This window comes from Peromyscus maniculatus, chromosome X (genome assembly GCF_049852395.1).
Source record: "Peromyscus maniculatus bairdii isolate BWxNUB_F1_BW_parent chromosome X, HU_Pman_BW_mat_3.1, whole genome shotgun sequence".
Classification (NCBI taxonomy): domain Eukaryota; kingdom Metazoa; phylum Chordata; class Mammalia; order Rodentia; family Cricetidae; genus Peromyscus; species Peromyscus maniculatus.
Genome location: NC_134875.1, coordinates 77,099,742 through 77,243,920, shown reverse-complemented (window position 1 = coordinate 77,243,920; position 144,179 = coordinate 77,099,742). Strand labels below are relative to the sequence as shown.

Sequence of the window (144,179 nt, the reverse complement as noted above, 5' to 3'; positions counted from 1 at the left end):
CAAGTTTTCCTACTCTTTGGATCTTGTCAGTTTGGTTTACTGATGTGTCTACAATATTGTCTGACAAATAACAGGTGTTTCATTGAAAATTTTATTGAAATACTAAAATCAAGACAGTTACTGTTTGGGAGACAGCCTGATGTAGTTGCAAGGGCATTGGATTTTGATTCATCCTTTATCAGACATTGAACATCAATGATTTCAGTGTGGACCATATTATTTTTTAAAATCTCTGTTTTTCTCCCCCTTAGGCTGATTCCATTTATGTTCATGCCTCAATTACCATATATAAGGTGATGAATCTGATTCTCTATTCTCTCTATTTCTGACTCCAGTTCCATATATTCACAATTACCTACTTGACATCTCTACTTGAATGAGTCACAGACATCTCAATCTCATCGTATTCAAAATTGAACTCATTATATTTCCCCCATATAAGCCATTGAAATGAGCTGAATAAACCCTGCTGTGGTGTGTATAGCATTGATTATGGATAATTTTTGCCTTTTAAAGTACTAGAGTATTATTCCAGCTGCAGACTGATAATAGATCCTTAACAAAATTCTCATTGTCTTATATACACCAGCTCACCAAAAGTTCTGAAGACATACAAACAATTCTCAATCTCCATTTCTTCTTCTCCAGTATCATTTAATAAAATTCAAAATTTAAGATCTCTAAACCTTTTTTATTTTGAATTTGAGGTCTGTCCTATTTTTTTCTGTTGCTGTTAATAAACAACACTACCAAAAGCAGCTTGTGGAGAAATTGGTACCAGAGAGTAGGTGATGGTGTGATGGACCTCACCGTGTGGCTTTTATGCCTCGGGATGTTTTGGGGGAGGAAGGTGAAGGATTTTGGAGCTTTATGCTGGAATTGTCATTGAGTGCTCAGAGCTTAATGTGCTGTTGTGGGAACTTGGAAAACAATACTAAGCAAGCCTGGGAGAACAAGTCAGTGTGAAGTATTCCTCTTGCCGCCAGGTTCCTGCCTTGAGTTCCTTTCCTTGGCTTCCTTCAACTACGGAATATGACTTGTAAGGTAAGTAAAACCTTCTGTCTTCAAGATTTTTTTGTTCAATACTTTATCTGAGTAACAAGAAGCAAACTAGAACAAGTCCTTTCCAAACTCTACAATGTAGAATGTGAGATTGAGAAGGATGATCAGAATGAAGGTTATGGAAAGTCTCTATTTATAAGTAGATAGATATATTAAAGGATTAACTTACTATATGTTTTGGTGACTTAGTGTAAAATGTAAAGATCAGATGACAAACATTACTAGAAAATTTCAATATCAGCAGCATTTAGATTTGGGACTAAATAATTCTGTGTGTGTAGGCAGAGGAGGTAGGGACTGCCCTTATATAGTATAATGTTTAACAAGACCCTGGGACTCTAGCCAATAGATGTTAATAGCCACAGCATCCTAGTTGTAACAAACGACAGTGTCTACAAATACTGTTGGAAGCCACTTGAATGTCAAAATTGCCCTCAGTTTATACCAACTGATTTGAGAGGATTGCTTTATTAGAGATCAAGGATTTGAAAAATCATACTAAAGAAAAATGGGCCAATGAGATCATTGCCTATTTTTCTTTGTTCATATTCTTCATCTACTGTGAGAATAAGAAAAGATCCTCAAGAAATTATGAATAAGTATGGATGTTACTATCAACAGATGGAATATGAATGGAATGCCTTACCAAAAAACCAATAATCATTGTATTTATTAGTTATGTGTCTCTAAATTGCATTAACTAAAGAAGATAACAATTTACTTTTATTAGTTTAAAAGGACACTTCATAGAAAAAACACATTTTTGCTTTTCCAAAATATCTAATGAAAAGGCAATAGGTTACATAACTGCATTAAATAGATCAGTAGTGCTAAATAAAAGCATTACTTTTACCAGAGCACTAGAAAAATAAGGATTCTGGCTAACTTGTAGCCAATTTAAAAGAGCTATAGAAAAGTACTAATTCTGGATCTGAGGTGTGTATCTCAGTCAACAGAGTGCTTGCCTGCAATGTAAGAGGCCCTATGTTCTTTCTCCAGTACTGCATAAAACAAGGCCCGGAGTAAAACCTTGTAAGTACCTATAATCCCAGCACTTGGGAGATCAAGGCAGGGGAATCAGGAGTTCAAGGTCAATCTCAACTACATAACAAATGTGAGGCCAGCTTTTGTTGGATATGTAAGACCTTGTCTAAAATAAAAACAAAAAACACAACAAAACAAAACAAAAAACCTCACCCCCACACAAAAGAAAGATAGTAGTTTCATGGCATGCTCTTCGAGAAGGACTCATTCAAGAAGCCTCAGAGAAGTCCAAGCCCCAGCCAGCCCAAATACATGACCATCAAGATCCCAAATAACCATGGTAGTTACCATTGGCAGCACAACTCCTTGGTCACCATGTCCTGACATGGTCTTCACTGTCTCTCACTTCTTGCTTGTCTTAGAGTAGAAACTGAATGCTACTTTTCGAATTACAGCTCGCTGGGTATAAGCAGGTAGAGATGATCCTGACTGTATTTAATAGGCTTAAATCCATATCACATTGCTAAAAGTGGTAGCAAAGATGTATATATGCATATCTGTCATCTCAGGTCCTCAACAAACAGGAAAAAGAAACTATCTCCATGAAAGACACTATCTTATTTTAGTTCATTTTATAAAAACACCATCTGTGGCCCTCTAAGATATCTTCATAGTTTATAATGTATAGTTCAAAATAATGTCCTCCCAGTGTGATTAAGATTTTAGTTAAGGTAGGTAGTATCTGGGAGGAGTTATGGCGGGGGAAACTGTCATCAGAATATATCATATGAAAAATTTTCAATAAGGGTTAAAAAAATTTAGTGAAAGAATGATGTAATTTAAAAGTATTGTTATTAAAAGTCCTGTATTGTGTCAAGATTTTCACCGGCCTGCACAAAGACACTAGAAAATCTGATATTTTTACACATTTGATTTTTCAGAGAATGTCAGCTTGTGAGTGCCAAACAGTGGTTGTATTTTAAAAGAGGAAATACCTTAGAACTAATTTTCTTTTGTTTTGTTTGCCAAGGATGATTGAGGTCATTAAATCTGCTGTAAAACTTCTGCATGTTGCAAAGGACCTCCAAATTCAGCAGTCTATCTAAAAACAATTTGTAATACCAAGCACACAGAGTTAATGAACAAATACATCATGTTTCAAAAACCAGATAACAGATTTGTGGGAAGAACCTACAAGTAAGTGATTATCTCACCTACCATGCTCAAAGTGAAAGGCTCATCTTCCCCATTGCCTAGGTTTTTTTGTTTGTTTGTTTGGTTGGTTGGTTTTGATTTTTCAAGACAGAATTTCTTTGTGTAGTTTTGGTGTCTGTCCTGGATCTCACTCTGTAGACCAGGCTGGCCTCGAACTCACAAAGATCCACCTGGCTCTGCCTCCCAAGTGCTGGGATTAAAGGTGTGCACCATCACCGTCCGGCCATTGCCTAGATTTTTAGGAAGAACTATATTTTTTTATATCCAGTTAAGTGTTTAAACGAAGTGTTCTAGTTAACCTCTAGACTGTATAAACACACAAATTCAAAACTAGACTATCATGATTCTAAGAATTTTCAAATCACAAAAGATTTGATTGGACATTGATGGTATACAGGTAGTGGGACATTGAGCAAAAATGTTGAGGGAGACAAGATATGGCTAACCTTTTTAAATTCTTCATTCTTTAGTATTTGTCTAGAGGCTTTGATATCTATATATCTTAAATCTGGGCTGTGTTAAGAATAGAGATTCAATAAGCTTGACCTAGCATGTAATTTTATGAAATGAGAAACTGTAGGAAACTCCCAGATGAAATACCATTTCAGTACACAAGTACAATTCCAGGAATTTCAAGATGGTTGATGAGTACTCTTCCAGACTTTAGGCCTCCTGGTCTTGTAGAAAAGAAACGACAGGTGCATTTTTATATCCAATTTAATATGGCAATAATTTAAAGCTATCATCTATACTTAAAGACTTGACAGAGATGAAGTATATCTTGTACAATGACTTTATTTCTAAGAGTTTATAAATATACTGACACCTATAAAAGCATGGATAAAATAATTTTATTATTTCTGAGGCCAATTCTTTGGAACTGGGCCTTTTCCTTCCTTATGAAAAGCCTTGTACTGTCTGCATCTTTATTTTTGAATACACCCTTATAAACATGAAGAAAGAGCAATTCCTTATCAGGCCACTGTAAGATTGATTTATTAATGAACCAAAGTGTTTAAACATGTGGCTCCTTTAAAATCATTGGGAAGTGCTCGAAAAATCAAAGGACCCAGAGCTTCTGTTTCTCTCTAGATAGGAGTAGGAACTGAAGGAAGAATTCTTGACTTGCAAAAAAATGCTAATACTTAGCAGAGGTTTATTCACAGTCTGGACATTGTGCCAGAGCAGGATGTCACAAAATCAAGGACTATTTGGCATGTGAAACTGTGAAGTGCTCATTTTCCCATTCTTACAAAAATTGATTGCTTAGTGAGGGTATGGATATTCTGAATGTAGCATGAACATAAAGATGTTTTACAAGAAAGAGAAAATTGGCAGTGGGTGCAGGGTGTCTCCATATGCTCTCAAGTTCTACTCCATTTGAGTTGTCAACATCTGTGAACACACTAGAAGGATTGTTGGGTAAGTATACCAGGAGCCTAACTACTCAAGGAGCCAAATAACCTCCTGGAAATGAAATCTTAGGGAAGCAAATGATGCAGAATTCAGGATGTGTTCATAGATAAATAGGTCAGTTCCATTAAAAAGATGAACCCAATTGCAGCATAGATGTACATTAGCCAGTCAGTGACTCAGCTATTTCATAGTTACTTGTATTTTAGTACTAAAGGGATACCAGGAAAGAAAAAAAATTAAAATGAAGCAAATGTGATGAGCTGTCTCATATATATTTTCATGATATAGTGTTTAAGCCTGAAACTGACATGTCAGGAACATTAATATCAGAAATCCCGGATGTGAAATGTCACCTTCAGTCCATATAACCCTCTCAGATAAGGACATCAGCAATTGCCATCTAAAAATGTCCAAGAGTACCTATAACAGAAAGAGCCATCAATAGTCATTAGTAACAAGTGGTGCCTTAAGAGGCAGTGGATTCCATAGCTTATTTTGACAGAGAAGGCAATATTACAGCAAGAAGAGGAAGAAAATTGGAGACATTATGTTGAATCCAAGAGAACTGGTTCATATGGTATCTGAAAAATGTCCCTTCAGCTCTTAAGCCTATTTCTGATGCACTGGGTTCATGAGTGTTGTGAAATAGAATAGGCACTCATTTTTTAGAGTAAATATACCCAGAGTAATACAAATAGATAATTGTTAGCATAATTGTAGTTCATATTCAAGATTATGTAGCTTGGAAGAGGAAAATCACTTAAGGTTATCTTTTTTCTTTAGTTAAAATTCAGTATGTAAATATGTGAATCTATTAACACAAAGTAAAATTAGACATACTTTAATAATGTGAACTGTTTGACATAATGTTAATCCATTAAAAGTATAAAGAATAAAACCAATGACCTTTCAAAAACTGTCAATTAGAGATTTTCAACGTGACACATCATTGATGAAGTTATCAGCTACTACTAAGAATTATCAACTAGTACTTCACTGAAAAATGCATATATATCTCAAACTACTCAAATTTCCACATTGTTTAGTACCACAATAAAATGCTGTAATTACATTGAGCGTGTGTTTTATATATGCTGTCTCGCTCAACCCACAACTCTTCACTATGGATCTCACTCTTTTCAGTTTGTAGATGAAAGATACTGAGGTCAAGAAAGCCTGCAGCTCTGAAGTATACTAAAAAGCTACACTAGAACTGAGTAATTTTATTCTGATTGATTTCAGTCCTGATATTACAATATGCTTCTTTCTAAGAAGGACTTTTTTTTAAAAAAAGGAAAGTTTACTTGTTTGTGCTTATGTGTGTGTGTGTGTGTGTGTGTGTGTGTGTGTGTGTGTGTGTGTATAGGCCAAATTTATGGCACATATGTGGAGGATAAAAACAACTTGAAATAATCAGGTCTTAATGAACACATGTCTTTGGGCTTGGTGACAAGCACTTTTAACCACAAGGAAAATTTTAAGAGGGAGAAATGCATAAGGAAAATGGATGCAACATTGACAGTCCCAACACACTCTTGTTATTGCAACTCAGGTGGATGGACTGTAATTATCTAAGTCACTTTTGCTAATATTTTAAATTTCACTTGGTAGATGGTAAGTTATTGATAAAAAATATATCTTGTAGATTTGTATGAGTGGGACTTGATAAATGCACCAACCACTGCTGGTGAAATTTTAGTTTTCATTTTATCACAGAAAACACGTCTTAGGTAACCAAGAAGTAAAATGAATGGCACCGAGTTACATCTAAAGATATAATGAATCATTGAATTTTCTTTTTCCACAAATACAACGTACTTTCTTTCAAATAGAAAAATTTAAATTCTTGAAAGTTATATTAGTAGATACATTTTAATTCATGTAACTTTGTCTCACATAAACATGAATGAGAGCCAAACATCTTACATTTCCTTGTATGTTTTTATGTTGGCTAGTTAATCACACATACAATATTCAGAAGGGTCCTGAGTTGAAGGAATACAACTGTAATTTAAAAGTTTCATTGATGTCCTGTGTTCTGAGTAGAAAATTCCAAAACTTGAACTGCCCAGAAAGTCCTGCTTGTTTTACAATCTGCTTTTCTTTTAGCATTTCATCTGAAATCCCTCCAAACCTTGACCACCACACTCCAAGCGCATCAGCTCAAGGTCATTGTACTGTTCCATATCATAGTCCATCCCCCAGATGAGTTCATCCTCCAGTTAGGAAGCATTTCAAATGGAACAATGTGTATAAATTGAGAACTGATAAGTATGTTCACAAAGAACTATTTGAAGAATCCTAGATTAGTGCTATAACGTTCAGATTTAGGAAAAACAAAGTATTGCTAGGAATCACATGTTTGATGTTCTGAACAAAGCTAAATGCTGGTTGTTTAACTCTTGTTTTTCCTTTGAATTTTAGAATGCTCTAAATCCAGTTTCAAAGACTGACACTGGCCCTTTCTTAGTCCCCTCTCTCTGTCACCAAGAGCACAAATATAACAGGAGGGAAGACGGCAGATGTAAAAGTAAACAATAAAATAAGCATAACAAGGAACCAAATGAGATGATGAAAAGAAATTTGTAAAGAAAAAACCCTTTTACATAATTAGGAAACTTAAACATAGTATTGACATTAGGCAGATTATGGAATTGTCTGTTTTTGTTAGTGTCATAACGACATGGTGGTTATGTGGAAAAATAAATTCTTTTAGTTAGATACACTGAAGTACTGACATGATACCTGGAATTTTACTTAAATATTATAAAAAAAATCAAAGGATGGAATAGATTGTAAGGAGATTGTCACAAGGTATGTTGAACACCCATAATGAATTCTTAATTTTATATAGAAACCTATAAAAGGACAAAGAGAAAATATCAGTAAATTTCTTTGATAGATGGCTAGGAAAGACTTTTTAACCATAGTTTAAAATGCATATAAAAGGAAAACCAAAAATCTTAATTTTGTTTGTTTATTTATTTGGGTTTTGTTTGTTTTTATATCCCAATCAAAGTTTTCTCTCCCTCCTCTCTTCACAGTTCCCTTCCCCCATCACCCCACTTCTGCCCCATCCACTCCTACTCCACTGTTTCTCTACAGATACAAGCAGGCCTCCCATGGATATCAACCAGCCACGGTATTTCAAGTTGCAATAAGACTATGCACCTCTTCCTCTTCTATTAAGGCTGGACAAGCCCATCCAGTAGGAGGAAAGGGTCTCAAAAACCAGCAAAAGAGTCAGCGACAGCTCTTGCTCCCACTATTAGGAGCCCCACAAGAAGACCTAGCTACACAACTGTAACATATATCCAGAGGACCTAGGTCAGTCCCATGCAGGCTCCCTGGTTGTTGGTTCAGACTCTGTGAGCTCCTATGAGCCCAGGTTAGTTGGTTCTGTGGGTTTTCTTGTGGAATCCTTGACCCCTCTGGCTCCAACAATCCTTCCCCCACCACTTCCACTGGATTCCCCAGATCCTTTTTTAAATGGCAACTGAAAAACTATAGAAAGTATTTAGAACTGATATATATGTAGAATTAATATTCACAATTTATAAAGAAATATCAACCACACTCTAAGGCAAGCTTCATGCTCAGAAGTAGTTGGCCAACACAAAATGGACTGCACTTTTTTATGTGTGCTTTCGTTGTTTGTTCATTTCATTTTGGTAACTTTTGTCCTTTTGCTTTATTTCTTTGGATTTTTCCAGACAGGGAGGGAGGGAGGGAGGGAGAGAGAGAGAGAGAGAGAGAGAGAGAGAGAGAGAGAGAGAGAGAGAGAGAGAACATAAACATGGATGTATTGACAGGTAAATATGATTTGGGAGTTGCTTCTCAAATAACTGACTTGGAGACTTAATATAAATTATAAATGCTAGGCCAATAGCTCAGGCTTTTTATTAACCAGCTCTTACAACTTAACCCATTTCTATCAATCTATCTGCTGCTTTTACCTCTATTCCATAATGTGTGTCTGACTTGTTCTTTGTCTGGCTGGTAGCTCCCTTAACTCCGCCCTTCCTCATCCCATCATTCTCAGTTTGACTTTGCTACCTAACTTTATCATGTTCAGCTATTTTCCTACCTAACTTTATCATGTTCAGCTATTGGACAGTCAGCTTGTTTATTAAACGAATCATAGCGACATATATTCACACAGTGTACAGAAGGATTATTCCACAGCAAAAAATGTTTAATTTCAGTTGTAATGAAATACACACTAGACCACAATGAGAGAATTTTTGCCAGTCACCTTCAGAAAACAAGCACTCATATATTTTGGTGGGTGCAATCTTTATGGAAAGTAATTTGGCAGTATTTTTAAAAAATACAAATTATTTTTTCCTTTGATTAAATAACTGTACTGAAAATTTATGTTTACAGGTATACCTATATATAAATACAAACCTATTTGTGATTGTACTGTTTGAAGTAGAAAGACATTGGAAATAATTGGTTCTTTCAATAGAGAACTGGTTAAATTGTGGCTTATCCTTCCAACAAAGTATGAATCTGTATCATAAAGAATGAGGACCTCTGTCTCTCTATATAAATGACATAGGAAGAGCTCACACTATAAAGCTGGATGGGGGAAAAAAGCAAGGAAAGGAAGAGTATGTATGTCATACCCCTTTGTATAAAGGAAGGAGGTAAATAATAATGACACATGCCTTTGTTTTCTTGAAAATATGTAAAGAAATATTCTTAGTATTCACTAATTCAGAGCAGTCAATGGAGGACATAAAGACAGAATTTTTCTCTTTTTTTCTTTGCTAAACCTTGTTATGCCAATTTGATTACCTTTTTAAAAATAAAACCAGGGAGCTGGAGAGATGGTTCAACTGTTAAGAGCACTGACTACTCTTTCAGAGGACTCAAGTTCAAATCCCAATACCTACATGGCAGCTCACAATTGTCTATAACTCCAGGATCGAACACCCTCACACAGGCTTACATGCAGGCAAAACACCAGTGCACATAAAATAAGAATAAATAAATAAAAACCATATAAATAACATTTTAAATGGATAAAGTACTCCATTTCCCTCAAGATTTAAACTCTTCCTTTATTGTACTATCATACTCTTTTAGGTAGTCTGTTTTATATACATTATTTTCCAACACTCCCCAAGTCCACTGTTTTCATTTCTCATTACTTACTCCCACAAAGCTCTGATCATCTTAGTTGTGGAAATCCCGTGTTAATACATCTGCACTGGTCTCATGAGCAGCACGGTGCCTGCCATGTGGCAGATGTACACTAACTTCTGTTTTGAATAAATGAGCTTTCTCAGAGGCTCCTTGTCTTAATGAGTGCCCACCCACAGCATTTGCTCGATTCTATTTTGTTGGGTTTTTGTTCTCACTTAGTACAATTTTGTACTTAGCATTTTCTTTTTGTCTTAGAGGCTGTAAATCCCTGGAGATATAGTAGGTGTTCAATTAAGATGGTGAATTGAGAGACCTTGAAAAACAAGAAATAATTTTCCGTAGTTATTCATCAGGAAATGGTGCCAGTACTGTCATATCTAAGATAATTTTCTAATAGAACGAGAAACTCTCATTGGAGGAAAATTTTTTCTTTGTTCATTACATATCTTTCAGTTGTTTATTCAAGGACATGTAGAAATCTGCTGGGCTATTTTTTTTTAAAAAAAAGCTCCTTTTGTTTACTTTCCAGAGTTTCAAGGATTAATTTTGAAAGACATTAGTGTTATTTATACAGACTTCCATAAACCGTCAAGGGTAGAATGGCAGTAATAAATACAAATCAAGTTCCAAGACTGATATGATACTTTCTTATAGCACATAAACGCTTGGAAGGCATGTAAGTCATTTAACTCAGCTGAAATGTGTCTATTTATACAAGCATTCATTCAGCAAATAATCGCATTTATTTGTTTGTTTTGTGGGGGTGGTGGGGGTGGGGGTGGTGCACATGCACAGTGAGAGTGTGAAAATTGGAAGACAACTCTCTGAAGTTGCTTCTTCCACCATATGGCTTCTGGGAACTGAACTCAGGTCATCCAGCTTTGAAGCAAAGATCTTTACCTTCTGACCATCTAGCTCACTGACCCACATTTAGAAAATACCTTTTGAGCAGCTGCTCTTCTGGGTATGTTGAGATATTAAGACAAAAAATAAGTGGGCTAGAGTGGTGGTTCAGTGGCAAAGAGCCCTGGCTGCTCTCACAGAGGACCAGGGTTCGATCCTCAGCACCCACACGGCAGCTCACAACCATCTGTAACTCCAGTCTCAGGAGATCCAACTCCGTTTTCTGGCTTCCAAGGACAGTGCACACAGGCGGTGCATAGACGTATAGGCAGGCAAAACACCCACGCATACTAAACAAAGTTAAAGGGAAACATGAGAGAACAAAAGAAATAAAATATGGAGCTAGAGAGAGAGAGCTCAGTAGTTAGGAGCACTCGCTGCCATGATTAAAGACCTGGATTTGATTTTGAGCGTTCTCGTGGCAGCTCACAACTGTCTGTCCCTCTAGTTTCAGGGATTCTGGCCTGTTCTGGCCTCCACAGGCACCAAGCACACATGTGGTGTACAGACATACATTTAGGAACACACACACACATAAAACAAAGATAAATAAATCTAGGCAAACAATATGATCTTCATCTTTAGGGAAGCAGTATACTACCATAGTTAAGATATAACATTAAATGAATGAGGCGTTTTTGAGCGTGCTTCTCTCCTGACTATTTACATAACCTCGAGTGAGTTATTCCCAAAGTGGCTTCAGTTTTAGCCTTTGACAACTCTGCCAGTTATAACCGCTTCATAGGTGGTCATGAAGAGCTAAATGAAATAATGAATGCACATACAAAGTGCTACGCATTGCCCGGAAAATCATAAACATTGTGAAAATTGTCTATTTTCAGTCTCATACTACAGAAATTAGAAGTTTATTTTCTATAAAGTACCTTTTCATAATAATATCTTTTATCTTCATAGGATGTGTGCCACATGATCCCATTCCATATGGATGTAGGCAGCCTTAGCATAGACTTAACATCAACCATTTTTTCATTATAAAATGTCTTTTAGCCTGACATGTCTGTACATGTCCATAATTCTAGCACTTGGGAGATGGAAGCAGGGAATCAGGAGATTAAGGCCAGCCTTAGCTATATAGTGAGTTTTGGCCAGCCTGAACTCTATGACATACTGTCTCAAGAAGATGTTTTCTTAGATAATTTCATCGTCATCTGTCTATCTATCTATCTATCTATCTATCTATCTATCTATCTATCTATCTATCTATCTATCTATCTATCTATCTATCTATCTTCGTGTATTGTGATTATGTGTACCAGGAATTACTCTATCTCCCTACTTTACCCCCTGAGCCCCAAATTTCTCCTCTCTCTCTCTCTCTCTCTCTCTCTAACTTTTATTGATTCTTTGTGGATTTCACATCGTGCGTTTTAATCCCACTTACCTCCGGTCTCCTTGCATTTGCCCTCTGCCCTTGTAACGTACCCCCCCAAAACAAAACCAAATTTAAAAGAAAAGCTAAAACCTACCCCCCCCAAAAAAAAAAAGAAGAAGAAGAATCTTGCATTGAAGCTGTAGTTAGTGTGGGCTGTGAGTCACACACTTTACCCTTTAGTCCATTTGTCTTTACTTGCAAATGTTCATTGCCTGGAGTCATTGCTCTGGCTCAAGGCCTCTGGTTAAGCACCTATAATGGGCTCTCACTGGGGCTCCTGTCTGTTGGATATCCTGTTGTCCTTTGTCACAGAGATCTGCTGTTTGACTCTGTAGTTCGTTTCCTTCACATGCTCCAACAGTTCATAGATGCCGTGGATATTGAGGTAGACCAACTCCTAGCCCTGATTCTAGGCCTAGGTGGTAGCTGGGTTGGTCAGCTTGCTGGCTTTCCCTCTTTGTCAGTACCCCTGTGAGTTCTCCAACACTGCCTTGCCTATCTCAGCCAATGCTGCCTACAGCAAGGAGCAGGGCCGTTCTCCTGCTCTCTGGCCCTCAGATTCTGGTCCCCCTCACTCACATTACTAGGGTCAGCTCTACTGTTTTGCCCAAGCAAGGTTCAGGGCCCCCTTTCCTGATTGCTTTAGGGGTTATACGGAGGGGGGCAGTGGGGGTGGGGTCGGCTCTCCTGCTCCCACGCCCTCAGGGCTGGCTCACCTGCGCACCCCCCTCCCACAACAGGGTCAGCTCTAGTGTGCTGCCCAGGCTGGGGTGTAGGACCCCCTCTCCTGTGGGCTGCAGCTGTTGTCCCTCTCATTCTCATTGGTGACCCTGGGACCAGCTCTCTCCCCTGCCACAGGTAGCAAGGGGCGGAGGTGGGAGGTCCACCACATGGCAGATGGGGGGTGAATTCCATTTCCTAGTCTCTCCTACTTTGGTGTCTCCTTTTGCTATTTTTGACTCAGTGAGTTTAATTAGAGTTGGATTAATTGCTTGAATTATTTTTACCAAATTGGCCCCACGAGTGCACAGAAATATTATTAGATATGTGCTACTGTGTTGTTTACCTTAACACACATGACAAATTATCTGAGACAACCAATTTCTAAAGAACAGCAGTTTGTTCTACATCACAGTTTGGCAGGTTTCAGTCCATTACTGTTTGCCTTTGGTACTGTGGTGAGATAGTATAATATGGCGTGACATGGGGGACAGAGCAGTTGCTCATCTCATGGCAGTCAGCAACTAAAGAACAAGAGAAGGAGGACTAGGGTTTCAATGGCTCTTTCAGATATATTCTTCTAATATCCCATCTCCCTTTCCCTTGGCCTTGCTTAGACTCAGTCCTTAACACCAAGTCCTCCGAGGCTGGTTTCTTTCATGCAATGGGATATATTGAAGTTTCTCCATGTATTTTCATGTCTTGTTAGCTCATTTATTTTTGGTATTGAATAATGTTCCATTTTTCAGATGAACCATAATTAATCCATTAGCCTATTGAAGGACATCTTAGTTGTTTTCTCGTGCTAGAAATTATGTACAAAACTGCTATAAACATTCATGGGCAGGTCTTGATGGACACATGTCAGTAAATACCAAGGAACACAGTTGCTGGATCATATGATATAAGTATGTTTAGTTATCTAAGAAACAAATCATCTTAAGTGCCTGTGCTGTATTCTTCCAATGAATGACGGTCTTTTTCTCTTTTTTTTTTCTGTTTTGTTTTGTGAAACAGGGTTTCTCTGTGTAACAGCTCTGGCTGTCCTGGAAGCCCAGGCTGTAACCCAGGCTGGCCTCAAACTCACAGAGATCCACCTGCCTCTGCCTCCCAAGTGCTGGGATTAAAGACGTGTGCCACCACCACACGGTCTTTAAGCTGGCATGAATGACAGCCTTTATTTGCCTTTGTCACTGTTGTGGATTTTGGTCATTGTAATTGGTGTTTAATTTTGTCTGATGACATATTTTTCACACACTTAGTTGATATCTGTGTGCCTTCTTTCATAAAGTATCTGGTAGAGTCTTTCGCTTATCTTTAAATCGGATTGCTGTACTTCACTGCTCACTTTTGAGTGCTTTTTCATATATCTCCAGTTAAAGTCTTTTAACAAGTGCATCCTTTGTAAATATTTTTTCCTGGTCCATGGATTCTTTTTATCTCTTGACAGGATCTTTTAAAATGATACTCAGCTCATCAATTCTTTTGCGGATTCTTCCTTCAGTCTCATTTCTACAAAGTCGTCACCAAAACCTAGAGGGGGTCTTCTAGCACTTTTCCATTTCTCTGTTTATCTACCGATCAGGTAATTGATTAGTTGGATCTTGTTTTGTTTTTTAACAGCCACTTCACAGCCCAAGTAGGCTTATTTTTTATTTTATTTCTGTGCATGTTTTGTCTGCATGGATGTCAGTGCACGTGTGTATGCCTAGTGCTTATGGAGGCAGAAGGGGGTGTCAGATCCCCTGGAATTGGAGTGACAGAGGGTTTTGAGCCTCCACATGGGTGCTGAGAATTGAACCCAGGACCTCTGAAAGAGCAGCAAGTCCTCCTAAGTGCTGAGCCATCTGTTCAGCTCCAACCCAGCTTGGTTTTGAACTTAAAGTAGTCCTTAAACATCTGCTTCCTGGAAGTGCTCAGATTACAGATGTGAGCTACCATGCCGAGCCTTAGTTTTCCATTTACATTTAAGTTTGCAGCGTATTTTGAGAAACTTTTTGGTAAGTGTATGTGTTCTGTGTATAGATTCTTTGTTTGTTTGTATGGAGATGCGCAGATGCTCCAGCAGTTGTTGAAATGTTGTGTTGCTTTCGCTCATGTTGTTCATCTGACAATATCTATTTTTAAGCTCCCTATTTGGTTCCATTGATCTGTTTGTCTATTTTTTTTCGGTAATACAGTTGCCTCAATTATTGTAGTTTTCCAGTAAGTCTTGGAATAGGATAGTGTCAGTCTTCCAATTTAGCTTATCTCCAAAAATAGTTTTTACATTATTTTAAATGGCATGCATGTCTTCAACTTCTTGAATTGGTTGCAAATATATCAGAATGGCCGTCTAGTTTGATGTTGATTCTTTAATCAGCTGTCTTCCTACCTTACCATTTAAAGACAGGTTAGGGGGTGGGGATGGAACTCAGGTGACAGAATGCTTGTCCAGCATGGACACAGTTCTTTGTCTTGCTCACCTGTAATCCTAGCATTTAGGAGGTAGAGGCAGGTGGATACCAAATTCAAGGTCATCCTTAGCTACATAGGGAGGTCAGCCTAGAAACAAGAGACCCTGTCTCAATAAACAAACAAGCAAGCAAGTAAGCAAGCAAGCAAACAAACAAACAAATAAATAATAAGTGGGAGAGCCTGATGGCCCAACGGTAAAAGTGCCACATAAATCTGACAAACTGAGTGTCATCCTCGGATTGTATCAACTGCTGAGGGTTGGCTTCTGACCACTACAGTCATGCCATGGCATGCACACGTGCGCGCGCACCACCACCACCATCACCAATAATAATGATGATAATGATAATATGCTTTTTAAAGTATAGTTTGAATTTTTATACTTCATGTACATGAATATTATTTACAATTAATGAAATTATATTTACATCCTTTAAGTCATAATGCCTTTCTTCTTGTAATCTTATCTAAAATATTTAGCACAATGTTGGATAGGAAGGTAATAGTAAGTATTCTAGTTCTTTTCAATTACTGTCAGGAGAAAACTTTAATATGGTATTTGGTTTAGGTTTTTTGTTCACATCTTTGAATAGATTAAAGAAGCTCTCTTTTATTTAGAGTTTGCCATTTGTTTCTAACCATGAAGGATTGTTGAATTTACTAAATTGCTTACTGTGAGGCAAAATGTTCACATGGACAGTGTCGGGCTTATTACCTTGTGTGGGAATGTATTTCCCTGTTCCATACGCAACGAGTGTTCTTTTGTTCTGATAAGTACATGTATCAGTGGTCCTTAGGCATGCCCTCTGCTTTGGGATTTCAAATGGGAGTGAGGGGCAGAGCCCTGCACTGAGGTACAAAATAGATGTGATTAGTTCAGTTGCCGTGTGTTGACTGGAGAAGATGTAGTAGCTGCAGCTGCAGATGTGTGTGTGTGTGTGTGTGTGTGTGTGTGTGTGTGTGTGTATGCCTGTGGACATGTGCTCCCATACACTCAAGCAGACACATACCATTAAAGCAGATTATCCTCTTTTTTGTGTGTAAATAAAATGTTGTCCTATTCCTTACTTGATTTCAATGCCCAGATGCAATGGGCAAAAGTGATCACAGTCCTCTCTTGGATCAGTCATTGGTGTGCAGTTGTCTGTTTATGAGTTAGAATCACCACTTGCCCATAAAAATTGCTACTGTGGTGCTAGAGATGAAATTCAGTTGCTAGAGTGCTTGCTGAGCCTGCGTGAAACCTTGGGTCAAGCTCCCGAACCTCTCAAACCTGGCCTGCTAACACTTGGCTGTTCTCCCTGCACTCAGTATGTGAGTCAGGAGAATCAGGAAGTTCAAGGCCTCCCTGAGCTACACAGTTGGAGGCCAGCCTGAACTAGTAAGACCCTGTTGCTCTCACTACAAAAGCCCAAGAAAACAAACAAAAAGTACTATTTTGTGTAGTAACTTGCTTCCGTTTTAATTTAAAATTCTTTTATTTTATATATACTTAAAGTAATTTATATTTTAGCTTTATTTTATCTGTATTGGTGTGAAGGTATCAGATCCCCGGGACTGGAGTTACAGACAGTGGTGAGCTGCCATGTGTGTGGGTGCTGGGAACCAAACCTGGGTCCTCTGGAAAAACAGCCAGTGCTCTTAACTGTGGATCTGTCTCTTTAGCCTCCAACATGCTTCTGTTTTTTAAGAGTATTATTCCTTTTTGTAACATACCTATTAGGGTTTGGAATGAGTATACAACTCATTTTGAAACAATTGAAAAATACCTTTTCCTTTATGATCTTAAGAATATGGATAAATTGTTATTATTTCTTACATATTTTGTAGTAATTTCCAATGAAATAATCTAGGTCTGTAGTTTACTTTATGTAAAGGTTTTTGAAAATTACATATATAATTTCAAAATATAATTAATTTGTTTTAGGTGCATGGGTTTTTTGTTTTGTTTTGTTTTGTTCTTTTTCAAGACAGGGTTTCTCTGTGTTACAGCACTGGCTGTCCTAGGACTCACTTTGTAGACCAGGCTGGCCTCCAACTCACAGAGATCTGCCTGTCTCTTCATCCTGAGTGCTGGAATTAAAGGATTCCACCACCACGGCCAGGCTGTGCATGGGTGTTTTGCCTGTGTGTATATTAGTGTATCACATATGTGCCTGGTGCTAGCAGAGGCCAAAAGAAGGCATCAGATCCCACCTAATTGGAGTTAGTTACAGACAGTTGAGAGTCAACATGTACCTGCTGGGAACCAAACCCACGTCCACTGGAAGAACAGCAAGCGCTCTTAACTGCCGAGCCATTCTTCCAGCCCTGCATATATAATTTTTAAATTTTTTGATATTTTATTTTAGGTCTCTATACATTTTAAATCCATAAGACATCATTATATTGGCATTGTAGTCATCGAGTCATTTCAGATTTACTCAGATATTTACTATTTGTATGCTCTCTCCTCCCTATTCAATTTTTCATCTTCTGTCTAGAATCATGTACCTTTAGAGTACATTCCAGTCTTCTTTTTCTTGTTTCTGGAGTACAGCTCTTTGAAGAACTGATACTATATAAGTCTTGAGGTGAGGTCATGAAGACTGACATGGTCTGCGTCTTGTTTGCAGTACTAAGAATCCAAGTCCAAGGGGCTCAACACTCTGAAGCTTCCGTGTCACTAGAAAGCTGAAGTCCTATACTGAAGACACATGTATGCTCCACAGTTGCATTTACAACTGAACTTACTCTTTGAAATATTATAAGACCAGGATCAGGCACCTGAATAAAGGAGCCTTCAGGAGGTTCCAACTTCCAAGCACTAAGTGACTCCCAGTTTCAAGGCTTTCTAGCTGAGGCCCCAGTTACATTGGTACCTATGTCCCCTGGCTGAATTCCTGCCCCACAAAGTATGAAAGTAAAATTGTTATTTCACGTTACTAAATTTTGAAGTTATTTGATACACAATGACGAGAGGAAGAATGAGGTGTCACTGTAGCAGGGAAATGAAAACAAATAAAAGGACTAATATTAGAAATAAAAACTAGAAATGTAATTTTTCATGAAAAACATGACTATATAAATAAAAATATATTTGATAAATGATTAGTATAACTTTAAAAAAGTGTTAAAAACTCAGCATGCAAAAGTCAATTGTATGTTTTTTTGTTTTTTTGGTTTTTCAAGACAGGGTTTTACTGTGTAGCTTTGGAGCTTGTCCTGGAACTTGCTCTGTCTCTGTAGACCAGGTTGGCCTTGAACTCACAGAAATCTGCCTGCCTCTGTCTCCTGAGTGCTGGAATTAAAGGCGCATGCCATCACTGCCCAGCCATCAATTATATTTTTATATTGCAGTTTTACATTCTAATTTTGTAAAAGGAAATACAAAGATATAAGACATTTGAAGAGAGATTGAAGTAGGAGAACTTGCCATATCAGATGTCAAGATATGTAAATTTATAGTATTTAAGATGACATGGTGTGGCACAAGGGCAGGAAGACAAACAGAATGGAACACAGAGGCCTGAAACAGACCTATACATGTATAATCACTTGCTTTCTAAATAAAGCTATTGCAAAAGCAAGGGGGGAATTTGTGTGTGTGTGTGAGAGAGAGAGGGGGGGGGGAGGAGGGAGGGAGGGAGAGAGAGAGGAGGGGGGAGGAAGGGAGGGAAGGAGAGGGGGGAGAGAGAGAGAGAGAACAAGCTTAAAATTAAGGACAATACTTCATAAACAATGAAACTGTTTTCGAAGTACAAAGCGCCTCGGGCCCCTTTTACAAAGCAGCTGAGCATTCTCAGTCCTCTTTTCTCTGCTTCACGATCCATCCCAATGTCAGGAATCAAAGCACTATGCATCCTGTACCATGACCAGAGTCGTTCCTGCTACAAACCTGTCAATTCAGCCAAGTTATTTTACCATAGCAACGAGAAAAGTACCTAATACAGGTAGTTAGAGATGAAGAAAACATTGGTGTTCGGGGATATGTGGACATAGACATAGTGAAAGCTTCTAAACCAATATTTCCTTGTTCATGCATTCATGTGTTTTTGACACAACTATCATTTATGTGGCCCAGGCTGGCCTTGAACTTGCTATGTTGGTCTTGAACTCATGCTCTTCCTGTCTCAGCCTTCCATACACAGGAATTACAGGTATGTCGCCACCGTGCCTGGCTCCTAAACAAAAGAAAGTATCAGACTGGCAATGGATACATGAAAAAATATGTGGTGCTTACAATGACAACTTGAAATGTTTTCTTTATATTCTTTAGAGGGGATCATACTTTTTAGCTGTTTTTCTTGTTTGTAATTCTATGAAGTGTTAGCTGTTAAGTCAGTGATAACCAAGCTCCAATCATAGAACAATAGAGGTTAGGTACAGAGTAAAGGACTAGGAGGGACAGATAGATCTCCCTAGGAGAGGGAAATAGACTAGATAGTCATGGATGGTTGGGGAGTGTGTGGGGAACAGGAGGACCAAGTGGGGAGGTGGGGAAGGAGGATGAGGAGGAAATACTGGGCGAGACAGCTAAAATTAAGGGACATTTGAGAGATAGTATGGAAACAATACAGTAGAAGTTCCCTAAAATATATGCATATATGAAGATGATCTAAACGAAATTGTCAAATAATGGGGGAGACAGAGCCCCAGCTGGCCATCTCTTGTCACCAAGTGAAGCTTCAAGTCCAGGTATTGGGTTACATCTAATTGAGTTGGCCAAAGGGGTCCCATGGGAATCTCCAGACTACCCAGGCTGTTGCCAAGGCTATAGGTAGCTCACCACAAACTGAGAGCAAGGCCCATTGCTGAAGATAACACCTACACAATTCATTGAACTTGGAGTAGTCCAGCTGGTGTCTACATAGAGTCCTCACCTCTACGTTCTAACATCTCTGGTACAAGAAGGTACTCTGCATGCTACCAAAATAGGAACATAAACACCAACCTAGCCACAAATGCTTTGATCTACAGTGGTGTCCTGCCTGCAGGATATGCTAGGGCAATGGTGGGACAAAGCATGTGGGAGTAACCAAACAATATCTCGGGAAACACTAAACATGACTTAAGGTTCCCGTACACCACACTGCTTGGGTGACCCAGAGCCAGAGATTAAACAGCCCAAGGACCAAGGGTAAAATTAAAACCAAATACCACTGCTCTAAACAATGCAATCAATGATTCCTAATGACGTTCTGCTCTGCTGAGATCAGTGAGCGCCTTTCTCAGCCATCATCAGAGAAGCTTCCTCAAGCAGCAGCTGGGAAAAAAAGTACAGAAACCCACAGCCAGACACCAAGCGGAGAGTGAAAGACCTTGGAACACTCAGCCTTAAACAGGATGTCTCTATCAAATTCCTCCCCTCAGGACTCACGGAACCCTAGGGAAGAGGAAGCAGAAAGAGTGTAAGAGCCCGAGGGGATGGAGGCCATTAGGAGTAAAAGGTCTTCTAAATCAACTAGATCAAAGTTCATTTGAACTCACAGAGACTGAGGCAGAGTGCACAGGGCCCTCCTCCTCCATAGGTCTGCACCAGGTCCATATATAGTATAGTTTAGTGCTTTCGTAAGATTCTTGGGTGTGAGAAGAAGTGCGGCTTTGGTTCTTGTGCCTTCTTTTGGATGCTTTGCCTTCTGTTTAGTTGTTTTGTCCAATTGTGATGTGTTGTTTTTTTTCTATTTTATTTTCTTATTATTCACTAGAAGCTTCTTTTGTCCTGCAGTTGGGAGGGACTGGGAAGAGTAGATGGAGGGGAAACTACAGTCAGAATATACTACGTGAGAAAAATCTATTTTTAATAAAAGGGAAAAAAGCAAATCGGTTTTAAAAACCTCAGATCCTCACGCTACTGTGCATTATCTAAAAGATCTTGGGAAAAGAACTCAACATTGAAAGTCTGTTTCCTGAACCCAAACGATATGGGTATTTACAGTGTCTACCTCATTTAACTGTGGCAATTTATAAGTAAATGTTTACAAAAGATTTGCTGTTATGAAAATAATTGTCATATGTCTACTCTGTCCTAAAATATAATGAGTACTATATGTTCAGCGGGAACCTCCAGCTCACTCCTGCTTGCTCCAGAAAGTTCCATTCCTCTCTCTCCAGCTTGATCCAGAAAGCCCCTCTCTCCAAGCCCCACCCTCTCAGAGAATCTCCAACAAAGAAAAGGCACCAAAAATCCAGTTCTGCATTTTTGGCTGCTACAGCAGCTCCTCTCCTGGTAGCCCAAGGCCCTGCCTAAAGGGCTCAGCTTTTTTTTTTCTTTTCTTTTTTTTTTTTTTTTTTTTTAAGACAGGGTTTCTTTGTATAACAGTTCTCCCTGTACTGGAACTCGATTTGTAGACCACGCTGGCCTTGAACTCACTGAGATCCGCCTGCCTCTGACTCCCAAGTGCTGGGATTAAAGTATATCACCACCGCCCAACCCAAGTGCTCAGCTTTTGACCATACTTGGGCACAAACGCAGCTTGAGGTAGATACGTCATCACCCCTTGCCTGCAGGTATACAAGCTCCCTGCTCTAGTTCTGCTTTAGTTCAGACTTCTTTGGCTCCAAACTCCGGGGTTAGAGGGCTCACCTGACACTGGCTTTGCTCAAATAAACCTGTTCTTTTACTTTTTCAGTTTGACTTGATCTGGCTTACTGTGTCAATGTAGAAACCTCTTATTGTGTTACAGAAAACCTATTACTAAAACATATTACAAATACACTCAAATGATTGCACACATTGGCTTATGTGTTTTTCTTAGTAAATTTTATTGTATCTTTCATTTTGGCCACAAAGTTTATTGCTGAACAGATGATAGAAAATCACATTTAGCATTATAAACAGCTTTTATTTAATGCGATCATATCAATAAGTAATCATGTTACTTACAGAATCATTAAAATCATTACTGCCTGTGCTAAAGGTGTTACATACATGACCTTATGTCCTTATTATTTTAGGACGTGGATAATATTACTATGACTGTTCTTCACAAAACGAAGCTGAACTTCAGGATAATTAAACTAGCTCAAGGTCATAAGGCAATTGCAAAATCTAGGATTCAGAACCTGATCTCTACAGTTTATAAACTTGGATCATTACACTAAAAATCTGTAAAACTGGGATGTGGCTGTTTGGGGGAGTTTTGGAAAAAACTAAACATGAATTATTCTATTTAGAAAATAGAATTTCCCCCCCCAAGGTATCAAAAACCAAGGCATCTAACATCAAGACTCTTAACTAATATTCCTAGTAGAAGAAATCAGGAAAATATAAAAAACAATTATAACTGAAAATTTACCAACTCACTTCACCATAAGCCAAAATATACTGTTTTGTTTTTGGAAAAGCATAAAATTTTGTAGTAGTACCTTGTGCTGGCTAGTGTTATGTCAACTTGACACAAGCAAGATTTACCTGGAAGGAGGGAACCTCAATTGAGAAAATGCTTCTATAAGATCCAGCTGTAAGGCATTTTCTCAATTAGTGATCAAAGTGGGAGGGCCCAGCCCATGGTGGGTGGTGCCAACCCTGGGCTGGTGGTTCTGGATTTTATGAGAAAGCAGGCTGAGCAAGCCATGGGAAGCAAGCTAGCAAGAAGCTCCCTTCCATGGCCTTTGTATCAGCTCCTGCCTCTAGGTTCCTGCCCTGCTTGAGTTCCTGTCCTGATTTCCTTCAATGATGAGCAGTGATGTGGAAGTGTAAGCTGAATAAACCCTTTCCTCCCCAACTTGCCTTTTGGTTATGGTGTTTTGCCGCAGCAATAGAAACCCTAAACTAAGTTATAACCAAATAAAATAAATTAAAAAGCCAAAAAGATTCTATGAAATGTGTGGGATGAGGGCGAGGGGGAGGAGTTGAGCTCAAACCGGACTCTTTGGAAGAAATAAAACCTAAGAAATCAGTCTCCAGCATAGTGTTAGTGAATTTGTTCTTATGATGACTGAATTGACCTTTTCCTTTTGTGGAATCATTGGAATTTGATGAAAGAGGATTGGACCAAGTATCAGAATGTTTTGAAAACTGTTGTTGATTTTGCCTGGAATCTTGTTGTTTCCTGAGACCCTTCATTGTAACTACTCTGGGACAATGAATGAAACAACATTCTGTCCTTCCGTTGAAATGCTGTGCAGAGCTGGTAAAAATTCTCGAAAAGTCTCTGCTTTTCTAAGTGGCAGACATTTCTCTTCCATAGGCCAGTGGTGCCCTCTAGTGATCGTACCGATGTACCGCAATTTGTATGTGGTCAGAACCCTGAACCCAACACTTTTCTGCAAGTGCCCTAAAGCTACCTCATCCCAGCTGGGAAATAAAAGCTAAGAATTACTAAGCCAAACATTTTATGTTAATTCACCTGAGCTCCACTGCCGATATTCTCGTTATTGACATTGGCAAGAACACGAGGAAGTCCATCAAAACGTAGTGTGTGGGGGGGGTGTGTGGAGGTGGGAGTGTGAATGTGTGTGTGGGGGAGCATGATTTAAATATTCACATGTTGATGTCTGTGTGTCATATTTCTTTCCCTCCATCTTTCAGGGAAGGCAAGAAGATGGACATCAGTTGTTATGAATGACATTGCTCATGATACATGCAATAATCAAGGATTTTTAAAGGCCACTAAGATTATTTTTATTTTGAAACAACCCATGTACCATGCATTGAATACATAAAATGTAAGTGTATACACAATTCTAGTTAAATACACACCTGAAATATGTGTTATTTCTAGTTGTTCATCGGGTGATGAACGGGTATTGAAAATATGGTATCTATCTACACTGAAACTTTATTCAGCTACAAAGAAAAATAAAGTTTTCAGGTAAATGAATGTTACTAGAAACAATCATTTTGAGTGAGGTAAGATCCCCAGAAAACTTTCCATATTTCCTTTCAGATGTGGATTTTAGCACCCAATCGTAGATTTGTGTTCAATTTGGCATAACTGTAGAGTCCATGAAGCTCGGAAGAGACCATTGGTGTGGGGAAGGGGAAGAAAGGTCTTTCAGTAGGGTAGAAGAATGTAGGTGAGATGAAGAGGAAAGGGGGATAATGGAGGGTGATTACTAACTGTTTTTAAAACTTGACACAAGCCAGGGTCATCTGGGAAGAAGAAACCTCAATAGAGAAAGTACATCCTATTAGATTGGCCTGTAGGCAAGTTTGTGGGGATTTTCTTAATTAATGATGGATTCGGGAGGGTCCAGCCTGCTGTGAGTAATGCCACCCCTTGGCAGGTAGTATCTCATTGCATAAGAAAGCAAACTGAGAAAGCCATAGGGAGCAAACCAGTAAGCAGTGTTCCTCCATGGTCTCTGCTGTGGTCCCTTGGCTTCTCTCAGTGATGGACGGATGGGTTCCTCCTCATGTTGCTTTTGATCATGGTGGTTTGTCCTAGCAATAGAAAGCAAGCTAAGATAAATGGGGACAGGGATTTCAGTTGGGAGGAGGGATGTGACAGGGTGAAGGAGGGGGAGTGGGAGGAGGGATAACAAACACTAAGGATTTTTTGAAGTCATTTAGAAATCTACTGTTATATGTAGAGCTTGATTGGAGTTGCCCTACAGAAGGGATATATGCTCCCAGAAGCCATGTGTTGCTAAATAAAAAGTCTACTACCAGGTTTGAGATAACTCACCTGGAATTTTTGGTTAAGGGGTGTCCCAGAGGCCTCCCAAAGAGCACAACACAGTGCCCTTGCTCCTGGTTGCCCACCAGAACCTGATGGTAAGTGAGCCCCTTTTGCTGAAGACACCACACACTTTGGTCACAGGACATGCACCATTCAAGCTGGCATGGACCTGGAAGATTCCTCCTTGGTGGATGATAGCAATCATCCTACCAGAAGGTGCTAGGTAGGCCACTGGGTAGAAGATGTCATCAGCAGTCTCATCCAGCTGTGAACCCTGTAGACTGTAGTGATGACCAGCATGACAAGGTATGTCCATGTGTACAGTAAAGGTATGAATGTTATGGTGGTAATGAACCACTTTCTGACTAGATTTAGGTTCAACTTGACAGGAAGAAACTCACATCTTTTTTTTTTTTGGTTTTTCGAGACAGGGTTTCTCTGAAGTTTTGGTGCCTGTCCTGGATCTCGCTCTGTAGCCCAGGCTGGCCTCGAACTCACAAAGATCCGCCTGGCTCTGCCTCCCGAGTGCTGGGATTAAAGGCGTGCGCCACCACTGCCTGGCGAAACTCACATCTTGTACTGTAAATCTGAGTAAGAATTCATGGTTGGGAGACTCATAGACCCCAGGGGTGAACCTACCACTGCTAATTTGCGGAATGGGGATAGTATCAAACTTTCTTCTAAATCCATGTCTCTACACCCGTAGATCAGTGCATGTCAGTCATCATCCAAGAAGTTTCTTTGTGTGCACACGTTGGTGGCTGACACACACTCACCAGTGGTGAAGATGCAGAGAATAAGTATCTGTGCAATGTTTAACCTTAAATGGGACGTCTATACTACACCCTCTCTTTCTGTGGTGGTCTAAATGATGAATGTCCCCCATCTCCTCAGTCATTGGGACATGTGGTTCCTAGTTGTTGGTGACATTTGGGGAGCTTTCCTGTGCTGGCGGGAGTACAGCACTGGAGGCTGGGCTTCAGTACTAGCCCCCGAAGCTGGCGGCAGCAGTGGAAGCCACCGTGTCCAGCCCTTTGAGTCAGTCCACCCCAACATCTACTCCACCTATGAGCTGCCAGAACATGTGAAGGAGCTGGTCCTGCCCAACAAGAGCTGCAATATCACCATGACTCTGGCAACAGCAGGATATCCAAGACCAGCGAGTCTCGGCAACGGTCCGGTGTTTATGGTGCTTCAGGGACCAGAAACCTTGAACCAGACCAACGACTCATTGGAAGAAATGTTTGCATGCAAGACTGCCTGGGATGAACACACACACACACACACACACACACACACACACACACACACACACACACACACACACACACACACACTGTAGTTTCCAATGCCACTAGGACAAATAATATTCAATGGAAAGGTGGAAAAGAGGGTGGAACCCAGCGGCGACTGAGTGGTGGAGAGAGGTGGAAATAGAGACGTGATGGCGGTAATAGGTGTTAAGAGAAGCTGTGGTGGATAGGGGATGATACCTTGCCCAGTAGGGCCAACAGGGCAGTGTGAAGCAGCCTGGAGCCTGCACTCGACTCAGCCCCCTAACACACTGCCCAGACAGCTGCATGGTCGCCCTGGTTCTGAGCAAAGACAGGATGTCCAAGATGACAAATGGTTCATTGTCTAGATTGGACCTCCTCAAGGAACCTCTGTGGTCTTTGCGCCCTGGATCCAAGAGGCTTTGGGTAGGCACTGTGGCTGTAGCCATAGCTGGTGCAACTCCGTTCACCACACTTGGCTGCTGGGGAGGCCCTGGTTGGGCAAATGGGCTCCACCTCTAACATAAACTTGTGCTGGAGGAAAGTACACCCTGCTTAGTCTCGGGGGCTAATTACCCACCCTGGGACAGCTTGTCTTTACCTGCATTGTTTTATCATGGATGCCTTGTGTAAACTGCTTCTTGTGCTTGAAAGCCTTCCAGAAGCTCCTTAGCACACAATTAGGCTTTCTGCCAATAGTCTTTCCTTAGGAACTCTGGCTTGATGAAAATCTTGCCACATTTGACTTTGAGTAACCCAGACAAATCTCTTCCTTAGCTTTGCCTTTTTCTTATCCTTTCTAGTCTTCTCTCTCACTTTTGGACATTCTTTAGAGGATGTTCTTTAGACCCACCAAAGCCTTTCCTCCTTTGTAAAGAGCTCTCGCCTCCAAAGGGCTCAGCACAGTCACTGAAGCTCCCTATCAGTCTCCAGGTCCTTGTTCTCCACCAAGGCTAAGGCAAGCACTATCCTAACCGGCCCAGTGAATGGGGCATCATATATGGCTTTCCTTTTGCCTAGTTCTCTCTGTAGCTCATCTCCTACTCTGTGTTTCTCCAGCTCCTGATTTTCATAGGGACTTCAGATGAGATAACCAAGTGTTATTGACAGCTCTGATTAAGCCAGTCCATGAAGGACTGATCTCCCTCACATAGCCTCAGGGTATGCAGTCTTTGGCTTAAGGAATAGTGCTCAGTTTTTTTTTCTGCCTCCACAACAGTTAGATGGATTCTATCTGCTCCCATATTCCACAGCCTCACCAGGCGGGCTGCAATAGGCTCTTTCATTCTTATCCTTGGGGCTGGAGACATGGCTTAGAAGTTAAGAGAGATGGCTGTTCTTCCAGAGGACCTAGGCTGGAGTCCCAGAACCCACATGGCAGCTCACAACTATCTGTAACACCGGTTCCAGGGAACCTGACACCCTCCTCTGGCTGCTGTGGGCACTGCACACACGTGGTGCACAGACATACATGCAGGCAAAACATCCATACACATAAAAGAAAGAATAAATAAAGCTCTTCCCCAATTCCATCAGTTAAAGGGCTGTCCCCGCTTGGGTGTTGAGTGTTATGAAATAGGCATTTCCTGGGGAGAGGCAGCACACACTTGTCTACTTACCCCAGAAAGGGAGCCTGCAACTGGCCCAAATAATGACTGCACAAAGGCCCACTTTGTTGAACTAATGAAGTGTGTTTTTTTTTTTTTGAGTTACTAACAAGAGTAGGGGTGAAGGGTTACTTATTAGGGGCAGGAATCATTCAAAAGCAGCTGCCTGAGCAGAAAACCACCTCAACAAGGATGGTAACTCCCTAAGCTGCAACCCTGGAGCTCTCTGCAGAGCTTGTGGGCAGCTCCACGTCCAACACCTTTCTTCCTTTCTGCAGTTTGGTTGCTCCGAGTCTCCCTGCTTCCTCCACTGCCAGCAATTGCTTTTCTTCTTATTTACTACTGGTTAGGAGCCCTCAAGAACACTCCAAGTACCTGTGTTCCATCCCTCACAGGACGGACATAGGACCCTTTGTTTAGCTCCTGTTTGCCTCCTGAGACTACCGAGCTGCCCCTTTCTTCCTTGAGCAAATGTCTCAATTGGGATAGAATGTCCCAATTAGGAGGGCATGCATAGAACAACAGGACAGCTCACAGCAGCTGGGATTACCTGCACAAGACCTGCACAGAATCAAGCTAGTCAATATCCTAACAAGAATGGGAGAAGAGCTCAGGAACCTTCACTTCTGAGGGGCTATTGACAAGTTGATGGCTTCCATGGGAAGGACAGTATTTTTAGGGGTGTGGTCGCTGGTAGTTGAATCATATTTCACTACACAGTCCCGTGCTTAGGAGTATATATGTTGATCATAAATTGTACTCAGTAGGTTACTTTGTAAAAGGATGAGGTCATGAAGTGAGTGGGAGAATGGATAGGAGGTGAATATGATCAAGTATATTGTACGGAATTTTCAAGAAGCAATAAAACATTCCATTTAATAAAGAACAACATGTATGTTCTTAAGAATTGTGTAACTTTAGTAGGCTACTGAACTATAATTACTGCATCTCATGAAAGCATTCCTAAGAATAAAGTGCTAAAACTGTCTTGGGTAAACTGGTCTCTGGTCACTTAGACAAGCCATAAATTCCTAGAGTAAACTGGTCTCTGGACCAGCCATAAATTCCTATACCATGTGTCCCTGACCTAAAGGTTATGAGAACTGCCTGACCACTGAACTGTTCTCTCTCCACTTCTGTAAACAGTGCTTGCTGCAGATGTCCAGAGCTGCCTTTCTGTATGTGCCACCATTATAGTTTTTGCCTTTAAAAACAAGAACAAACTGGAGGTTGTGGTGATCTATTGTGTACCCTAATAAAATTGGTCTGAAGATCAGAGGACAGAACAAGCCACTAGATTAAACATAGAGGCCAGGCAGTGGTGGCACACACCTTTAATCCCAGCACTCAGGAGACAGAGATCCTTCTGGATCTCTGTGAGTTCAAAGCCACCCTGGACTACAGAGAAACAGCCAGGCAGTGGTGACATACACCTTTAATGCCAGTATTTGGGAAGCACACATGCCTTTAATCCCAGCACTAGGAAGGAAGTAATATGGCTGGACAGAGAAAGATATATAAGGTGTGAGGAGATAGGAACTGAAGACCTTTTTGGCTGGACCCCTTTCTGCTGAGGTCTCAGAAGGCTTTCAAACAGAAGATTCGTGGAGGTGGTGAGGTGAGAAGTGGCAGTGGCTTGTTCCTTTGCCTCTCTGATCTTTCAGCATTTACCCCAATATCTGGCTCCAGGTTTCTTATTAAAAGACCTTTTAAAATTGGTACTACAGGAGGTCGAGGCTGTTTCAAACTATTTTGACTGGGACAGCTCAGCCTGTGGTAAATAAAGACTCAATATGATTTATTCAGATGTCTTGGGACTTTTTCTCCCCAGGTCCCCCATAACATAACATTGTTTTTAGATTGAAAAATTTGGGTGTGTGTGGAGAGATTACTCAGTGGGTAAGAGAACTTGCTGTGTTAACATGGGGACCTGAATTCTGATCCAAGTACCTATGCTTAAAAAAAAAAAAAAAAAAAAAACCTGCAGGGGCTGCAAATCCTCTGTAGCCTCAGTGCTGTGGGAGATGAGACTGGAGGATTTCAAGAGCTTGCTAGCTTAACATCTAGCTTCAGGATTTGCAAGGGACTGTGCCTCAAAGGAATAAGGCAGGGCGTGATAGGTTAGGGCACCCAACATCTTCCCCTGGCCTCTTGAATGCATGGGCGCATGCAAACCCCCATTGTGTATACACCACACACACGTACACTGCACTCACACACATAGTATCCTCTCTCTCTCTCTCTCTCTCACACACACACACACGCACGCACGCACGCACGCACGCACGCACGCACGCACACACACACGCACTAAAAGTATCTATCCAAAAAGAATTTGTTAAATTATGCTTGGTTGATTTGTGTGTAGTCATTATATATATTTAGTAAAACTTGGTAGTATTTGTGGAAATTCAATACATTAGACATAACTTTATTGTAATGTTATTGTATTTCTATTTTTTAAAAAAAATTTAAACAGAAAAATTCTGCTTCTAGAAATAGTGTGCTAGTTCACCTGGAAGGACATTTTTAATAGCATGTTTTTATTAATTCTTTGAGAATTTCATACATGCGTATAATATACTTTGTTCATATTCCACTCCCACTCCTCCCCGAATGTCTCCCACATCCTCCCCCTCCTCATCCGTCCACCGCTTCCCAACTTCATGTCCTCGTTTTTGAATAACTCACCGAGTCTAATTTGTGCTGCTCAGGTGTATGGTCATCAACTGGAGCACAGTCGGCCTATTAGGGACCCCACTGGTAAAGCTCCCCCTCCTGGCACCCACTAATTGCCAATGGCTTCTTATCTAAGCATGGATACTGGTGAGCCACATCCCTCTATGCTGGAAGGTTGACTGGCTTGATCTTTTGAAGCTCTTGCAAAGGTAACTACAACTGTTGTGAGTTTCTGAATGCAATGAACATGTCATATTCACAAGACACTCATTTCCTACAGTCTTCTGACCTCTGGTCTCATAATCTCTCTACCCCCTCTTCCAGGATGGTCCTTGAGCCTTGGGAGGAGGCTGTGATAGATGTCCTATTTAGGGTTGAATATTCCTCAGATACTTATTCTCTGCCGTTTGACAGATTTGGAATTTTTATATTAACTGCTTACTGTCTACTGCAAAAGGAAGCTTATCTGATGAGGACCGAGAGCTGCACTTATCTATGGGAACAGAGACATGGGTTTAGAAAGGAGTTCTATACTGTTTTCCTTTAGCAAAATAACACTAGTAGGTTCACCCCTGGGGTCTATGAGCCTCTCAACCATGAATTCTTGCTCAGATTTACAGTACAAGATGTGAGTTTCTTCCTGTCAAGTTGGGCCTAAATCCAGTCAGAAAGTGGTTCATTACCACCATAACATTCATACCTTTACTGTGCACATGGACATACCTTGTCATGCTGGTCATCACTACAGTCTACAGGGTTCACAGCTGGATGAGACTGCTGATGACATCTTCTACCCAGTGGCCTACCTAGCGCCTTCTGGTAGGATGATTGCTATCATCCACCAAGGAGGAATCTTCCAGGTCCATGCCAGCTTGAATGGTGCATGTCCTGTGACCAAAGTGTGTGGTGTCTTCAGCAAAAAGGCCTTACTTACCATCAGGTTCTGGTGGGCAACCAGGAGCAAGGGCACTGTGTTGTGCTCTTTGGGAGGCCTCTGGGACACCCCTTAACCAAAAATTGCAGGGGAGTTATCTCAAACCTGGTAGTAGACTTTTTATTTAGCAACATATGGCTTCTGGGAGCATACATGTAGTATTTCCCATAAACTCGTGTGTGTGTGTGTGTGTGTGTGTGTGTGTGTGTGTGTGTGTGTGTATTAACATATATATGCAAGTATCCAAATAGACTTTTCAAATGTCCTTAATGTTAGTTATTTCTTCCCCACTCCAGCATCTGCTCTACCCTTCCATCCACCTCCACACTTTCTTAAACCTCCGTCCCCAATATTCCCCTTTCTCCTTCATTCTACCTGTATTGTATGTCACCCATGTGTTAAGATTCTCACACCCCACTGGCTTCTTTCTAATTCCATGGCTTCTACGTGTTGAAACAACACTTGCTAAAGGCAATTTCAAATATTAAAGGATGTTTTAAACAATCTTTAAAATATCAAACATGGCCAGGCAGTGGCGCACGCCTTTAATCCCAGCACATGGGAGGCAGAGACAGGCAGTTCTCTGTGAGTTCGAGGCCAGCCTGGTCTACAGAGTGAGTTCCAGGAGAGCAAAGGCTACACAGAGAAACCCTGTCTTGAAAAATTTTAAAAAATGAAAGATGAAGTGGGTGTGATGGTGCACACCTTCAGTTTTAGCATGTTGGAAGAAGAAGTAAGCAAACTTCAGTGAGTTTGATAACAACTCACAATGTCTTCCACACAGTCTATTCCAGGCCATCTAGACCTGCACATTGAGACCCTTTGTCAAAGCAAACACACAAAAATATCAAAGCCCGGTGGCTGGTGAAATGGCTCAGCAGGGAAAGGCACACCTGCCACCAAGCCTGATGACCCGAGTTCCATCCCCAGACCCCACGTGTAGAAGGAGGGAACCGACTCCCACAAGTTGTTGCATGCCCACATAATGTACACACAATACACACACAAAATCATAAAAGTGTAATAAAAAATTAAAAATACCGACGACCTAAACAAGAAAGAAGTGGCTCACCTGGATTTCAAAACAAAACAAAACAAAGCAACTGAAGGTCAACTTTCTTGAAGACTGTGGCCTCTAATAGGATTCCTACGCTCCAGTGGCCAGCCCTATCCCATCCACATATTAGGAATACTAATTGGACTGAGTAGGTTAGAAAAAGAAGATGGAAAGTTGGGAAGGAAATGTGAGGAGGGTTTGTGAGGCATTAGAAGGGAGAGCAGTGAGTGGATATGATCAAAATACCCCGTATTCATGTATAGCATTCTCCAAGAATAAATACAAACATGTATTTTAAATTAGTTATTTCAATGTGTATGGCTGTTTTGTCTGCACAAGACTATGCATTATGTTTGTATCTGGTGGCTGTGGGGGCCAGGAAAGTGCACACTCCCTTCTAGAAAGGGAGTGTGGGCTGGAGAGTTGGCCCAGTGACTGAGAGCACTGGATGCTCTGGCAGAAGACCCAGGTTTGATTCCCAGCATCCACTTGGCTCGCAACCGTCTGTGACTCCAGTTCCAGAGTATCGGATGCCCTGTTCTGGACTCTGAAGACATCTGACAGGCAGGTGCTGCACATACAAGCAAACAGGCAGGCAGGCAGGCAAAACACCCATATACATAAAATAAAAACAACTCCCAAATAAACAAACTCCCCTCCCCGTGTAGTCCAGGTTGCCCTCAAAATATTTTTGAGATTATATTATTGTCATTTTATATGTATGGGTGTTTTGCATGCACCTCTGGGCACCATGGGCATGCAGTGCTCATGGCATCCAGAAGAGGGCATCAGACCCCCCCTGCAATTGGAATTACAGAGTGTTGTGAGCTGGGAATTGAACCTGTGGCCTCTGGAAGAACAGCCAGTGTTCTTAATGCAGAGTCATCTCTTCAGCTCCATCAACGTAATTTTAAGAAAAGAAGAAAAAGAAAGGAAGGAGACAGGGAAAGAAGGATGGAAAAGGAAGGAAGGGAGGGAGGGGAGAGGGGAGGGGAGGGAAGGGAAGGAAGGAAGGAGGGAAGGAAGGAAGGAAGGATGTAAGGAAGGAAGCAAGCTGTAGTCACAAGGAGGTCAGAGGTTATTTAGAGATTCTTCTGCCAAGGAGGTCAAATGTTTGGACGGAGTAAGAAAATAACATTTTCTAGGACTAGAAGGACGGCTCCGTGGGTAAAGGGATTTGTTACCAAGACTGAGGACCCGAGCTTGATCCCTGGGATTCCCATGGTGGAAGGAAAGAACAGACTCCTGACCTCTACTCCCATGCCATGGGACCTCCTTGGCAGAAGAAGCTCTGAATAACTTCTGACCTCCTTCTGGCCTATACACACAGGAGGTCTTAGGCTTCCACCCTTGCAGGTGAACTTGCTGACCTAAGTTTGATTCCTGGATCACACAGTGTAGCAGGAGGGAACTGACTCCCACAGTTTGTCCTAAGACCTCCTGTGAGTGCAGGCCAGAATTCACAAACACACATACACATGCTGTGGGATGTTCTGTATGTCCTGTGGGAACCCGTTCTTGGGTTCCTCGTGGCTTTACCCAGCAGGTCCGCATAGAGGATGATTAGGACCATGGGCCTGAGTGCAGGTGTCTGAGATGGTCTGCACTTGGCTGTGCTGGGGGATGGTCTGTATGCCAAGTTGCTCTGATTGGTCAATGAATAAAACCTGATCGGTCATGGCTAGGCAGGAAGTATAGGCGGGACTAACAGAGAGGAGAAATAAAAGAACAGGAAGGCAGAAGGAAAAACTGCCAGCAGTCACCAGGACAAGGAAGATGTAAAGTACCGGTAAGCCACGAGCCACGTGGCAGGGTATAGATTTATAGAAATGGATTAATTTAAGCTATAAAAACAGTAAGAAGCCTGCCATGGCCATACAGTTTGTAAGCAATATAAGTCTCTGTGTTTACTTGGTTGGGTCTGAGCAGCTGTGGGACTGGCGGGTGACAAAGATTTGTCCTGACTGGGCAAGGCAGGAAAACTCTAGCTATATACACAGGCACGTACACACACACACACACACACACACACACACACACACACACACACACACACAATGAAAATGAATATAAAAGGATTGTATTCAGACTATTCTCTGCAACCCAAGCATAAGGACTTAGCTCAAACCTCCACAGTCCAATCATCACCACTTGGGTAACATTAGCTAGTTCTTCATTTAACATTCTTTCTCCATCCTAGTCACTGGTGATACTGGGCTTCCATTATATAGCACTGTAAATGTAATCTCCAGTGTCTGTTCAGTTTGCCTGCTGTTCTGCATTAAATATTTTTTTTTTTTTTGGTTTTTCGAGACAAGGTTTCTCTGCGTAGCTTTGCGCCTTTCCTGGAGCTCACTTGGTAGCCCAGGCTGGCCTCGAACTCACAGAGATCCACCTGGCTCTGCCTCCCGAGTGCTGAGATTAAAGGCGTGCGCCACCACCGCCCGGCTAATTTTTTTATAATATTGTGATTATTATTATTATAATTGTGCATGGATGATGTGCGTGTGTGTGTGTGTGTGTGTGTGTGTGTGTGTGTGTGTGTGAGAAAGAGAGAGAGAGAGAGAGAGAGAGAGAGAGAGAGAGAGAGAGAGAGAGAGAGAGAGAATGTTCTTGTCTGTATGGTCACACATGTGCCATGGTACATATGTGGAGATGAAAGGATGATTTTAGGACTCAGTTCTGTCCTTCCCTTGTGGATCCCAACAGCAAACTTTTTACCAGGGGTGAGGCTTTTAACTGGCTGAGCCCTATCACTATAAAGTTCCTAGAAAATTATTAGAGATGTAGATAAACATTTATTGATACATACTATACCATTACTACATTACAGAATAATTTAAAACAAGCAATATGTTCAATAATGGACAACTGTTGTCTTAGGTTTCTATTGTTGTGATAAAGATTATGACCAAAAGCAGCTCAGGGAGGAAAGAGTTTATTTCATCTTATATTGTCAGGTAACAGTCCATCACTGAGGGAAGCCAAGGCAGGAACCTGGAAGCAGGAGCTGATGCAGAGGCCATGGAAGAGTGCTACTTACTGGCTTGCTCCCCATGGCTTGTTCAGCCTGCTTCCTTACAGTACCTGGGATCACCAGCCCAGGGGTGGCACTGTCCCCAAGTGAGCTGGGCCTTCCCATAGCAATTGTTCATCAAGAAAATACTCCACAGACTTTCCTCCAGGTGATCTGATGAAGGCATTTTCTCACCTGAGGTACCTCTTCCCAGATAAATCTACTTTGGGTCAAGCTGGCAAAAAAACTAGCCAGGACAACTGTTCATATAACTTTTGGTATGCCTATAAATTTGAAACACATAAGGCCATTGAAAATATTATTTTCTAACATGGGAGATTAAATTTATTTTATTTTTGTAGGTAAAACTTTATCCAGTAGCATTTCTTAGTAAATAAAAATTTAAAATCTCTACCATTACATTCAACTTATGCCTTTCCCTTTCCCCTCTGCCTGGAAAGGCTGATATGTCACACAGGAGAAATTATCTTTAGGTACTGGGGCTGTACTCAATTACAAGACGAGATCTCATTATGTTGCCTGTGCTGGTTTGGAACTCCTGAACACAAATAATCTTCTTAGTTGAGTACCAGAGTCTATTGGCACATGCTATGATGTTCAATGTTTTCTAAAGTTTTGCACAAGGTATGGATTTATTTTTAATTTTGAAATGTATTGACAATTGGCTGTCATGAATTTCTATGAGAGAAGATTACACATGCTATTTAAAAACTCTTTGATCCACCCGACTTTATTCAGACTGACTGTAACCTTTCCTACCAAATAATAAAACCAAGTGATCTAGGATGATTTCCTGATGGAAAAATTAAATTAAGCAGAAATGCCCATTCCAGAAAGACGATTCCAGAATACCTATCCTAAGGATAAGTGAATGTAGTGAGGAACAAGTCTAATAATATAATAATAGCCATTATGCTTCTTTACCTTACAAATATTGGTAACAGTCTCCCTTAAAAATGTGCCAGAAGTCTTATCATTAAGAATCAGCAGAATTTATTTATCAAACAATTTATTGGTTCATTTTCACTAAGACAAACATATCATCTATTACACAAGCGTGTGTGTGTGTGTGTGTGTGTGTGTGTGTGTGTGTGTGTCTTCCTCTGTGTGTGTCTGTGTGTCTTGGGTCTTTGTGTGATTTATAAGGGAGTTACATGTCCAGCCCCCATTTCTCTAAGGTATAGATAAGGCCTACCATATTCTCTGCTAATGCCACTACACAGTTTTCTGGGAATAATTAATTGCTTTCAATAGTTTATAGATTAAATAAAAATATTTTGTTCTTTCTGTTCCTCTTTTCCCCATTGGTTTAAGAGCTCAAACAATGTAGAACTCCAAAAGGAGAGAAATTTTTATAATGATAATGTAAAAGAAACTATATACATTTTTCCAAAATCATAATTATGATTTTGACTTATAGTTATAAAAATTTTCCTTGTCATGTGATCTGGGAAGTAAAATTAACAGTATCATGATATTGATAATGAGGATGGTGGCTAGTTTATGCTAATTTACTGTACTTGGCAATTTGGTATTTTTTGTTTTGTTTTTTGTTTTTCTGGACAGGGTTTCCCTGTGTAGTTTTGGTGCCTGTCCTGGATCTCACTGTGTAGACCAGGCTGGCCTTGAACTCACTCTGTCTTCTCAGCGCTGGGATTAAAGGCGTGCGCCACCACCGCCTGGTGGCAATTTGTACGAAGTCTTTTTTGTTTGTTTGGTTTTGGTTTTGAATAGTCTCACCCTGTAGCATAGTCTAGCTTCTAATTCTTGGCAGTCACGTCACACCTTCCAAGTGCAGAGATTACAGGTCTGAGACACCAAGGCCATAAAGTTCTTTCCAAGTATTTTCAGATGATTTTTTTTTCTCTTCAATTTTCTCCTTTCTTCTTGAGTTGTTGATTAATTTTTCTCTGCAATTTCTTCCTTCATTCTAGTGTTGTCGGTTATATCTCCTGCAAATTCCCTCTAAAGGATTGTTTCCTATTTTAACAAAACCCCAGACAAAAAGAAAACCTACCCTTTCCGGTTTAGGGAAACTTGAAACTTCTCTCCAGCCCTCCTTCAAATCGCGCAGCATTTCAGAACGCACTGAATTCCTGCAACCAACTAAGGTCAAAAAAAAAAAAATCACTCACTTCATTACAGGCGTCTTAAAATACACAAGGTTTTGATAACATGGGTTTTCAAAAAATTAAACCAGTGTCTGGATTCAACACAAAGCTGGCTTTCAGCTATGTTATTTGCATATATTTCTGAGCAGGAAGTACCACGCAAAACTTCTGGTGTCCACGGGAAAGCGTGCTTTATTCTAACCGAGTGCAATTCAGGGATCCCATCCTCCCCGCCCCTTATTTTACTTCTCCCTCGCCCCCTTCCAGGAGAGGGAATAGTCAAAAAGAATTGTTTTCAACAGATCTCGCGGTGCTGTTCGAGATCCTGTGTTTTAAAAAAACAATTTAGAAATGATGCAAATGAGCCCGAGCCTTCCGGGGTTTGGGGCTGGGACTGCAGTGCTGGCAGCTCATTGAAAGCAGCCACTGGTGGAGGCGGGGCTCCGGCCAGTTTCCCTTCCACCTTCCCCCACCCTCCTCTTCCAACCTCTGTTTGGCCCCTTGCTGTGTTCCAGTCGTTGCTGCAGCTGTTTCTCAGCCCTTTTCAAGACTCCAGCGACCGACCACAAGCTCTTGTTTCCAGGATGGTGATCCGTGTATACATTGCATCTTCTTCTGGCTCTACGGCGGTAAGGAGACTGGGAGCCCACCTTTGTTGTTTTCCAACACACTAGTCCTCCTCTGTCCCAGAACCGTTAAATTGTACAAGTTACACTGGAAGCTTCTCCTTAGAAGATGCAAGCATCGCCCACTACACCCCCCTTCTTCCCTTTCTTCCTTTGTTGCGTCGATTTCATTTTTATTCGTGGAGTTAGCTTTGTTTGCCTTGAGACATTAGTTCCGTATTTCCTTTAGGTAGATGAGAAGAGAGAACTGGTTTATGGATTTCAAGGTTAGGTGAAGTCAAGTAAAATAAAAAACAGTGGCTTTCAGGCTTCCAAGAGTGAGGCATTTAACAAATATGCTGTAAGTGCCGAGTTCAGGCAAGTACTGCATTTCTGTAAAGGATGGGGGTACTGATGGGAAGGGAGTGGAAGACTCCTGAGGTACTGAGATTATTGTGAAGCCACTGTAATGGAGTTATTTTGAGAGCGTGTAGGCAGGGCATACAACATTAAAAGAAAATAGGAGAAAGTCAGAACAATGACACAAATGGTTTTTGTTTCTTCTTCTTCTTCTTCTTCTTCTTCTTCTTCTTCTTCTTCTTCTTCTCCTCCTCCTCCTCCTCCTCCTCCTCCTCCTCCTCCTCCTCCTCCTCCTCCTCTTCTTTCTCTCTCTCTCCTCTTCTCTCTTCTCCTCCTTCCTTCTTTTGGTGTGTGTGTGTATGTTTTTATTTAATGTAGTGTGAGACATGCCCTCCCCCATATTGGTTCTTATTTTGACTTTTTCTTTTCCTTCAAAAGATTTTCCTTCTAAAATCTACTACTTTTAAGACTGGGGAAAGAACGTGACATCTGAGTTGCTGCCTCTTCATAGGATAGGATTTTCTTCCTTGACTCATTTGCCAGTTGTTAACTTAGAATAACAGTTTTTAGCATATCTAGGAGGATTGGGTAAACTGAGGTGAAAGCTGAATGAAAGAGCCTCTGTTCTTGCCCCCCTAGGAGGTAAAAAAAAAAAAAGGCCAGCAGTGGCAAGAGCAGATGTTTGGGCTCAGGAATTGGAATGTAGAAACCCCCTTCTCCAGCTTTACAGTGCTGGAGATCCTGGATTGCTGGGTTGTTGATATTTACATGGAAGAGGATCTGGACTAGAACTGAGGGCTACATGAGATCACCAGAGCCTCGAACCTTGAACTTTGTCTCGTGCCAATGTGCGTGGGTGTGGATAGACTGTATTTTAAAATATAAGAAAACTTACTCTAGGAGTTATTGGACATTTTGTTTGAAAAAATACAACTGTTTATTATTTCCTTGGGACCCCACTTTAGAAGCCTCTTGGCCTCCATACGTACCATTCTGATATTTCAAAGTAAAACATGGGTTACTGAATATTTATCTACTGCAATAACTGCATTTTCAAAACTCAGCTAATGCCGTCATCCTTATTTTGAACCTCTCAAGCATGCAGGTTTTTGTTTTGAGTTTGATGGCATGCAGTTTCAACACTGCTATTTGTTTTTTGCTTTCTTTTTCTTCCAGAAGTAAACTCAAAGAGAAACTGCTTTAAGAATTTCATCAAGTAATAGAGTTACACCCCCTCTTTCTTTGTTAAGACTTAAATTTCTAAGTGCCCTAGAAGGGATTAAGACTTTTATTAGATTATTTACATGACAGATACTTATGGTATTTGTGCTTAGTTTCTACTGTTTTTTGTGGATAAGGATAAGTAAGAATTTGTCCACTGTTTCACTAATTCCATTTATGTGAAAATGTCAAAATTTTCTACTTTGTAGTGCCAAAATAAATGATTGCTTCATTATAATCTTGCAATTTTTAAAATAATTCTAAAATGGTACAAAGAGAGTATCTTTAAGCAGAACTACTTTACATGAGTGGGGTGGTGGCTGTTTATTTGAGAAAGGAAATTTCAGTTTACCATATCAAAATTTTCCTTTAAGATAGCAAAAACATTGTCCTTTTAACAAATGATTGATAAATTTGGAGGCAAATGATCTGACGGAGTCTAAAAAATTTGAAAAGATACATTTCTGTAAGTTATGTGTCTGATGAGTATTTAAGTTTCTTGGCTTTGGATTGACAACATGTATTGAATGTTTTGCCTGCATATGTGTATACTATGTTCATGCCTGATGCTCATGGAGACCAGAAGAGGGTGTTGGATTCCATGGAATTGGAGTTACACATAATTTTTAGCCACCATGTGGGTGCTGGGAACTGAACCCAGGTCCTCTGCAAGAGCAACAAGTGCTTTTGGCCACTGAGCCAGCTCTCCAGCCTTGAACCTGTTTTCATGTTTTTCCTGAATATTATAAAAATCAGCAATATTATGTGGTTAATTGTTCTGCTAGTGATCTAGAACAACAATAATGAGCAATGTTATAGCACAAGACTTCATGTATTTCTCAGCATTATTGGAAAACCAAATTGTAAAATGTTTACTCATCTCTGCCCTAATACACAGGAGTAATACTTGCTTCTCAAGGTTAGAAATAAAATCAAATGTACTAGACTTTGCAGTGGATTCTTTTTTTTTTTTTTGTTTCTTTGTTTTTGGGTCAGAGTTTCTCTGTATACCCCAGCTGTCCTAGAATTCACTCTGTAGACCAGGCTGGCCTCGAACTCAGAGCTCCGCCTTCCTCTGCCTCCCAAGTGCTGAGATAAAAGATGTGTGCCACTACCACCTGGCTGCCGTGGATTCTTGATTGTAACTACAAAATGGATAGCTGACGGGAATGCTTAAGTTGTCTTAGGTACTACCTTACATTTTCTGGATGATAATTTCATCATTATGTTTCTTTCAGAGATGGAAATGCAGATACGGAGAGTTAAGCAACTTCTCCAGTGTCACACAGCTCCTAAGCCACAGAGTTTTAATGCAGTGAAAGCTGCTTATATTTAAACTCATGTGTAAAAAAAAAGTACATGCTGGCAATAATTCAGAGCAGTTAGTAGGCATGAAGACATACATTTGAACATGACCTTAGATGTTAGGAGAATGAGTAAGTCCTACCGGTTGAGAAGAACTGCCTGGGCATGCCCATATGTGGGAATAGCAAAATGGGGAGCCAGGCTAGAGGAGGGATGCTGTGTTTATAAGTGAATGGAAGTAAGTGGGGTATGTGGCTTATTCATTCAAGGCTAGGGAAGTAGAGAAGACACAGGTACATTTGGGAAAGCCTATCCTGATATTTTTTAGGTGACATTTCAGGCCTTCATTTTGTTTTTCTTGGTGGAACCATCTAGCAAGGATGTAGCTTCCAGTTGTCAACAGAAAGGGAATTCCACATGTTCATATTTTATTTCTTAACACTTCCTAATTGAGCTTAACATCTCTTCTTAATTTTTTTTTGAGACAGGGACTCATCACATAGTCCAGATAAGACTCGAACTCATGATCCTCCTACCTCAGCTGCCCAAGTGCCGGGACTACTGGAGGTTTGTGCCACCACATTTGGCTTTGTACTCCCTCATTTGTTTAGAATTGTGCCCATTATTGCCATGATGTCATGTAGTAGCATATGTATATATGTATACTACTTATATACTTCATATACTGTATGTATTATAGCAATTTAGTTTTCAATGCCTTGTAAATTTATATTTAGAAGAAAATGGTAGATTGAATCCTTTGTCAACATAACAATAAATTTCAGTTAAACTTTTAACAAAAAAACAACATTGACCTCTTGTTGAAATTGTTAGAATGATGATAGAAAGGTTTAGTTGGCTTAGGAGAATTTTCCACTTAACCCTTTCTCCAAGATCCTTACTTGAATTGCATTTTATGTCTTCTATGCATTCTGTGTGTGTTGGTGCAGACACTTGAAGGTTATAAACCATCTATAGGTGGTTTCTGAGGATTTCATTAGGGGATGGCATATGCAATGATTACTCTCTCTTTCTCTCTGTTTCTCGTATAGCTACTAAAATGAAGCAAATTTTATGGTGGTACTTACAATTAATAAAAGGAAGTGAATAAGATGAACACTCCTGATCACCAAATCACGACTCACTAGTCATTATTTTATTCATTTATAATAGGTATGTAGAGCAGCAAGCCACTGTTCTTTGTCATGTGGTTCTTAAGGAATTTTATCTTGCTGTTCTATCTTTGTAAGTATAAATTGAACATGGACTTGAAATATGCTTTGGTGCTGTCAAGCTCTGTCAGAGTGGTATTTATTTCAAGTTATTCATAATCTAATTAGAAGGTCAAAATCAGAAACCATCAAATGAATAGGAATACTTTTTGGAAACTCCAAGCAGTGAAGAATCGTGACTTTCAGGTGTCAAATGCAAAGGCTGAATGACGATCAGTACCCTCAATCTGGTACCTAGTACTTGAAAGCTGATATCCCTGTAACAGTAGTAAAGCTGTTGGAATCATTTGTCCCAGCTTAAAATGTAGCACAAATATTTTCTGTCCAAGTACTAATCAGGTCCCATTCTGCTTAGCTTCCGAGATCAGATGAGATTGGATGCGTTCAGGGTTGTATGGCCATAGACAGGAAACATAGCAATGGTGGTGGTCCTTGTGCATTTGAAAGGCTCACAGTTATTCTATGGCAGAATGTATTATGAAAGGTAAGTAAGAGTCATAATCTCATAGATGAAAAGGGTCACGTGAATTTATCTTTAGCATAAAGACTTGTTATTCTGTTGAGGAAGAATAATAACCTTAAGGTCAATCCTCCTTTTAGCATGGCCTATGTTAAAGTCTAGACACGGTCAGGCTGAGTGTTCTAATTCTTTGTGGCTAGTCTCAGATTTTTTTTTTTTTGGTTTTTCGAGACAGGGTTTCTCTGTGTAGCTTTGCGCCTTTCCTGGAACTCGCTTTGGAGACCAGGCTGGCCTCGAACTCACAGAGATCCGCCTGCCTCTGCCTCCTGAGTGCTGGGATTAAAGGCGTGCGCCACCACCGCCCGGCCTCAGGTGTCTTTTTCTAAAATATGTATTGCGCAATTTACTATGTATCTTTACAATACATATTTTTCAAGAAGTTCATATATGCCTGCAATGTATTTTGATCATATTAGTTTCCTCCCATTCCATCCCTTAGTTCCTTCTAGATCTCACTCCCAACCCCTCCCAACTTGTTCTCCTCTGTTATATATATATATGATATATATACATATATATGATATATATATATATATGATCTGTCAAGTACAGTTTGCGTTGCTTTTATATGAATGGGTGTGGGCCATCCATTGCAACATGGAAAACCTACTGGCGACCACACCTTTAAAGGAAATTGACTCCCCCTCTGCTGGCAGCCACCAACTGTCAGTAGCTCCTCGGTTAGGGGGAGGGGGCGCATGAGCTCTTCTCTCATCCGTGTTAGAATGTTGTTTGGCTTGATCTTGTGCAGGCAACCACAGCTGCTGACAACTATGTGTCTTTATAGACTATGTTTTGCTTTAACAAAATTGTCAAGGGTTAATGTCATACTGTGTTTTATTGGTAAAATTAAATAGCTTAGAGGGGATCTGTGAGTGACATTTGACAATCTGTTGGCCTTCAGTTCTACCTTGCTACTTACCTAGAGACCTTTTAAAATTACAACTTAAGCCGGGCGGTGGTGGCGCACGCCTTTAATCCCAGCACTCGGGAGGCAGAGCCAGGCGGATCTCTGTGAGTTCGAGGCCAGCCTGGGCTACCAAGTGAGCTCCAGGAAAGGCGCAAAGCTACGCAGAGAAACCCTGTCTCGAAAAACCAAAAAAAAAAAAAAAAAAAAAAAAATTACAACTTAATTGCTTCCTCCAATAGAGACCAAGACGAAAGAAGCATACTTTTAGACAAAAGGTCAGCTCTTTTATGACGACTGCTTTTGTTAGTATGGGAGACAAAGGTGACATTTAATACTTTGGCCAGCCCAGAAGAGGTTTAAACAAAGGAATTATTTCCTAGCCCAATGTATGGATGGATGTTTAAAGGGTCAGACTTAGAGAACATAATACAGATTGAAATAAATGTTTAAAAATACCACAGCAAATTCAGATTCTGTGTATTTAAAGTGTTCAGCACTGTTGGATTTTGTTGTCCTTGTACTACCTTTTTGTTAGCACGGCTGTTCAAGATTTGGCTGCAGTAATAGTAAAAACTGGCATGTGTTCTTTATGCATCGCACATACCAGGCACTGTGCCTAGGGCTTTCCATACATTATCACATTTAATTTAACTCTTAAAGTAACTGTAAAGTGCTATAATTAGACCCATTTATGTGTTTGAAAAGACTCTCACTAAGATTCAAAAGAAATATTAGTTATATATTGATCAAGACCAAAAAGCTAGAAATGGCAGAGCTGGGATTCGAATGAATACAGGATGTTGCCTTCAGAGCTCTCTGCATGGTTATCTACATATCCTCCATGTGTAGATATCACATAGACATTTTGATTTATGATTAGAAGTATAATGACCTTCGAGGCCAGCCTGGTCTACAGAGTGAAATCCAGGGCTACACAGGATAAATCCTGTCTCAACAAACAAACAAACCATTTAAGCAGAGAGTGTGGATATCTCAGTGGGTAAAGGTGGTAAAAGCGATAATGCAGTCTATGCCGACGACCTGAGTTTCGTTTGTAGAATTCCCTCCCACACAGGTGGAAGGAGAAAGCCGACTCCCGATAGTTGTCCTCCAAAACTCACTGTGAGGTGCCTGCATTTATACGTACATATCATCTACATGCACATGTGCACATACAATAAAAAATACTTAGAAGATCATCTTACTAGGTAAATGTGTTCTCACCTACGACCCGTCCTTGAGAATAACATGGGAAGGAGACAGGTGACTAAGAGGGAGGCCTGCAGTTGCATTTTCTTTTACAACTTAATATGCATGCATGCATGCATACACACAGGCCTTACCTGGGGTTTACTTTTCAGTAGTCTTTACCCCTTTTTGTAGGGGCTTGTGCTGCATATTGAACTTCTATGACTTTGATTCTCATTTTTAAAACTATCTTTTTTGCTTAGCATAGCTGTGCAAACTGGTAATCATAGCACTCTGGAAGTTTGAGGTACAAGTATAGTAAGTTTGAGGCCAGACTAGCCTCCATGGTCAGACACTGGCAAAAAAAAAAAAAAAAAAAAAAAAAAAAAAAAGAAAGAAATGGAAAAAGGATAAAAGAAAACAAACATACACCGGAACCAGCACAAAAACATATATTTTGTGTGGCTATACACACTAGCATGGTAAAAAAAGAAAGGTAGGTTTTTATGGGTCTGTGACCAAATTTGAAAGCAGTACTGCTATGATTTATCAACTCTGGCTTTGGATTCTCGTCTTTGAATTATATTCTTTGGTTTAGCTTTTCTGGAAATAAGAACCTATCACAGAGTTGGGTTGCAGCCAAACATTTATGCTTGGGAGATTTCCAACAGTGAGTCAAGACTAATTAAACGTCGCTTTTGAAGCGCCAGACAATATTCACCTCAGGTAACAACTACTACATGAGACGAGTTGGCCTGTTCATTTCACCATCACTTCTCACACAGTTGCTTCATCTCAAGTGTGACATATTTCTTACTGTTAAAATTGCAACAGTATGTATTTAATCGAGTTGTATGGTTTGGGAATCCATTGTATCCGGTATAACATTTGAAAGTTGATTTAGAAGGAAGACGTGGGTATATAGTTATTTATTGTTCAAAAGAATGATAAATTACCTTGCTTTAATTTCTAGTGCAATTAGTCAGCTTTAGTTGACAGTACTATGAAAAAAGAGTCATGGTCCAGCTCAGTGGTGGGATGATGTCCTGTGTGGGTGAAATATTGGTTTCGATCCCTAGCACTGTATTAAAAAAAGTCTAGAAACTGATTTTAAGAGCTGTCTTGCTGTCTTTCATGGACTTCTTAAATAAACCTGCCATAGCAGCAACAGCTTTATATGCAACTTGTCATTTAATTCTGTAACAACTAAGTGAAACCAGTATTAAAATCGCTCTCTCTTTTTTTTTTTTTTTTTTTGAGATAGGGTTTCATAATGTGGCCTACTGTGGGCCTATAATTTGACATTTTCTATCTTTAGCACCCTTATTGCAGAGATGACAGTCCTGTCCCACACCGGAGTCTAGTCTCCACCTTTTGATTTGAGGTCACTGTCTATCTCTAACTGTCCTGAAATTCACAATAAAACAGAGCTGGCCCTGAATTCGCAGAGATCCATCTGCCTCTATCTTTCACATGCTCGGATTAATGGAATGCACTGTGATGCCTGGCCCCCAACCTTAAGAAGCAAAATCAGGCTAAAACAGTTATCAAGGCCACAGAACTAGGAAACCACTTCCTAGATTAGTCTGATCTGAAGCCAGTGGATTTAATCTATATGCTAATCTACCTACATATTTGATATTTAATATTACTCACTATGTTTCTGAACTTATAAGTCACTACAATATTTCCTTTCTGCTAATGTTGGAAGAATCATAAAAATGTTTCATAACTAATTGGCTTACAATAGTATCAAGGACAAATAATTCTAAGGGTTTATTATGTCAAGTAGAGAACTAAGAATTCTTCAGAGCAGGAAAACAAAGTAATGATCTCTCAAGATTGATCTTCATTAGTTAGAATAAAAATACATTTTTAGGTCAATATAATAAAATCACGTTGTGTAAGCTATCCTAACAACAATAAGATAAAACAAATTGATTTTAGAATGGATTTTATATTATTATTTATTTGATGTCAGTAGGCCACTACACCTTTCTTTGACTGTTATCCTCATAGCCTGAATATGGGAATTGTAAAATGAAGGGTACCATGGAAGACAGCTTCTCTAAGTGTTATAAGGAATTCATTACTGAAAACTACTGAATCTGATCTCATCATTTCAGAAACTTATATATAACTGGCCTATTTGTGTTAACTAAAATTTTTGAATTTCCTGAAACAGGTAGTTGTAATGAAGCTTTCCTAGTGAGCGTCTACTGAAAAATGAAGAATAAAGAGATTCAAATGAAAATTTCTAAGCAATTATGAGGGAACCAAGTTTCTGGTGGCTGGGGAGGGGAGTTGCTGCCAGTGTGAGTTTATGGAATGATAAACACTTGCTAAGTTTTCAAGGGAGTAAGTAAACAGCGTGACAAGACCCAGGATAAGGCCAAACACTTTGGAATTTACGGGTCATTATTTTTTAAAAGGCTGTTGAAAGACATGTATGACAGGAATATGAAACAACTGTAATAAAATATCTAGTTATTATCTAGACAGATAAGGAATTTGATCTAATTCTGAAGTTGAAATTGAAGAATGGATTTTATGTAGTATTTTTTTTGTAAATACTGTTAATATTCATATTTTACTGTTTTATATTTTATTATACTGTTATATGATTGTGTTATATGGCAAGTTTATATTTATTGTTAGATAGTACATTATACTGTTCTATGTTTATATTATGTGGGGAGTTTAAGAGAAGATTGTGTATCACATTGAGAATTTAATGTGATGCTACCAAAAAAAACCATGAACACCAAACTTCACATGCCAAGGGATCCTAGCATTACCCCAACGCCAGAGACTCCGGGTGAAAGGTGTGCCCTGCCAGCCACATAGCATGCATCTACTTTAAAGTCAGTGTCTCTACAGTTAGTGAAAACCAGAAGTAACACAAGCTTGCCTAAATCATTGATGCCTAGATGTTCAAGGAGATTTACTACAAACCTATATATAATGCATTTTGAAAATCATTCATTTACAGAGATTGATGTTTCCCATGGTTGGGCATGATGCCTTAAGAGTTTTGCTTTAAGATTAATTAAAGCAAAATCGTTCATGACCATACTACTTACAGTATAGAGAAAACATCTAAAGAGCAACTATTGGCAAAAATGAGATACTATATCATGTAAAAGCACAACCTAAGAGATTCATGAGAAACAAGCAAAATTGGCCTCCTTGGATTCTTCAAACATGGATTGGTCTGAAAACAATTAGAAGTGATCTCTTAATATGTGAAGTAACTGGAACTGACCCACACTTGAGGAAAGGATCACCATTTTATTTATTTATTTCTTTTTATTTTATGTGTATGTGTGTGTTTTGCCTGCATGTATGTCTGTGTAGCACATGCATGCAGGGCCCACAGAGACCAGAAGAGGACATCGGATCCTCTGGAACTGGGGTTCCACATGGTTGTGAGTTGCTGGGTGCTAGAAACCAAAATGGGTCCTCTGTAAGAGCAAAAAGCACTTTGTTTTTCGAGACAGAGTTTCTCTGTATAGCTTTGGAGCTTGTCCTGTACTAGGAGTAAAGGCGTGCACTGCCGCCACCACCACCACCTGGCGGCTGCAAAAAGCACTCTTAACCACAGAGCCATCTCTCCATCAACAGGGACTACCATTTGATGTCACAAGATTTCTTCAAAATATTTGAAGTTGGAATGCTAGGGTTTTTGTTTTGTTTTGTTTTTTGTTCTATGACAGAGTCAACTGAAGGTACTCCCCCCCCCCCCCCCCCCCCCCCGCCTTTCTAGGTAACTGAGACTGATGGTGACCTTGAACCAATGATAAATGAAAGTGCTCAAATTACAGTATATGCACCACCATGGATGGCTTGTATGTGTGAGTCATTTTATGTGAAAGCATATGATAAAAAAGAAAAGACAGGTGGCGTGTTATATATGATAACTTAAATGTGTTTTTCTAAAAATTTCCTCAAGCTGTAGAAATTCCTTCTGTCATAACTGTTTCAAACCATACAAGGAAGATTCCTGTATCTAAGAGAACAGATTTTGAGGCTAGGTCAGTGTTTTTATTTCTTAGATTTTTTTCTATTGATGTCCTGTTGAGTGTTAGTAGTAGTTTGTAGGGTCCTACTTTAGAATTATTACAAAATGCAACAGAGGCATGAATAATAATTTATTTACTTTCCCTGCCTCTTACTACCCAGTATATAGTTAGAATGGAGTAGGATTCTAAATATTTGCTGATGCATCAGTAGATGGCATGTTGCAGTTCAAATGCAATAGGCTACCAGTTGGAAATTTGTGGTCAGTATTCAGAAATGCATGGTTAGAGTTGGGCAAAGATGGTGGCTAGAACGTTAAAAGCGTTGGAGTCATTCACATTTGAAACTATGGGAATGACGAAACTGAGAGGAAGGAATTACAAAATGAGATGAGGCTAGACCCTTGCTGAAAATTTACACATAGGAGGCGGTGAAGGGGACAGAAAAAAGAGGGATATTCATTAAGGAAGATGAGAGAGGTCTAGAATGGAAGCTAGGGTAGAGGCAACTGTTCAGGGAGCTTAAGCGTTGTTTGGTAGTGCCATACAAGAATTAGGAAAATTTAGAAAATGCCATTGAATTTGAAAGCAGGAAATTATTAGTGATCTTGGACATTGTAGTTTCAGTGCTACGCTGAAAACAATAACTTGCTTGGAAGGAATAGAGTACACAAAGAAGAAGAGATAGATAGTGTCTAGTTTTTCTGTAGTGTGGTAAAAGGAAAGGCTAGCCTAAGCTAGATAGTGAGTAACATATCAGCTGGGGCTGTACAATGGGACCCTTTCTCAAGTAATAACAACAATAATAAATAATTATCCTTACTGGTTTAAGTTTCCTATAAAGTATGTATTGACCATGAAGAGAGTTCTTTTATTTTTACTGGCCAGATTTAAATTGCTTTTGTAAGAGCATAAACAGGAAAGTCACAGCTCTTACATAAAGCATGAATGGCTGGACAATTGCCACTACCCTCACTTGCCAAACCAATTAAAAAAATTGGCTCTTTAGAAAATAATAGTTTGCTGGCAGTGCTTCCCTAGTATGTGTAAGGGCCTGGATTTGATCCCAAGCCCTGGAAATCAAAATAAATACATAAATACTTATGTATGCATGTGTTTTACACTTGAAATTATTTTGGGGAGATGGATTATTTTAGTCCTAAGAAAGTGCAACTAATGTAATGTTTCTTTCAGTTGAATTGTTTATACTTGGCCAGTTTTATTCCTAATGTTACTGGAGTCCACCGAAGCATGCAGGTTGAGAGATCAGTAAACAGATGTTTCTGTAGCCTTAAGATCTGTAGGCTGACTTGGACTCTTGTGAACAAAATTCAAAGAAGATAAAGAGATTAATGCCATTCTTTGGGAGTCCATATAAACAAAATTGTTGCAGTCTAGATTTGAACATTTATAGAACCTTGGCTCTCTACTTCTACATGGAACTAACTTGATAGCATGTGGATATCTGCGAAACCATATAAAAACTGAAAGACTTGAATAAAGAACCTTCTTAAAGAGTGGACATTTTGAATAGATTTAGCGAGGCCAGGTTTTGCCAATTCTCGGTCTATGATTTGTGCTGTGGATTTTTTTCCTTTCATGCTCTAATTCACACATTCATTAAGAAAGCATTTATGCCAGTCACTGGAGTATATTATGTACCTTAGTTCTCAAGGACAAGAAAGAACCTGGAACAAATGTCTCTCACACCTTTATATGGTTCAGAAGGAGAAACTATGGTGATGTCCTTGTAGAGAACTAAGTTATGTGGTCTGTAAATAAGGAGAATACATGAGATTTTCATTGGCTGACATACTTTTGGGCCATCTCTGCTGATATAAACTCTCACAGGACTCAGTGTCTTCAACAGATGTTCAGATACATTTTTGGTCTACTTTCCAGTCATATCTTCTTGAATAGTTATTCTAAAAATGGTAATAATTTAGTATTTCAGTTGAACTTTTCCCCTGTTTTCTTGCCATTTCCTTGGAAGGGTGTGGGAATTAGACCTTAAGTACAATATACTATTTCAGTTTTTTCTGGAGTTGGACATGCAGCAGAGGCATGGTTAAGGTCAGTTCTGATTAAGGTCAAATGCAGCTATGATAATAAGCTGAAAGATTTGCAGGTTTTCTGCCCCAACTATTTCTATCAGTTGTTTTGGAATTTCAGGGGAAATACTAAAGCATTCTTTTATTGTATGACAAATCCTATCTAGGCTTATCTAGAATCCCTTCACCTCAGGATCAGTCTGGCTGGGACATTTTGTATAAATAATTATGCCTTAGAAAAACTTGAGCTGCATCCATTAAGTACTTAAAAAAGCCTAGCTACCCTCACTTAGTCTCATCCTGCCCACTCTCCCTGGCTCTTTCCTTTGCTTTTCTAAAGCTTATAGCATTCCCAAGTCTTTGGCTGAGGTTTAGTTTAGGTTTTGCACACAGTTTGCTTTTGCTTCATTATTTATATCCCTGATAAATTAGATAAGGGTTGTATATCCTGTGCTAGAATTTCCTACATAGGGGCTATTCAGTATGTTGGCCTCTGGCCAACTATATGACAAAAAATGCTAAATGCTGAAGTAATTAGTATTTTTCTTAAGCTTCCACCAAATAATTGCATAAGTAGATAATTTCCCCTGTCCTCAACATATTTCTAGCTCAGCTCAATACAGTGATTCAACTCAGAAAAAATTAATGCATTCTCCCTGGGAGCTAATAAGCATCTGAATCCATTTATTCTGCTGGATAGGTTTTTTTCTCTTCGAACCATGGTTGCTCCTTTTCACATAGTATTTTTGAATGTAAGATTTTTTTTGGTAATTGTACTGCTCTTGGTAGACTAAAGCATTGTTATGTAGGTAGAAGCATCACCAATTGAAAGCAATTTGTCTTTTGTACTCATTCATTTGTTATTAAGACTCCTTGACCATATCACAGAATGTTTTGTGTCTACTGGATAAAAATCAGCTTTTATTTGCTTCTATTTTTATGACCATTGAATTGAAAGCAAAATATTAGAATCATCTGTATAGGTGAGGTCATAGAAGGTCATCCAACATCCACATACAGACTGCTTGGGAGCTGGCCCGGAAAGATTATAATCAATTTTCTCTTAGTAAACATCCACTCTTCTGTGGTAGTACACTGGGGTACTTACTACTCTGTGTTCCTTCTTTCTTTAGACTCTAGGGGTATGACATGGAAATCTGGGTGACCAGTCAACAATAGTGTACTCTTTCTTTTGCAGGAGAGAGATCAGATTCTTGAAATCAAATATACAGGAAGTAAAGAACTGCACTATATGTATGTATATATACACACACACATTCACCTGCTATTAGTTGAACATAGATTTCCCAAGTATCCACTAAACTAACACGCAAAGCCTTTTAAAAAAAGTTTTTGGAAAGAGCCTGTAACTTGTATTTTGAGAAAGTTAAAAACAACTCTCACAATTTTTTTGTTTCTTCCTTCTGTTCTTCTTTTTCCAGGAAGCATTCTGTGTATTGCCCATGCCTGTCAATTGGTACATTATAATATCATAGCATAAAATGATATTACCACTACCACGTGATGCTTATTTTATGAGGCTTGCAACTTACTAGATTTAAATAAACTTCAAGATAGATATTTTAAACATTTTACATTTGTAGGTCCCTAAGGCTCAAGTATTGGGCATAGTTGAATGGCATACTAATGAAGAAAATTACAGGGCAAGACTAATTCAAAACCCAGTGCAATGCCTTTCAAAGGTTCAATTGTTAGAAAAAGAACTGTTGCAAATTTTTGAACTAAACTGCTTCTGTTGTAGAGAAAAATACCTGCCTTAGGACTCTGAACTCCAGGTGGTGACTTTTTAGGTAGTTAAATGATAATTCCTTCGCAGTCTTGGAACCTATATTGGTTCCTACTCAACTAGGGAGCCCTCAATTGACACTGGGAAAGAAAGAAGCTTAGAGAAGTGCTTTAGCCCCTGGAATGCCCATGCCTTGTGAAAATCAGAGACCTTAACCTTGCATCCTGGGGAATGCTAGAATTTTTTTTAAATGAATAATAGTAACTACTTAGAATTTTGTTGAAAGAAGGAAACTTTCCACCAGCACCCCCAATAATTTGGTTAAAATTGTTAGCTGAAGAAAATGTCTTTCCTCTTTCTATATATAAATTACAATTTTGCCTGTGTTTTTAGACATTCTAGATATGGTTCACAAGAATTTCAGTTGTTTTGTTTGCAAACACTAATATTAGCATAGAAGAGAAGCCTGCCATTCGTTTTCCAATGTAAGTGAGTTAGTCTCTTGAGGAAAGAAATAATCTCAACCAACTTCCTTCCCTCCCTCCCTTCCTCCCTCCCTCCCTCCCTCCCTCCCTCCCTCCCTCTCTTTCTATCTTCCCCTTCTTCCTTCATTTCCTGCCCTATTCACTATTCTGACTCTTGCTCTGTTTTTGCCCCTGTGGTCTTGAAACAACGCACAGTATAAGTGGCCCCAGTGGCGATCCTAGGGACAGGGGCGGAGGAGGAGCACTGAAGGAAGTTTGAAGCCAGCCTAGTTTACATAGTGCTGAGGACTCCACAGTCTCTTCTTCTCTGCACATTGATTTATGGTGTGTCTCTCTATTGATTGCCATGCACTGGAAGAAGAAGTTTCTCCGGTGAGGGCTGAGAGGTATACTAATTTATGGGTAGAAGGATAAGAATTAGGTGGCAGTATACGGCTATGGACATTCTCAGAATACTGGTGTTACAGAGCATGGCTTTGTAAACTTTTCCAGTTACTATCCTTTCCTTCCTGAGTAATTTGAATGTGACCCCAGGTATAGAAATCAAGCATTGAGGCTAAGGGCAGTACTCATTACACCTCAGTAGAATTGTTTCCTGTCTTAAAAGGTCAAATATTTCCCGATAACAAATCATAAATGTGTCATAGAACAATTTTTGGTATATATGCATAATGTTACCATTCATTAAAGATGAAAACAACTTTGCATAGAAGGAAAGAAGATGTGCTTGTTTAGTTTGACATAAGGAATTAAATAGTGGTTAAATATTTGATGCTGCAGAATGCAGAGCATCTCCCATGTTCTCAGATCAGTTTGGTTTTTATTAATTAATTCTGAATATGCAACTTCACCCAAATGTGTTATACACAATGGCAGAAATATGTTCAGGGCCACTTCAGAAATGGTTTGAAATTCTGGCTTAATCCCAAGCCAACATTTATTTAACAGTTTGTTCTTGAAGCTCAGGTTATCATCTCAAAAAGCATTTTTTTTTTTTTGTTTTTCGAGACAGGGTTTCTCTGTGTAGCTTTGCGCCTCAAAAAGCATTCTTAAAAATAAAATATTCTAGTATAATCCAATCCAATGCCACACTAACTTGATACTTATGCTATAGAATGACAGTATGAAAATAGTACCTTTCTTTTCTATGATTAAGCCATTGTGTTTCTGTAAGTTTTGTACACTAAACCATTGAAATTTGTAATGTGCAGTCGTCTCAAATCTGGGCCAAGGTATTTTGTGTGAGGACATGAGTCCGAAGGGCCACAGCTACAGCTAAGTTGTACGTTGCAGCACAGATGAATGGTGACAGAACATCAATCCTTCCATTCATTCGGCATTGGATTCCATGCTAAATTTTGATTCTTGTGTGTTTAGAAGCCGTTTACTGTTGATAAACTTTTCATATCCAGTACATTCAGTCCAACATGGGGTCATTACCCACAGTTTAAGAAGCTGGGTACTAGAAAAATACTCCACCACTGAACTATGTTCCCAACCCATGGCTTCTTTAACAGTTAGTCAAGAAGACAAGTTGAGACATAGATCACGTACTTACCCCTCAACCGCATAGTTGGAGACAAGGCTGAGGATGACTCATGAATAGATATTAATTAAATGGCACTATTTCTAGTCGCAGTTAAATTGAGAGTAAGAAAATTGGTATTTGCTAATTTCATTTTATATGAAAAGTTTACTTTGAGTCTAATTTATGATTCCATTATGTTTTCTCCAAATGGCATTTTTAACATAGTATAATAAATGACTCATGAATCATCCTTTGTTCAGATGTTTTAGGAAATCAACAGTCGATTTCCTTCCTTGTCTTCAACTCTGGAATTGGGAACACTTTTAACATTGAAGAGAAATTGTGAAGGGGTATTACAGTTTCTTCTGGGTTATTCCTGATTTAAATGTGACTCAAGTGCCAGGCACGACAGTCCATGTCTGTGATCCCCAAGTTTGGGCTAATGAAGCAGGAAGTTTGCTGCCAAATGTAAGGTCTGTTTGAGCTACAAATTGAAAAAAACTTTATCCCCAAAGGAGACAAAAACTGACTCCACTTCATCTTTTCTAAAGGAAATGGATCAAGTAATGGCCAGATGGATTATATAGAAAGTTTAGTAGCTCTAGCTCCCTTCCCAACCGTGTGTGCGTGCGTGCGTGCGTGCGTGCGTGCGTGCGTGTGTGTGTGTGTGTGTGTGTGTGTGTGTGTGTGCTGTGTGTGTGTGTGTGATGGTGTACATGTAGAGGTCAGAGGACAACTTGAAGGAGTCAGTTTTACCATGTGAATGAGCCCCAGGGATCAAACTGAGGCTGTCAGACCCAGCAGCATGCATCTTTCCACACTGAGTCTTTTCCCTGGCCCTGGAGTGTCTTTTTATTACTACTAAACCTTAATCAGAGGTTTAGACATTGACATTCAGCCCAAGTTTCCTTTGGATAGTCTTTGGAGAAACGAGTAAATTTGTAAAAATTAGCGTGACTTTTGCCCCTCTGATAGTTGATCTTTATAGCGATGTGTGGGATTATATTGATAATGGTAAAGGAAAGAAGGACAAGGCTCATGGATGTTAGCCTCCATTTGATAAGACTTATGCCGCTGAGAACCACAGACTGAATTGCCGCCGAGTTGATACTCTAGTGAAGTGTTTTCTCACTTGTTTCCCTGTGCAGTCCATTCTACCACAAAGTCATTTACTAACTAAAAGTACTTGAACAATCTCCAGAGAACTCCAGAGATAAGTATATTTTATACTCTGGTTTCATTTTGTCCAGTCTTTTCTATGTTACTCAGCTTTTCTGTTATGGCTCTTCCTCATGAATTTATAAAGTTTCTGATGTTAATCTCTGTTGTGTTTGCAGACCACCACACTGTGCTCAGTCATTGGCAAGTATATAATGAATATACGTTTTTGGAATTTGAATGCATGAATGAATGCATGCATGGACAACTGATTTATTCTAAACAGTGATTATAGGTGAAATGCATTTGATGTGCTAATTTGCTCAGCTTTCTATTACCTAGTAACATAAATACATTCAATTGAATAAATATGCTCATTCACATACTAAAAATCGCCTTAGGTGCTGTCATTGGAAACACTGCACGAAAGACACTGTTTGATCCAGACATCTGGGCCATATTACTTTTTGCATAACCAAGTTTTGTTCTTGCCTCTGTGTTTTTGCAAATGGATTTTCCTTCTCTTATGCCCCGATTCTTGTTCTTATCCGTTGTTATCCTCTCTTCACTAATAAAGTCTTTCTTAGTGCAACTCTATTTACCACTTTTTGTCTATATCCTTTTCCCTTTATTAGATTAGCCATTTTCTTTTTTTCTAGAATACAGGATGTATATATCAGCTATTAAATGAATATGCAGTGGACTCAGCAGTGGAGCACTATGCTAACCGTTGGACAGATCAAGGTCAGGTAAACTTCAGGAGGGAGTTGTTTCCCCAGCTGGTACTAGGACTAATCAGGAGGTGAGTTTTGAGAGTGCTCTTGGCCGCCCTAGCTCATCTTCATTGCTTGAGGACAACGCAGAGACAAAGAAGTCTTTCTCTAGGGTTTTGGTCAGTACCCACTTCTGCTCCCACTTGTTACTCAGGTCAGAGCTGGTGGTACCTCCCACCTCAGCCTGCCTGTTGACGTCCTCATTACCTTCCCACAGCAAAGGGCTGTGCTTAAGGTGATTATGGACCAATGTGCCATGGAGGCTGACAGGGAGGTCAGGGTCTCCTTGTTGGTGTCCCGGAGGACCATCTGGCTGTGGATCTCACCATTGCCTGGCTGGCTTTCTGAATCTTTGTAGCCTCCCCCAGACCTCGTTTCCTGGCTGTAGACTCCACGGCTCAGGCTGGTGGTAATTTGAGTGGTTTTTGTTTTTTTTTTGTTTTTTTTTTTTTTTTTCGAGACAGGGTTTCTCTGTGTAGCTTTGCGCCTTTCCTGGAGCTCACTTGGTAGCCCAGGCTGGCCTCGAACTCACAGAGATCCGCCTGCCTCTGCCTCCCGAGTGCTGGGATTAAAGGCGTGCGCCACCACGCCCGGCTTTGAGTGGTTTTTGTATAATGTTATCCAGGTGGTGGTGGTTTGCTTGCTCCCAGTTGGTGATGTTACCCTTGTACACCACCAGCAGTTTGCTTCGCCGTGGTTTCCATAGAAACTGAACCATGTTGATGTGCCGCACCTCCATAGCGGCTGAGGGATCTTCCATTTTCTGGTGGTGATAATCTCTTCTGAGGCCATGGCTCGATCCTTTGGACTTGCCTACTAATCACAACAGAAGGCTTTGGGAGAAGAAAAGCTGAGCCCAGAAAGGTGAGAGCTTGAGTCTCTGAGGAAAAGTGCAGAAGCACAAACCTCCTAGGAAACCGAGGTCTCAGGAGGAGGATAGACCAGACGTTTGAAGCGACTATGTTGGTGTTTCTGGTCTATGAATTTCAAAAGGGAGACTAATACTATTGTCAGTTAATCTCACGGCTAATAAGTAAACTATAAAAATGGGCTGTGTCATGTATCATCAGTCCCTAACATGGAAAAGATGTTCTCTAGTATTTGTTGATAAATTATTTAACTTTTATGATGATGTTGCTGCCTTCATATATTGAGGAATGTTGATGTAAATTTTGGTGGAAATCATTGTATTTGTTAAGTCTGATTCTAGAGGGAAAGAATCTTGTAGGTGAAATGGACCTTCGGCGCACTCCATTAAACATCGTATTTAAAGTGAACATCAAGTTTACAGCTGTGTTTTGTTTTGCTTTTGAGACAGGGTTTCATGTTGTAGTCTAGGCTGGCCTGGAACTCACTGTGTAGGCCAGGATGGCCTCTCACAAAAAGCTTGCTTTAGCCCACCAAGTGCTGGGACTCCAGGCATGAACCACCCCCTGACCTGGTGATTTGTAGCCATTTACTTTCTCTATTCATATTTGTAATAATTATTCAGAAAGGAAAATTTTCCCACTGTTAGATAACCCCAATTATGAGAAAGATTTAAAACTAAGCCAGAATGTCTGTTCTTTTTAATCTCTGTCCCAGTGCTCCGGATTTTTATATTCTGAGGTCTGAAACTTAACACTAGAACTTGTCACCTAATACAAGACCCTGTTATGTCTCCCTGAAGTTTTCTTCATGTGGGGTGTGTGTGTGTGTGTGTGTCTGTATGCATGTTTGCATGCTAAGTGTGGCATGTGCACGTATATGTGCATGCATGTGGAGGCTAGAGGTAAGCCTCAGTTGTTCCCCAGGATCCTTTTTTCTTTCTTTCTTTCTTTCTTTCTTTCTTTCTTTCTTTCTTTCTTTCTTTCTTTCTTTCTTTCTTTCTTTCTTTCTTTCTTTCTTTCTTCCTTCCTTCCTTCCTTCCTTCCTTCCTTCCTTCCTTCCTTCCTTCCTTCCTTCCTTCCTTCCTTTCTTTCTCTCTCTCTCTCTTTCTCTCTCTTTCTATCTTCCTTTCTCTCTCTCTCTCTCTCTCTCTCTCTCTCTCTCTCTCTCTCTCTCTCTCTCTCTCTCTCTTTCTTATTATTTTGTTTTTCGAGACAGGGTTTCTCCGTGTAGCTTTGCACCTTTCCTGGATCTTGCTCTGTAGACCAGGCTGGCCTCGAACTCACAGAGATCCACCTGGCTCTGCCTCCTGAGTGCTGGGATTAAAGGCGTGCACCACCACCACCCGGCTATGCTTGGTGTTTTATATAGCTCCTGGGGATTGAACTCTCTTCCTCATGCTTGTGTGGCAAACCACTTTACTGACTGAGCTATATCCCCAGCACTTAGTTTTCTGGAAGCAGTGTTTGATTATTTGCCTCCAGGTATGGTGCATGTGTTTTATGTCCACTATTATGATTGTCTTGATAGAATTTGAGTCTCACCAAGTATTTTCAAATTTATTATTCCTTCAGAATGTATTTGGAGATTCCTACGGGAGAACTACAGTTACATGTATACTCATGACCAAAGGACAGTTCTTTTCTATTCCAGAAGGGTGTCCTTTCTGACAAGTATACAAATTCTGGAGGGATGTGCAAGAATCGTGAAGAAGGGTCCACCTTAGGCAGCCGGTGCAGTGACTGGGGTGACAGATGTAGACAGATTGCCTTCACAGTCAAAATTTTAATTCCTGAATGGAACTCGTAAATGTCTCTCTGCTACTCTCTTAAAATGCTTTAATCACCTATGATTGATTTATTCTCTACGCTGAAAACTTTAAGGAATTGCATACATATTGAGAAAGAGACAGAGACAGATATTTCAGAATATATAAATGCATATTAAGACAAATGGTGTTCTTGGAGTTTTCCTTCAGACAGAGAAACTGATGGCAATGCTACACAGAGTAAATGTTAGATTAAAGTTAGGAGTTGTGCCACATGGGATCCCAGCACGAGACGGGGAAGTGGACATGGGATCCTGCCTCTAGATCTGCAGTTGGTACCCGCCGAAACAGTAGAGATAAGTTCTCCCCATTGGAGTGTCACTGCGGTTATCAACCACACTCTAGGGCAGGGCCCATGCTCAGGAGTGATCAGCCAACCCAAACACAGATCAAGCTCAACATATTTTCGTGGACTTGTTTTGTTTTGGATTTTTCCCCCATCTTACTGATCTTTTGCCTGTTTGTTTAGATTTTCATTTTTGTATTTTTTGTGGGGTTTTGTGTCTTTTTTGTTTTTGTTAGGGAGAAGGATAAAGTTGGGTGGGTAGGGAGATGGAAAGGATCTGTGAGGAGTCAGGGGAAGGGAAAACATGATCAAATCGTATTGTATGCAATTTTTTTTTAGTTAAGAGTTGTGGTTGTGTTTAGTTCAGTGGAAAAATTATTTTCATATTTCTCATTTTTTTCTTTTAGGATATTTTTATTTGACAATTTCATACATGTACACAGTGTATCTTGATCATATCCAACCCAAATTCCCCTTCTTTCTCCCATTGGCTCTCCAAGTACATCTGCCCCTCAAGCCACTGAGTTCAGTTAGTGCTGCCTGTACTTGCATAAGTATGGCTCCATCCACCAGAGGATGGGCTACCTACCAACAGACACACTCCTCAAAAAATCCCGGGCTCCCGCTCCAAGCTGTCATCGGTTACCAGCAGCTGTTCAGCACGGGCTAGAGCCTCATGCTCCTCTATCATTCATGGCTAATTGTCTATTGGCTTGATCTTGTGTAGGTCTTCTGTGGGTAATCCCAATCGCTGTGAGTTCACAAGTGCTATGGTCCGGCCATGTCCAGAGGACAGCATGTCATCAAATTCCTCCCTCTCCTCCAGTTCTTATATTCCAAGGCCTCTTGAGTGATGTCTCCCTAGCTGCTTGAGCTGGGCTCAGGAGGTAACACAAATAACTTATTTAGGGATGAGCTCTCAATGGTACTTTATTCTCTGCACCTTGGCCAGTTGTAAGTCTTTGCAGTGGCTGTTGTCTACTGCAAGAAGAAGAGCTTGAGAGTAGGATTTACGTGTGGGTATAAACATAAAATATTTACAAGGCAGTTTGGTAACACGTCAATTAAGCAACAAGTAGTGGGTTCCCCTTAGGGCCTTATGACTTCCCCAGCCATGGGCTTCTGACTAGGTGTGAAGAAGTGTGAGTTCCTTCCTGTGAAACAGATCTCAAAACCAATCAGTTCCCCGGGAATGCTTGGGCCAGTAGCGCACCAGTGAGTGGCCACATCTTATTTAGGAGGTTGGTATTGTAGCATGTGGATTCCACCACTGGATAAGGCTGCTGATGTCTTTTGTACCACGGTAGCCCACACAGTTCTTCACTACAGTCAGCAGGGAGGAAGTGTCCAGGGAAGTTCCAGCTTGATTTCTCTATGTCCTGCAACCCAAGTGTGTGGTGTCTTCAACGGGATTTTACTATCTAGTGCTAACCAACTAAGAGCAGTGCCAAGAGCTGTGTGGTTTTGGTAGCTTCTAGAGCCTTCTGTGTCAAAGACTTAGGGGGTGGGGCAGTTCCACACTGGGCAATGAGATTTTCATTTATTAACTCAGGTTTTCTTCTGAGAACACACTGTCCACCCATGTAGGGGTATCTGTGCTTAACTTCCTGATTTTTTAAAAATATATATTTTATAACTGGCTTACAAAGCAGTAGGTTTCCACATCTCCTCAGTTTTGGTTAGCAGACTCCTTCCCTTTGCCTCCCCACAGAGTTTAACTGCAAGTATCCCACCACTACTTTCTTTACTTTCATATCATGTGTGTTTTACAGTCCGCTGCCCTTTTCATGTGCCCTCTCTAGCTTCCTGATCTCTAGGTACATACACTCCATATTCAAAATAAATCTAAACATTCAAACTTAAGATGCACATATGAGAGAAAATGTGGTGTTCGTCTTTCTAGACTGGGTTATGTGACTTAGTAATTTTCCAGTTCAATACATTTTCCCCACACATTTCCTAATATTATTTTTCTTTACAGCTGAATAAAATTCCTTCTGTAGCCGGGCGGTGGTGGCGCACGCCTTTAATCCCAGCACTCGGGAGGCAGAGCCAGGAGGATCTCTGTGAGTTCGAGGCCAGCCTGGACTACCAAGTGAGTCCCAGGAGAGGCGCAAAGCTACACAGAGAAACCCTGTCTCGAAAAACCAAAAAAAAAAAAAAAAAAAATTCCTTCTGTGTACCATATTTTCACCATCCATTCATTAGTTGATGGAAGTATAGGCTGATTCGATTTTTGGCTGTTGTGAATTGAGCAGGAATAAGCACAGATGTCCAAGTATCTCTGTGATATGATATGGACACCTTTTATACCTACAGGACTAGTATAACTGGGTAATATGGCAGTTCTGTTTTTAGATTTTTGAGAAATTTCCATACTGGTTTTCATAGTGGTGGTACCAATTTATATTCCCATCAAGAGTGGGTAAGTATTACCCCTTTCCCACAACCTTACCATCATTTATGGTCATTCATTTTTGGGTTTTTGTTTGTTTCCTTGGGTGTTTTTGGTTTGGTTGTTTTTTGTATTTTTTCAAATAATTTTTTTAACGTATTATTATTTTACCTTATGTGTATGGGTGTTTTACCTGCATGCATGACCAGGCATCACGTGTTGCCTGGTACCCACAGAGGCCACAAGAAGGTATCAAATTCTCTGGAACTGGACGGTTGTGAGCTGCCCTGTGGATGCTGCATATCAAACCCAGGTCCTCTGGAAGAGCAGCCAGTGCTCCTTACCCCTAAGCCATCTCTCTAGCTCACTTGTTTTCTTGTTGATGATCATTCTCGCTTGAGTGAGATGAAGTCTTAAAGTAGTTTGAGTTTGCATTTTTCTGACTGCTGATGATACCGAATACATTTTTTTTTCTTTTTGGTTTTTTGAGACAGGGTTTCTCTGCATAACAGCCCTAGCCATCCTGGAACTAGCTCTGTAGACTAGGCTGGCCTTGAACTCACAGAGATCAGCTTGCCTCTGCCTCTCGAGTGCTGGGATTACCGCCCGGATGATATTAAATATTTTAAAAAGCTGTTTATTGCCCATTCATATTTCTTCTTTTGAGACTTGTGTTCAGTTCCATAGCCTGTTTGTTTTTATTTGTTTATTTTTATCAGAGGGCTTGTTTTCTTGATGTTTAGTTTCTTGAGTTCTTTGCACATACTAGACACTAATCCTCTGTCCACTGTGTAACTGGCAGAGTGATTCTCCATTCTCCAGGCTGCCTCTTCAATCGATTCCCAGTTCTTTTGTGCTGTACAGAAACTTTTCATTTCAGGAAATTCTGTTTGGTGATTCCCGGTTTTATTTCCTGAGCAATCAGAGTCCTACTCAGAATGTCTTTACTGACGCCCAGGTATTGAAGTGTACTCCCTGTGTTTTCTTCTAGCAGTTTCGCAGTTTGATCAGTTCCTGTTCTTCCTCCGTGTCCTCCAGGTTACTTTTTCTCTCCTCTCCTTGACCCACTCTGTTGCTGAGTTTCCAGGGGGCGCTTTATTTGACTCACTATGTTTTTCATTTCCAGCGTTTCAGACCATTTTTTTCCTTCAGTGTTTTTTGTCTCTTTCTTGTTTCTTTCAGTTCATCTTTTATTTTCTTTTGGTGTTTATGTCTTTGAACATACTTAATAATCACTGCTTTGAGTTTTCTGGAATTTCTTCTAATTCACTGTCAGTAGAGTAGGATTAGTGATTTTTGGAGGAGTTATGTTGTCTTTGTGTGTGCGTTTCATATGTTACTGCACTTGAATTTGCACATGAGGTTATTTCATTGTGTGTGCGTATGTGCGCGCGCGCGTGTGTGTGCATGTGCGTGTGTGTGTGTGTGTGTGTGTGTGTGTGTGTGTTTATCAGCTATTTTCTTTCAGTTGAAGTATTCACGGTGTTCAAGTGGCACTCGAACGTTGTACAGTTCAGGTGAAGACTTCAGAAACAGTTCATCCGTGTAGGAGCTCAGGGTGTTGCCAGCTCTGCATTAGTCCTAGTAGACGGCAGACTGTGAGAAAACCCACAACTGCTCCATTTTAACACCATGCACATCCTGTACTAGCCAATTCATCTTGCCCCCCTTGTTTGCAGTAACTGTTGGAGGATAAGCCAAGGATAGTATGAAGTGCAGTGGAGTTTTAGTTAATAAGTTCAGGACTGGGAGATGAGTAAGATGGCAGTTGAGAGAAGGCTAAGTAGTAGATCAACTTTGAAAAGAAAAGAAATCAGAGTGGGTAAAGTGCCTAGGAGGGTAAAGTTGGGATCCTGTTAGGGTCTGCAGATTTTAGTGATTGTTAAAATCCTGAAGAGGTAAAACTAGGAGGCAATAAGGATGATGGAGAAGAAGACATATAAATAAGAGGAAAAGTATATGAGATTTGGATGAAAGGTTGTTTAAGAAAGAATGCTTTGTTTAAGAATAGGTGAAGAAACATATGTAGCAATCCTAAAACCTGAATGAACAATATGCAAAGGGAAAATAATCTGGAGACATATGCGAGAATGGAGATGAAATAATATAAGAAATACAAAGCATACTTTTGTGCTGAGTTGCTGGCATGGCTGCGGTGAGCTGAAAGGTGATGTTCTCCAGTCCTTCTGGCTCTGACAGGCTCTACTTTGTGCCGTATTGAGGGAAAGGCAAATGGGAACGGTTCCCGTCTGCAGCCTCGATGTTCTGTGTGCTTCTATCTTGGGAAGAACTGGAGTGTGAAGTCCTGTCCTGGTGGTTTCTTTGTACCCCTGCACTCCACTCTTGTCCCTTTTGGTCCTGCATGCCCTGGTATGTGAAGAACAGCGCCCCCTTTGAAGTTGCTGCTGTTGTCTTGAGGAGGCACCTTTATTTAGCTGTGTGATTGATTCCCAGGGGAGTGGGCCTGAAGTTTGGCTTTCCTGCAGGGAGCTTTCTTGCTTAATTTCACTTAAACATTTTTTTTCTCATACAGTATAAAAGCTTGTTGTGTTTTATCTTTTGACTGTTTTCTTACCCCAGATTGCAGTGGTGAGGCTTCTGATCTGCCATCTTACTCCAGAGTACCTCTGTTCCCCTTTCTGTTATGACAAATTATGAAATAGTATGTGTGTGTATGTGTATATGTGGTGCGTATGTTCATATGTATATGAACGTGTATTGGTACACATGTGCATTTGTGTACAGATACACGGGGAAGCCAGGAATGCTTCACTGTTCACCTTTTTCTTTGGAGGCAGGGTCTCCCACTAGACCTAGAGCTCACCAGTGTGATTGAATCAAGGCCCTCCTTGTCTCTGTTTCCTTAGCAGTGAGATTACAGGTGCATGTGGCAGCACCAAGCTTTTTGTGCAGGTCCTGGAGATCCAAATTCAGATCCTTATACTCACACTACCAACACTTTACCAACTGAGCCATTTCCCTACCTAGGGAAGGATTATTTTTATGACCTACTCTGGGTATACCGCTGGTTAAATTCACTGGATGACTTTACATAACTGCATGTCTGTATACAGTTACAGTGGTTTAATTATTAGAGTTAAGGCCCGTTGTGGTAGGGATAATAATAGCTTCCTCAAGACGTCTACCTCTTAATCCCTGGACCCTGTGATATTATTATCTTTCATGGCAGAAGGGATTTTGCAGATATGATTAACTATTTTAGATTACCCAAGAGGGCTCATCACAAGTTCATTATAAGTGAAAGATGGAGACCAAACTGTCATTGTTAGGGTGATAATATATGAGAAAAAAACTCTAAGTATTTTTGATTGCAGAATGAAGAAAGTGGCTGTGAGCAAAGGAATTCAAGCACCATGTGTTAGCTGGGAAAGAAAAAAGAAGGAAACTATTTTAACTAATGTCCCAAAAGAACCTGGCCCTGCTAATACCTAGATTTTACCTCAGTGAGACCAAAACTGGAAATTTGGCCTCCAGAACTTCAAGATAGGTTTATGTTGTTTGTATACTTTGTTACAGAAACAACAGAAAGCTAATATGCCAATATTCAGATTAGCATGTTTCCCCTGCCATACTTTTGGCAATTAAAATTAAGAGGTTTTAGAATCATACCAGTAATGAAGAGGCATGATGGGATTCTTCTAGGAAACAGTTAAGCAGTTTTCCAATTATTTGTTCATTTTCTAGCTGTCTACACAGAACTATGAACAAAGCTCTGGAGTATCTAATCTGGCTTCACATTAATTGTGCCTCTTTTTAAAGCAGAAGACACATCACTCCAGGCACAGTCAATATTTTACTGATTGTCAATGCAACTTCATTTTCCTAACTTGATAGTACAGATAGTTAGTTATAGAGACAGTTTGGCAAAAGTAATAAAACATTGGCGTATGTTTTTAAACTTTGAATCATTATTACTTTCTAATTTTTTTTTTAGTTTTTGAGGTTTTGTGAGGTTTGGTATATAAGTTTTATATTTTCATAATTTCCATAACCTCTTTTTTTCACTCAAATTCATGACATCTTCTATAAATATTAGCATTACACACACACACACACACACACACACACACACACAGAGAGAGAGAGAGAGAGAGAGAGAGAGAGAGAGAGAGAGAGAGAGAGAACACATACTGAGCCCATATAGTGTTGAACTGATACATAGGCCCCAACACCACTTATCTTAAAGCTTTATGAGAAAGATAAATAATGAGGAGTTTAGTTATTATGAAGGGAGCTGATCTATCACTAAATGGAAGGTATTAAATGACTGATCTTGGATGTTGTTTTGGAGACAGGTAGCCCAGGCTGGCCTTATACTCTGGGACTTACTGCCTTCTTCTTCCAAGTGCTGGGATTGCATGCCTAGTCCCAGCCTTGGCATCCTTACAACTCTAGGAGTAGATTGAGGCTTAGAACTTGGGTGGGTAAAAGAATATTCTAATTGTATAGTATTTTGCTATAATAAAATTCTTGATGGTCACTTCCATCATTCACAGCAATAACTTTTGATTAGAGAAGAAGTTTATTGTCATCAGGTCAAGAGTTATCTCGTCTTACCTGAAACTGAGTTCTATAAAGAAGGAACTCAGTTAAGGTCACATAGTTCACTGGTAATATCAGCTAGAAAACACATACAATATTACATATGTTGCTGATGCTAAAACTTCATTCCATCTTCAGTACTCAGAAGGAATGTCTACAATTATATATATATATATATATATATATATATATATATATATATAGAGAGAGAGAGAGAGAGAGAGATAGATAGATAGATTTGGGGGATATGGTAAAGTAGGGATGAAGAATTTTCTGGTTCATCTAGATGTTTTGAAGTTGCAATATCTGAATTCATTAGATAATTGCTGTCCATCTTCTTTACTTTTTGGCATATTGGCCTGACTTTAGTTTACATAATGTAACCTGGACTATTGACAGTCATTTTGAAACTGTAAAAGAATTTATTTTTTTTCTACCATGAAAATGTTTTGCTCAGTTGCATATTTGTCCATATTTTCATTATGTTTTTCAAAAGAATATTTTAAGATTTTATCAGTAATTTATCTCAGACAGTGTGTGTGTGAGAGAGAGAGAGAAAGGATGAACATTTTCCTTTATGAGAATCCCAGTCACAGAGGAAACCAGGAACAACCTGCAACAGCTATATGGCTGTGGGCAAGATAATCAGGGCTTAGTGAATGAATGCATCATGAGTGTGCGTTGATTCAGTCTTATCTTGTAGCTTGCTTTAATAATGCCCGCCAGAGATAGCCAGGTCCTAATTTATGGAACCTGTCTGTGTGTCTTATATAGCAAAGGAAATGTTGAAGGGTTTATTGGAGATTTTAAGATAGGATAAATTTCCTGGGTTGTCTATGTGAGCCATAAATGTAATCAGAAGTATTCTTATAAGAGGGCACAGAGAAATTTATTGACAGAGGGGAAGTAGATGATATTACTACTACTGGAGGTTAGAGGATGGAGTGATGTGATAAAGGGGTCACACGGTAAGGAATGTAGGCGATCTCTAGAAACCAGTAAAGGTAAAGAGAATGTAATCTCCCCCAGAGCTGTTAGAAGTGAACAGCTGTGCCACCACCTCGATGTTAGGTGAGTCTTGTCAGTCTGACTTTGAGAGCTGTAAGGGGACAAAATCCACATCGGTTTAAGTCACACAGCTGGTGATAGTTTGCTATAGATCTTTTAGGAACCACAATAGATTTGCCATATCTATGCACCATAGACAGCTCGTCTATCCATGGGCATTTCCGCCCATGCTTCTGTTCTCCCAAGTAAAGTTGTTCTAACATTCTCTGTTATGGATTCGAAGCCTGTTGTGAAGAAATTCCTTTGCCTTTTCCAAAGAATGTTATTTTGTAATGTGGAGGCACAAAGGCTACATATTAAATAATCTGTGTTATTAGACCTCTATACCATTAAAAACATGATGTGAATTTCTCAGTTGCTTCCTGGGTTTAAAACTGCTATATTTTATTTTAATATGGAAGGGACCACATGAACCACCACTAAAGCAATCAGTCTCTTAAGAATCCAATTTTATTTTTCTACTTCAAGTCCATCAAAATAATCTCTTCTGTACACTTCCCACCTCATACACCCATGCTTTGTAGGGATCTATTTTAGAACACAGAGTTGGCCCCCTTGCTTGCAAACTCTTGGGCTTAAAGACTCTGTGAAGACTGTGAAAAATGAAATTTCAACAGACTATCAGGTGAGTCTATCAACAGCTTCATAGCCTAAAGGAAATCAGGCCTCCAATTTTACTTTTCTTTTAGATAAGCTTCTATAAGACATAATGTTTTTAGTTAATTTGAAAGATATAAGTAAGAATCTATAAATGTTAAACTAGTTTTCAAATCATAGAATTTTATCTATTTTTTGCTATTTTTTCAGTTCTTGCAAGCTACACTGTGTGTTCTGAAGTCGGGTGGCACAGTTAAGGGCGTATGTGGTTGGAAGGGTGCAGGAGAGAGCATTTCAGTGGATTTAAAGTAGAAAACCAAAATAGAACTCCTAAGTGTCTCTACTGCCCTTCTTAAGATCAAAGAAAATGTGAGTGGTGTGTGTGTGTGCGCGCACATGCACGCAATTGTGTTTGGTAGCCATACCTTTTTTGGAGACAGGTCTTTCACTAGTCTGAAGCTAACCATCTAGGCCAGGGGGGTTGGGCCAGGAAAGCCCCAGGGATCCACCTGTCTCCACATCCTCAGCACTGGGATTCCAAGTGCACCTCCACACCTGGCTTGTTTACTTAGGTGGTGGGATAGAACTCAGGTCCCCATGTTCATGAGGCAAGTCTTTTCCCTACTGAGCTAATTTCCCTAGTCCCAAATGTAGCAGCTTGAAATATTTAAACTAACTGAATAATTTCTACCACATTTTTTAAACTGGTGGGGGAGGGTCTAACCAGTTGGATTATTTAATGTTTGGCCTGTGAAATTTCATTTTCTACAATAGTATTTTGAAAAACCCAAAGTATTTATTCCACCTACAACTTTCTAACTTTCTTCACAGCCGGCTTGAAGTCTGTGATACAGGCAATGTGGAGAGCAACCTTCATTGTTTGTTAAAGAGCCTAAGCCAAAAGCTTGCTGAATACAATGAATGGTGAACTCATGCTTAGAGTATTACCTCAAAGGACAAAAGAGCTTGTTCTTACATCTCTGTGTCCTCTAATAAGGTCATACATTATTCCAAATTAGTATGTGATTACATTGCTTCTTATTTTGTCATACATTTCAGCATATAGATAGTTTTAAATAACTATAATTTCAGAAAGTAGGATTATCCTAAACTTTTGTATTTCTTTCCTGGAGATACTTGTTACTAATAAATTTTGAGGACAAATAGCCCATTTTAAGTCATAATATATAATTCATCTATCTCTCTTTATTCATCTGTTTTAGGTATATACTTTGAGCTCATTTTCTTAAAAAATGATGACATTCAATCTCATTCCACACATGCCTTATAACTACAACTCTGTGAAATCGAGCTTGTAATATTTACATATATAAGTCAGAGGTCATAATATTAGCTATTACTGAAGTTTGGTGATTTTATTTTGTATATTAGGATCTTGCCATGTAGTCCAAGCTGGTCTCAAACTAGGGATGGTCCTGCCACAGTCTTCCAAAAGCTGGGATTATAGGTGTATGCCACCAGGCTTGGCTAGATTAGGAATCTTAAGTGGTTTGGGTATAACTGCAGCCTTCTTTTGAAATGAACATGAAAAACTAATACTTTTTATTTAAAAAAGAATTTTAGGATTGGAGAGATTGCTCAGTAGTTAACAGTGCCCGCTGTTCTTGCAGAGGACCAGAGTTTTATTCCCAGCACCTACATTGGGAGGCTTGTAACTCCAGGGGCAGGGGTCTGATGCCTGCTTCTGACCTCCACAGTTACCTGTAAGTACACATACAAATAATAAAACAAATCTTTAAAAGTACAACTATGTAATTTGATTTCATATCTGCTTCCTAGAACTCATTTCCAGAGGCTGGAAAAGTTGTCAGGGATTACATGATATGAAGTTGCTAGTAATTAGGGAGATTTTAGTGATACCATGATGGAAAGGACTGTGGACAGAGAGTAGGAAGTTTAGTGGTTGAGTTTCAATTCCATGATTCATAAGTTCCCTAGTTTCTACTAACCCCCATGACTTCCACTTGAAAATGAGAATACAAGCACTTCCACACTTATTCCATGAATTGTTGTCATAACATCAAGTGTATTTTAAGTATTTTCAGTGTGCTTGCTTTTGTGTTAGGCCCTGGGCTTTATCAGTGAACAAGATCGATGGAGTCCTTTAATTAGGTGTGCATTATTCCAAAGGAGATCACAGACATTAAAGAAGTAAATTCATAAACGAAAGAATGTGAGTTCAACTTTGCAATTTCAACTTGTGATGCATGCCACACAGTAATAGGACAATGCTTAGTAAGGTAGCATAATGAGAGAGCTGTTTGAAATAGTGGGGTCTGGGAACGTTGTACTGTGAAGGTATTTAAGCTTAGGAAGGAAAGAAACAGCTGAACAGTATGCAGTAAAGGTAACATTTTGGGTAAAGGAATCAGCACTGACAAATCTAGGGAAAGAATATTTGAGGACTATCAACAATATCTTTTGTGACTGGAACGGCTTGAAAATATGGAATATGATTGGTGTGGAAGTCAGAGGAGAGCTCTGTAGAGCCTTGCAGACCTAGGGGCCGACATTGTAAGGTCTAAAACCTTCTACACACTTAAAACATTGCTGGTATTACTGACGTTAGTGCTGTTGATATAAAGCTGTGTTCTCGCCTATCTGTAATGAATGACCCCAACTGACTCTTGACACATAAGGTAAACCTGTGGATTCCCGTGTTTGTATGCTGACTCTGAGCCAAGCCAGGGAAAAACTGCATTTCCCTCACTGATATAAATGCAAAAGTATCCTGTATTCATTCTGTACTCTTCCCCCATGTGAATTTTGACACTTGGGAATTTCTAATTAGTTGGCTGAGTTATTTCTGCTTAGAACAATATGTTAATATGATGAAATAAGTCACTCACTAGTTGGTGTTCTGTGTTTCTTCAGGGAGAAGTTAGGAAAGTCACATTGGGTTGTTTTGGAAATTTGTCGTGTAGAACTGCATCCAAACTTTCAGTAGAAGCCTATCAACAGAATCTTTTGTAGCTCCTAATCTTTTCAGAAAATTGTTTTCAGGTGAAGTGATTGACATTTCACTAGACTTATATCTAAAAGAGGGACTTAAATTTGATGATCTGTTTATAAATTTGGAGTCAACAAATACTTATAACTCCTAACTTAGTTTATCATTTGAAATAGGTGGATAACAGTGCCATTGGCCTTCTTTTAAAGGAGGAGAGGTGGAATTTATCTTACATATATTGCTAACTTTTTAAAATGTTAGTTGCCATAATTTTTAGGTTTGGAGGAACTAAGGTATTATCTTGGGTAATTCTTTTTATGTATGTGATCACTTACATCTGGACCTAGGGATCAAAACAAACTAGTAGTATAGTATGGGATTTTTGTCCTGTGCTAAGAAACAGTCCTATTATTCTAACAAATTACGTGGACTCTGACCTGTTAATAATGCCTAGCAGTTGTCCATTTAACTGAATTACTTTCTGTTAGATGAGGATAATTCATTTCTTATGAACTAGCTAAAGTTTTTCTGATAATGTTTAATTGTATTAAAAATAAAGTGTCTAATTTCTGCAAAATCAATGCACATTAACACTTTTCCAAAATTACTTATTTAAGCTTCATAGTACCAGTGTGTGTGTGTGTGTGTGTGTGTGTGTGTGTGTGTGTGTGTGTGCATTCCTGATGTCTGACACCGAACTCTTAAAACCCTTGAAATTTTCTCAGTGGTAAGAGTACAGACTATTTTTTCTTTGAATTATTGTGACCTTATGCTGATAAGGAAATGGTGGAGTTATGGCTGGATGACTTCAAGGCGGGGCTGGCCTTCAGACAATGACTGGGTTCAGGAATAATCTGAGTCCAATGACTCCATATGCTAGGAGGACAAAGTACTCTCTGACTTTACAGATAGAGAGGGACCTAGCCATCTACTCATTCCTGTTTCTCACAGTAAATTGTAATAGTAAGAAGAACATTTTTCTCAGGTTTGTGAGTTGCTGTAGTGGATTATGATCCCAAATGGAGGCTGTATTAGTTAGTTTTCTATTGTTGCCCGTGACCAAGGCAACTTATACAAGGAAATGTTTGTCTGGGCTTATGGTTCCAGAGGGATTAGAATCCATTGCTGTCCTCCAGCAAGAGGACACAGCAGCAGGCAGCAGGCTGGAGCAGGATGCTGAGGGCTCACGGCTTGAACTGTAAGTAGGAAACAGAAAGCCAATTGGGAAGACTGAGAGGTTTTTAAACCTCAGAGCTCTTCCCCAGTGACATACTTCCTCCAGCGGGGCCACACTTCCTAAGCCTCCCAAGGCAGCACTGTTAACTAGGGACCATGCATTCAAATACCGGAGCCTATGAGGAGGGGACATTCTCATTCATATTATCATAGAGGCTACGCAAACCCTTGAGTTTGTAATTGTGAGGCTGCAGTATAGTTTATAAGATCATACTTTGGGCTGTTGTGCTCTTACCAGGAGATAGTCTTTCCCGACTGAGCCTTTATACTTGTGGAATCTGATATTAACCTCAGGCAGTGTAATTTGAATATTGGATGCCCAATGGGTGCCGAGAAAGGAAAACTGGTTTGCTAGTATAGCAGAATAATACATATTTGGAGTTATGAAAAAAACCCATACAATCTTTATGATCCTTTAATTTGGGGTTAAAGAGGTTAGGTTTTCCCTCCTGTACTGGCAAATGACTCACACAGGTTATACAAGGGCTGTACTGGTGAGCCCTCCCTCCCTCCCTCCCTCCCTCCCTCCCTCCCTCCCTCCCTCCCTCCCTCCCTCCCTCCCTCCTTCCCTCTTTCCCTTCCTCCCTCTTTCCCTTCTTCCCTCTTTCCCTCCCTCCCCTTCTTTCCCTCCCTCCCTCCCTCTTTCCCTTTCTCCCTCCCTTTGGTTTTGCTCTGGGACTCATTTTCACAGTTGGTGGCCGAAGCAGTCCTTGAATTTGCATCCTTCTGCTTCAGCTTCAAGGCCTGAGCTGCCAGGACCACCAAAACATCCTTTGCATTTAAATTCCAAAGGTCTTCTTCAGTTCTGCTTGTGTTGCCTTTATTGGCTTCCATAGGATGTAGCAGTGTCTTTGAAGATAAATGAAGGCAGAAAATGATTAATAGAGGTCTGCTAGAAGGTCCTCACTATAAAAGTAGTGACTTAAGTAAAAGGCATATCCTAGTTAGCTTCAGCTGTGAACCTGACACAGGTTAGACTTAGCCGAGCGGGTCTCAGTTGGAAGATTGCTTTTATTAGATTGGCCCATGAGAATGTCTGCGGGGCATTTATTGGTTGCTAAGTGATGTAGGAGGACCAGCCCATTGTGGGCGGTGCCTCCACTAGGCAGGTGGACCTGGGATGTATAAGAAAGCTCCCAGTAAGCAGAATCACAGTGGTTTCGGCTTCAGCTCCTGCTCTGTCTTCCCTGAATGATGTATTATAAGCTATAAACTGAAATAGAGCCCTTTTCCCCCCAAGTTGCTCTTGATTGTGATGTTTTTCACAGCAACAGAAAACAAACTAGAAGAGATATGGCAGCAACGTTCCCCAGGTGCTGTCAAGTAAAATTAAACATGATTATGTATACAAAATTGTGCTTAATCTTTGTTAGACAGAAAATGCTAAATATTCACATTCATCCTCATATGTGTGTATTTCTGTCCGTATGCATGTGTTACACTCCCCTCTAAACCTCAGTAAAAATGAGGCTGTAATACCTTACTGTTAAAAAAAGTAAAATCGCCAGGGCGGTGGTGGCGCACGCCTTTAATCCCAGCACTAGGGAGGCAGAGGCAGGTGGATCTCTGTGAGTTCGAGGCCAGCCTGGTCTACAGAGCGAGAGACGCAAAGCTACACAGAGAAACCCTGTCTCAAAAAACCAAAAAAAAAAAAAAAGTAAAATTAGATAATATGCCTAGCATAGTTCTTAAAACAGCAACTGTTCGATGGTGTTACTTGATATTGTTTTAGTTGTTATTATGGGTCTATCTGAACATTTCATACTGTTCCTAAAATCTTTGTCGAGATATGCCATCTTATATACTATTTAACTCCCTCTAAAACTCAGGAAAGGAAATATAGGTAATATCATCCATATAGATCACAGAATTGTAGTGATTAAACAAGATTAAGCTTGCTATGCAGTTTGTTGCCCACAGTAAGCACTAAATAGTCTTAGTGGTGGGTGGTGGTGATGAGGAGAGAGAAAACGATGTTGCTGCTTGCCTTCTGAGAAAGAAATGGGGGCAACCTGGCAGGCTTTCTGCATCCGGAGCTTACTGCTTCATGGACACTCTCCCTCAGCTGTTGCTCTTAGGAAAGTCAGCCTTTCAACATAAATCCCCAGCCCTCCCTCATGCTGTCTCTTGTCTCTTGTTCTTACTTTCTTGCCAAAGGAAGCCTTTTCTCTGTGAAAGCACCTGTGCTGTGGATCAGCTTACTTTTTTGGAGGTCCAGCTGGACATTCTACTTAACACTTTTTGTATTGTGAAATGTGACCCAGGCTTTCATTCGGCTTTAGGCATCCGAGGTCAAATCCTCAATAGAATCCTTCTATTGTGCGACTCACCTCTCACCTCATCCTTATGCTGGCTCGGCCGCACTAGGTCTTTAAGGTTTTATAACTCTGCTCCATATTTATTTTTGCTTTAAAATTTTAATTGGACTCTCTCCTACGGTTTCAGTAGTTGTTATTTTCCAAATTCGTGTTGAAGTTTGTCATCATGATCGTATTAAGAAGGGGACTTTCAGGAGCTCGTGAGGTCCCTGTTTTTTGCATATGGGTTGATGCTATTACAGGAGTGAGTTCTATATAAAAGGATTCATTCAGCCCTCTTTTGTGTGTCTTCTTGTTTCTCCTCTTCCCTCATGTCATCTCCCCTCCCTCTCTCTTCTCTTCCTTATGATACTTTTTGCAGAAGCAACAGAAAGACCTTTGGCAGATGCCAGTGCCTTGATCTTGGACTTTATAGCCTTCATAACTACAGGGAAATAGATTTGTTCTTCATAAACTGTCTGTTCTGTGATACTATGTTATAGTAGCACCAACTAAACCAAGATGCTTTCTTGAAGACATTTGTATCTGATTATTGAATTTGATGCCCTCGTAAATTTTGTGTTCCAGGTGACTGTCTTAGGCACCTCAGGATCCTTACAGTTGTATGCTGGGATCTAGTTTTTCTGAATTTAGAAAATCTCCCACAGTCATTGAATTTTTACAGTCCATTAACTGAAAGAATAAATAATAATGTAAAGCTGCCATTAACTTTGTAACACTTCTAAATGAATTTGGAGTTTAGTTAATATGTATATCTAATTTAGAAATAATAGTTGTGTGTTTAAATGAAAAACGTACACTTTGTGTGTATGTAAAGCTTCACCAGCTCCTTATAATAACTTGTTCCTATCTCCCTGCTGTCTCCTCCCACTCCTGCTCCTCACTACTATCTATAAATTTCATAATTCTCCTGCCACAGAGTGCTGATACTGTAGATTAGAAACCATTGCTATAATAACCACAAGATATACTTTGTTTGAAATATCATAATTTTATCTAACACATTATTTGCTTAATTAAAATGAAAACAAAAATAAAAAGGGCAGGTTAAAAATAATTCATACAAGTAACATACAGACAGCAGGTTGCAGTTATTATTTAGGAACACACACACACACACACACACACACACACACACACACACATACCAAAAAATAAAGAAAAAGAGGCCATACATTTGAAAGAGAAGTAGCGGGGTTTTATGGGAAGGTTTGGAGGGAGACGAGGGAAGGATAAAATGATGTATTTTTATTATAATATCAGACAGCATATTTTTCAAAACAATTCAGATAGAAGGGAAAATGCATCTAAATATGGTCTAGCGATGATGGGACTTTGGCAAGAGATTGAAGCACAGGTAGGAGAAAGGAATAATGAGTGTGGTAAGACTTCCTACTCACTCAGTTCCTTTCAAGTTCTAGGCAGAACGCCAGGCACTTCCCATTCTTTCCCTCATTTAATCCTTACATCTGTATGGATTTCAGACAAAAGAAAACCGACTCCAGAGCATTCAGGTTGCCTAAGGTCTTAGAGACGGTACTAGCAGAGCCAGGATCCATATCTATGATTTGGCATTGTTGAAGTTAGCACTTGGCTGAAGTAAGCTACAGTTAATGCTGGTAAATAAAGTATTACTTTGAAGTGATAAGCCTGGAATGTGCAGAAATTGTTTGCTTTTCTATTTTCCCATTTGGCAGGCACGTCTTATTGCCTCGATGTTTTGAATATCCTGTTGAGACATCCGTTTTCCCTAGCCCATCACTTGATGAATTGTTTCGTCTTCCATCCACTTTACTATTCAGGTGCAACTGCTCCTTGGGCTCTTTTTTTTTTTTTTTTATTTAAAGCAGTAGTGAGGGTTGAATACAGGATTTCAGGTTTGCTGGACAAGTGATCTTTTGCTGAACTATGTCCCCAGCTGCCTCCCCCTTTCTTTGGAGACAGAATCTCACTCTGTAATCTGGCCAGTTTTCTAAAACTCCCAATTTCCCCACCTTAGCTTTCTAATTGCTGCTGGTGTTACAGGCATGGGCACCACCCTCAGCAACAGTTTTCCTTCCCTTTTACATTCTGTGGGGATTTAAAGACAATAGACTCAAACATAGGGAGTGGTGTACCATCATGCCCCTCCCTCTTTTAAGATTTGACATGGTCCAGAATGGTCTGCTGTTTTTCATAGGCAATTTCAAGCAGGTCATAAAAATGTAGATGGTTCTTCGATAGGGCGTTCTCTGTATTCAAATTACATTTGAAGCAGTAGGTTCCCATTACAAATAGTTGAGCAATTTAGAAACACTTTAATAGTCTCAGTTAAGCAAATTGATAAAGGATGTAAAATCAGTTTTGTGTTATGTACTCATAAAATGGAATTGAGATCTGCCTGCCTCTGCCTCCTGAGTGCTAGGTTTAAAGATGTGCACCACTATGCCCAGATTCTCTTGAATTCTTTAAGAAATTGTGTTTATATTTAGTATGTGCCTAATTATAAAAATACATATAAAATAGCATGAGTATGGAGAGTGTGTGTGTGTGTGTGTGTGTGTGTGTGTGTGTGTGTGTCACAGCACATGTGTGGAGGTCAGAGGACAAGTGTTAGGAGCCATTCCTCTTTGTACTGTATGGGTTAGAAATTGAACTGGGATAATCACGTTTTTTGGTGGAAATTGTCTTTTTTGCTAAAGCCATCTCACTGGCCCATCTTTTTCTTTCATGACTTGCACAAAACATTTGTGAACAGTTAAGTGTAACTTTTATTTTTAATATTTTGTTTTGTTTTGTTTGTTTGTTTGTTTGTTTTGGGGACAGGGTTTTCTCTGTGTAGATCTGGCTCTCCTGGAACTTACTATGTAGACTGTGTTGGCCTCAAACTCAGAGATCTGTCTGCCTCTTGTCTGATGGGAATAAAGGCATGCACCACCATACCTGGCTATTTTAAGATTTTATTAATTCTCTTTTTCCAGTGTTATTTTGATTTTCCTGTAGTAAATATGGCCAGTGGAAATAGTTGTTAATAATTTTGCTTTACAGTATGTTAACAGCAAAATGTTCTTTGTGGACGGTTTAATCCTGTAACATGGATAAACTTCATTTGCTGAAAGGGGTGTGTGGTACTGAATAAGAACTGACTTTTATAGGACTTTCAAAGTTCTTAGACAAGGCTCTGTGAGACCTTTTCATCTCTTTTTGTTTTGAAAACATTCTATTTCCCTTTGAAATCCTTAAAGCACGTTTGGACCTAAGGCATATAAATAACAGTGTGACCAAGACCCTATGTACCTCCACTTATTTCCTAGGCATTTTTAAATAACATGGATGATTGTAATTTGGGGCTTTGGGCTCTGCCCCTTTTTGTTGCCTTTCAGATATATATATATATATATATATATATATATATATATATATATATATATATATATATATTAATTAATTAAAAACCTTAAGTTAATCTTTTAAGTTAGCACACAGTATATTTGGCTTCATGGTGTTTTGACACATAATATGTGAATATATTTACTCATCGCTCTTCCTCATTGGCCCACTCCATCCTGCCTGGAGTCTTCGTGCTAGTCCTCTTCCTGTGCCCCAGCTACGCCTGCCTTTAGCTGCCGTGCCACATGTACTCTCCTTCCTCCCCCATCCTTTGTCCCTCTATTCGTATCTCGTCTTCTCATGGACCCCATTCTAGTTACATGATCTACACACGCACACATACACAAATTTAAATTTATACTTCACACATGGGAGGAAGGGTGCAGCATTGGCTTTTCTGTTTTTTTTTTTTTATTTCACTTAACATAAAAATTTCTAGTTCCATCCATTTTTCTGAGAACTTCATTTGTTTTTCGTCATGGATGAATAATTCCATTAGATGTACGTACTATATTTTTTATCTGCTAATATATTGATCTAGACTGATTCTGTTTCCTAGTTATTATGAAAAGTGCAGAAATGAGTGTGGAGGTGCAACAGTTGAATGGTAGCACCTTAAATACATTCCGGTAGTTATTGCTGATATTTATTAGCTGATGAGTAGTCCTGAGACATATTAGATTTCCACACATTGTAGAATTGAGCACTTCAGTGCAGAGTCTTTGGCTACATGGATTCAAGTCATATTTGGTAGTTCAAATTCCTCTTTACTGGTGGTTAATTTTTTCATCCTAGAGACTGTCTGTCTCCTTATACAGGATTTTATATAGTCCACACAAGCCTCAAACTCATATAGCTCAGGCTGGCCTTGAACTCCTGATCCAAAGCTTCTTCCTCCCGAGTGCTGGGATTACACGCATGTGCCACCATGCCTGGATTAGATACTATTTCTTCTCTCTGTCTCTGTCTCTGTCTCTCTCTCTCTGGTGTTTTGAGACCGGGTTTCTCTGTGTAGTTTTGGCTGTCCTGGATCTCACTCTGTAGACCAGGCTGACCTCAAACTAACAGAGATTCACGTGCCTCTGCCTCCCGAGTGCTGGGACTAAAGGCATGCACCACCACCGCCCAGCTTTAGATATTATTTCTTTATCAAATGAAGATACTAATACCAACCTTACAGAAGCCTTTTAAAGATTAAAGGGTAATGTAATACTTTTCACACTGTGTGTAGTATATAATAGCCACTCAATAAATGTAAACTAACATCATTGTGGTGGTGATAGTGTTTAACTTCAGCACAGAAAATGAACTTAAATTTGAGAGTTTAAGTCCCTGTAAATCCGGGGGCCCAGACTGCTAATTCCTGATCTGTCTCAGAAAGCAAGTGCACGTTGAGGAAGTTTTGAGAGGTTCTGGTCATCAGAAATCAGAGCTTAGGTTGCACAAAAAGACAAAGTGACTTTTTAATGCTTGGGCTTGGTAGGCAGCTGAGTCCGTCTGAGGAGTTGTCCTTGAAACTTGCCTTGGCTGACAAAGGTTAGTAACAAATGAGGAGAAAAACAGTGCCTTGCATGAGCAGTGCTATACAGTAGTCACTGTTTCCTGCTGGGAAGAGTTGCCTGTCTGTCACCACCTAGAAGACTTCTTGAACAATGAAAGTTTCTTGGCCACGTATTACCTGACCTGTGGCCTCTGCCTTCTTCTATGGCACAGCCTACTTTGCTCCTGCCTCCCTGTTCTCCCTTTTCCAGCCTTATAATAGACACCATACTAGCTGTATATATTTAGTTAAGTAGCTGTGCAGTCTGCCATCACTTGCCTTCAGCCCCTTGAAGGATTATCACTGACTCCCCCTTACTGAAGGGGTACAATTTTCTAATTGATAATTCTTTTTTATTTCTTTATTTCTTTGGCTTTGGTCTTGACATAGCTTCTGTGTGTCTCGACTTTCTTTGTGGTCTGGGTTTCGGCCCTGACCCATCATTTGGCCAGTATTAATTTCCTTTTATTAGAGTATCTGATTTAGAACATGAATAGTCAACTCAAGGGCACAGTTTTTGTAATCATTCTGTATTTACGTCTTTGTGCCCCATGTGGACCATGTCCTGTGTCTTCTTCACTGTGAAAGAGCACATGTGCCGGGTGTGTGAGAAATGGTCCAGGAGGCTGCATTGGAATTGGAGCAAGGAAATTGAGCAAGACTTTCCTTATTAGGTGGAGGGGATGGGCATTGCTGAGAGCAGTGACAGGAAGCGCAATGTTGAGTGTCGGGTAAACATTCCTTTGTCTCTTACTGTGCAATATGAGGACCATCTGCTTGTGAACTCTTGGAAGGCCATATTCAGAATTTTATTGCTGGGTAGTGTAGACTTACTACATCAGGATCCATGTGAATGTGACTCACCATTTTGTATTTTGAACGACAGGTACACCATTAAAATAGTTAAATTGGTCACACACATACACACAAACACACACACAGAGGGAGGGAAGGAAGGAGGGAGGGAAGGAGGGAGGGAGGGAGGGAGGGAGAGAGAGAGAGAGGGAGAGGGAGGGAGGAAGAGAGAGAGAGAGAGAGAGAGAGAGAGAGAGAGAGAGAGAGAGAGAGAGAGAGAGAGAGAGAGAGAGCGAGCTGAGGATCTGAGAAAACTAGGCCATGCCTTTAAGTGCTGGAAAGGCTGTCATTCTGAGAACTAGCAGTGGCTTCCAAAAACAAGGGTCCATGGTTGGGGGAACAGTCGAGATATAATACATAGATCTGTAAGACAAAAGCAAAGAAATGATTCTAAGTAACTCCAGTAAGCTCTGTGGGTGGTGATGGTAGTGCTGGTAGTGGTATATGTAACCTCCAGAAACAAACAAATTAGAGTAACAGTGCAGAGAAGCCTGCTAAGTTCAAACTCTCAAGGAACATCTTACAAAAGGCGGTAGAAATATGGGGTGCTGTGCAGCAAAATGGCATCTTCAGGACAAAACATAGCTCTTGCTCTCACGAAATTCCTCTAGCTGTGGTTACCTGGGCAACCCCTGCACGATACTGGGCCTATGAGCACTTCATTATGGATAGGCCAGGGACCTAGTGAGGCCCAACCCTTTCTGAGGGAGTATTGGTAGTTAATGTTCACTAGGGCATGGAGTCCATTATTTTCAGTGACATGAACTCTGATAAGTTGCCAGCCAATAACCTCCCACCCATGCTCATAGAAGCAACTCTGATCAAACTCAGTGGATGACACACAAACACAAAAGACAGGAAGGGAGAAGAGGGGCAAGGGAGGGCATCTGTATCTTGAGAAGGGGTCCAGCAAGAGAAAGAAGGAAGGCAATAGAGAGCACTGGGGATGAGAAGGACAACAAATTCCCTTCTCATTCAGGCAAAGTCACTCGTTTGGTATACCCCCCTTCCATTTTTTTCAGAGTTAGGAATTGAATACAGGGCCACATAGTTGCTAGACAAATGGTTTACCAGTAAGCTATGTTCCTAGCCCTTGGTCCCCACTTTAGTTTTGAGATAAGGGCTCTCTAATGTGGACTAATCTGGTCTTGAACTTGTGCTGATCCTCCTGCCTTAGCTTCCTGAGTGTTGGGATTATTGACACGAGCTAAGGATCCCAGTTCATTTTCCTCTTTAAAAATAAGTTATTAATCATAGCATATATTCATTTACATGTATCAGCCTGATTTATGTAAAGGCTACAAAATTACAATGTTTTCTTTCTTGATACAAATTTTCAGGGCCAAATGCTGGCTCTTTATAAGGAGTACCATACAGCATTTTGAAAAATGCAGGATTTCCTTTTCGTTTACCTCAGTAAGTAGTATTCACAAACAGGTAGCAGGCATGTTCTTTCCAATGGTACCAGATTTATTGGCATTAAGCATGCAATATATATATCCAAAATTGTCCCTTCTCTTGGTTAGATGAAAGAGTGTGAGAGGTTTTTTTTTTTTCCCTGTGACTGGATATGCTGATGAAACCAGAGATATTTACTTTCTAGAGTAACCCATTCCAAGGAAAACCGTTTTCAGTCCTGAGGGAGGTGTGGCTCTCCTGTGTGCGAAGCCAAATGGGAAAGTTACTGTAATACACAAGGCATCTTGATAGAAAAGGGTAAAATGATTGCATCTGTCCTTTGCATGGAAAAATTTATAACATTACCAACAAACTCCATATATATGTAGTAGTTACAGCAAATATTTGTGCCTTGACTTTTGGTAAAATTGGCTGCATAGGAAGGATGCTGTAAGGAAGCAGAATTTCCAGGTCCTCACAAATTATCCCTTCATGTAAATGAATCCCATAGGGGATGCGGTGACAGAATAGGACCTGGACTACTCATCCCAACTGAGTACATGTTATAGATGAACTCTGAATATTTATGAAATCAAAACTCACCAAAGCAAAAAATCCTGCTTGTATTTTAGTGCTAACACCAAACATCAGAGTCCTTAGGTCATACGCTTTTAAATTTCATGAAGATTTTGTAGTGAAAATGGCCAATTGTTTTTCTTTGAATAAAAATTCTTGAGTAGAATTTGATTTATTTCAGCAAACCATTTTCTGAATGTGTGGAATGTGTGTCTTTATTTGGGAAATGAATGTATTCAGTGTAGCCTCAAGGGGAAAAATGTATTTAATAGCATACCATTAGGTAAAGAGAAAAAAATTATTTGATTATACCAAGCTCCAGTCTTGAGTTTCTGATGTGGATCTTAAAATCTTATTGGGTTTAATGAACACCACATAATTAAAGAAATTTCCTAAGACTTTCCTGAAGCAAGAAGCACCTAATACTCTTCTAATGATCATAAAATGAGTTTGGTGTACGACTTCATGCAATAGCATTTAATGTCTATGTGTAGTTTCAGATTTTGACTTGAAAGTAAATCCTGGAAAATGTATTTGACAACATGTGTATTACGTGAGAGGAACTATTTCCAGTGTGGATCTCAAGTAAACAGGACAATTTTTGTTGTAATTACATGTTTAAATGCTGATCTGTTTGGTTCGAATGCTCTGCTCTGCCATTTGCTGGCTGTGTTGTTTGGCAAGAGAGTTTACGACTGTGCAGACTGTTTTCTCATTAGCTAACATGAGACAGGCGAAGTGTTCAGTGTAATAGCAGGTAGGGAAGTAGTTCTAAGTGTTTTACTGAAGTATGGCAAATGGAAATTTTAAATCTTTATGAAACAGAAATAGCATTTGCATATCTTATTCTCCCGACTGAATATGGGAGTGGTGGTGACTTTGCTGGGTGTTGCATGTAAACATGGATTGAATAAAAAAAATGAAAATTGCTAGTTATTTTTCAAGCCCTAATTTAGGTAAGAATAGTAAAGCAGGGAATGTTAAGTTGTTTTATTTTTTCAATCCTTTCTGTGTTTTTAGATCAAGACAAAAATAGTTATTTATAAGGGGTTTCATTTATTCTAGAAGATTGTTGCTTTTGCTCTATTTTCTTGTAAAGTCACCAAATGGTTAGTGTTAAAAGCATGCCATATGCTATAAGGAATCATTAGCAAACATTTGTCATATAGATCTTTTCAAAGATCCATACATGTTTAAGGAAACTGTATATTTGCCAAGAAACAAAGCAACATAATTTTTTGAACACCATGATTGTCAGGGACTCCATTACCTGTCTTTGGTTATTAATACATATGATGCTAGTGCAGTTAAATACATTTCAGCGAATTTGGTATCATCAGATCATTAGGTGACGCCTTATAAGTCTCCCTTATTGTACTTCTTAATGAAGACAGTGAGATATATCTTACTGTCTTGTCATAAAACTAGCCTATATATGCCCCAGCCTCTTTCTCTTTGGGGTATATGGATTCCTATTGGAACCTAAAAAGATTTGGGGCACATTTATAGCAATCAGTTGAGCACTTAAAAAAAACATAATATAAAATGAATATTTTAATTCTTGTAATTTTATTCCTTCTAAGCTATGCATATTCTTATTACTGATAAAATAAAAACTAAACAAAACAAAAAATTTGTTTACATAACATTTCAGTTCTTACACCAGTCATCTGAGTCTTTCTGTCCTCTCCTTTATTACTATTATTTCCTAGTGCTGGGATATGAGCCCTGGGCCTAGACACAAAGCACTCTACCACTGAGGTACACCGCTAAACCCATGCACTTTACTTTTAATAGGGTTTTTCTTTTGATGATTGCCAGTTGTAGGTTTTTTAACTTGAGTAAAATTAGAGTTATTTCAGCAACTCTACACTGAACCAGGATCAGGATGCCTAAGATGGAAGTGTTTAGAGAGAGAATAAATGCTTTCCAGCTTGTCTAGACTTTCACTGATGTCATGATTCACTTTTGTCTTTTGGCACACACAAGGAGATTTGGTTTTAGAGTAAGAAAAGTTAAAATGTAACTTCACCCCCAAGAATGGATTTCACAAATAAACATCCCACCTTACAGGGGACTGCATTATGTCTGGAGGTAGAAAGTTAAGTCTGCTCCATGAATTTTTGAAACACCCATGATTTATTTTTTTTAATTGAATTGTTATACAAATGAACTCCTACAGTGTTTTTGCTTAACCAGGTGGTAAAATTATAGGCTTGCATCACCCAACACAGCATTTGATTCTGAGATTAGCTTCACCTTGCAAAACCTGTAAGGCAAGAATGAGAAGCTATTTTATAGCCAAAGTATATTGTAAGTGGTGGTTGTTGGCAACAGTATCCTTTGTTGATTTTTTGCTTTTGTGCACAACTTGTGGGCAGATCCACTGATTTCAGTATTCTCTTCTTATACATACAAGTATCATTAAACCATAGTGTGATTCCCTCTAGAGCAAAGGGCAGGTTTGCTTACTGCTCATTATAAAAGATACAGGTCTCTTAGTTGGACCGTGCTTATCACCTGTAGAACAGGAAGGAGGTACAAGGAAATGCTGATGTTCGAACTAATGTTGTCTTGGGTGTTCTGTGTTTTCTTGCAGCACCATAAAAATTATGGCAGGCTTGCTTGATAACAAATAGGATAAAGTTTCTGACCCTTTAGCACTTTGCAAGTCGGTAGTACTTATTGTTGGACATGCTGTCATTTCTGGTAGTCACAAGGCCACATAACTATGTCAACAATTACACTGCACAAAATTTGCAAGTACAGCCCAGACTTCTTTTCTCTTAGCAGTCTTTGTTTACTAGCTTACTAACTTTTTGGACCATTTCATTCTGGTCTTGCCTAACTAATTAGGTGATACATGCCAGCTCTTCTCAGCTGGATAGTCTGGAACATGTCTCATTGTCCTGAGTGTGGGAGTACATTCGTGGTGCCCTCAGGAATGTCATCTGGGGCACTGTGTTCATCTCAGGCTTCAGACTGGCCCCTTTTCCTACAACAGATGAATTTGTTATCATAAGAACACAGAATTTTCTGGTCTGTTAAAGTAAAGCCTTTTAATTCTCTTTGTAAGGAATGATAGCACCTCACCATGATAAGGGTCAGGGGCTGGGGTACAATACTGTAGCTAAGGTAGTCAGAAAAAAATAGTATTTGGTATTTTATTTCTGTTTAAACATGCTTTCTGCGCAAGTGAGTAGCCTTTTAAATATGAAAAATGTGACAGAGATTCACCAGCAGTTTGTATTTGTTTAGTAATTGCTTCCTGAGAAAAGCCTAGGGAGAATGACTTCGACATGACGAGTACTTTCTATTTTCTTCTCTGAGACAGGATCACACATATCCCAAGCTGGCTTGCGATTTGCTGTGTGGCTCAGGACGACCTTAAACCCATGATCCTCTTGCCTTTACCTTCCAGTGCTAGGCAAACACTCTGCAAACTGAATGATATCTCCAGTCCATTTTTTTTCCTGTTTGTGCATACCTCGGTGTGTGTGTGTGTGTGTGTGTGTGTGTGTGTGTGTGTGTGTGTATGTGTGTATGTGTAACTAGACCAATAATCGTTTCTCAACTCAGCCTGTGCAGTGAAGAAATTAAATTAGATTGCTAAATATTTATCAATATATTTCTCTGTGGAGATTTCTAACAAATTTCTTTTAAAAGTAAAACAAATTACAGTGTCAAATGTTTGCATAAAGCCACTTGAACTCCTTTACCTGAAATCAACTAAACCTGATGATGACTTTTTAATTGGGCAGCGGCTTTTAAATTTTTCCATGTGCAAAAAAATTTGCACACAAAAATAAATAATGAAATGGCTTGCTTTTTAGCTAGACAGGGTTTCCATCATTATTGGCAATGTTGAACATGTGATATACAAAATTAGAAAGAAGTACTTGTGAATATTATCCAAGTATACAGAGATTTGAGGTCCATTGCTATTGGGCCTTTAAATAGTAAAGATTAAGGATAAATAAATTGAATTGTAAAAGATGAACTGAAAGCCAGACACAGGCCTGTTTGTGCCTGACTTTATTCCTAGCATTTTTTCTCCCTGAGACCAAGGTAGTAGGATGGCAGTGACTTTAAGATGACCTCCTTGACATTACAATTACAAGACCAGCAAAGGATGGATACCAAAATCTTGCCTTGTAAACAAGCAAAAACTCAAACAATAACAAAAATGGATTTGGAATTGTGATCCATTTCTAGGAATTAGATCAGGATGGCAAAAGATTGTAATTTGTTTCTGCATTTGATGGTTTTCCAGAGTGAGTGGCCTGCGATGCTTTCTGTCCTAACTTGATGCAATTCTCAATGGTTCAAATGTCCTTGAATCTTTTTCTGTTTTGCCTCTTCTTTCTTGTTACCATAATACTACTTTTGAATTTGAGAAAGTTAATGTCTTAAAATACATTTATTATATTGGGGAAGATTTTGTGTATGGGAAAAACATTTTACAGGGCATAAAATGCAGTGAGACAAAAGTAAAAACACCTTCCTTTCCCTGGAAAGACAGGACAGCGGTTAATTTTCTTTCAGTGGAAAGAAATTAAGAAGTGCATTTCTGAGAACTTGCATACGGCCCTGTGTGGGTATTATTGCTGTTATTTGTATTATTTGCAGAATTGTTTGGGGAACTTTTTGAGGTTAAGGCGATGACTTTCTTAGTCCTTGCTATTTCACAATATTTTCTGTTACCTCTTCTTCTCAGACATAAGTGTTGGTGGAATTTTACCATGAACAGAAGCAATAAATTGAATGGGTAGGTTTTGAGGGTTGAGGTTTAGATTGACTTAGGCACTTTTTCTTCTGCTGCATACTTTACCTTTCTTTATGCTGGGAGTGGCAGTTCTTTTCCTTTTGGAGTAAATTGCCATCTAATGTAGCCAATTTAAGAAAAGGTACCAATTTTATAATGTGACTAGATTTTTTTTTTTTTGTAAATGTGGTGATTGACTTTGAGGCTTAAGAATTGTTTCGTTTAACAAAAGTGTTATTTGACAACATTTAACTTCCAATCATCTTTCTAATAGACTGTTGGGTTCAAATTACCTTCTGGATTGTTGTTTAAATGATATAACTTCTGAGCCTTGTGCCTTAGGAGTTTTGTTGTAATTTGCATCTTTCAAAGCCTTGGAAAGAGAACTTGGTTTCCCGGTAGTCCTTTGGAGTTTTAGTGGGTTTCTGTTTCTCAGAGCCCTGTGATATGAGGAAGGTCACTAGCTCAGACATTTGTCCAGCATGTCACATATCATTTGCCTTACAGTGGCTTCCTAGCAACTGCATTGATCCTATTAACACCTTATGTCCTCATGTGTGGTTTTTATATTGGTATTGATAGCATCTTCTGAAAGGTTTTATTGAGTTGCACATTATAAATCTTATTATGTTTGATTCCAAAGTCTGATTCCTCATCTACACACTTTCATTCTCATAAAACCCCATAAGGGATTTTTCCTGGATTGTGGCCTTTTCACCATGGAGTCATTCACTGTGTTTAATACCTTGAGGGCAGTGATTCTCTCGAATTCTCTGTCTCTGTCTCTGCCTCTGTCTCTCTGTCTATCTCTCTCACACACACACAAACACACACACTAGAGCTTACTTTCATTTACTTATTAATTCCTTCACCACGTATTTATAAAATAAACTGTGAGTCATGATGATCAAAATAGACAAGGTCCCAGCCATGTGACAACTTGGAATTTACAACCTAGCTAATTTTCTGGTAGGTACTACAATAGGCTCACAGTTTCTCTTCTCTATGATTTTTTTTGTGCAGCATTTATGAGAGGCAGGTATTATTATTAGTCTCAACTAACAGATGATGAATTTGAGACTCAGAGGGTTAATCAACTTGCGCTGCCATACACAATAGGTAGAAATTCTCTGAGAGATTCAAAGCTAAGTCACTTTTGTCCTGTATTGATTTTCTGTGCTATAGAGCAGATTATTGTAATTTTTTCATCTTGAATCAGCATCTATTCATTACATTATAGTGCCCGTGGGTCAGCAGTCGGGGTATAATTTAGTTGAATTCTCTGCAAACCGGCAGTCAAGGTGTGAGCTCGCACTGACTTCTGACTGGGAGGCTGCGTTAAGGCCGAATCAACTTTCATGTTCATGTGCCTGTTGATAGAATTCATTTTCGTGAGACTCCAGAATTTGGTTACCTTCATTGTAAACACAGGCGACTCCCGTGAGAGTCTTGTAAAGAGACCCTTGTCCAGCGTGACATTACAGTGACATCTCTTCACCCTTGCAGTGCTCTTTGGACTGTACACAAGAAGTCCTCCCACCCTCAGAGTGAGGGGATTGCACAAAGAAGTACATCACTGGCCGGCCTTCTGAGGAAGGAGCACATAAGACTCTTTACATTCTTGCCAGTCTTTTAAGAACGTATCTTTCCTTTCTTTTGCTTTTTCACAGTTGAAATTACCAAAACACATAATTTTCTAGATTTTCCTTTTAATGTTGTAAAATCTTCCCGTGTTGCTACACAATCATACAACATGTGCTTGTTTTCAGTGGACACACAGTGTTCTTGCAAGTAACCACACCACAAACATTCATTTAAGTCTGAATGGGCATATATGCAGAAAACTTTCAAATCTCCACTGTTGAAAATTAACAAATAACAGAAGCTCATCAGTTTATCACACACAATTTCTTCAGGCACATAATTTTGCTCTCTTTTATTTACTTAAACAAGGAATCTGAACATGAAATTACAAGATGAAGAATTATGAATATTTCCATGGCTGTTACCACACACTGGGAAAAAGCTTTCAATTTCATTTGACTTTGATCCCACTAATAGGAACATTATGATCACTGAAAATAGAGATGATGCCTGTGTGTGCTCTTTAATCCTCCTGTTTTGCTGGAGAGGAATATGGGGCATTAGATCCTCTTCAGGGCTATGTGAAGCTCTCAGAATCTGGTTCTACTTGTAGGTGAAGAGAACATGCATCCCCTTAGGTCTTAGTCTTATTGAATTATGTCATATCTGTGGATTTTTTTTTCTGCTCACAGTGAGCGTTCCTGTAGTGGGTCAGAGCTTGTTTCCTGAGACACTTTGGAAATCTATTTGCTCCTTTCGGAGGAGGTAGGCTGAATGACTTGACTTACTCAGATACAGCATTCTGGTGTTATATGCATACCCCTTGGCCACACATTTCATAATAGCCTGTCAGTAGAAGAGGGAAAAGAAAAGAAGGCCAGCGGATGTGACACACTGTAGATTGGCTAATAGCTGTTATCTGGTTAACCCTCATGTTACTTTCCTTGTGATTTCAGAACTGATAGAGTTGATGGCTACAGCCTTCTCTTTTCAAAAGGCATCTTGTGAGCTGCAGATTTTAGCTACCATATTTGGTTCTCATCTGCCTGCCCTGTGACTTCACATCAGCTGTTTGAGGATTTGTGTTTTTGCTTATCCTTATATGGGAAGGCTGCCTGGTGACTCGGTCTGACCGGAATTAGAAGCCCTGTAGCATTAGCAGGAAGTGGCTTTAGGACACAGTTTCCTGACTGCTGGAATTTGTTACATAGAGAAAGGGATAAATGGAAAACATATTTTTGTTTGTAAAATCACCATTTTATTGTTCTTAATGCTCCTTATAACCATTCAAGTTCCCTTTATTCTATTATTATGATGCTGTTCTCCTAAAGAGGATTAAAATCTATATAGAAAATAAGTCTACTGAGTTCTTTATGATAGTAGTTAAGGCAGGAAAGTGGGAGCTGAGGTGAACAGGTTTATTTTGAAAATCTTAGTGTCACACTAGTCTGGAATTTTTGAGTGGAAGATCTGTAATGTTAGAATAGTTCCAATTATTGAACTTTGATAGTTGCTTCTAACAGTGGGATTCATTTGAAGGAAGGGTTTTTCTTTAAGGATACTCCCAAAGTTGCAAGAATAGCCTAGGGTACCTGTTAACCCTGTTTCCTCTGACTAGTCAGTTCCTCTAGTCTGGTGTAGTCATGAGTCACTGACACTTTTGTGGAAGCATGTCATAATGCTCTTCATTTCACATTGTCTATGTGCCTGAAAAAGGTTTCAAATGGAGATAACTGTGTGTACAGGCAATATAATTCATATGAGAGCCGTTTCCTGCAGAAACCTCTAGGCACAAGCCACTAACACTGCATAAAACTCTTGGGGATCTGGGGGATGCTGGTATATGCCTCTAGTGCCAGGACTCAGGAGGTTGAGGCAAGGGGATTTGTAGGTTGGAGGTGAGTGTAGACCATGTATGGACATCTTCTCTCAAAAAGAACGCAGTAGGGACGGGGATGTGATTGAGTGGTAGAAGACTTGCTTACAGTACACAAGACCTCGAGTTTGATCACCAGCACTGCAAAACAAGAGCAACAACAACAACCACAGAATCTTAAAGGGGAGGGAAAATAGAGTAATTCTATTACAGTCTCAAAAATAAACAAAAAAGGACACTAAAAAAGAGACTCCAGGTTTTCTCGCTGCTACTTTTGACCAGGCTTTGAAATGAAGACTGCTACAAAAATTATTATGAGCCACATCTGTGCTCAAGACAACTTCAGTAAGTCAACAGATGATCTAATTAGCAGGAGGCATCAAGCATGGCAGTGCATTATTTGTTATTCCGTATACTTAGTTTTTAAGTGGTGATTTTTACTCTGGCAGAGATTGGACAAGTGTGTGATTTGGAACAAGTTTCTTAATCCATCTGAGCATTAGTTTCTTTGTCGGAGTGTCTGGAATGAAAATAATACCAGCTGCTTCAGAAGATTATTGTGAGAATAAAATAAAATAAACACATGAAGAGCTTACCACAGTGCCTGGTTCATAGGAAATGCTTGATAAATAGTAATTATCACATTATACTTTACAGCGAGCTTATACGTGGTGCAATGCAAAAAGGGACCTGATACATATAGCTTATTGCTAACACGTTCAGCATGTCTAGTCTTTCCTTTTATTAGTCTAGTCTTTTTGTTGTTGTTGTTGGGGTTTTTTGTTGTTGTTGTTGTTTTCCGACACAAGGTTTCTCTGTGTAGCTTTGGTGCCTGTTGTGGATCTCTCTGTAGACCAGGCTGGCCTCAAACTCACAGAGATCCTCCCGGCTCTGCCTCCTGAGTGCTGGGATTAAAGGCATGCCTCACCACCAGCCAGCTTTATTAGTCTAGTCTTAATTCATCTACTTCCTTGAAGCAGAGTTATGCCAGACTTTGATTAAGGGCTGGTTAGATCTAATTATTTAAAAATCATGTATTAGTTTAGGATTTATATTTTATAATTATAACTTATATTTTCCTTCAGATCTTAAAATTTCTATTATTATTATTATTTTATTTTAATTGGTTTTGGTTTTTCAAGACAGAGTTTCTCTGTGCAACAGCACTGGCTGTCCTGTAACTCGCTCTGTAGACCAAGCTGTCCTCAAACTCATAGAGATCTATCTGCCTCTGCCTCCTGGGTACTGGGATGAAAGGTGTACAATACCACTGCTTGGATATTATGTTATTTTTATTGTATAAAAGTAGTGAGTGGGGCTGGAGAGATGGCTCAGCAGTTAAGAGCACTGGCTGTTCTTCCAGGGGTTCTGAGTTCAATTCCCAGAAACCACATGGTGGCTCACAACCATCTGTAATGAGATCTGGTGTCCTCTTCTGGCCTGCAAGCAAACACAGAACACTGTATACATAATAAAAAATAATTCTTAAAAAAATAAAATAAACAAATAAATAAAAAATAAAAGCAGTGAGTGATCTTGAGGCCTAGATTGTATTAAAGAGTATCATTTTCAATTTGCCTGTAACCCTATAACATTAGCAGACTGGGTCAAAGACTGAACTCTTTCTTCTATGAGAGGATCCTGAACTGGAAGAGGGTATTTCAGATGTCTTTTTTTCTCCAAATGCTGTGGAAACTTGTTCATTTGTGCACATGCTCATTCAGCCAATAAAAGAAACAAAACTCTGTTATCTAGAATTTACAATTAACATCTATAACAAGAACACATAAAAAAGTATTACCTTTGAAATAGTGTCTGTCACTGTGCGTGCCAGCCTGGTCTCAGGTCCTAGGCTCATGGGATTGTCATCCTTCAGTTCCTCAAGCACCTGAGACTACATGTGCAAGCCACTATGCCAAGGAGTATTACCCTTTATAAGAGTTTATCAGTATTATATAAAGTTTCCTCTTTATTTATTTGTTTGTTTAGTGTGCACGTGTGAACGCCAGAGGACAGCTTGTGGAGCTTGATTCTCTCTGTCTGCTCTGTGGGACCTGAGAATCAAACTCAGGTTGTCTGGCTTAGGTGCCATGTTGCTGGCCTAAGAATTTATTAAGACCATAAGCACAGAAGGTAAAATGGGAGAAGACTGGCAAGTGTAGTGCTATAACATAAGATTTGCGGTTAAAGAATGTCTAAATTTGAACTTTACTTCTGTCACATACTGGTTCTCTGAATTTGGGTAAATTTTCGTAATCTCTTTGAACCTCAGCAATCTAATCCATAACATGAAAATCAGGATACTGCACTACAGTGTATTATGAATGTCTAGTGAAAAAATACACATGAAGCACCAACTGTAGTTAACTGACACTTAATTGCTATCCCCAATAACTATTATTGATATGAATAAGAAGCCAAGTCTGTTTCCCAGCAATTGCCTTATTTATTTTTGATGTCTTTATTTTGTGTGTATGGGTCTTTTATGTGCATCTGCGCACCGCATGACTGCCTGCTCCCTGTGGAGTCCAGAAGAGGTGTCGGTGCTCCCCCTGGAACTGGAGTTACTGGTTGGGAGCCACCGTGTGGCTGCTGGGAAGTGAACTCAGGACCTCTGGAAGAGCAGTGAGTGCTCTGAACTGCTGAGCCATCTCTCTACCTCTACCCAGGCTTTTTTTTTTTTTTAATAGCTGCAACTTGAAATCTGGTGGATCTGGAAATAACAGCAGGGAACACTTTCTGATAGCCCAGAGTTCCTCTTGAATCCAAGTGAGCTCATAGTTTTTAAGCCAAGGAGCTCTCAATCTTGGGAAACTTCGGGGCTTTATTCTATGTTTTTGCTTAGAACAGCTTTGATCCCCCTGCATGTGGAATAGGGTAACATTTAGGGACTTTACAGAGCTCTGGAGATGTCTAAAGGTACCGACTTTGTATCAACTTTGTTCTAGGACTTGCAAGTGTTATTTTGGAAACCATAAGGATGGAGGAGAATCTATATGCAAACCTGGCATAGTGGCTTGCACATGTAGTCTCAGGTGCTTGAGGAACTGAAGGATGACAATCCCATGAGCCTAGGACCTGAGACCAGGCTGGGCCGCACAGTGACAGACACTATTTCAAAGGTCATACTTTTTTATGTGTTCTTGTTATAGATGTTAATTGTAAATTCTAGATAACAGAGTTTTCTTTTATTGGCTGAATGAGCGTGTGCACAAAGGAACAAGTTTCCACAGCATTACCAGCATCTCTGTGTACAAGAAATCTTGCTAGAAGGAATGTATGTTGACTTAAAAGGAATGTAGGCTGGCATATTTTACATTGCACAGGCACCGCTACTTCAAGAATAGGTGGAATATCTTACACTGAGAAAGGTGCCTAAGGCATAACTAAACTCCACTCGTAAACAGTTGCCTCCAATTCGTTTTTAAAGTACCCATCCCTCTAATATGATAACTGATGTGTTTAATCCAAGGATATGTTTTGAAGACATGTTTACACATAAAAAGTGAATTATGAGAAAGCCACCCTATTTAACCTCAAAGATGAGTGCATATCACTTTTCAGCAATGTCGCCTATGTTGCTAATTATAGCCACCTGGGAAATTTCTCGACTTTCCCAGGCTCTCTGACGATGAAGTACTGTCAGATTTTCACTGTGAAGTTGGAGTTTTAGAAAGAATACTTTGTTCAACCATAGGCTGGCCTTATCGACTTCCAAATACATAGTGTGGACAGGGAAAATGATTTAATTTCAAATTCACAATGTACAGAATTTCAAATTCACAATGTACACAAAGCACGAAGAAACCTGACATATACTCCATTTAGTATATCAAGTAATCAAGGTTAATGTCAGCCTAGTAAGTTATGTTCCTATCCGGTGTGCTTTGGCGTGGTAGACTGAGAAAGCTGTTCATCCTTTATGTGCTCTTCCCCCAATTCATAATTCCTCCCGGTCTTGTTATCAGGGAGTAAAACAAGGTAAGGTCTGACTTGAGAGGCATTGCCATATGTCTGACAAGTATGCTTCAAAAGTGCCGAGATGGTGAGGAGAATGGTCTGGGAAATGTCCTGGAGCAGAAGAAACTAAGGGGACATGATGGCTAAGCAGAATGTGGTATCCCGAAAGGGAACAGAAAAACGGCGTTAAAGGAAAACGTGGTGAAATTCGAATAGTCTGGGGTTTAGTTGCTGGCTTCTTACTTAATGACAGATGTACTTCTTTGAGGAGAAACTGAGTAACAGATGAGTGGGAACACTATTTCTGTGTCTATTTCTATGTGGATGGGAAGACAGAAGTTAAAGACATGGTCCCTATGCCCAGGTGCCTTATCATCTCACCCAAGGACTATAACTTCAAAGTATGAAATGGTTATCAAACATTGTGACCAGTAGTCCCCTTCTCCATTTCCATGATTTCACTCATTAGCTTTTTGTGGCAAGTGGCAGTCCAAAATATTGATGGATCCAGAAAATAATAGTTCATAAAATTTAAATTGCCATTCAAAGTAGTGTGATGAAATCTGATGCCATCCTGTTCCTCTCAGCCAGGATGTGAGCAGTCTCTGTCCATCATACCCATGCTCCATGCACTACCCATTGTGTGTGTTAGTTGAGAGCGAGAGCAGTCACATAAGTTTTGTGACAATATATTGTTGTAACTGTTCTATTTTTAGTATTAATTCTTATTGCTATTTTACTGTACCTAATATATAACTTATACTTTATTATGACCATGCATATTCCTGAAAAAATACAGTACATAAAAGCTCAATCCTATCTTCAATTTCAGTGATGACCAGGAGCCTAATACTATGTGGATAAGGTGGGACTGCTCCAGACCGGGTAATGTAGACTGCTGGCAGTCAGAAAGAGACAGTAGAGACCCTGCTGAGAACGTCACACAGGGAGTGGACCTGGATGAATAGGTTAAAATGGCATTATTGGGGACAAGCAGTAGTCTCCCTTCTTAAACGACCATCAGTATTAGCATAGAGAAAGGCTTGGAAATTGCTTCTTGGAATTACATGGGAAGGCATTGTCTTGTACCTTTATCACATGGCATTTAAAGTTTATACAGGGGGAATCTAGGCAAAAATCTCAGCTTCTAACCCAGGCCAGCCTCAGAACCCAGCGATCATCCTCTGACTCAGCCTCCTTAAGTGATGGGATTACAGGCATGAACCACTATGCCTGGACAGAGGAATTCTTTCTTTTCCTTCCTTCCTTTTTTCCTTCCTTTTTTCCTTCCTTCCTTTTTAATTCCCTCCCTCCCTCCCTCTCTCCCTCCCTCCCTCCCTCCCTCCCTCCCTCCCTCCCTCCCTCTCTCTCCATTTTCATGTGTATATGTGTAGGGTGCATACGTGTGCTTGCATATTTTTGACTGAGTGTAGGCACACATGCACTTGTGTGTGCATGCATGTAGAGGCCTGAGGTTGATGCTGGGAATCATGCTCATTTGCTCTTCCACCTTAGTCATTGAGGCAAAGTCCCTCAGTCAAAGCCATGGTTTGCTAGGCAGCTTGCTCTTGGAGTAAGGGAATTCTTAACACTCACCTTAACTCGGAATTGTTGCCTTGTTGTAAACCGGATGCATTGCAGGTTTTACTTACTCAGTTGATTGTGACCTGAGTATTTTGAAAATACGGTGAAACAAGTGAGGACAGGGAACTGGACTGCTGTTCATTCACTTCCACGCACTGTTAAATCCTTAGCACAGGTTAGGAAAAGGTGGGGCCTTCTGTTGTTGTTGAGTTGCCCTTCCTGAGCACAATTTGAAAGAAACACAACCAACTAGCGAGAATTTTTGTATCTGAATTTGTAAATAAGGGAGTTGACTGGGTCACAAATTGGAATTTGTCTAAAAAGAAAAGCCCATTTAACTATACAGTTGTGGTTTTCATTTGTAGATTTCAGTTGTTTGTAAGAAATGTAGAAGTGGAGCACATGACCCAGCTTATTTTGTAATACTAAGCCTTCAGTTTGTCTTAAGTACAGTATGTTGTCACTTTGGGGCTCAGTTTTCATAGCTGGTGTGTGTGTGTGTGTGTGTGTGTGTGTGTGTGTGTGTGTGTGTGTGTGTGTGATGTTTTTCTTCAGCTACTGTCCGGCTTGTTTGTAAGAGAGGTCCCACACTGTCTCAGAGTGTGCCACAGAGACTAGTGAGATCCAGGGCTCTGCCTGTCTTTGTCTTGTTAATGCTGGGATTACATGTGAGTGCCATCATGTGCAGCTTTTTTTTTTAAAAAAATTCTGTTTCTGGGTAAAAATTCAGAATCTTATGCTGAGGCAATTTATCTTCCCAGCCCCAGTTTTATTAATCTTTACTAAGTTCACCTTCTTTGACTAAAAACATGGAGATGGGTGGATACTCTTGTATTGGTGCTGTCATTATTACATTTAGCCTAAAGGCATTGCTAATAGCAACTATTGCTTGCTCTTTTTGTCTTCCTGGCTTTGTAAGTCACTGGTCCCTTCTCAGTTAACCATCCTGCATTGTTCTCTTAGCATCTAACTTAAGTAGTGTGTTACAGTTGAGCTTATGTCTATGGCTTAGCTCTCCAGTAGACTGTAATATTCAGAGGATACAAGTGCTATTTTTCTTTAGAAGTAAAGACTCCACTAAAGTGCTTTGTTTATCACTAATGACAGATCTAAGAAATACTATTAAATAATTGTTAGGTACCATTTCTGATGATAATCTGCTAGGGCTGTATAATTCTTATTGTTGGAATTCTAGGTCCTGAAAGTACCACATTTTATATTTCCTCAGATCTGTAAATAGGCTAACAATTCACAAATTACTTGATACATTGAATGAACTTCCCTACTATGTGACAAAGGTTGGAAGTCACTGACTTGAGCCTTCCTCCAAGTATACTGTATACTAGATGTTTGCACTTACTGACTCTCAATGATTATTTTTCAGATTTTCCATTTAGAAATGAAAGTTTAATTTTATATATCAGTGAAGAAATAATAGTATTAGCAAAATTAATTTTGTGGTATTTTTTGGATTATAATTGATCTTTTTGAAAGTACTTTTAGTATTCCATCCAAATAGGCACCAGAAATTCTAGTTTTTACTGGAGTTAATTGAGAAACTTTACTTGGGTTGTATTATTTAAAATAAAATATGTAGCCATAGTCATAAATAATTTCGACCAACATATAACCCCTGCATGTACACACAGGTACGGGAGGGAAATGTGAATTTAAAAGGGCTTGGCATGTGAGTTTCTTTCTTCACATTTTGATTTCCACTGTGTGGGCTACTTCTTTATAATATATTTTACTTTGAATTTTTTTAAATGCTTCTGTCATGTGTGTCCTCCGAGTATGACTCCATAAAATCTTTTTTCCTACATATTCTTTATATAGTTCAGATATGTTACAAAGGGGCTTTAAAGCTGGGCAGTGGTGGTTCATGCCTTTAATCTCAGCACTCGGGAGGCAGAGGCAGGCAGATCTCTGTGAGTTCGAGGCCAGCCTGGGCTAAGGAGTGAGTTCCAGGAAAGGCTCCAAAGCTACACAGAGAAACCCTGTCTCAAAAAAACCAAAAAAAAAAAAAAGGTGGCTTCAAACATAGTTATATGAACATAGATATGTGAGATAAGGTTTCCAAATAAATGCATTTCAGAGGTTTCTCCTAGGTAGGAAGTATTAACTTGGTGTGATAAGGAGACAAAACAAGTATGTAATCTCTATGTAATAATTGAGTAAAGTAGCAGGAACATGGAAAGGCGTCTTAACTGTGCATGTTATGAGCTAATGAGTAGTACAGGTTATGTTACAGACTTAGTATATAGGCTGATTTTTCTCTGAACCATTAAAATAGGCTGAAGGGATTCTGAGGCACATGGAGTCATTTCTGCTGGTTAAGGTGCTTGAATTAAGCATCCTTGTGCAGTTAGAGATATGCATGAGCTAAAATTATGTTGACATTATTTGATATGGGAACTTTTAGTGCAAAAAGGTGAAAGTGAGACTGATAAAAGGACCTGCAGGGTCTTCACTTTTGAGACATCATCAACAAGACAATGTTGAGGGAAAATGCATCTTCTGTCCTGCAAATTTGATCTATGTCTAAATTCATGCCTGCTGACTCATAAGTATTAACTGTGTTGTATAGACGAATTTCTAAGTGGTCTTATTAAATAAAAATCATGGAGCCAAATATAGGGGTGAAAGCCTTAGAGATCAGGGAAATAGTGAGAGCCACCAACCAACCTTATCTCATCAGCTCTGTAGCTTCCAAAATGCCATGACTTCCTGTCTACCCAGGCTTTTATTGTCTTGTTGTTCTGCCCTCTCATTGGCTCTTAGCCCAGCTACCTCACTTCCTTGTCACCTGTACTGACCTCCAGGTCTCTATGGTTGGTGCTGGGATTAAAGGCCTGTGTCACCACACTTGGCTCTGTTCCAAAGTGTTGCCTTGAACACAGAGACCCCGCCTGCCAAGTAATTAGACTATGGGCATGTGCTACCACTGCCTGACTTTTGTGTTTACTTAAAATGGCTTGTCATTTCCTCTGATCTCCAGGCAAACTTTATTTATTAACATACAAATAAAATATCACCACATTTCAGCACAAATAAAATATCACCACAGTGTTGAAATCTCTATCACTAGAATTGAGTGGTAAATTATTTTGACCTTTTAGTAAAGATCTCATTACTTTTTTATTAAAACTGTGTCATTTTTGTTTATTTTTGTGATTGTCATTTACATTTCTTCCTTCCCTTTATCCCTCCAAACACTTCCATATGCGTCCACCTCCACTTTCCTTGAAATTCATGACCTCTTTTTTCATTAATTGTTATTGCATGCATATATGATTTCAATATACTTACATATTCTTAAACAAAAAAAAAAAACTCTGTTGAGTCCAAGAAAAGAAAGAAAAAGAATAAACGCTACTTGCTTAACAGTGTCATTCCCCTCTCCCCTTTGGCTCCTAGATTAAGAAGAAACAGCAAGATGTGCTTGGTTTCTTAGAAGCCAACAAAATCGGATTTGAAGAAAAAGATATTGCAGCCAATGAAGAGAATCGGAAGTGGATGAGAGAAAATGTACCTGAAAACAGTCGACCAGCCACAGGGTACCCCCTGCCACCTCAGATTTTCAATGAAGGCCAGTACCGTGGGGTAAGGAAGCAGTTTCAGTCTTGTTTATTGAAATATATTGCCTCCAATGAGCTTACACCTTTCAGCTCTCCCTCTTAGCCCAGGGACAGCCACTTCTGCACACAGTCATCGGCCCTCTGCAGCCACCTTAAGCAGTTACATAGTATTTTGCTTTCCGGGAACAAAAATCAAACAAACAAAATGTGTAAATGTGTAAGGACAAACACTGGCTTTCTCTTCAGTTTGATTCCGGTCAGACCATGGCCTGAGTGTTGGCTGTCATCTGGACTCTCATGTTCCTTTCCTGACTCCTGGGCTGTGGATTCTCCACTGGAAGTTCCTCTGCAGTGGGACTCCCTCTTTTATGAACAGTCCTATTCTCTCCTGAGTCTTTCTTTCTAGATCTATTATTTTTGAGACAGTTGAGACTGGCCTCAGATTCCTCTGTTGCTGAGGATGATCTTGTACTACCGATCCTCCGGCTTGATCTCTGATTGCTGGGATTATAGGAGCTTTCCACCACACCCGGGCTTGAATCAATGTTTTCAGAGGCACCAGTACAAATCCTCTACATCACTGTTTTATAGAAGACTGAAGATGATGCCATTTCTTAAAGAACCTCTTATTGCTCATTAGTGCAGTGTAGGGGAAGGGTAGAGACCAACATGGGGAAGTTCAGTGACAGAAGTTTTCCATCAGTGAATTTGCCAATTCTTTTGTAGATTTCATATGTTATTGAACATAGGACCAGTGTGTAAACTGTATCTGAAGATAGGTGAAGGCACCTAGGCTATTCTTATGAAATTTCTGCAAATCAGTACCTAGAAGGGGCTGCAAATGTCAGCCAGTCCATGGCCAGGTTGTATTTACGTACTTAGGACACACACACACACACACACACACACACACACACACACACACACACACAAATTAAAATAGAAGCCATGAATTCAAGGGGGGAATTCATTGAAAGGGAAAACAATGAAATTAGTATTTTAATTAAAAAATTAAAACAATTGAAAAAATGGTCAGTCAGTCCAACGTAATCCAATATGTGATCTCGACTGTTCATTTTAGAACTATTTTTTTTTAGTGGCATAGACGTTGGTACATATTCTCATTTTACCATGTGATGTTTTGATCCAAGTGTGCATTATGTTCAAGCCACAAAAAAAGATGTGCACATCTATCTTCAACCATTTGTCATTTTTTGTGTGTTGAGTGTGTTGAGCACTTTCGAAGTCCCTTTAGTTTCTGGAAAATATAAAACATATTGTTTCTGTCTCCTTTTCAAAATGCCTGTTGTTTGATTTTTGAAAACAAACACAGTGTGGGTCTCAAGAGTTCATCAGGAAGCCATATCTCCCTGGTTTAGCTCTTCCTTCAGGGGAATGGATTATCTTGTGGGGAGAAAGGGGGCAAGTATCACTAAGAATTACCAAGCTGGAAGTGAAACTTCAGGAGGTGAGACCCAGTAAACCAAATACATATGTATCGGTGGAAAAGGAATCCATTTTCTGTCTAGTGCTGCTGTGTGCCTGACAGGGGGGTGGGTGGGGGGGTGGGGTTGAATGACAAGGAGAATTAAGATTGCAATCCCAGAGAGAAGAACTTGTAGCAGTCACTCACAGAAAACTTGTCCACTAGTGGCTATGCTCTGTGCTTTGTGCATCATAATAATTCTCATACTAATCTGGAGTACCAGGCAGCTTTGCTAGCAACATCTTGCAATTGCTAATCTCTGGATCCTTGCCATCTTCTGTTTGCCCTTTTTTACTTGGAGATACCGAGTAATTAGCTTTCCCTATTCATTTTCTTTTACTTATCCGAAGAGTTCCCAACCTTGGTACTACTGACACCTTAGAAGGACAACTCTTTGGTGTGTAGAGATCCCCTGTGCACTGTCGGATCTTTCACAGGAACCTTGCCTTCTACCCATGCAATGGCAGTAGCATTCACTTTCTGAACCATGAAAAATGACTCTAGGCATTGCCAGATAGCCCCTGGGTGGAAATTACCTCCTACTGAATGCCACTGGACTGTGGCACAGGATCTGATTATCTGACTAGATGATGACAGAGGTTCCTAGTCTACCTATATATGTGAAACTCTGCTATACAAGATAGCAAATTTATAAGGAGAATTCAGTTCTGACAGTCTTGTAAGAATGAAATGAGAATTAACATGGTGACAAAATATGGTGTCATGCATTCCTGGTTAATGTGATTGGGATTCCAGAGGTGTAAATCAAGTTTCTGTACATTTTCTCCTTAAGAGAATTGCTTCAGAACGCAAACTACCTTGCCTACTGTTGTAGATTTAACATCAAGAACACTGCTTATGCCAGGCATGGAGCATATGCCTGCAATCCCAGCTCATTCGGGAGATATGGAAGATAAGGACTTTGAACCCACCCTGAATTACATAGTGAGACCATTTCTTAAAATAAACAAAAGAACAGTGTTAGTCTATATAGTTGTATACTTAATAAACATTTGTCGAACAATTGAATTGATCTGGCTTAATTAAGGAAAAAAATGTTCTTTTCCTTCTTAGGTTCACATTTGTTTTTTCTGTGTCTGGAACCAACAAATGATAATATAACTTGACCCTGAAATACTTGAGATAGGCAACTAGATCCTCTACATAGCATTATATTACCAGATTTTTATACAGATTGTAGAATTGCTTTATTTCACATGAATCTAAAGACTTATGTAAGTTGTTTTAAATTAATTTTTGATAATAAAAATACTTTCCTGTATGACTCCTGTCTTTTTCCCTTTTGAGACAGGGTCTTCAAGATCTCATTTTGTAATGTAGGGTGACCTGGAAGATGCTATATGCCCCGGCAGGCCTAAATTCATGATTAGGTATCTGCCAGTTAAGTGTTAGGATTACAGACATATGTCACAATGCCTGATACACTGGAGTCTTTTGAATTGTATTTTAGTTACTTACAACTGGTTACGTGGGGATATTGTATATATGTTTTAAACCTTGAATAATTTACCAGTCTCAGCATAGCATTGGTGTCAGAATCCTGCTAGTTTCACTTTGGAGTAAGGACCTCAAAAGTTTATCCAGGATGTAAGGAAAATATGTTAGTGCCAATGGTACTATTCTCTGCTTTTATAAGCTTGATTTGCTCAGATTTCACATGTGAGAACATACATATTGATGTGTATCAACAGATAAATGGCTAAAATGGGATGAAATGGAATTTTATCCAGCCGTAATGAAAAACAAAGTCATGACATTTGCAAGAAACTAGTTGGAATTAGTAATTACTATTATTATTTTCTACTAAAAATAATTTTTTCAGCCAGGCAAGTTGGCACACACCTTTAATTTCATAACTTAGGAGGCAGAGAATTGCGGATCTCTGTGAGTTTGAAGCCAGCCTGGTCTACAGAATGAGTTCTAGGACAACCAGGGCTGCTACACAGAGACACTCTGTCTCAAAATAATAATAACAATAATAATAATAATAATAATTTTCATACAATATATTCTGATCCATAGTTTCCCCTCCCCCCAATTCATTCCAGATCATCCTCATCTTCCCTCACATCTGGCTTCACCTTCTTTTTCTGACTTTTTAGAAAACAAACAGGCAAGTAAGAGACTAAGAGCACTAGAAACACATACACAAACACACACACCATAAAAATGCAAAACCGGAAACCACAATATACAAGCAAAAGACCAGTAAGATTTAAAAAAAAGTCTAAACTAAGTATTATAACACACACACACACACACACACACACACACACACACACACACACACACACACACACACAATTTCCAAAAATACCATCAAGTTCATTTTGTTTTAGCTATCTTCTGTTGGGTATGACGCCTGCCCAGAAATGTGGTTTATATACCCAGTGAGACTGTACTGGAGAGAACTAAGTTTTCCTTTGCTAGCTGTTATCAATTGGAAATAGCTTCTGGCTTAGGGATGGGGGCTGTGTCCACTTCCCCTCTCAGCATTGGCACCCACACTGGCTTAGACCTGTGCAGGCCCTGTGTGTGCTTGTCACAGTCTGTCTGAGTTCATATGAGCCTCAATCATGTTTATTTAGAGGGCCTTGTTTTCTTGGTGTCCATTGTCCCTTCTGGCTCACACACTCTGCCTCCTCTTCATTATAGATCCCTGAGCCTTGAAGGGAGGGATCTGATGGAGGCATCCCATTTAGGGCTGAGTGTCCCAAAGTCTCATTCTCTGCACATTGTACACCTGTGTGTCTCTATGTAGGGGGCTGGACATTTTTTTTATCTCAAGCAATAATCCAGAGAAGAAGGTGGAATACTCATGTTTTTTCTCATATGTGGATCCTGGATTTTAATTTGTGTGTGTGTGTGTGTGTGTGTGTGTGTGTGTGTGTGTGTGTGTGTGTGTGTGTGTAGATACAGGTCATAAACCAGACGAAAGACCCTGAAGAGGGGGGAAAGAACTTTTAAAGGGCATGTGTGGAGGGAATATAAATAGCAAAGAAGAAGGTGACTGTATCCATGAGACACAAAAGCAGAAGAGATCTAGTGGGTGGAGGAGGGCCGAGCAGGTTGGGGAAGGCAGGAGAGGAAGCAAAGCAACCAAAATGACATCTGAAAATCCCGTGATGTGAGGCTGGGGAAACGACTCAGTTAAGTTTTTACTGCACAAGCATGAGAACCCGAGTTCACCTCCCCAGTTTCCAGGTTAAAATGCTGGCCAAGGCAGAGCGTGCCTTTAATGTTCCAGGTTCGCTGGGAGACCCTGTTCCAAAGTGTAAGGTAGGGCACATCTGACAGTGACCTCCTCTTGCCTCTACACACATGTACACACATGTATGCACACACACAAAATACATATAAACACACCCACAAATTCCATAATGAAATATTTTACTTTGTATACTCATTAAAATGCTAACCTTATATGTAGATTTATTAATTCAAAAGTAAAAAACATGGTATTTGTATTTTAATTCTCTAGGGTCATCCGTGTCACAAATAGCAGGGTTTTATTTAAAAGGCTGATTGGTGTTTTACTGTGCACACATACTGAATTTTCTTTGTTTCCTTATCCCTTGCAGGGCACAGGCCGTTTCCATTTCTTGCCTCCTGTGATTAGTGCTGCAGTAAATATCCAACTGTAGCAATCTCTTTGACATTCTTGTTCTTTTTTTTTTTTAATTTCATTCTTCTTCGCTTTTTTTTTTTTTTTTTTGGTTTTTCGAGACAGGGTTTCTCTGTGTAGCTTTGCGCCTTTCCTGGGACTCACTTGGTAGCCCAGGCTGGCCTCGAACTCACAGAGATCCGCCTGGCTCTGCCTCCTGAGTGCTGGGATTAAAGGCGTGTGCCCACCGCCCGGCTCTTCTTCGCTTTTTAGTAAGGAACTATAGAAATGATCCCTGAAAGTATAGTCTTTCTTCTTCGCTTTTTAAACCCGGCTCCTCTATAGGCCAGGCTGGCCCCAAACGCAGGCACTTCGCTTGCCTCCACTGTGAGTGCTACATACAGGTGTAAGACCGATACCCATAATGACCTCACTTCCTTTGGATATTTGCCTCAATGGGAGATTGCTGGGTCATGGCAGAGTTCCATTTTTTTTTTTTTGAGACATGGCCTCTCTATTTAACCTTGGCTCTCCCAGAGCTTGCCATGTAGACCAGGCTGGCCTAAGGTAGTTCTATTTTTAACATTCTGAGGAATATATATATATATATATATACATATACATATATATATATGATTTCCATAAGAGTTGTACTAATTTACATTCACATGCAATAGTGGGGAAGGGTTTACTTACTCTCCATCTTTCTCAACACTCGTTATATTTTTGTTCTTTTGAAAAACCTCATTCTTGGATGGTTAAAGGTGGTATTCCACTAGCTGTAATTTAGAATTCCTCAATAATTCATTGTGATGGCCTTTTTTTTTCATGAGCCTGATGGCATTTTATAGATATTCATTTGAGTGTGTCTTAGTCAGGTATTTCAGCCCATTTTTAATTGAGTTAACTTGAATTTACATTTATTTGTATTTTTAGCTTTGGCAACTTCTGCATTTAAAGTCTCACAGCTTGGTGGAACACACACACACACACACACACACACACACACACACACACACACACTCCTCCAGTACTCATTTCTGTTTCATTTATATATTTTAATTTTTGTCATTTTTTTCTTAAAATATACTTACATTACTTGTCTTTGTTTAAGTTTAATGTTTGAAATTCTAGTCTATAGTAATGTCTTTTTTGGAGTGTGGTTTCCTATAAATTTTAACGCACGCATTGGTTTCTGTAACTAATGATATAATGAAAGTATCGAAGCATTTCTCAAACTCTCATGATATTCCTTTATAGGTATATGCTATGCCTACCCCTAACGCCTGGCAAGTACTGATTATCATCATCTCTATAATTTTGTCTTTGGTAATGTTACATAAATGGATTCCTGCTGTATGTAGTCTTTTGATGCTGGCTTCTTTCAATGAATTGGGTGTGTTTGAGATCCAGGTTGTTGCCTGCACTAATACTTTGTTTCCCTCATGCAGCTGAACAGTGGTATGTCATTATACAGATACTTCATTTAACCACTGTACATTGGGAGACAGTTTCATTGTTTCCAGATCTGAGCCATTGTAATTTTAAGTACTTTGAACATTTATTTTCTGATGTTTGTACGAACCCTAATTTTCATTTCCCAGCAGTGAATGCCGGGATTGTGTTTACTGCCAAACACAGTGATTGTATTTTTAATTTAGAAAGGATTTGGAATGTGTCTGGATTGATTGTGCCATTTCACATTCTTGTTTAAGGGTTCCTGATATTCAGCCTTTCCCTTCAACTCATGGTATTGTCAGAAGTTTTGTGTCTGCCTGTTCTTTTTCTGCGCTGCTGCATATTTCAGCCAGTATTATGCTGAAGCCCTGAACTACTTCTTAGCCCTATTGTCAGCCTTGTAAACCAATCCAAAATAGTTTGGTGTCTTGGTATCTTCTGGTCATTTTAATTTGCATTTACATAATGATCAAAATGATGGTATCAACACACATTTTGTGCTTCTTTGTCATCCTTCTATCCTCTTTAAGTGTTTGTTTAGTCATTTTTCTCAGATTTAAGTTTGTTTTACTACTGTTATTCCTTATGGTTTTTATGTGTTTTTAGATGTGAAATTTTACTACACACACGATTTACAATTATTTTCTTCCATGTTGTTGTTGTGGAATATTACTTTAACTATGTAAAGATGTTTTACGGTTGTTTCACCTTGCTTGCCTAAGGCACCTGATTGGTCTGATAAAAAGATGAACAGCCAATAACTAGGCAGGAGAGGGATAGGCGGGGCAAGAGGGCAGAAAGAATAAGTAGAAGGAGGAATTTAAGCTCAATAAAAATCGAGAATGAGAGAGAAAGAGAGGGAGACTCCAGAGGCCAGCCAGGCAGGCAGCAGCCTGCCCGCCAGATGTAGAGAAAGCAGGAAAGTAAGACATACAGAATGAAAGAAAGGTAAAAAGCCCAAGGCAAAATGTAGATGAAGAGAAACAGGTTCAAATAAATTATAAGCTAGTGGGACAAGAGTAAGATAAGGCTGAGCATTCATAATTAATAATAAGTCTCCGTGTCATGGTTTGGGGGCTGGTGGTCCAAGAAAGCCTGCTACATGTTGTAATTTATCTTTTTATTCTCTTATTATTATTATTTCCTTTGTGACTATGCAAGCTATGAGGGAAAGAAAAGACTATCTGTTTTTAAAACAGAATCTCATATAGCCCTGGTTGGCCAAAAATAAATAAATAAATAAAAACCCCCATACTACTATGTAGCTGATGGCCTAGAACTTCTGATCCTCCTGCCTCTACCTTCCAAATGCCAGTATGGCGCTGTATGTTCTGATATTTCTTGAGGTCCAAACTGTTAGGGTCACCCATGCCTTTTTTGTCCAGATCCAAGAGCTGGAAAGTAATGTCCTTGAAAGCAACCTTGTAAAGACGATCCATTGGTGAGGCATTGGTAAGCCCCTTGAGGCACATGAATGGTCAGGCCCCTCTCCTGAGGACCTCCAACTGCCAGGTTCCACCCACAGAACACTCTAACTGCCAAAACAGCCAGACCCAGCCTCTCCAGATGCAGGCAGCCAAGCTTGGGACTTGAAATCCCACCAATCCCCCACCCTGGAAATCTCCATCCTGGAAAGCTCTGCCTCCAAAGAAATCCTGTATAAACCCTGTCTTCTGCTCAGTTCTCTACTGCTTCTCACCTGAGCAGAGGCAGCCACGCTCCTGGGTTTTTCCCTCCCAATAAATCTCTTGTGTGAGGTTTGTTGTGTGGTGTGACTTTATGGTATTCCTTGGCTCCCTACTGCTGGATACCTTTCCCTCAGAGCTGTAACACCGTATTTTCTAGAGAAATCAGCAAGTTTTGAGAATCTCGGCTTTAACAAATCAGCCAAAGTGTCAGTCTCTGAGTATGTTTAGAAATCACACTAATCAAGGCAACATACAGAAAGCAGACATTTAACTATGTTTGCTGTTGATTACAAGTTACAATTGTAGACAAATCTACTTGCTACTTTTGGTGAAGGCTTAGTGGCTTAGGGCCAACAATGTAAAGCTGAACCAAAGTGAGACATGTCAAGATTCTATAGCCTCAGGGTTAAGGCTTCTTTTGCTCATATTTCAAGAACATTCATTCTCTTTGCAAAGACAGCACAGTCTCACTGGTCTTCTGGCCTTACGCATATGTAGCTAATATTAGTTTTATTTCAGGCTGAGGAAATTACTATTAAATTCAGTAACAGAACAGAAATATGGAGAATTGGAATCAGTCTCCCACTGGAAATAAGCTATCTGCTGCTGAGAAATGTTTGCTTTGGGTGGTGGAGGGAGGTGCAAGCAGATGTAAATCTTATGTGATGTGCAATAAACCATTCTGCATTTTCTGCCCCAAAGACCAGTGTATCCAAAAGCCCTCCCTCCCTCCCTCCCTCCTCTCCTCTTTGTATTTTGTTATTGTTTTTAATTGAAAATAGATTTTTTTTCAAACAATGCATGATTATATTTTCCCCTCCTGTGTCCTCTCCATATCCACACTCACCCAAATCCACACCCTTTCTTGCTGTCTATTGTTAGGAACCAAACAGTTACCTAAAAAAGAATAGTAAAGTAAAATAAAATATGATTAAATAAAAACAAACAGACCGGAATAGGATAAGAGAAATAAACAAATGGAAAAAAAAGAGTCAAAGAATAATCACAAGAAACACATATAGATGCAGAGATACACATATCTGCTCTCACAGAACTCTTTAAAAACTCAAAATGGGAATCTATCACAAAACTAACTTACTGGTATTTTTGGAATTTTTTCTTTTTGTCTCATAATGCTTTGTCTGGGCTTTCCCCCCGTTTTCTGTCTTTTTTCCTCCTAACTTTACAGGTCTTTTCTTTGGTTTTTTGGGGGACAGTGTTTCTCTGTGTAGCCCAGTCTGGTCTGGAACTAGTGGTCCTTCTTCCTCAGCTTCTGAAGTTGGCATTACACACACGTAGTCTCAGAAGCTTGCCTGTCTCTCTATTATTCCTTCTAGAATTTCAGCATTATGGAGCTTAGTGCCCAAGAAGACAGCTGATCTGTCAACCAGTCAAGTCATTGTGAGCACATCTTGTTCTTTGTTGGGTTGCAGACTGCTAATTCTTCTTGTCTTCTTTTCACAAAGGACTATGATGCCTTCTTTGAAGCCCGAGAAAATAATGCGGTTTACGCCTTTTTAGGCTTGACAGCACCACCTGGTTCAAAGGTAGGATTCCTCTCTTTCCTTCATTGTTGACGGTCTTGTTGCTGCTGTTTTTTAGCCAGTAAAAGTTCTCCCTGTTAAATATTCAGATTAAGTCTAGAGGAGTGTGTGTTCTATGTACACTTAATCCCTAATAGGGTAGACGAATGTGCATAGAACACACTGTGTAGGCAGGAAGTAGAGTATTAAGTGGAACTTCTCTATCAAGCTGCCTGAGGCAGCAGATGTATATATCCATTCTCAAATAAGTGATTGTCAACATTAAACCTCCATTACTGCAGCTGTCATGCACAGATCTACGTGGACATCAAGCATCTCAGCTTATGATCATCTCCTTTGCCACATTTATTAGCTGTGTGTGAGAGTAAATGATAGAGTCAGCTCTTTGAGTATGATAAGAACATTCGAGTTACAAAACGGGTCACTAAATTGCCAGCTAAATTTGGTATTTTGTTCCTTGCCAAGAAAAATTAATTTTTCAAGTGACAGTGTTCCCAGGGGAGCCCAAATAAAGAAGGAAAGCAAAGCAAAAATTGCCTGTCCAGTGAAATGCCCCAAAGCCATGGACTTGAAGTAGACCTTTGTCTTTTCCATCTGGTCTTTCTCATACCAGCTCATTTAATCAAAATATGTTTCCTCTGTGGCACGAATCTGTGTTCCACTCTTAACAATAGATTTTATGTTCAGCAGTTTATTTAAACTCTAGTTCCCTCTTCAATATTGAGAACCTATAATACCATCTACGTTTTCCCCAAACAGGGTTTGTAAATATGTTTGTCTCACTATGAAGTTCTCCCTCCTTGCCAAACATTCCTTTCCCATGGATAAATGTTATATTTTAGGCTTTGTAAAAACTGAATCAAGTCAAAAGGAAAGTGGGTTTTTTTTGTTTAAATAATTAGTGAGACCCAAGTTAAGCCATTGAATTTAATGCAGATCAGAGGGAGTGCCAAAAAAGACAGTCTGTTTCCTTTGACTGATGACTTTCCCCCTTCAATTAAAATTAGAATTCATTCACTCACCAAATATTTATCAGTTGTTGTTTGGCACTTTTTTTGGGGGATGGGCACCACCCAGCTCCCAAATAAATCACACATAAAGGCTTATACTTAATTATGAATACCCGGCCTTAGCTTGGCTTAGTTTCTAGCCAGCTTTCCGTAACTTATCTCATCTACCTTTTTTCTCTGGACTTTTCCCATTCTCCTACTTCTGTAAGTCTTAGTCTTACTCTGTGGCTTGCTGTGTAGCTGGGTGGCTGGCCCCTGGAGTCCTCCCCTTTCTCTGGATACTTCCTGATCTGTTCTCTCTCCAGATTTCTCCTGTATATTCTCTCTGCCTGCCAGCCCGGCCTATCCTTTCTCCTGCCTTGCTATTGGCCAGTTCTTTATCAGACCACCAGGTGTTTTAGACAGGCACAGTAACACAGCTTCACAGAGTTAAGCAAATGCAGCATAAACAAAAGTAACACACCTTAAAATATTCTTCTGCAGTTGTGAAACACTGAAATTAATGGTGGAAAAACATAAAGTGTGATGTAATCCTTATAGACTTCTTAGAACCTAGTGAGTGTATATGTGCAAAAGATTATATAGTACATGTGTATATAAGTAATTATAATTCAATACTATGGTAAATTCTACACAACTATGACAAATAAAGTGCTGTAGGAATTCAGGAACGTAATCAGGATTTCTTATTGAGGACATTAGAGACATTTTCAGTAGAAGGGTCATATTTGAGCTGTTGGAAATTTGCAAAATACTAAAATGACACTAAGTCATTTTTCCTAGGGACAATGATTAAAAGCACTGCATGGGGCACATAGCTGCACATGGTAGTCTTCCATTGAGGGAACAGAGTGTAGTCCAGTGTGGCTTCAGAATAGGGAGGGCATTTATTAACTGTGTGTGAGAGTAAATGAGAGTCAGCATTTATATTAAACAAAGGGCACAGTGTTAGGAGGCTGAAGATTGGCTCGGAAGCTGGAGACCAGGTTATGATTGCTGTATCTGGTAGCTTCACTTTTATCTGTTAGGCACCCAAGGTCACCGGAAAATCCGGGAAGGCAATGGTGTGGGTTTTGTTTTATCGTTTGCTTGTTCATTTGTTTGTCACTGTTTCATTTTGTCCCTAGCTAGTTTGGAACTCCCTGTGTAGATCAGGCAGGTCTCATATTGATATTGATCTGCCATCCTCTGCCTCATGTGTATGCATCGCCACACTGGATGCTGGTATGGTTATTTCAGTATTTTAAGATATGGTTTAATTTAACTTAATCTACATATTTTCCTTTATTTTCCATTCTTACTTTGAGACAGGATCTTATCCCAGCCAGCCTTGATCCTTCCCTGGTGATGAGATTACATATCCACTTTGCTACAAAAATTTGTCTTAAGAAACTAAATTTAGTAGGAGTTCACAGCTATGCACTGTGAACATTAGAGGGATGCTATTTTACAGCCAGATTTCTACTTTAGGATGTTTTAGGAGTCCACAAAAACAATGGAGAGGGCCTTAAGGTGAAACAGCTTTAACAAAGAGAATGTTGGATTGAGAAGGCAAGAAGCAGAATCACATTATAAGCTTTGACAATTAACAAGATGCTTGTTCATCTTAGAACTGGAATGGGCTACAGGTCTTCTTGAGCTTTCAGCCTGTGATAAAACAAACTTACAAACTTAACAGGGAGGGGGAGTTAGTCTTGAAAATGAGAAGGCACAGTGTCTTCTGGTGTGATTGATGGGCACAAGGAAAGGATTACAAATAGAAATGTTAATACGAGGGAAGGCTGCAGAAGTTCATATTTGAAGGTATTCTTCCTTCAGTGTGAGTGGGAAGAGAAATTGCCTGTGAATCCTGAGGAAAACTGAAATTACCTGTGAGGCTTGAGAAGAATTTTGGAACATTAGAATTATGAGGGGAATTGGAAGGATTCTGTTTTTGAAGATAAGCCAAGGGGTAGGCTGTGATCATGAGTGGAAGTGAGAATCCAACTCAGGCCAGAAAGTGTGAGGCCACAGTGCAGTTATTTGGTTTCTTATTATGGCTTTTTCTGTCATTATTTAAACCCAGAAGAAGGAATAAAATACAGTAGCACTGGATATTATGAAGGGTTGGTTAAAGGGAATTAATATATTGGGTTAACAAAAAGACATCTGGAGTGGATTGATTAAAGAGAAACTTTGAATGTTGGCACATTTTCCCAAGACTAAAAGTGATCAGTTTGATTTATGAAGAATATTTTTCTATTCTGGTCACTTTTTTTTAGTGACAACCACCATGGTATTATACCTGTAAGAAAGACTTGGCTGAATAGAAAGTGTACCAGATAAGAAATTCACGTAGTAGTGGATGGAGAGATGGCTCAGCAGTTAAGAACGCTTACTGCTCTTCCAGACCTGGGTTTGGTTTCCAGCACACACTGTCAGGTGGCTCACAAGCAGATGTTACTCTAGCTCCACACCTCTGGCCTCTGAGGGCAACTGCACTCATTTACATGTGTGCACATACTCACATGCAGACACACACACACACACACCTACACATAGAATTAAAAAAATAAAAATAAATCTTACCAAAAAGAAATTCAAGTAGTTAATCCATATTGGAAAAGTATACTGAAAATAAATGAAATGTAGTAAAATAAGATGCAATTGTAGTAAAATGTGAAATTAGTAAAAGTAAAACAAAATGGTAAGACTCTGTGCTGGGAAAGTATATTGAAACCATACTTTTGGCAGAATAAGCTATTATTCTTCTTTGAAAATGAGAAAAGCAAACATTTGTCAAGAAACTCAAGAATATTATTCTACTCCTTAACCCAGAAATTTCACACTGAGCATTATATAGTCTGATGAAGTAATCTTAGATATAGAAATGGCTTTATGAATAAAAGCATGAATAAGAATATAATCAATAATGTCAAACTTTTGGAGATAAGTTAAATGTTTCAAAGGAGCATCAACTAAATTAATTCGTCAATGAAACTTATGAATAAAATATGATAATCATATAATTTAAACATACATTTTATGTATATGTCTGTTATCTATAATATTGGAAACAAATGGCCAACAATAGAGCCAACAAAAAAACTACTAGTCCATTTAGTGAGCTCATGTTGACATTTAAAAATATATCTCGGGTTCCTCTTATACAGTCTCATTTTCTATAGTTCTGTCCACTCTAGTCTGGAATCACTAATTGGAAATTCTAGAACAAACAACGTATGTCTTTTTGTCAATCTGAATAGCGTGATGAAATCCCTCACCATCCCAGTCCATTCCATGCAGGATCTCAGTTGCCCTTTTGCCTGGCACATCGGTCTGTAGGCACCACATGCCCAATGGCAGTAGAGAAGGAGGGAACCACAGTCACATAACTTTAACTAGAGACTATTGTTATAACGCACTATTATTAGTTATTATTGGTAGTTTCTAACTATGCTTTTTTATGAGTTTATAAGAAAAAATCCATACTAACTAGGATGTCTGTGGTTTTAGGTGTCCGCTGGAAGTTGGAATATCTCCTGTATTGATAAGAGGGAGCTATTGTAGCTTATGACAGAAATATATGAAAATGAATTATAGATTTGTTTTTACTGGATAATTCGCTAATTCTATTCAAAACCTATGCATAGGACAAAAAGGAGCCTGGAAGGAATAGTAGCCAATAGAAGTGACGTTCTCTCGTTCCTTATTTTCCAAATAACTAATAGTGCATACCCTTTAAAATGATTGGAAACGAATGCAGTAGAAAGCTTGCTACCTAAAAGAACTGCACTGAAAGTATTTCCATAAAGCATGTTCTTGTGGAAGACAGAGCTGCTTTGTTATCCCTTCTGCATACTTGGTGTACTTAAGAGGAAAGAGGTACTACTAATTTCCTGTCTTTTTTTTAATTCAAAAGTATTTCTTAGCACCAGCAGTTCTTACTTTGTAGTGAAAATGATGACTTTAAGATAGGAAATAATAAAGTAGTTTAGACTCTGATGGAAAAGTAAATCCAGTGATACTTGTCTTTAAGGAGAAACTGATTGGGCTGCAAAAGGCTCTTGCAGTAACCTGTTAACATAGTTGAGAGTTACGGTTCGAAAAAGGTTTTCATTAATTTTGTCTGATTCAGTATGTGGTGGAAAGTGGCCATGGAATCTACCTCAGCTGTGGTATGTGAAACAATCCTATTTTCATTGAAAATAATCCATCCAAGAGATTACTAACCAAGATTAATAACACCTGACTTTGGACTTAGTTCCAGTCAAGAGGTGAGGAGAAAAAGAAAAAAGAATTGATGCCTGTAATGAATCATGCACCGAGCTGCACATTTTGTATATATCCCTTTTCATCTTGTTTTCCTTATGTCACTTTTATGAGCAAAGTGTCTGTAAATAATTCTACAGAAGAAACTGATACTCACATAACTTACTTTGTTCAAGAATACACAATAGAGTGGCACAGCTGGGATCTGAATCCTGAATTACTTAGCTCAAAATCTGTGCAGGTATAGGATGAAGTTTATATTTTATTCTTTTTAAAATTAGGATTTTATTATTATTATTGGTGTGTGTGTGTGTGTGTGTGTGTGTGTGTGTGTGTGTGTGTGTGTGTGTGCGCGTGCGTGCGCATGGGCACCCGTGTGTGTATATAGAGGCCAGAGGATACTTAAATGAATATGTTTTATGGATCTTGTTTTCTTTCTTTCAATTTTCAGTATGTGTGCAAATGTGTGTGTGTGTGTGTGTGTGTGTGTGTGTGTGTGTGTGTGTGTGTGTGTGTGTGTGATGAGAGGGCGCATTAGTACCACAGTGCACATGTGTGGACAAAAGGAGTGAGTTCCAGGATGTGAACTCAGATCATCAGGCTTGCATCATGGACAGCATGCACCTTTGCCTGCCGAGCTGCCTCACTGGTCCTACATTATATTTTATTCCTAAAGTTAAATATGAACTTGCTCTGCAGACCAGGCTGACCTCGAACTCAGAGAGCTCCACCTGCCTCTGCCTCTCCTGAGTGCTGAGATTAAACACGCCTGGTTATATGATGCATTCTAATGGACAGTTGCCTAGAATGTAGAATACCCTTTTGTTTTAGATGCCCATCTCAGTAATTTCTTTCATTAGGAAAGACAGAGTGCGACTATGCAAGCTAGGCTGTTTCCCAATACTGCTCACTCAAAAGTGATGTGCATTTACGTGAAGAAACACTTGACAAGGATAGATACGTTATTATGTAACTGCTTCCCCAATTTCATGTGCTAGTTTTTATTTAGAGTTTTGTTTAATTTTTAAGTATTTTGATAATTTCATACAAGTATATGATGTATTTTGATCATATTTACCCCATTCCCTTGTCTCCCTCTCCCTGAACCTCTTCTTTCTATACAATTCCACTATTAGTTCTATGCCTTTGTGTGTGACCCAATGAATTTCAAAAGGGGTTGCTGATATGAACATAGATGGGGAGCATATACACCATTTAAGAAAACACCTTCCCCCACCCTCAGCAACTGTTAACTGCAAACATTGATGGTTAACTGCCGATATCTTCTCAAGGATGGATGGGGCCTCATAAGCCCCTCTCTTAATTCCATGAAGGAATGTTGTCAGACTCCCGTCTTCTATAGGTAACCACCCTGTGAGTTCACGAGAGGAGTGCAAAGGTCGTGATGTACCTAAAAGACATACCTCCCAATCCTTTTGCTCTTTTTTTCCCCACTCTCTTTTCCAAGGTGATTTTTCACACTTGGAGGGGTTGCTACAGATGTCTCATTTATGCCTGAGCATTCAGCAGTCATTTTCCTTAGTAATTTTACAAGTTATTAACTGCTGCGCATTGCAAAAAGAAGCTTCTCTGACCAAGTTTATAAGCAACACTAATTATATGCTCATAAACACAAACATTTAGAAGGCAATTTGATGAATACAACATAACCACTTAGCGAAACAGTAGTAGGCTCTTCCTAATACCTGTGACCTCCCGGCCCATGGCTTTTTACCAGGATCACAGCCAGATGTGAATTTCCCCTTGTGGAGCTGGCTTCCAGTCCAATCAGAAAGCTGTTGCTAACCCCCCATAAAAGTCACGCCGTCATTTTACCGGTGGTCCCATCTTGCCTGGAGAGCTGGTTGTTTGGTATACAGAATCCACAGCTGAGTAAGAATTTAATGCCTATTCTCTCCCAGCAGCCTCTATAGCACTTTCTGTCACGATGAAAGCTTCTGCTAATTATTTGAAAGCCTTTTTTCCTCTAGAAATAATTACTGTGCTTTTGAATAATCTTAGTAATTTGAACAAATTTATTTTAACTAAGATGCATAGGAGTATCTGCCTTCTGACATTTAAACGTATGTTTTGTTTGTTTTTTATTCCAGGAAGCAGAAGCCCAGGCAAAGCAGCAAGCTTGAATGTTATGTGTTCTTCCTTCAGCATCTTGAAAAATAACGTATCTCCATTGCTTTTATAAAACTCCTGGCTTCAAAAGAAATAGGCTTAAATGTTGAAATAATAGATTAGTTGATGTGCTCGTATGCAAACAAGCATAATAAAAATGTGAACATGGTGGTGAGAAAAATGAGAGATGAAGTTAAAACTAAGTAGATATAGAATAGGATTGTTATCTGCCAAGATATCTTATGTTCTGTAAGGATTTTACAAAAAACCATATGCTTCTTTTTTGATATTACTGTGTAGTGTAAGGATATCTTCATTTCAACTTTGAGGAATTAAAAGAGGAGAAAGAGAGAGAGAGAGAGAAAGAAAGAAACTCTTATTCCAGAATTGCCTCATTAACTTTAGTGAACATGAATATTTTGATGTGATGTTACTGTTGCTGAAATGTATTTGCAGGTTATGTTTATGATATGTTAGACATTGTAATTTCCTATGGTGATTGTGACATTCTCATTCTTACATAGGAGTAACTTATATGCTCCGAACCACAAATTTTCCAGGCTTCTAGATGTAACCTTTCATTGCATATTCAGTGATCAAAATAGTTGATTTCCCATAAGAAAATCATTGAATGCATTCTACTGACAGACTCCTTATCTACTTATACAGTTATAACAGAATCATGCTTCTAAATTGCTTGCCTCAGTAAAAAAAAAATATGGACGTGTAAGTCATGGAAAGAAGATTGCAATTAATTTTAAATTGGCCCTTCTTGCAAAGAGCTCAGGCTTTTAATTAACCATTATATAATATTGCCTCTCATTGTTAAAGATTTACTTTCCTTTGGTGTTTGCTAAAAGAAATCTTAGTGGCTCCCTTCTCCTGCTTTAACATAGCTGGTGATCATGAATGCCACTGTCCCCCGATAGCTGAACTTTTAGACAGATTGTGTGAACACATTAGTCCAAGTGGAAAGAATTGCTAGCATGCTTTGATTTTGTCAGAAAGCACAAGTACCAAAGAAAAGGAATAACTTTTGAAATATTTTGAAGATAAGCATGACCCAAATCACTTAACCAGAAGGTATTGATATTGTACCTTTGTCTTGTATTACTTTATTTTTCAAAACAATCACCTTTTACTTCAAATGACTGTATCATATCTGCTGTTTGCAAGACTGTACTCTGCAAAGAACCAACATATAATGAAGCCATAGCTTTGTTTACTGAAATTCAAACTTGATTTGATGCTTTCAATAAATGTTTTTAGAAATTATGTGTTACTGGACTCTAAATAATATACAGTAATTTTGATGAGTAATTGTTATAGTTGGTTGGAAAGGAGAAAACAAAAAAAACAAACAACAAACAATTTGAAGGCAATTTCTCAGTGTTTTAGTGACCTGAATTTTAGACTATGTATTGGAGTCGAAAGTATTCCATTTTTTTAATCTTACAAAAATATTTCTGAGAGAACCCTGTTGAAAACAGAGTGCTTTTAATGGATTCTGGAGTGAGCAAAATATTTTTTTTTTTTTGGTTTTTCGAGACAGGGCTTCTCTGTGTAGTTTTGCGCCTTTCCTGGAGCTCACTTGGTAGCCCAGGCTGGCCTCAAACTCACAGAGATCCGCCTGGCTCTGCCTCCCGAGTGCTGGGATTAAAGGCGTGAGCCACCAACGCCCGGCGTGAGCAAAATAATTTTAGCTATTATATTTTCTTTAACATTGCTAAATGCAGCAGGTGATACTTGCAATATGGACAATTTAACTTTTGTTTTGTATTAAATAATACTGTTTCAGACAGGCATTATTCAAAACTAGATGCATTGGTTGATGTCTCTATCAATGGGATAATGCCCTGAAATCAACTTAAATATCTGTAGATGTAAAGTAAAAATTTGGATTGAATCTTCTTCAATTGAAGTCTTTCATTTTGTCAACTGAAAAACATGCCTGATCGATGAAAAGGAAATACAATTCAGAGGATTAAGATGAGTTTTGAAAGAAACTCCAGTTTGTGCCTGGGAAATAAAATTCTTGATTTTTTTTTATATTATGTTTGGCATATTTGTGTCAACAAATCAGACTTGGTAATTTAGTAATTTCACATTTTGGAGCTCATTTGCCTTTTAGAATTTTTGATTTTCAGAAAGTCCATTTTCACAAAACACTATAAATTGTTAATTGTGGTGTTAAAGGCAAACACTTCTTTGGGAATCTGATCATAGGTGAATAAAGAATTTTGAAACAAGGATCGTTTGGATTGGGAAAGACTTAAGTAAATACAGGGAGTTTGGGTGAAATCAGATTTTATTCATTATGTAAAAAGGAAAAAAACAGTAGAATTCACATGGATTTTGTTAACCACTTGTTGGTGTTTAAAATACACCGAGTTCGTCATTAATCCTTTTCTATGTAACACAGATAATTCTTTTCTTCTGATGAATTCCAATAAAACCAATTAAGCTATTCCTGTTTGATTAATTTGAATCTTCTGGTCTTCTGCCCTCTTCCACAATTCCTGTTTCTGAACATTACTAGGCATCCTGCTGTAACTAAGCTTTGCCTTCCTATACATGAAGAGGAACCATTCTTGGGGTTGGGGAGGTGACTCAGTTTTAGAGCACACAGGACTCTTCCAGAGAAACTGTTCTGTTTCCAGCACACACATGCAGCTCACAACTGTCAGCAACTACAGTTTCAGGGGATCTGCTGCCCTTTTCTGGCCTCTACCGGCTCTAGGCATGCACACAGTACACCAACAAACATTCATACGCATAAAATAATATTTTTGAGCAATTCCTTAAATGTCTTTCAGCCATTTGAGTTTCCTCTGTTGAGAATTCTCTGTTTAGTTCTATAGCCCATTTCTTAATTGGACTGTTGGTCTTTTTGATGTCTAATTTCTTGAGTTCCTTATATATTCTGGATACCAGTCCTCTGTCAGATGTGGGGTTGGTGAAGATCTTTTCCCATTCTGTAGGCTGTCGCTTTGCCTTGTTGACCGTATCCTTTGCTCTACAAAAGTTTCTCAGTTTCAAGAGGTCCCATTGATTGATTGTTTGTCTCAGTGTCTGTGCTACTGGTGTTATATTTAGGAAGTGATCTCCTATGCCAATACGTTCAAGACTACTTCCTACTTTCTCTTCTAGCAGGTTCAGAGTAGCTGGATTTATGTTGAGGTCCTTGATCCACTTGGACTTAAGTTTTGTACACGGTGACAGATAGGGATCTATTTGCAGCCTTCTACACGTTGATATCCAGTTATGCCAGCACCATTTGTTAAAGATGCTTTCTTTTTTCCATTGTACACTTTTGGCTTCTTTGTCAAAAATTATATGTTCATAGGTGTGTGGGTTAATGTCAGGGTCTTCAATTCGATTCCATTGGTCCACATGTCGGTTTTTATGCCAATACCAAGCTGTTTTTATTACTGTAGCTCTATAGTAGAGCTTGAAGTCAGGGATTGTGATGCCTCCAGAGGTTGTTTTATTGTACAGGATTCTTTTGGCTATCCTGGGTTTTTTGTTTTTCCATATGAACCAAAGGCTGAGGGGCCCCCAACTGGATCAGGCCCTCTGAATAGGTGAGACAGTCGATTGGCTTGATCTGTTTGGGAGGCATCTAGGCAGTGAGACCAGGTCCTGGGCTTGTTGCATGAGTTAGCTGTTTGAAACCTGGGACTTATGCAGGGACGCTTGGCTCAATCTGGGAGGAGGGGACTGGACCTGCCTGGACTGGGTCTATCACGTCGATCCCAGTCCTCGGGGGAGACTTTGATATGAAGGAGGTGGGAATGGGGGGTGGGCTCGGGGGAAGGGGAGGGGGGCAGGAAGGGGGAGAACAAGGGAATCTGTGGCTGTTATGTAGAACTGAATAGTATTGGAAAATAAAATTAAAAAAATAATATTTTTGAGCTGGGCGGTGGTGGCGCACGCCTTTAATCTCAGCACTCGGGTGGCAGAGCCAGGCGGATCTTTGTGAGCTCGAGTCCAGCCTGGTCTACAGAGCGAGAGCCAGGAAAGACACAAAGCTACACAGAGAAACCCTGTCTTGAAAAACCAAAAAAATTTAAAAATAAGAATATTTTTGAAAGAGTAACCATTCTGTTAATGTAATTATTATTTTGCTGCAATTGTTTTTTTTAACATGTTCATTGAGATACTTTATATACTTAGAATTACCCATTTAAAAATGTAAAATTCCGTGGCTTTTGCCCAGCCATTAATAATGTGTGAAAGACTTCAACATCCGACATCCTTGCCTATTAGTTCTTACTCCCTCAGCTATGCGCAACCAGAAATTTAATTTTGATCTGTATGGACTTAATAGTTCTGCAAGTATCACATAAATAGAACCATAAAGCGTTTGATTTGGGGTTAATGGTTCCTTTGGTTACCATGCTTTTGAATTTCATCTATGCTGCATCACATAGTAAGTCATTGGGGAATACAGCATCCATTTTTATATTGTCAAGTAATATTCCATTGTATAGCTAGAACCACATTTTTGCTTCATAAATCATGTGATGTATATTTTACATGTATCCGTCTTTGTTTATCATGCATAATACTATGAGTGCCAAGGTACATTTTTGTTTGAACACCTGTCTTCATATATTTTGTTTGAACACCTTTGCATATATGTGCAGATGTGGTTTGTGTGGTAGTTCCGTTTAACAATTTGAGTAACTACCAAATATTTTCAAATTATCTTTACTATTTTATATTCCCACTAGCAGCAAGTAAACTTGGTAAATTCTCTAATGCTGGGGAAATGTTTGTTATTTTATCTTTCTTTTTATTATAGCCATTGTAGGTGCTAGTATATGGCATCTCATTAGAGCTATGGCTTACATTTCTTTAGTGGCAAAATATGTGGAGCATCCTTCTATACAGTTATGGCTGTATGTATATCTTTTTTGGAAAAACGGCTTTTCCAGTCCTCTGTTTAATTTTGATGTCTTTATTCTTGGATTATAATAATTCCTTCTATAATAAGATTACTTGTCTATCATTGTAGACATGATCTGAAATGTTATTTTTCCATTCCATGGGTTTTTAATTTTCATTTCTTGAAGGTGGATATTTGAAGTTCAAGTCTTTAATTTTAAGTCAGTCAGTTTACATATGTTGATCTTTTATTTCTTTCGCTATTGCTATTATAACTAAGGGGACAATACTAAACCAAGTTCATGATGATACTATTTCTATACTTTCATGGAATACTTTTATGTTGTGCTTTGAACACTTATATGTGTGATATGTTTTGAGTTAATTTTTCTGTATGAGAGAAGGTAAGAATTCAAGGCCATTTTATTTTGCATGTGGATTTTCAGTTGTCCAAGCACCATTTGCAAAAAAAAAAAAAAACCTTTTTATTCCTAATAGAATTTTCCTGACTTTTGTTAAAGCTGAGGTAACAATAAGTATATATTTTTAAAAGTTATTCCTACAAGTTATGTAATTATGTAGCATTATGTTTTATTATGGTGTTCAAGAAACTGAATGCTGTGTAGTGTGGAATGATCAAGCTAATTAATATAACTATCACCTTAAAATTCATTCTTCCGGCATAACTGTAACATCACTGTTTTCCCCAAATCTTTCTTGCCATGCCTTCCACCACCACCTCCCAGCCTCTGGTAACAGCCATTCTCCTGCAGGCCTATGCATTTGATTGTTTTAGATCCACATATAATTGAAAACACGCAGTGCATAGTTTTCCGTACCTGCTTTCTTTCCCTCAGCTCATCCATGCTAATGAGAATGACAGTTTCCTTCTTTTTAAAGACTGAATAGTATTGCATTGTGTATACACAACACATTCTCTTTATCTGTTTATTCATTGATGGGTGCATAGATTGGTTCCATTACTTAGCTACTGTAACTAATGCTACAGGTTATAGTATATTTCTGAATAATTAATCTTATTTCCCTGTCAGTGTGCTACATGTGTACATATGACCCTACTTCACTATTTCTGGGGTTTCTTATTCAATTTAACTTTTTTCAGGTATTCCTGAAAGATTTTTTTGTGAACTAATGGGGAAAATATTACAAAGTAAAATCTTTTATTTTATTATTAATTACATTTATTTATTTATTTTGCATCCCAATCAATTTCCCCTCCCTTCCCCCCTCCTATTTCCTCTTCCTACCTCCCTCTTCCTCCCCCCCCATCCACTCCTCCTCTGTTTCTGTTCAGGAAGTGGTAGGCCTCCCGTGGATATCAACAAAATATGGCATAAAAAGTTGTGGTAGGGCTAAGCACCTCCCCTTGTATAAAGGCTGGGCGAGGCAACCCAGCATGAGGACTAGGTTCCCAAAAGCCAGACAAAGCATTAGGGACAGCCTCTGCTCCCACTGTTAGACAAGTAGACAAAGCTACCCAACTGCCACATATATGTAGAGAGCCTACATCAGTCTCATACAGGTTCCCTGTTGTCTGTTCAGACCCCGTGAGCATCTATGAACCCAGGTTAGATGTTTCTGCGGGTTTTCTTGTGGTGTCCATGACCCCTCTGGCTCCTACAATCCTTCCTCCCTCTCTTCACAGGACTCCCTGAGCTCAGCCTAATGTTTGGCTGTGGGTCTCTGCATCTTTTTCTATCAGTTACTAGTGAAGCCTCTCTGATGACAATTGGCGTAGGCACCAATGTATGAGTATAGCAGAATATTGTTAGGCATAATTATATTTACATTTTTTCCCAATTGTGTTTGATTCTATCCTAGATCTCTAGGCCATCCAGCCTCTGGGTCCTGGTACTCCAGGCAGTGTGAGGGGTGGGCTCACTCTTGTGGCGTGGGTCTCAGGCTGGACCAGTCATTGGTTGGCCACTCCCACAATCTCTGAGCCACCCTTACCCCAACACATCCCATAGGCATGACAGACTGTAGGCTCAATGTTATGTGGCTGAGTTGGTGTCCCAATCCTTCCATTGGAAGTCTTGCCTGGTCACAGGAGATGGTCAGTTCAGGCTATGTATCTGCTATTGCTAGGAGTCTTAGCTGGAGTCATCTTTGTAGATTCCTGGGAGTTTCCCTTACATCAGGTTTTTCTGTTTCCATAACCCTAACTCTGAAGCAATCAGTAGGTAATGATTTTAAAACCTGATTCATTAAAAAAAAATTTAAGAAATATGTTGAGTAAGGCTAGTGTTGAAGATATATAGTGGAGTTTGTGGTTTCAAAACACCATGCAAGTGTCTTCTGCAATACTGTTTTTGAGTAACAAAGAATTAACTGAGAAACTGGTAATTTCACATACTAGGTAGCTTTAAAAGTATTTATTTTTGTAGGGATAATCTTTTTGCACACTGTGTGAAGATGTCTCTGTTTTATCTCACCTGCCTAATGCACCTTCTGATTGGTTTAATAAAGAGCTGAATGGCCAATAGCTAGACAGGAAGAGGATAGACAGGATGTCCAGAGAGCGATAGGAACTCTGGGAAAGAATCTGAGGTGGTGGGGTGTGGTGGTATTGTGTTCACCAAAATATTGTGTACCTTAATAAACTTACCTGGGATCAGAGAACAGACAAGCCACTAGTTAGTCAGTGATAGCACACGCCTTTAATCCTAGCATTCCAGAGATAGAAATCCCTCTGGATCTCGTAAGTTCAAGGCCACATTGGAAACAGCCAAGCATGGTGACACGCCTTTAATCCCAGAAAGCCAGCCTTTAATCGCAGGGAGTGGTGGTAGAAAGCAAAAAGATATATAAGGCGTGAGGACCAGAAACTAGAGAATTTGGCTGGTTAAGCATTTGGCTGGTTAAGCATGTGGCCTGGTTAAGCTTTCAAGCTATGGAGCAACACAGTACAGCTGAGATTCATTCGGGATGAGGACACAGAAGCTTCCAGTCTGAGGAAACAGGACCAGCTGAGGATCCAGCGAGGTGAGATAGCTGTGGTTTGTTCTGTCTCTCTGATCTACCAGCATTGACCCCAATAACTGGCCTCGGGTTTGATTTTATTAATAAGAACTTTTAAAATTCCTGCTACAGTGGGGGTTGGGGGGTGATTCACCAGCCAGATGTGAGAAAGTCAGATATATGGATATATGATACTGAGGAGGGGTAAGAAGTCACGTGGCAGAAAGTAGATTAATGTAAATGGATTAATTTAAGCTTCAAGAGCTAGTTGGAAACAAGCCTAAGCTAGGGCTAAGCCTTTAAAATTAATGAAAAGTCTCAGTGTCACTCTTCGAGTGGTCCAAAGAAAGACCTGCTGCATATTTTTGTATGTTTGTGTATGTATGTGCTACATAGGTGCATTTGCCAGAGGAAGACAGAAGAGCAAGTCATATCTCTTGGAGCTGGAGTTTCGGAGGTTTTTTGCTGCTGGGAACCAAATTCAGGTCCTTTGCAAATGCAGCAAAATCATCCATTTTGTCTGTCTGTCTGTCTTCCTACCTATCTATGCATAAGCTTAACTTTTGAGCCATCTCTGAAGCCCTGCTATTCAGTATTTTAAACATTTTGTGTCTCAGATATCACTGCTTTCTTCTAACTTAAAGGCTGATAGATTTATGCTTGAATCACACTATCAAATTAAACCAATTAACTGTAGAGATGCATGGTTAGATGGTTACATTAGATAGGTGGGTAGGTAGGTAGAGCTAGCTCTACCTACCTACCTACATAAATGATGTAATATACATAGACATTTGTTACTGATTTATTTCTGATTGACTTAATTGTTAGCCTTAATACTGGATCATTATTTCAGGTATAGGCTACTGAAACATAGAACTGTTGTGTAAATAAGGTATGATTAATGAAATACATCAGATCTATTAATTTGTTTCTATTATAGTAGATTTGTTTTATATTGATGTGTTATAGTACTGTCATTTTCCAGGACTGTTTTTATGATACACTCTAACTTTAGTGTGACATCTCCTTCACTGAAGGAAAACTGAACAAGTCACATCTGAACTATATAGCTAGTTACTCCCACCTACAATCTCTAAGGATATAAAGAAGCTGTAAATTAAATACAAACTATTTTCTACAACCCACTTGAGAAACTCAAACTTTACTGTGTTACAATCTCCAGTAAGGGGTCCATTTTATGTATCATGGCTTTAAATATATGTCTAAATGAACAGAATTTGTGAATATCTATCTATCTGTCTATCTATCTATCTATCTATCTATCTATCTATCTATCTATCTATCTATCTATCTATCATCTATCCATGCATCCATCCATCATCTATTTTGTCTGTCTGTCTGTCTTCCTACCTATCTATGCATTTGTATACATACATACACATCCTCCTACATGTATTTGGTTTGTAATTGATTTCTAACTTATTTTTATTGGCATATGCTCCCTGTACACTGTAATGGGTTGCATAGAAGTATATTATGTATTTGATCATACTTGCTCTCTCCAACCCTCTCCCTTTACCCTCTTCCCCTTCCTGCTAGCTCCTTCCCTTCCCCAGTTTCACTTCTACTCTTCTACTTTCATGATGCATATCCCCTGAATAATTGTGTCTACACAAAATCCAGTGTTTCTGATGGAATTAAACAAATGCGTAATATTTGCCTTTCTGGGTCTCACTTATTTTACTGAGTGTGATCGTCTTCAATTGTACCCCTATTCCTGAAGATGACATTGCTTCATTATTTACTACTGACATTTTCTCTCTATATTCATCTGTTGATGGACATGTGACTAACTTTTATTGTGAACAGGGCTGCAAGTTAACACAGACATGCAATATCTCTGTGGTGTATTGACTTAGGGTGTTTCTTTGTCTGTAGGAAGAGGGTTTTTTTTTTAGTTTATTTTTAAATTATGTGTATATGTGTGTATGTGCTTATGAATACAATACCCACAGAGCATGTATGTATGCAAGTATATGTAATGCTTAAATCAGGGTAAATTTACATATGCACTAAATTATTTCTTTATGGCAAACACTTGAAAAGTACTTTAAATACAGTATCTATATCGGAAGACACTGCTCTGTGTAGTAGCATACCATGACATATTACTCTTGCCAAACTATGTTATACCAATTAGTCAACATCTCCCCATTCTGCCCTCCTCCCAGTCTCTAGTTCTGTTGTCGCAATTCCAGTTGTGCTAACTTTTTTAAACCATTGCATCTTTTGAAAAAGTATTTTTTGAGATTATAACATAATAACATCATTTCCCTCTTCCTCAACTCTCTAGAAAATTTCCCTTGTACCCCTCCTTTCTTTTTTTCAAATTCATGGCCTCTTTTTCCATTAAGTATTACTGAATACTTATGTATAACCAACAGCTCTTTAACTACATTTACAACCCACTCAACAAAAAGGAACTCATTCCTGGTACTAGAAACCTTGGCAATTATCCAGGGCTAGTGAGGTCATTGTTCTTGGAGGAGGATCTACAACCCCCAGTTTATTAACCCAGAATAGTCCCTAACTACATTCTAAATATGTTAAACTTTATTAAGGTTTCATTTTTAATTTGTGTGTGTGTGTGTGTGTGTGTGTGTGTGTGTGTGTGTGTGTGTGAGAGAGAGAGAGAGAGAGAGAGCTTGTTCACATGTGTCTCTGGAGGCAAGAGGCATCTCCCTGGAGCTGAAGTTACAGGCCACTGTGAGCCACCTGATGTGTGTATTGGAAACTGAAATCATGCCCTCAGCAGGAGCAGTATATTTACTTAAACATTGAGCCATCTCTCCAGTACCAATCTTTCAATCTTTTAAAATTATATATATATATATATATATATATATATATATATATATATATATATATATATAATTTGTGTGTGAGAGACAGTGGGGGGGGGAAGAAGGAGAGAGAGGGAGGGAGGGAGAGAGAGAGGGAGAGAGAACATGCTGTCATGCTGTCCTACGTGTGTAGAGGTCACAGAACAACCTGAAGGATTCTCTCCACCATGTGGGTCCTGGGAATTTCACTCATCAAATTGTCCACATTTGTGTCCCTCTGTCTTACATCGCTCTTCCCTTGTTAGAATCCCTCCCTCTCAGGTTTTGTTGCTTTTTCTGTTGCTATGAAAAAGTAACATGGTCAAGGGCACTTGAAGAAAGAGTTTATTTGGCCTTCTAGTTCCAGAAGGTTATAATTCATAATGATGAGTCCATCATGGTAGATGATCACTGGGATCAGGAAGCTGAGAGATCACATCTTCAGCCACTAACACAAGCAGAGAGCAAACTGCAGAGAGGTAAGCTTAGGAACTCTCAAAGCTCGCTCCCCATGATGTACTTCCTCCAGCAAGGAGACAGCACCTCACCAAGCAGCACCAGGAACTGGGGATGAAGTGTTCATGTACCTGAGCCTATGGTGAACAGTTTTTATTCAAACCTCCACATTCTACTCTCTGACCCATAGGGGCTCATGGCCATACCACAAAGCAAAATAAATGTTAGTTCAACTTCAGTTATTCCCATACTCTTTCACAGTCTCAACACCGTTTTTCAGTCCTGTCTTCATTTAAGCTTCAGAGTTTTTTTTTTAAAGTGCTTTTACCTCATTGTTGAATTTAGTTTTTAAGTACTGAATTGTCTTTGTCATTTCATCCAGTCATATATTTGTGTTTTCTTGTCCTTCACTCAGCTGATTCTTATCTCTTTAAGTCCATTGCACTGTTTTTGTCTTCTTTAATTTCCTTGAATTTTTGATGAAATTTATGACTGTTTTTTTTTTAATTCTGTGTCTTAGGTTTATATAGGTAATTCTCATTGGAGAATATGGAGGCAGTGGGTTTGGGGAAAGGGGCATACTGTCTTGGTCTTTTGTATTTGTATTTTTGTGGTATGACTTGGGCATATGAACTTTGTTCATTGGTTGTACATCTGATGTGACTTTCTAGCCTGTCTCTGTTAAGTGGAAGTTTGGTTTTAACTTCATTGTTGCTCAAACTTGGTTTGTTTCAGATCAGATATGAAGAGTTGGTAGGTCAATCCTTCCGATACTTGGTGTTCATTCTTGATTGGAAGGCTGGGAGTGATTCCAGTTCAGTGGTAACCAAGAAAGTATGTGAATGAGACAAGTGGCTGGATCTGCCTGGGAGAGTAACAAGCTGAACTACCGGAACTATTCCTAAGAGTGTGAGGAGGGCACAGGTGAAGTGGAATCTTGAGCCCTCACCAGGCCAGCACACAGACTGTGCAACTGGAGCTAAGCCTGGGGGGTTGGGCAGGGAACAGGTGAGTAAGGTTCTGGGAATTCAGAAGGCTGGATGGGTGAGTGACTCAGGGTAAACCTGGGGTTTGACCGTTGTGGGGTGGTGAGACTCCCCAGACTGTGTTGGAACACTGGCTACACAACTAGGCCTAGGCCTGGAGTTTGGGAAAGCTTCTGCAAGGTCAACGTTTTGGAATGATACATGTGGATATGATTGTGTCTCTGTGTTTGCCTCATGTCACAGTTTGCTTCCTTGTTGCTGTTATAAAACACTGAACAAAAGAAACTTGGGCAAAGGGAGGTTTTATTTTAACTTACAGGCATAGCCAATGATCAAGGAAAGCCAAGGCAGGAATCTGGAGGTGGGAACAGAAGCAGAGGCCAAGGAGGAATACAGGCTTGCTCAGCTACCTCTCTTATACAGCCAAGGCCCACCATAGGCTGGGTCCTGCCACATCAATCATTAATAAGAAAATGTCCCACAGTCAGGCCAGCCTAATGGGGGCAGTTCCTCAAGTGAGTTTCTGTCTTTCCTGATATGTCTTTATTTGTGTGAATTGGACAAAAAATAACCAACACAATGGCTTTTGCTGAAATTTTTGAGGTTTTCAGTATATACAATTGCATTTATCAGCATGACAAAATGACTTATTTTCCAATTAAGATACACTTCATTTCTTTCACTAAATTAATTTTTCTTGCTAGACATCTAGCACTGTGTTGAATAAAAGTGCTGAGGGCACGCATCCATTTTTGCCGTGTTGCAGGTCTTATTTCAGTTTTTCCCATGTAGCACAATGTTAACCACATGGGAGCCTGTTATAAAAGACCTTGCTTATATTCCTTCTATACTTAATTTAACATTTTTATCATGGTAGGATGTTGATTTTATCAGCTGCTCTGTGTGTATGTGTTGGAATCATCATAAGTTTAAAAATTTACTTTGTGCCAGGCAGTGCTGGTGCATGCCTTTAAGACCAGCACTCGGGAGGCAGTGGCAGTGAGTTCAAGGCCAGTCTAGTATATAGAGTGGGTTCCAGGACAGGCACCAAAACTACACAAAGAAGCCCTGTCTCAAACCTCTCCCCCCCCCAAAAAAAAACCCAAACTTACATTTTGTGTGTGTGTGTGTGTGTGTGTGTGTGTGTGTGTGTGTGTGTGTGTGTGTGAGAGAGAGAGAGAGAGAGAGAGAGAGAGAGAGAGAGAGAGAGAGAGAGAGAGAGAGAATGCACAGATGCTGCAGCATGTGCTATAGTGAGCAAGCTGAAGTCAGAAGACAACTTGTGGAAATAGGTTCTCATCTTTTGCCATGTAAATCCTGGGAATTGAACTCAAGTGCCTTTACCTGCTTAGTGATCTTGCAGGCCCAATCATATGATTTTGTCTTTTATTCTGTTAATGTACTGTATCATATTTACTGACTTACGTATGGTGAACAACTTTATCATCTCTCTGATAAATTTCTCTTGATCTTGGAGTTGTTAGATTGGATTTGGTATAATTTTGGTGAACATTTAATTTTTAAATTATTTTATGTGAATGGGTGTTTTGTCTGCATGTATGTCTGTGCAGCAGATGAGTCCCTTCTGACCATGGAGGCAAGAAGGTGTCCAATTCTGGGAATTCCAGACCACTGTGAGTCATGAAATGTGCTGGGAATTGAAACGGGGTCCTTTGCAAGTACTTTTAACCACTTAGCCATCTCTTCAGTCCCTTGATGAACACTATAAAATCGATGTTCATCAAGATATCAACATGTATTTTTTTTCTTTGTTGTATTCTTTCATGATTTTAGTTTCAGGATGATGTTGGCTTTGTTGAATGAATTTGGAAGATTTCTTCCCCTTCACTTTTTGTGAACAATTCAGAAATAGGTTATAATTGCAGTGTTGATCTGTTTAAGCTATCTTTTGTTGTTATTTGTTACATTTCTGGATACTGAACCCAGGGCCTTGATAGTATGTGTTTTTCAGGGTTTTTTTTTTGAGAAACAGTAATGATTTTTATTTGAAATATGCCCACTCTTTTAAATGTAAGCATTGTTTGCTATACGCTTTCTTCTCAATGTTGTTTTTCCTGTATCCCAAACGATTTCATAAATTGATTTTCCAATTTCGCTTTACTATAGAGTTTTTTAAAGTTTCCTTGTTGACTTTTTCTTTGATCCATTGGTTGTTCAAAAGTAGACAGTTTGATTTACATGCATTTTTGTCATTTCCAGACTTTTCAAGCAATTTATTCCTAGCTTTATTTTTATTACATAGAAGTTAGAAAGGGTACTTACAGGGCTTTTCAAAAAAATATATTGTAGCCGGGCGGTGGTGGCGCACGCCTTTAATCCCAGCACTCGGGAGGCAGAGGCAGGCGGATCTCTGTGAGTTCGAGGCCAGCCTGGGCTACCAAGTGAGCTCCAGGAAAGGCGCAAAGCTACACAGAGAAACCCTGTCTCGAAAAACCAAAAATATATATATATATATATATATATATATATATATATATATATATATTTGTGACTTATCTTGTGGTCTGTGACATTACCTATCTTAGATAATACAATTCACGTGGAAAAATGTGTATTTGGCAGTGATGAGAGGTGTGTGCAGTATATGTTAGGTACTTTTTGAGTATAGTTTAATTTCAGTTTGGTTGTTAGTTTAGTGTCTGGATGATCTTTCCATTGCTAAAAGTAGAACATTAAAGTCATATATTATTACCATATTGTAGTATATCCCTCCTTTAATGTTTATTAATATTTGCTTTATATATTCAAGTGATATGATATTGAGTTCACATGTATTAAGTATTATTTATTCTTGCTGACTTGCCTCACTTATTTTCCTATTTTCTGCTTTTCATTTAAAATCCATTTTATCTGATACTACTGTGACTAGTCCTGCTTTATTTAAGATTTCAGTCCATGTATGTTTTTAGAGATGAGGTATATAATACATATATCTTGGTGAAGTCACTCTGTGCTTGTTAGAGAATTGAACAATGTACTTTAATGTGACTTCAATAGAGAAGTTATTGCTGAATCTATAATTCTAGTTTTATTTTTGTTTCTTTCTTGTGTTTCAATCTTCCTTTATAATTAATTTATTGACTCCAGTGTCATATTGATTCCTTATTTATCATTTTTGCTTTTTCTCTTCCCTCTGTGACCTCATCCATAACTCTAGCATTTTTATTACCTCCTCTCATCATTTTATGACCTTATACTTAGAGGATGTAATAGTTTCCTGTGACTTCAAAAACAAAGTACCACAAAATAGGTAACTTAAGATAACAGACATGGCTTTCATAGTTCAGAAGGGCAGAAGTTTAAAGCCGTGTACCTCAGGAAGACCACAGGAAAAGGAGATTCTTGGCCCATTTTCAGCCTCTGTTGGTACAAGCAGTCAATTCAGTCTGCCACTTTATTCCTTCTCCTTTTCCTTCTGATTTGTCTTCCTCTTCCTCACTCTTACAAAGGTGTTTGGAAATCAATGTTAGGATTCATTTAGTTCATTACATTATCTTAAATATAAAAATCCTGAATTACATCTATAAAGACCCTTTATCCAAACAAGTTAACCTTCCTAAGTTTCAGAGAATAGGGTGTGTGTGTGTGTGTGTGTGTGTGTGTGTGTGTGTGTGTGCTTGTGCACATGTGCATGTGCACACATATATGAGGGGTGTCACCTTTCAATATGTTACTGGAGAGTCTCTTCCTAGCAGATGGCTTTTAGGTTGTTGCATCTGAAAAACTAGTAGAATGTTTATACTACCCAGATTAAGTATCTTATGGATAGCTCCAGTGAATATTAAGCAAAACTAGACTCCTCAGTTTTCTTAGTTTGTATCTGAAAGCTGTGAGAATAGATCTTCAGGAGAAAAAAAATTTATTTGCACATGGTATGCATATTTTCCTAAGGGAGAAACTGATTTTTTTTCACTGTGGCTGCTGTTGCTTTCTACTTACTGGTTACTGGGTTCACAGTTGTTTCCCACCATTCATTTATTGAACTTCAGAAAATCTTCCATATCTTCATGTTCACAGTTAAATAGTCTAGAGCCTCTCTGGGAGTGGCCCGATCTTAGACGGGAAAAAAAAACCCACAACGCTGGCCTGTAACCTGTAATGATCCACAAAACAGTCTCTGTGTCAAATCATTCATGAGTCTGAACCAGTCTCTGTAGCAATCAGTCCCAGACTTTCAAGACTTCATGACTGTTGTTCTTACTTGGAGAAAATTATCACATAGGATTGCCTACTTCTACTTAGCCTGCTTCCAGCATCTTAAAGCCAATAAGTGTCAATTGGTGCATCGCTGGTCTTCCCTTTAGCTTACAAAATTTTCCATTCTTTCTCCGGCCTTTGAAAATCTCTGTAAAATACAAGTGAAAATGCCCAACTCCTAACAAGTTCTGAATAATCAGGCTCTCGTTGTTCTCGCTGGATGGCTTCATTTGGTTTCTCTGGAGGCATGGGAAACTTTGAAAGGAGGAATGGGGCTCTGTGAGACTACCTTCAGCTTCATCCTCCTAGACTCACATGACAGAGGGCTGGGCTTCTCTAGAAAATCTTTTCAAATAAGAGGAACCCTTCATTTCTGATCTCATTACTCCTAAAAGTAGCTAGTTTTCAAAATGTCTATTCCTCTCTTTTACTGGGAATTTTTGCCTAAAAGGAGGCTGAAACTAAAATGGAGATATGGCTCAGCGGTCAGGAGCACTTGCTACTCTTCATGATGACCGGGATTCAGATTCCAGCATCCATATGGCAGCTCACCACGACCTTTAACTACAATTCCAGGGGATCCAATGACTTCTTGCCTCCAGAACACTGAACATGCATGGTGGACAGGCACACATGCAGGCAAAACACCCATACACCCATAAAATAAAATCTTTTTAAAAGTCTTAAACCATAGAACTTCTTTTTATGGAACCACACTTCTGATTCCCCTTGGTGCTTTCTTATCTTCCTACCTTCTTTACTTAGGGAGAAGTTTCAGATCTGGATCATTCATTAGCTGTGTAGTCTTTTGCAAATTTCTATTTTGCAACTCATTTCCCTCATACATAGACCGTGAATTGAGAGGGTTAGATGAAGTTGTCATGCAAAGTACTTTAGAACAGGGCCCAGCACATAGTATTTAAGAAATGTTGACTATCAACTGATGTTGTCTTTTTTGGAACTAGCTTCTTTGTACTAGATAAAAGACACACCCTTACAGCAGACATTGTGATCCTTTAGCTTTTACAATCTATTTCCGCCTTTCCCAAAAAGTTCCCTGAGCTGTGGGTGTATGAGTTGTATTGTAGGTGTATTACCTGGGGCTGGGCACACAACAGTCAACTGTTTTCTGTACTTTGACTAGTTTTTATGGCTTTCTATAATGATCTCCATCTGCTGAGAAAAGAAACTTCTTTGATGATGAATGAGAGCTACATTTATCTGTGGGCTGAAGGAGAATATTTAGATTTTTTGGGAATTACTGATTCTCACAAGGTCTCACCCCTAGATGAGGAACTAGAGGCAAGTGATGACTGCTGAGAAAGGAAGGATCAATCTTTCCTGGGGATGAACTCCCTAAGAGTTTATACATTCACAACTTGTCAACCCTAAAAACTTAGGCACACAAGTAACACTAAATGAACACAGCAGGCTGTATTTATATGTATTCACACAGGCAATAGGAATAATGATATATTTTTTTTGTTTTTGTTTTTGAGACAGGGTTTCTCTGTGTAGCTCTGCGCCTTTCCTAGATCTCACTCTGTAGACCAGGCTGGCCTTGAACTCACAAAGATCTGCCTGCCTCTTCCTCCCAAGTGCTGGGTTTAAAGGCTTGCGCCACCACTGCCCGGCGGCATAATGATATTTTAAAAAGAACTTTCCCAGGGAAAGCTATCAAGGTAGGCAGGACTCCTTGGCAATTACTGTCAGGGAAACCACTGTACCTTGTGAATTTGTTATTATTATTCAACAAAATTTGGCATTGTTGAAAGACATGATAAAGTGTTGGCTGATACTATTTTTAAGGGAGTCCACAGTAATAACTTGTTATTAGTGTTATGAGAGAAGTGGACATTAGATTATACCTGAATCATAAAGGAAGATGAAGCTGCATTCTGTTAGGGAGACATCACCAAGACCAACATGAGGGACTTAAACCTGAAAGATCAATAATTCATTGTCAACAGATAACGTGAGGGTGTATGGACTGAAATGTAGGAAAATGGCAAGAAAATGCAATGCTGATGCATTTAGGAAGCTACAAAGAGTGCAGTAGAGGTCTTGAGGGAAAGAGTAGCTGTAATTAAAAAGTAGGAGCAAAGTGATCCATAGTTGCCAGTTTCTGAGAAGGTGTCCAGAATCTGCATTTTGACCTGTATTTCTCAGATGTTACTGTACTTTAGAATCATCAGGAGTGTCTCAAATAAATTTCTATGTCTTTACCCCAGCTTTGAAAATATAAGAAAGAGTTTAGGAATCTATTTAGTAACACTCTAGATAATTGTGAGGAATTTAATTTTTCTCCATTATGTAATTTCAAACTCTGTTGTAGATTATTAGACTTAAATAAACTTACCTTTAATAAAAACCCTTCTAAAGCCATTGTTGTCGGTCTTGGTTGTGCATTTAAAATATTACAATTTGGACTGTGACATCATAGTTTTACAACTTTCAACATTCAGTCAAAATTGAAAGCACCAATCTAGCAATACTGTGAGTGACAAATATTATGATGGTAGAAGTGGACAATAAGGAGTTGAGATATATTCCCAAGAGTATGGATTAAAATAATGAGGCTATGGAGGAAAGCAGTAGCTGAAGAAGCAGAGGATAACTGAAATGCTAATACCAACACATCTAGGGCTTGTTAGTTCATTTCATATGGAGTCGACTCTATGGTTTCTGAGGTGGAGTTTGGGTAAATAAATTTGTCTGTCAACGAAAAGAAATGAGTGGATAAACAGATTGGAAGAAGTCCACCATTGTGTATCATGTAGGAAATAAGAGGTGATCTGAAATTATTTTCAGGTATTGGTTCCCATATTTTAATGTATGAAAAACCAGCTGAGAATATTAAGAAAGGAAGTTATTCTTCTTCCTGTGTTTCTTTTGTATGAGGATTTAGGATGACACACAGTGTTTTTGTCTTTAATTTTATGGAAATTGACCATTATTTGGTATGCAAGCCTGTGTTAAGTATAGTGACAAACATTTAAAAAATAAAGCAGAAAGCAAACTGAAAATTGCACTAGAAGTCTACTTCAGCCCATAGTCAGTTACTAGTGATTTTGTTTAAAGTTTCATGTTGATGGATGCTAGTACGTTTTTATAGTGTTCACAGCTGGACCTGAAGAGATGGTTTAGCAGTTAAGAATAGTTGCTGGTCTTTCAGAGGATTCAAGTTTGGTTCCCAGTACCCATGCTGGCCAGTTCCCAGCTGCCTGTAACTAATAGGGAATCTGACACCTTCTCTGGTTTCTGTAGGCATGCACATGTGTGTGTATGTTTGGGTACCGCCCTCCCCCAACCCCCCAACACAGAGAGAGAGACAGAGAGAGAGAGAGAGAGAGAGAGAGAGAGAGAGACAAAGAGACAGAAACAGAGATGAGAGAGAGACACACAGAGAGAATAAAATCAAATCTTTAGAATGTTCAATTTAAAATCATTTTAATGAAACATGCCTTTAATCCCAGCACTCGGGAGGCAGAGCCAGGTGGATCTCTGTGAGTTCGAGGCCAGCCTGGGCTACCAAGTGAGCTCCAGGAAAGGCGTAAAGCTACACAGAGAACCCCTGTCTCAAAAAAACAAAACAAAACAAAACAAAAAAAGAATAGGAGTCCAGTATTTTGGTGGTACTTTAATGGAGTAGTTCTTTTACAGTTAAGAGTACATGATAGATTTACCATTTATCAAAATTGTCCATTTTCTCCATCTTTAGGAACTTCAGAATTTCCTTGTTCTCTTTGGCATCGTGGAAAGTCATAAAATCCTAAAAATAAAATTGTAGTCAATTGGTTCTGATTATTCTTAATTACAAATTAAATTCATGTGTTGTCTGCTAATTATTATGCCCAGACTTTTGCAAACTCTAAGAAAGGTGAATAATTTCCCTAGTGTACCAGTTATTGCATATTATAATGAATGATAAAAATATACCTAATTATACCTCACCAAGAAGTGACAATCTTTTTAGTATTAAATACCAATTGTCTTGTTGTTAGAAACACAATTAAGTTATTCTGTAGATAAGTAAGCCTGAGTTTCATACCTCATACATCAATTTCCACCCACATACATGACTTTATGTTATGAAATATAACCAATAAAACAGTTATTCATTCTTACTCCACAATATTCTTGGCCATTGAATATCTGAGGTGGTGCAGCCTTAGGAGAGGCAACTTTAGTCCGCATTTCTTCCAGTACTTGGGAACTGACAGCTATATCTATTAACTCATACTTAACTTTATAAGTATCCAAAATCCTCATAACTTCGTTTTGTCTTTGTTTTACCTAGATAGTAAAAAAGAGATAGAATGTTATTAATCAATTTTCCCTAATGCTTTTATGTTTTGTTGTCTTGCCTATCCATTATGTCATGAAAAAGGAACAGCCATTATTGGTGGCAAGCTTGGGTTAAAAAACAATTATGCAATTTTGTTGTTAGATCATGTTTATAAATATGTTATATATATAATATGTAGTTTATTGGTCATATGTATTATGTTGCACACACATATATTGCACAATATGGAATTGAACAAGACCCCAGATTTTTTTTTGAAAAGATGTGTGGCAAAATAAGAAAACTCACATATATATTGAAATGTTTGTACAATCAACATTCTAAAAAATGAAAAAGATGGCCATAGTGAGCGATTTACAGGCCAGCTTGGGTCACATAGTGAAACCTTGCTTTTAAAACAAACAACTTGTGTGTTTACATATCTGTATATAGAAGAGGGAAAACAATAGTCCGCAAATGGAATGAAAAATTAAATGCCTCATGAAATTAAGACCTAAAAAAAGGATAAAGGATAAAAATGGCTAACTTGTGTTGTATGCTTGAATTGCCAAATTTGTATCCTACACTAACAGACTATTTCTCATACTTTACTTTCTTTTAAAATACACACTATGCCTAAAGTAAAATTGCAACTGCTGGTTGTTTTTAAACTTAATTTATAACCAAAAACTGAATAACCACAATATAAATATTAGGTAAGGCTGAGATTTCTGCATTTTCATGTGGTATCTTGAGTAATGTTGTCAAATGGTACTTTGGATACCAGACTGTGAAAACCATTTGACAAGCTCCAACCCCAGCTTATTGAAGTGGGATTTCTGTAGATGTGCATGTCAGTAAGCTTTTTGTTTGATGTTCAGAAGGTGTGAGTCAGTCATACTTCAAAAATGCTTGTCTGTATCCAAAGGACAGTAGAGAAATTTCTAAAATTCCAAAATCCAATGTTTCCACTTTCTTATTACTTCTTTAAATTGCAAAATATGTTGCATGGGACTTGAGTCATCTTCTTAGAGTATTTTTCTCAACCTTTCCAAATGAACCCATTAAGAGAACAGTTGAATAGAGCAGTGATATTCTGTGCATGATTCACAGACTGGCAGCATCAGCATCACTTCCACCTCAAATCTACAGTATTAGAAATGCTGAGTACCAAGAATAATCCATTCTAGCATCCCTGCAGGATGATGGTTATGCAACAGTTTGAGTGTCATATATCAGCAGTTTAGTGTATTGCATCTTTGGGGTTCTTATACCCAAAAGTATATGTCACATGCTGTTTGTTGTTGTTCTTTTAAAACGAGTGAAATATCTCATAGTTTACTTTCTTTAAAACTGCTTCTCGTTTTTGTGCAAAAACACTAATCTACTTGACCATGCTTTATACAAAAGCAATCTACTTTTCCTAGGCTGAGATCAAATCTCATTCCTCTCTTCAGATATAGTGTATGGAATGCAGCAAGGGTGTGATGAATGCTTGGCAACCATTTAGTGGTTGTTGTAAAAGTGAAAAATTTAAGAGCAAAAATTCTAATCCTTCAGTTTTTATGTGAGCACAATACATGCTGGCTTTTGAAGACAATATGATAAAAATATTTAACATACTAACATTCATAATGATTACATTTTGCAATGACATTTTGAATATTTTGTGTTTAATACACTAAAATTAATCTCACTTTTTTCTCTTTTAAATGACTACTAGTAAATTTAAAGTTACATAAGTAGCTTTCATTATGTTTCTATTGGGCAGCGCTGTTCTATATTTCCTAAATATTGCTGAAAGTAATTCATCTAAACTTTAATTTGTGTAAGAAATGTGTGACATACACAAATGTATCAACTTCTTAGAAATAAACAATTGGCTCCTTTATGGGTTGCTTGGTTTTCTCTGGGAATTTTTGCTATACACTTATTGCCATTTTTTTCTCCCATCCTAAATGGAGTTCAATTATTTCTTGCACACTTGAAATATTGACAAAATTAATGGGTTCCTTAAGGTAGTTGAGTTCCAGATACCAGAAACTTTCAATATCAGTCAATTCTTAGAGCACAGTCTGAATAAGAGAGTTAACCAGCCTTTTGGTAGGTCCTTGCATGTCCCACCTCCATTCACCATGGTAAAATAAAATAAAATAAAATAAAATAAAATAAAATAAAATAAAATAATAAAATAAAATAAAGTTAAAAAGGCAGAAAGGCTATGATACTCTTAGCAAAATCTTGAAGTACCCAACTACAGTGTTTTTACCTTAATCTGCTCCTGTTTCTTCCCTCCAGCTGAGGCCCTTCCTACTCACCTCCCTAGAGCATGATACGCTGGTATAATAAATTTTAATGTTACTCATGGTTTCCAATGTGCGATTGATCTTCAAAAGTAGTGAGCGAACGAACCCTTGGCTGGTAAGTTGAGGTCAGCTCCCTTTCTGGTTACCGCTTTCCTGAAGACTGAACACAGAGCTTGGCTGAGTCTTGCTTTCTTTGTGAGGGTTGCTAAGGGCCTGCACTCAGGCTTGGCTAAGGAGCAATATGCCCCTTGTGGCGCAGGCTGGTGCCCATTCTTACTTAGAAAAGCTGGTGCTTAGTGACTAGAGATCAGAAAAGCCCCACCCCCTTGCCCTGAAGGGAGGGGAGTCGAGGTTGTGCTCCCTAGAGTAATACGCACTAGCTAACACCTCTTTTCTCAGCCCATCTGCCAAGGGCTGGGGTGGAGCAGAAAAAACAATTGCACTCGACGGGGTTTCTTTCTCTGTTTAGGAAGGGAGGCCTGCTGCTTTCTTGCTGGTCACCACTGCTTCCTCTGGGACCGAGACAAGGGAGGAAAATCATTAAAATACAGTGTGGCATGTGAAGCAAAGAGACAAAGTCGTGTTGCCTTAGTTTATAAGGACGATACAAACAGATCCAGGGAAGACATGACCAACATAGAAACATTGCCCCCATTTTAATCGCAGAAAAGTTCTCTCTTCCTTTTTCCCACCCAGCTCCCATGTTGAAATGTGCTTTGCAGGCTTGCCCTTTGCGTCATGAGGCCAACCCTTCAATTTGTGCAACAGCCCCTACCCCTCTTAGTACTTCCTCTTCTCCCCCACCCCCTCTGTTCCCGGTGTAAAATGTCTGCTTCCTCTTCGAAATAACCATAGTTCATTTTTTTCACTGTATATTGCCTAGTTATATTTTTTTTAGATTTCTAAAAATTATTTTTTAATTATATATCCGTGCCTGTGTGAAGGTGTGTGCACGTGAGTGCAGCCCTGAATGGCCCGTAGTTACAGGGAACCACTTGGAAGCGACCTGATACTGATGTTGGGGATTGAACTCTGGTCCTCTTGAAGACTAATACACACTTTTAAACAGCCGTCTCTCCAGCCCCTAGCTTTATTTATTTATTGTTTTGATTGTGGAAGATACTGATAACATTTGTAACTTAAGGAGTTTGCCAAAAGTGGATATATAATGGGAGTGAAGGTCTTAAGTATGCTATTTTTTTCTATAAGACAATATTGTGTTACGTGGCTCTATCCACTAATAAGAATGAATTTGTGGCCGAAGATGCAGCTCGTTTGGTAGAGTGCTTCTGAGGTCCTGGGTCCATGCCTAGCACCATATATAGCAGGGGTAGTGGCACATATTTGTAATGCCAGCTCTCAGAAGGAGATGGAAGCAGGAAGACCAGAAGAAGTTCGAGAACATGCTTAGATGGGCAAAGGGTTACAGCCAGCCTGGATACATATCATGAGACCTAGTGGTGAAGGAGGAAGAGGTCGGCGAGATTGGAGCAAATGAGTTTGTTAAAATTTCATCTTTGTTGAAGTGAGGATGGTGGTACCTATCCAACAATATCATTTTAGAGATCAAATGAATTGAACATGTGCAAGTGTGTGGCTTCATTGTAGTGTTACTATTGACGGGTGCTAGAGATAACATCGATGGATAAGACAAAGTATTTGTTTTCAAGGAACCGAGTGAGAATCCATAAAATGAGATAAATACAATGCAGATCAAATCAAACCATATTACATGGGTCAAGGCAAGCATCCTGGAATAACAGAACTTAACAAACTTGAGGCATGTATACTGCTGGGAAAATACGATAATAAAACATTTTAAGGTGGAAGGAACAGTCATGAATGCTGTGTTTGAGATAGCATCTTGAAAAGCCAGAAATGCACAGGCTGTAAATGTGTTTACCAAAGATATTCACCAGAGATGAAAACAGAGAGTAAAAGTGAGGATTTGTTGAAATAGACTGCAAAGACACGGCTGATGATTTCACATTGAAGACATCACAAGGCTTCAGAGTACGTGGGAGTCTCACAGTAATTGAGAGGGAAGTTTTTGGCCATATCTCAAGGGCTGTTAGTACATTCTGTACATAGGTGGCTATCTTCCTGTTTTATTAGTAGCAAATTTTACAGAGTAACTTACCTTTCTTGAAACTGGTGCTTTTGGTTCAGTTACCACTGGTCAGAGAGAGTTAGGCTCCAAATGCTTACATAAGACATCACTGATATTAGGCTCCAAGTAGATGGCAAGGTTGTTCAATGGGATCATTCCTGTTTTTTTGTCTCTGTAATTACGTAATCTGGTTACTTGAGATTTAGGAGTACATAGAGAAATTAGAAGATGGAAACTGGGTTGAACAGTGGAAATCGAGTTTGGTTTCATGTTGGATTTTGATTTTTAATACTTTTGAGGCTTTTTATTATTGTATAAAATTGCAGATAATTATACCTTGAAGATTTGCTATGATGCTTAAATGAAAAACTTGCCTAAGATTAATTTACTTTGAGACACACAATTGTGTGTATACATATATTATTATTATATATATTATATATATATATTCTTATTAATCATTGAGTAAGCAGAAGGCTTTGATGACTTTAGGTTTATATAAAAGTTTGATCAACTAGTATGCTAAATGTTATGGGGGACAAGGTTAGAATCAGCTATTATCAAGTATGGAAAGGTAATGCTAGGTTTGAAAGGCAGACATTTTAAGGACAGGGCATTAATGGAACTTGTGCCTGTGAGATGTAGGGATGAAGGGAAGAAACTAGATGGAATATAACCAAAATGATGGAATATAAAGAGGGATTCAGAATTTCTAGTTTCTTTTTAAATAGTCTTCTGTGGTGGCTTTGATGGAATATATCTTCTAAGTTCTTCATTCTTCCATTATCTTCTAGTGTGAGCTATTGACATGTCTCCTCACTTCACTGGGCTCTTATAATGCAGTACTTCTCATGGGAGGATAACTTTGACAACCTAAAAGGAGTTTATTGGTATGACATACAAAATGAGATCTGTCTTTAGCTTGTTTTTGATTTATTTAAAGTTATTAAATATAATAAAAAAGATATATTACTAATTCAAGCCCCAAATATAACGTATATTAAAAGTGTACTTGTCAATCTTCTTTGGAAGTTTTTATGTGCTACTAAAAGACATTCAAAAATGGGTGTGACCTTTGTAAGCTTGGTAAAGCATATTCTAAAGATGATAGAAAAGTCTTTTATCTATGTGAAGTATTTTGTCTTTCAGTATCCCAGTACAACATAGATACACAGTAATTACACCTGTATTCAACTCATATAGAAATATAGAAAGTAAGTTGTAAAATTATCAATTTACCTGTTTCCTGTCACTTTCTCTTCATAGGAAACTACTATAAACAATTTGATTTGTATCACTTTTTTCACTAGCATGTTGACATATATTAAGGCAATGAAAAGCACAAAACTAGTTCAGCAATGAAATTAAGCATGGAAGTTTGATTTTTAAGCTACTTGAATTCAAACCCAAACTACTCTTTACACTTCTCTGAAACTGAACATGTTCCCTAACTTCTTTCTGTGTTTCATTTTCCTCATAAGGAAAAATAGTATTTGTTTCCTGAAATTTTATGAAGATTAAATTGGTATGTGTGGAATATTCTGAATAGTGTTTGACATATTACACACACAATTCATGGTGGAGTCAAACTGTGTCTATTTCCCTGCAGTGCACATACTTTACACATATCCATAACATATACTGCAGTGCTCTTAATCCAATTTTTTGCTAAAAATCTTAGTTCTGTTACTTACTAGTTTTGTGACTGTCAACAAATACATAACCCTTTTCTCTGCCTTTTCTTCTGTAAAATGGACAATAATGTGTTTCTTAAATTAATAATCTATATGACAGTTTAGAATGATTGCCATGTAGCCAAGTGTGTTGACACATGTCTACAATCCCAGCTCCTGAGAGACAGAGGCAAGAGAATGGTCACAAGTTTAAGACCAGTCTGTTCTCCATAGCATATTCTAGGTCAGCCAGTGCTACCTGTTGGAAACAACAAAATCAAAGAAACAATCAATTTAGTATCAAAAAT

At 39.1% G+C, this 144,179-nt stretch overlaps 3 protein-coding genes across 4 annotated transcripts in view; 2 read left to right on the top strand and 1 right to left on the bottom strand.

The window, feature by feature from the left end:
• Positions 1-37,730: 37,730 nt before the first annotated feature.
• Sh3bgrl (SH3 domain binding glutamate rich protein like) lies at positions 37,731-119,583 on the top strand. Its single transcript, XM_006992316.4, has 4 exons — positions 37,731-38,237; positions 99,764-99,949; positions 109,648-109,728; positions 117,098-119,583. Exons 1-4 carry the CDS (start codon positions 37,731-37,733, stop codon positions 117,128-117,130), a joined length of 807 nt encoding a protein of 268 aa, XP_006992378.2. The 3' UTR covers positions 117,131-119,583.
• Positions 119,584-137,114: 17,531 nt separating this feature from the next.
• On the bottom strand, positions 137,115-140,328 carry LOC121825713 (SH3 domain-binding glutamic acid-rich-like protein 3). 2 transcript variants are annotated; one of them, XR_006068081.2, is made up of 3 exons: positions 140,052-140,315; positions 137,623-137,790; positions 137,115-137,266 (listed from the first exon to the last, which is right to left on the bottom strand). XR_006068081.2 is itself a non-coding variant. In XM_042269205.2 (3 exons), exons 1-3 carry the CDS (start codon positions 140,146-140,148, stop codon positions 137,177-137,179), a joined length of 306 nt encoding a protein of 101 aa, XP_042125139.1. In that variant the 5' UTR covers positions 140,149-140,328; the 3' UTR covers positions 137,115-137,176. The 2 variants fall into 2 exon arrangements, 1 of the variants encoding a protein (XP_042125139.1); XM_042269205.2 differs by having other exon boundaries at positions 140,101-140,328.
• A 2,906-nt stretch (positions 140,329-143,234) lies between these two features.
• Positions 143,235-144,179, top strand: part of LOC102907595 (TLR adapter interacting with SLC15A4 on the lysosome-like) — a 5,355-nt gene continuing 4,410 nt past the window's right edge. Inside the window, exon 1 of the mRNA XM_006992315.4 lies at positions 143,235-144,179. This exon is cut by the window's right edge and continues 811 nt beyond it. The gene's annotated coding sequence lies outside the window, so the exon portion shown is untranslated.

Bases quoted from the DNA above. Each gene is read 5' to 3' on its own strand.
- Sh3bgrl (XM_006992316.4), top strand. From the start codon at position 37,731: ATGTTATTTGCATATATTTCTGAGCAGGAAGTACCACGCAAAACTTCT. The intron at 99,950-109,647 runs GTAAGGAAGCAG...CTTTTCACAAAG, and splicing joins ATGAAGGCCAGTACCGTGGG to GACTATGATGCCTTCTTTGA. The intron at 109,729-117,097 runs GTAGGATTCCTC...TTTTTATTCCAG, and splicing joins CAGCACCACCTGGTTCAAAG to GAAGCAGAAGCCCAGGCAAA.
- LOC121825713 (XM_042269205.2), bottom strand. From the start codon at position 140,148: ATGAGTAACATTAAAATTTATTATACCAGCGTATCATGCTCTAGGGAG. The intron at 137,791-140,100 runs GTGAGTAGGAAG...TTTACTATCTAG, and splicing joins GCGTATCATGCTCTAGGGAG to GTAAAACAAAGACAAAACGA. The intron at 137,267-137,622 runs GTAAGAATGAAT...TTTTATTTTTAG, and splicing joins ATGGCCAAGAATATTGTGGA to GATTTTATGACTTTCCACGA.